This window comes from Hibiscus syriacus, unplaced genomic scaffold, assembly GCF_006381635.1.
Source record: "Hibiscus syriacus cultivar Baekdansim isolate YM2019G1 unplaced genomic scaffold, ASM638163v2 tig00116997_pilon, whole genome shotgun sequence".
In the NCBI taxonomy this organism is placed as follows: domain Eukaryota; kingdom Viridiplantae; phylum Streptophyta; class Magnoliopsida; order Malvales; family Malvaceae; genus Hibiscus; species Hibiscus syriacus.
In genome coordinates, this window is record NW_024063513.1 from 5,934,737 (window position 1) to 6,078,915 (window position 144,179).

The window sequence follows — 144,179 nt, forward strand, 5'->3', positions numbered from 1 at the left end:
TGATGTTTATCTGCTTACTGTTTCATTCGATTATGAGCTAGCAATAAATTCTCCTTTAAAATTATATTCAATTATGTTATGTGTTGCATGATCTCATGAACTGTTTGTATCGGAGTAGTAGTCTGCTGTTGTAATAATGGGGCTTCATAGACATATAGTGCTTGAAATGGTGTTGTGCCAATGACAGTGTGGAAATTGGTGTTGTACCACCACTCTGCCTGAGGTAGCCACCTCGCCCATTCTTTTGGCTTCAAAAAACATAGACTGCGTAGGTACTGCTCCAAGCACTGATTAACTCTTTCCGTTTGGCTATTTGTTTCCGGATGAAATGCAGTACTGAATAGGGTAGATGTCCCCAATTGTTTTAGAAACTCTTTCCAAAACAAACTTGTAAAGATTTTATCTCTGTCTGATATTGCAATTTGAGGCTGGCCATGAAGTCAATAAATGTTATCTAGAAATTTTCGAGCCACTTCCACAGCAGTATATGGATGAGAAAGGGATATAAAGTGACTGTACTTGGTAAATTTATCAACAACCACTAGAATCGTATTAAACTTAGATGAAGTAGGAAGCCCTTCAATAAAGTCCATAGTAATAACAGTCCAAGCTTGAGTAGGAATAAGAAGGGGTTGCAACAGACCTGGTGGAGAAATATGATAACTCTTCGTTCGTTGGCAGATATCACATTGTTGCACATGAGTAAGAATAATAGATTTTAGCCCAGGCCAATAAAAATAACTCTTGATACGCTGGTAAGTAGCTTGACCACCCAAATGTCCACCCAAGGGAGAATCATGAAAAGTTCTAAGTAATTCTTGCCTCAATGTACCACCAGTCCCAACATATACTTTTCCCCGAAATCGAAGCACTCCTCGAACATATGACCATTGTTGAGGTCTTATAGTTCGTATGGAAAGGTTTGTAATAACTGTTTTAGCCAAATCATCATCAATATATGTAGCTTCAATTTCCTGCACCCAAGCAGGTGTAATCATAGTGGCAGTGAGTGTATTAAATTCAGACTCCTCTTCAAAACATCTTGATAAAGCATCAGCCACCTTGTTTGAACTTCCTTTTCTGAATTTAATTGTATAATCGAGTCCAATAAGTTTAGTAAGGCCTCGTTTCTATATCGTCGTTGTTAATTTATGTTCCAATAAATGTTTGAGTGGCTCATGATCAGTTTTGATAATAAATGGTCGAGCTTCCAAATAATGTCTCCATTTAGTAACAGCCATCAAAATTGCCAAATATTCCTTCTCATAAATGGACATATCTGCATGTCGAACTCCTAATGCTTTACTAAGATAAGTTATAGGACGACCTTCCTGAGACAAGATAGCTCCAATACCACGAGAACTTGCGTCAGTCTCTAAACAAAAACTCTTTGAAAAATCTGGCAAAGCTAAGACAGGGGCTCTGCACATAACATCCTTCAATAGCTCAAAAGCTTCCTTAGCAATTGCAGACCAAAGAAAATTGTCCTTTTTCAGCATATTGGTGAGAGGTCGGCTAAGCTCTCCATAGTTCTTAATAAATTTTCTGTAGTAGCCAGTCAACCCCAAAAATCCACGGCAAGGATTTTAAATTTTTAGGAAGCTGCCAATTTCTCATTGCCTCCACTTTAGATGGGTCTGTGGCAACTCCATTAGAAGAAATAATGTGCCCCAAGTATTCAACCTGCTGTTGTCTAAAAAAACACTTTTCCCTCCTTGCAAAAAGCTGATTAGTTTTAAGAATTTGTAGAACCAATTCCAAGTGATGCATATGGTCCTCTAAAGAAGGACTATAAATTAAAATATCATCAAAAAATACCAAAACGAACTTCCGCAAATATTGGCCAAAGATATCATTCATTAAAGATTGAAATGTGGCTGGTGCATTTGTTAGGCCGAATGGCATTACCTTAAACTCAAAGTGGCCGTGATGAGTTCGAAATGCTGTCTTATGGACATCCTCTTTCTTGATGAGGATCTGCCAATATCCCGACCGTAAATCAATTTTTGAAAAAAAATTTGACCCTGTCAACTCATCCAAAAGATCCTCAACTACAGGAATAGGAAATTTGTTCTTGACTGTCCATTGGTTGAGCTTAGGCCTGTAAATGAACTGAACGTTCAGCGAACCGTTCATGAACTGTGCGGCAGGAAGTTCGTTGATGTGCGTTTATTTATTAAATGAACGAACATGAACAAGATTTTGTGTTCGTTTAATTAAATGAACGAACATGAACATAGGTCTCGTTCGTTCATTTACGTTTGTGAACGTTCGGTTATGTTCGTTCGGTTATGTTCGTTCGGTTATGTTTGTTTATGTTCGTTCGGTTATGTTCTTTTATGTTCGTTTATTTATGTTTAACTCAATCTTCTTAAATCAATTTTGGTGACCAATTTGTAAGTATCTTAAAAATATTAATTAATTTGATATTCTGATGACCAACTCCATAATTAACCCAATTTTATTTGGAAAACCCAACAATATTAACATGGTTTAGTTCTTTTTGAACGATCCATAAGCTGCATACCCAGCACCGTCACATTCACTGCGTCGGAACCCTATGTGACTGCGCCACCAACAATACTTATGTTCGTGTTTTCGAGATGAGTTGGGCTGACTTTGAAAGTTTTCGAGTTCGAGTCGAGCTCAGTAATACTCGAGCTCGACTTGGCTCGTTTACACCCCTAGGTAGGGTCTCCAATGTTTATGTTTGTTTATGTTCGTGTTCATTTATGTTCATGTTCGTTTATGTTCGTGTTCGTTTATGTTCGTTTACTTATTAAATGAACGAACATGAACAAGTTATATTCCTTAATAAACGAACATGAACAAAAAAAATTTTGTTCGTTTATGTTCGTGTTCGTTTATGTTCGTTTATTTATTAAATGAATGAACATGAACATACTTCCGTTCGTGTGCGTTCGGTTCGTTTACAGTCCTAGTTGAGCTGTCGATAATCGGCACAAAACCTCCAAGTACCATCCTTCTTCTTAACCAGCAAACATGGAGAAGAAAACGAACTCTTACTAGTCTGGATAATGGAAGCAGTCAATAATTCCTTAACCTGTTTTTCGACCTCAGATTTCTGCTGATAAGGAAAACGATATGGTCTCAAATTAATTGGTGGAGCATCAGCTTTAAGAACAATAACATGATAATGGTTTCAAACCGGAGGTAGTCCTTTTGGTTCATTAAAAACTTACTAATAAGCTTCTAGTAAGGGTTGAAGAATAAGTGGAACTTCATGAGAATCAACTTCTGTACTTATCCAATAGAATTCTCCAATAACCTCGATTTGTTTTGAGGTCAATTTCTACATCTTGTCTCCCAAAATCATCTTAACAGAAGGAATTCGATGACCACCTTGCAATGAAATAAGATTCCCATCTTTCTTGAAAGTTAATGTCATCTCATTGAAATCCAAGGTAATAGGGTTGAATTTCTTCATCCAATCAACCCCTAAAACCATATCACTTCCCCTCATTTGTAGTACTCTGAAATCATGTACAAAGTCATATCCTTGCATATGCCATGTAAATTGATTACTTCTCGCTGTACTGTGAAGTCGTTCCCCACTAGCCACAATGATGACTAAAGGGTCAGTTTGTACTACCTCCATTCATTCCTTTGCCCATCGTGGAGTAATAAAGCTATGGGTACTCCCACTATCCACCAAGATATTCAAAAGTTTAGTATTAACAGTACCTTGTATTCTAATGGTGTTGTGACCAGCAGTACCATTTAGAGCATTAATGGAGATTTCTAGAGCTCCATCATCATGTTCACTCTCTTGTAATAGTTGTTGTTGTATGTGAATGTCTTGATTTAAAGGAGGAACATCAGAGTCATGGCCTTCATCCTCCTCCATCATGTTCAATTGTTTCTGTTTACATTGATGCCCAGGGCCATATTTGTCTCCACATTTAAAATAGAGTCCATTAGCTCTTCGGTAATCCACCAACTGTTGTTTAGCAGTGGTTTGAGGTTGCAAAAGTCTAGGGTTCATCGTCGGAGAAATCCCTTGAATTCTCGTAGGTGGCAGAACAGAATTCGACTTAAAAATGGGTCGCCCTTTTCTATTTTGAACTTCTATGGATAACTCATATATCTTAGCCTTTCTACCAGCTTCAATAACTGTTTTAGGCTCAAGAACTTTAACTTTGTGCTTGAGCTCGTCTTTCAACCCACTCAAAAAGCAAGAAACAAAGTACTCCTCCCCCAATCCATGATTAATTTGAAGAATAAAAGGTTGAAGTTCTTCAAATTTATCCTCATACTCTTCCACAGAAGACGTTTGAGTTAATTTGTTAAACTCATCTATAACATCAATATACCCTTTATCATAAAACCTGTGGGTAATGTCTGCCACGAATTCATGCCAAAAGACTCGGTTTTTCTTCATAACATAGCCATCAAACCAAATCTCAGCCCTACTGGTTAGATACATAGCAGCCACTTCTAGCTTCTGACTGTCCGGTATAGAAAATATAGAAAAATATTTGTCACACTTCCGCACCCAACTCCTTGGGTTACAACCATCAAAAAATGGAAGTTCTATTTTTGGTCTAGGAGTAAACATATCCATATTGTTGGTTGTATGGCTTAGTTCCATTAATTCAGAACATTTGAGGATAGATGGTTCCCCAAGTGCTTGTGGATTTCCCCTTAATTTCAATTTATGCACTGTAGAAGGTACCTTCGAGTTATCTCCAGGAAATATAGGTTTTGAAGCTAAAATCCCAGGTTCCATCGGTTGAAATGAATATTTCTCTCGGTCATCAATAACAGTTACTTGTAAAGGTGTTTTTCCGATTACCTGTGGCTGAGTTTTTGTCATATTGTTTTGATTTGTTGCAGGTGAAGATTGACCCGATTCATCTCCAGCTTTCTGCATTAGACTCAAGAGCTGTTGCAAATAACCATTAGTCTCATTCGTTGTCTTCTCCAAAGATTCCAATCGTTGCTCCCATTCCAACTTTTGGTTGACCCACCAAACAGGAACTTCTGCATTGAGAGAGCCGTCAGGATCATCCATGGTATCTTTGGTTTGCTCGGTCTGTCCCATCTTCTACGTCTTCTTAGTCTTTCCCAGCTTGAAAAAAAAATTTGGATCAAATTTAGCCTAGCTCTGAATACCAATTGTTATGTTTAGGTCAGAAAGGATTAAGAATTTAGAAGAAGAAGGAAAAGGAATTCAGAATTTTCATTAGATATTTTTCAAGATTTTCCAGTACACTCCATTCTGTTTTATGTTGTACATTGTACCATTTCCGTTACTTCCTCCAACTGCATTGGATTTGCTTACCACCAGATCAGCCTTAGTTAATTCAGTGGGTCAGCTTGCTCTAAGCCCATTTCCTCAACGCTAAGTCCTGTGTCGTTTTGACTGCACATTCCTTCAACCGGTTATTTAATCCCCAATTCTTTAATTTCCACCTCTTTTAGCCCTAATTTCATCGTACTCACTTCCAATCCCTTTTCTATCTTCGATTTCTCCGTCCCAACCATGACAGGGAAATCAATAAAAAGGGAGAGGCGAATGGTTGAAGCCCGATGGAACAGCGAACTAACAATCTGCCAGTGGTGTTTGATTGACCAAAAGGATTGAGGTATTTGAGATCTTGTGAATTCGAAATTACTCCACATAAGTAATTAAACTCAAGAAAGAAAACGACAAAAGGGTGATATGAGCGATGACGGATGCCCCGGATATTAAGAGGGGACTAAAATTGCGCTCAATTTAATTTTTTTTTAAAATTTTATTTATTATTAAAGAATTTAATTTTAATTAACTTGATTTATAATTTTATAAATTTAATTTAATATAAATTTTTTTTAAATCTGTGTCAAGTTATAAAATAAGACTTAAATAATTTGAATAACTTAAAACTTTTAATTATTAATGAATAATTTTTATATTTGAATAAAATTCCTCAATTATTCATAAAATATGTAATATATCACATGTCGACCAAACATTTTTTTATGTCAATTAATATAAAAAGTTATTTTTATTAGTATAAGATATGTTCAATCAATCATTTTTTAATATTTGATAAGACATTTTTATTTTAAATAATAAAAGCAAATATTATTTTAATAAATAACTTCTGAATGATATTGTTTTCATAGAAAAATTTTAAAATGACATATATGTGTAAATTGGTTATATTAATCAGCATATATGAAAGGGTGTGGCTTTTCGTTCTGTTTCCATGGAATCGGTGAGAAGTTTTTCTCTAATTTGGAATTCCATTTCTACTCTAATTTTCACACACAAGAATTAAGAAGGTGACACAAACAGAAATTGAAGGTTTCAATAGCTGTCCAATCTCATCACGTTGTCGTGCCAGTACGCTCGATCTACTTTGTGGCCAACTTGTCTATTTTACAACCTATTGCCGGCTCCTGATAGTTTACTTTTTATACCACGTGGCTTAACTCCAAAGCCGAGGACAAATTTGGATGTAGGAAGTGGGGTTCGAAAAATAAAATACTAGAAAAGAAAATGAATTGCTGTTTAAGGCTTTGTAGGAAGTGCTTGAAAAAAATGGATTTGAGGAGGTCAAAACTTGGATTTATATTGCGAGCCTTGTTCAAGAAACTAATTGCTAAAGTTGGATACTTTCATCGTCTGGGCTTCAACCCGTTAAGCTTTGCTTGATTCAAAACTGCTACAACAAAATCAATGCTAATAAGTTTATATAATAAAATTGAAAGAGTAGATCTAAAGCCATAATTTCATGCAATATGGATGGCACTTGACGTTGCTCAACAGCATAATTTTGTTATGGCAGAGTCAGTGTAGCTAAAGCCATAAACCAATACGGGTCACGCCAATCAAGCTCAAAACAATCTTCTTACTTTTTACCTACCTGTGTTAGCTTCTCGCTATATAAACAAGCCCCTCCTCCATTGCAAACTCCACTCTATTACTTCGTTTTAATTTCTTGGGTCTATCTCCCACTCCAAGGCAAATCCTGTTTGAAAAAAAGAAGAAGAAATGAAGCTCTCCTTGGTGACATTCCTTCTTGTTTCTCTTGTTCTCAGCTCCTTTTTCTTTGAGGAGTCAATGGCAGGTACACGAAAATAAAGCTAATATGCAAAAGAAGTAACAAACAAACAAATAAACATGTCGATTTATATATTTTATTTGTAATGGACGATAGTTGTCAGTGACTGTGGTTTTATGTAAGGCAGGTTACTGTTTCTACAAGTGTAAGGCAAGGTGCTCCAAGGCAGAGTTTAAAGAGAGGTGCATGAAATTCTGTACAATTTGCTGTGAGAAATGCAGTTGTGTTCCATCTGTGGATATTGAGAACAAGCATGAATGCTACTGCTACGGGGACATGAAGGACTACAAGGGATTGCCCATGTGTCCTTAAGCCCCGTGTTTGCTTTGCCTTTCTTTCCCATTTCTCATGGCAATGTTGTGGAAGGTGTATATTTGCTTGTGGGACTGAACGTCTTAAAGAGTTGTGGACGAGGACCCATTAAATGTTTTCTATTAAGCTAATATCATCAAGGTTTCCAATGAATAAATAGTGTTTTGAGTGGTTTGTGGATAAGTTACCTCATTTGATGAATTATCTAATACGATCATTATTGATAATCGCGCTCGCTTGTTTGTAGCTAACGATGATTTAGAAGCTCAACAGCTTCAATCATGCGTTACTTGATCTCGGGATTCAAAGAGATTTGTTCCACTTAATGACATGAGAGCTAAAAATATGATCATCGTTTCAAGCTATATATTTGCACTCACTGGTTTCTTTTTCTAACAATAAAAAAAGGGTCGATAGAAAAATTTTACAACATGGGGATTGGGTAGTTCTGGCTTGGATGCATCATCGTCGTCATTTTTTATAACTTCAAAAGCATGTAGTGCGTGCATGATAGTAATGTAGTATTACAAGATAACCATGAAAGCAAACAACTTCGCACCGTTAAACATTTTAAGATTTAACAGGATTAAGGTCTTGTTCTGGTATAGAAGCACCAACAGCAACAGGCTCATAAGCTGCTTGTTGGTGGTGCTGATGGACCAACCATATGCAAATAACTGATAAAATGAGAATCAGAGTTGTTACAGATCCAAGTAACGTTGCAAGAAAGTGATGTTGCCACCATGACCTGCAAAGCTCCGGTAAGAACCACTGTAATTTCTGAAGCTAAATCAACACAACAAAACAGGAAAAGAAACAATATATACACGATTCTTGAGACCCTATAAAAAAATTGCACAGTGCACATGGTCATGTCATGTGCACCGACACACGCACACACAAAAAAGGGTGCCACCCATGTACCACACATTACTTGAGTTCAGGTTAAGTAGCTTCATTATAAAAAAAAAATTAGTCCAAAAGCAGGAACCTTGACTACAGAAAAAAAAAAACCCAAAACTTGTAGACAGGTAATAGATACCACTGCCAGTATAAAGGTCTAAACCAAGGGGCCCTTGTGGCATCGTCTGTCCCTCCCAACCCTCCTAATCACATACATCTTCGGATGAAAAAAAATGCTAATCTGATGATAGCCCATCTCCACCAGCACCATCCCACAATTGCTTTAACATAACTAATCAAGTTCAACCTTTTAACAACTTTAACATAATTACTGGTAAGCATGTGACAGTCAAAATGCATCAAAAGTAGACTGTTTGGCCTTTAAATCCTAGAAAAGGTCACTACTAACAGAAAATATCATGGATTTTCCTCCAGATCCTTCAGGGGAGCTTAGAATTCTGTATCTTATCTCAAGTACAGATATTACTAATTATTTAACTTGAAATGAGCAGACTAGACTTTGGGTTCCTTCATGGTCCAAAATGCTCCAAATATTTATTTGTTGGAATAATAGTAGAAAACCAAACCCACACTAGTAGCATAAAAGGAATAATAGATGAGTAAATGAAAAAGGAAACATACAACTCCCTTTGAGGTTCAGCATTCCATTCAACCAACTTATAATCTCCAAATTTCTCTGGTAACTGCATTCTGTGACCCCTTAACCTCATAATGATGCTCTGCACATAAAAAGGAAAACAAGCTTTAGGTCAATGCTGGGGTAAATAGATGTAGAATTTTAAGTTGCATATGCAAACAATAGAATCAAAGTAGCTGTAATACCAGTGCGGTGGTATTAGAAATATAATTAGCATTTGCAACAGGAAAAATTCCCCATCTAACAATGAAGTCTTTCCCGTGGGAGGTGACATTCAGCAGTCGAACCTGAAAAATTAAACCAATTGCATAATTACAGTTGAACCGGCAAAATCAAATAAACATAAGGAGATACTAGTTACTGATGGATGTATCTAAGTTTTTAAACGACTATGGGAAGTCATGTTTGAAGCTAAATAGTGGCAACTATATATGCCCATGCCAAGTAGCCACAAAAGAGATTAAGAAAACCACACATAATCATAGGGCAAGCAAGATTAATTTAAATACTACTGAGGTCCAATAGATCACCTGATAGGTGGACACCACTAGTTAAATCTGCATGCTACATGTTTTAACAAAGCCATCAAATTCTACCAGTGATTCCAAACATAATTGAAATCTGATTCAGATAAAATTGCACCAATAATGACGTAAGGTAGTTCTTCCCAAAAAATGGAACCAATAAAAATGTATTTCAACAGAATCTAACACTGCCTCAAATCTAATCACCTTTTAAAACTCTGTTTAGTCAAGGTAATTCAGCTTTACCTGTGAATCATCAACTTCCAGTTCCTCAGAAATTAATTTTCCAAGCTCCTTGAGGTTGTGCTTCAGGTTGGAATCGGCGGTGCTAATTGACACACCAAATGTTATAAATCCAATATGATATGGACCTGACTACCATGTTTGGGGAGAAATTCATCAGAGAAAATGTACAGTTTACAAGAAATAAGCAACTTGTGGTCCAAAAAGTAAAAGTATGAAGCAAGCACCAACCGCGTTATGCTTGCGGAAAATGATCGTTATGTAGTAACAATATATCAAAAAGCATGTGAAATGAAATTAGGCCATCTTAACTATAATAAGCCTTCATAAGAAAAGAATTTAACTACTAATCCATATGTAAGGAAGAATAGTTACTTAAATTGTCATCATGATACATCAATTCATGAAACAAATGTGGGGGAAGAAACCAATCAACATGTGCAAAACATATCAATGAAGCAAGTATTAAAGCCACGCACCTGAAAGAATATTCCATGTCGATGCACTTCGGGATAGTACAGGAGGAATTTCCATGTTAGTATCATTGCTTTGTGAGACTAAAAGAGCCGGTTCCGGTGCAACAGAGAACTGCAATCTCCTCCATAGTTCAGAACAATTAGTTTTTAAAAAACCTATCCTGTCATTAGCCCGATCATAAGTGACAAGGGTGTTCTGGACGACAATTCCTGCCTCAGACAAACAAAAGTTGAAGAGATTATGACTACAGTTACCCAAACAAACAAAATATATCAAGTTGGAATGGTGCATACAGGCCGAGGAGCCCAGGTTAGCCTATGTATACTATAAGAATTTTAGGCTCTGTTTGGTTTCAGGAAACAGAGACCATTTTCCTTTAATCTTAGAAATATGTGAAAATTAGAAAATTTCACTAAATATGTTTTGCAAAAATTGAAAGCGTAAAAAACAAGGGTCTTTAAACTTATTGAAATGACTCGGGTTCAAATCCATGTAGACAAACATATATATTATTTTTTCCAGCAATTTTTAAATATTAAATCGCTGACCCTGGTTTGAATCTATATAAATGAATGGAATTTCTTTATTTTATTTATCATGTTCCTATTATCAGAAAATAGGTAACCAAACCTATTTTCATATTTTCATTGTTTAAAAAAATTCATATTTCTATTTACCAAACATGCTTTTCAATTTTTTTTGGGGGGGGGGGGGCGGCGGCGGAGGGTTTCACAAATGATGCAACATACCTCCTAAAAGAGTTGTTGGTTCTGAATTTGGGAAAATTCCCAAGCAATATGCACCACTAGCCTTTGTATGCTACAAAGCATGCCAATAAGAGACAGACAAAGGAGATGCATATCAGATAAGAGTTTGTACTTTGAAAAAACTAGCACAGAAAATAGTTTGAACTTAAATTAGCTTTTCCACTAACCAAGGACTCGTGTTTATCGTTAAGCATGCAAAGTTAGGGGGGAAAGATCAATTACCTTGAACAGGTAGTTTTCTGGAGACAGCAATAACTTCTTTCCATTCTTAAACACCATCTCAACCTCTGGGAAAATTTTTGATAGTTGTGAAACATCACTGTATCACATTCCGACAATAACCATTAAGATTGAGTTCAAGACAATGACAGCATATCACATAAAATGAAAAGTTATCAGCAACACCTTCCGGCACCAGAAAAACAGATATCATGATAATTAGGATCAGGACCAGGGATCCTTTCGAGAAAATGAATTGCACTAAGGATCTGCATTTAAACAACCAAGTATGAAATAACTGTGAAGACAATTAGATGATGATATTTATGTTAATAAAGAATGAAAACAGTTGAAGACGATTATCGAATAACTGACAGAGTAGTTCGAGCAATGAATTGAACAACACCAAAATGGTATTGTCTAATGAAAGAGACTAATCATGGTTGCAGCCACAGTAACCCTCAATGCTGGTTGCAGCCACAATTTTCAAGATTGAGGCACAGACCATGTAATGGTTCAATGAATATTATATCCTAAATGCATAGACTGCATAAATCAACCTAAAATAGTCATAGAACATGCTAATTCATGATAAATGCAAAATGCAGTTAGTCCATTAATATTTTATTGGCACTTTATTTTTCCTTGACAAAGTAACATTACTATTTTTCCAGTTATTACGAAAATGCATTGCCTGTATGCCAAAAAGAAAAATAATAACCATCTAGAATATTTGAACAACAAAAAAGAAAAAACCATGCAAAATAGACGTGCTTCAAAGTTCAAATCTCTGAAGAAAAAATGTCCTATAACTGAGAAGTTCCAGAAACTGAATGATTATATCAGACTGTATTTAAGAAGCAGCATCTCAAAGTGCTAAGAAAGAAACAAAGAAGTTACAAAAGGAATAACTTTAAATGGCATTGCAACCCAGATATACTAATATGCATCTGTACTCAGCTTCCTCCACAGTTGCCTTGTTATATACATTCCTAAATTTCCAACTACTCTTCAATGTAGCAGACATTAGAACAAATGGCAAAATGAATATCATTTATCTACTAGGGCAAGTGAAAATGCAATCAAAGCACAAGATCTTCAATCACACAACCAAGATCAAAAACTCTTTCTAAGCTTCAATTAACATAGTAAATCATAATCATAGAATAGAAATTAGAGAGTGAGAACTTGACTTGTGATCAAACTAAAAAGAACATGAAACTCAAAGCAGTCAGATCTTACAGCATTCCTAAATGCAGAAAAGGCGTCTCGGCGAAAGTAAGCATATGTTGTTCCACTGTCCAAGACTGTTCCATGCTTACCATCAAAGACCCCAGCCGGTAAATTCAATTGCTTTCCAGCAACATGAATTTCCTTAAGCTCAATGTTGTAGTAAGGGCTGTTGACATTAAAAAATTATAGTGAATGTGTAACAAGAATTATATGCATTTTTACATAAATGCATCCGACAAATATGATCCTGTAAGAAAGAAATACCTGCGGAAAGGGTCTGAATGGGAGAAAACCATGTCAGGAGGAGGAGAGATTTCTCCGAGAACCATTGCACCCCCACCAACATCCATCCCTCCATAACACAAAGAAAAGGAATCACCAATAACACCCTTATCTACAAGTTGATCAACGACACTAAGTCGCCCACGACCCAAACCCATTATACCATCAGCTCGTTGGCTGTAAAGGTCCCCTGTTTCCATATTTTCACAACCAAAGATAGCAGGCTGAGGCGCAAGTTCACTGTCATTCCCAAAAGAAACAAGATCCTCCCCAAGCACCCCACTGCTGGAACTCATTTCAGCATACCGTCTATCATAAGTGCATTGTTTTTTCTCATCATCACAGTTACAACTTGGATTGCATTTTACAGGTTGATAAGTGCTAGACATATCTGGTTGGAACCTCGGACCCTGGATTCTAACAAGAGATTAAAATTCCAACAAAATTACCGCCAATTCCCTTAATTTCTAACTAGTAGATCTAGAAAATAAGAAATTAGACCGAGATTCTAAATTTACTTGCCTAGCACGACTCATTTCTCATCATAATGAATTAGTGATAGAACTTTAAGAATAATACTCAAAATCACCCGTTTAAACTTCTTTAAAAATCTACTATGCTAATGACTCAGATTTTCGATTTGATTAAAGCTAAAAAAATGAATCAATTTTAAAATTGATTAATTACAATTATCAACCGGGTAAGCCAAACTGCACGAACTTCATACGACGGAAATTAACCTGATGGTCGCCGCAATGTGAACAACTAAAGCAAGGAACATAAGTTACTGTACTTCCGGTGTCCACGATAAGAGCGAATTCCTGAGGAGGCGATCCTATCCATAGCCGAGTCGTATGGTAACTGCAAATTAGAAAAGAAAGAAAAATAAATTTCTTCAGTATTAAAAAAAAATACAAAAGTGGAAAAAAATAAACTCTATTTAACAGTAGAGAGACCCGTTGGATAGGAGATCGTCGTAGAGTCTCGTGCGAGCATTTGTAGTGGAACGGGGGAGCTTTGATTGCTGCAGATGACGGCGGAGATTGTCCACGTGTCTATGCAGGGAATGGTTACGTGATGATAGACGTAGCGGAAGGACCATCGGCGGCCGTTGATTATTTCTGGCATCGACGATGGAGATATGGAAACCGGTAACGTAACAGACGATCAAAAAGAAATAAGTTAGGAAAAACCAGGTTCGAGGCATGGCGCGTCACTTCGGCTCCAAATTACGGTCAACGACGACAGACCATTGCAGACAGAAAAAACGATCCGCTAAAGCACTGAACACTAGTCTTAAAAAAATGAGACGCGAAAATAACCGAAGATTTTTTTTATATAATTTAGCCGGCATAGTCTGCCATTCATGGGAAGCCACGTTGAAGAAGCTTTAATCAAAGTAGATGACGACAGACCATTGCAGACAGAAAAACGATCCGCTAAAGCACTGAACACTAGTCTTTAAAAAAATGAGACGCGAAAATAACCGAAGATTTTTTTTTATAATTTAGCCGGCATAGTCTGCCATTCATGGGAAGCCACGTTGAAGAAGCTTTAATCAAAGTAGATGACTACAGACCATTGCAGACAGAAAAACGATCCGCTAAAGCACTGAACACTAGTCTTTAAAAAATGAGACGCGAAAATAACCGCAGATTTTTTTATATAATTTAGCCGGCATAGTCTGCCATTCATGGGAAGCCACGTTGAAGAAGCTTTAATCAAAGTAGATGACGACAGACCATTGCAGACAGAAAAACGATCCGCTAATTTACTGAACACCAGTCTTTAAAAAATGAGAAGCGAAAATAACCGAAGATTTTTTTTATATAATTTAGCCGGCATAGTCTGCCATTCATGGGAAGCCACGTTGAAGAAGCTTTAATCAAAGTATATGACGAATCAAACGGCCGGCAGTTATCATGGGGGAAAATAAATTGAATCACGATTGACCATGCTAAGAAACGTGCCCAAAGGTCTTTAATGGCGGAGGAGCCTCGTTTTAAGAACGAAAGCTTTATTATCTTTCTTGTCAATGATTTATATATCAGTTTTCCCGCACCAAAAACCAGCAAAGCCCCATTCATACCGTTAAAACAAACATCACAATAAACACTTATAAATCATTTCGTGTTGTGTAAAATTGATGTTGCCTACTAGAGAATCAGGCAGAACCGCAGAAGTTGTTTCCGGTTGCGGACTCTATATGAAGTATGACTGCATGAATTCCACAACCCGGAGGTGCTTTGAATAACAAATACTAATAGAATCCTTGAAAGCTGAATGAAAGAATTTACTCTCATAACCACACGGGCCAAACCTTTCATAGTGCTTAAGCCAACCGTATCCAGGTGCAATAGATTAATGAAGTAGCTCAAGACATTTATATGTTGTTGTACAATGCATAAATAGCTTTGCAAGTGCATGAAATGAAACTGAAGATGGATGCACTAGAGTGACTTTGGACACCGACAAAGCTGATTGAATAATATAGTCCCCTAAAAGGATCCACGAGAACATAAAATTGAGACAGACATGAGAAGTTGATATCTAATATTGGGAGAGGAAGCTAATCATATGTGGGTGTGGTACATTTGGCGAGCAAGGGGTGAGCCTTGGGGATGGTCAGCCCATTCCCTTCACTCATGTCAACCATCTCCTCACCAATTCTCTCCCACTCAAAGCACTGAATCAGAGATCCCAAAGTGAAAGGAAACAAACCCATAGCCAAGCTCTCTCCTGGACTCGTCCTCCTACCTGTCCCAAATGGCAACATCTTGAACCCATTCTTTACCATCTCTGGTCTTATGAACCTCTCGGGATTAAACTCAGAGGGTTGTTCCCAACATCCAGGATCATTCTGAATGGCCCACGTATTAGCCAACAGCATTGTGCCTCGCGGGATACAGAAACCTCCCACGCTGCATTCCTCAGATGACTCGTGCGGTATTAGAAGTGGGGTAACGAGACACATCCTTAGTGTTTCCTTTATGATGCCGTGGAGGTACGGGAGTTTGCCTATATCTGATTCCTCCATCACCCTCTTTGATCCTATCTCCTTGTCTATTTCTTCCCTAGCTTAGGAAAGGGTTTTTGGATTGTTCAACAAAAGTGATAGTGCCCACTCCATGGTCCCAGCTGATAACAATATATGTACACAAAAGATAAGTGGAACATAGAGTATAGTAGAGATGAACATTGATTTTACAAGAGAGAATAGCTTACTTGCATCATTCCTTTGATGATATCATCTGTTTAATATTCAGAATCAGTTTCTTTCAAAGACAATAGAACATCAACCATCGTTTTGCTGCTCTGTTCAGAATACGAATGACTTGTTATTTTTCGGCGCTCATCAATCAAGTTTTGCATGAAATCGTCCCTCTTCTTTTGTAATATTGCCAGCTTCTTGTCAATTTTATTCAATCCAGCTCATTTCAAAACAAGTACAAAATCTCCAATATTTGTGGCTCCACTCAACTCAAGGGTCTCTGTCATCACTATTTCTTTGAACTTTCTTTCTTCCTCCAGTTCTTCCGCTCCTTCACCATAGTATCTCTTCCCAGCCATCATCCTCATCATAACATTGAGAGTTAATTCAAAAAACATTGATTTCATCTCCACAATCAGAAACTCACCACCCTTTGATATCCTGTAAAGCATGAGAATCAAGGATCAGACTTCATCCATTTGTATCGCAAGATACTTTTGAACACGATCAGATGACAAGAGTTCGAGAGTGGCCAGACGCCTCAAGTTTCTCCGGTGATCGCCATATGGGGCCCAGGGAATGTTGAAAGTCAAGCATGCAAGCACATGCAATTTCGGTGGAGGTGCACTTTCGGTGCAAGTGGCAACAAAAATGTTGATTTTTGGGCAATGGTAAAAATTGCAATTAGTCACTAGACATTAGGGTATTTACAATATTAGTCATTAAGCTTCAACTATAAATACACTAACTCATTTAGCTTTAAAATCATCCCAAATCATTCTAGCTTTCTCCCAATACTAGAGAATTTAAAGAGTTTTCTTGGGAGTTGTTTTCTCATTTTTTTATCAAGAGAGAATTGTCATTGTTTTCTCCTTCATAGATCGAGAGAAGTTGTAATTCTTATTTTCTCATAGTGAAATTATTCTACCTTTGCTCGTGGTTTTTATTCTATATTATTTAGGGGTTTTCCATATAAAATTTGTGTCTTCTTTATCTTTATTTTTTATTTTCTCAAATTATTATTTTCGATTTTGCTCTATCTGGTAGTTGTATTCCACAATAATTGGTATCAAGAGCCAGATTAGAGTGTTTAATATCTACTTATTGTCTTTGTGATTGCCACCAAAAGGTGGATCCTCCAATATAAGAAAGTAAGAAGGTATTACCCATTCTTTGAAAGTTTCAGAGAACTATTCACGATAGTGAAATAGTGGGAGCTATCCGTAAAAGAAGCTATAACAACGAAATTTGATATTGAAAAATTCAATGAGAGAAATTTCTCATTGTGGAAATTGAAGATGAAGGTCGTCCTGAGGAAAGACGGTTGTCTAGGAGCTATCAGTGAAAGGCCTGTAGATTTCACAGATGACAACAAATAGATCGAAATGGACGGGAATACTGTGAAAAACTTTCATCTAGCATTAGCAGATGAAATATTGTCAAGCATCGAGGAGAAGAATACAGCTAAGGAGATATGAGATCATCTCATCAAATTGTAAGAGGTCACATCGTTGCACAATAAAATTTTCCTTAAGGGGAAAATTGTACACTCTCCGTATGTCAGAATCTACTTCAGTGACAGAGCACTTAAACACGTTGAACACTTTATTTTCTCAGCTTACATCCTTAAGATGTACAATAGGAGAACAAGAACGTGATGACATTCTACTTCAAAGTCTACCTGATTCGTATGATCAACTCATCATTAACTTGACAAACAGTAATGTCACCAGTCTAGTCTTCGATGACGTTGCAGCTGCTGTTCTACAAGAAGAACATCGGTGCAAGAACAAAGAAGACATATAAGTAAATCTACAACAAGCAGAAGCGTTGACAACGATGAGAGGGAGATCAACAGAACGTGTCTAAAGCAACAGTCACAAACATGGTAGATCAAAGTCGAGAAGCAAGAAGAATTTAAAGTGCTGCAACTGTGGAAAGAACGATCACTTGAAGAAAGATTATTGGAGTCTAAATAAAAACTCCAATCCACAAGCCAATACTGCAAACACTTCAAATTAGGGAGATGCTCTATGTTGTGAAGCATCAACCACCGTGGAAGGTAGAAAAAGATTTGTATATATATGGCTCATTGATTCAAGAGTAACATATCACATGACCTCAAGAAGAGAATGATTTCATCATTATGAACCTGTCTCAGGAGGATCTGTGTATAGTTGTAATGATCATGCCTTAGAGATCATTGGTATGGGAACCATCAAATTGAAGATGTATGATTAAACAATTAAAGTTGTTCGAGATGTGCGGAACGTGAAAAGCCCGAAGAAAAATTTATTATCCTACGGATTGTTGGATAATAATGCAAGCAAGATTGAAACACGAAAAAGAATCATGAAGGTGTTCCGTGGAGCGCTTGTGGTGATGAAAGGCGAAAAGATAACAACAAACTTGCACATGCTGAAGGGAGAGACCTTGCTAGAAGAAGAATCTTCTATTTCCTCATGTAGTTCAGATTCTGTAATGTTATGGCATCAGAAACTTGGACACATGTCAGAACAATGAATGAAAGTCCTTGTAGAGCAAAAGTTACTTCCAGGCTTAACAAAGGTATCACTTACTTTGTGTGAGCATTGCATAACAAGTAAGCAGCACCAGTTGAAATTCAACACGTCAAATTCTAGAGGCAAAAGTGTACTAGAATTGGTTCATTCTGACGTATGGCAAGCACCAGTTACATCCCTAGGCGGAGCAAAATATTTTGTCTCATTTATTGATGACTACTCCAGGAGATGTTGGGTGTACCTATTAAAAAGAAATCAGATGTATTTTACACTTTCAAAAACTTCAAAGTGTGGGTGGAACTTGATTCTGGAAATAAGATCAAGTGTTTCAGAACGGATAATGAAGGAGAATACACAAGCGAAGAATTTGATTACTTTTGTAGGAAAGAAGGCATCAGAAGACAATTCACAATGGCGAACACTCCTCAATAAAATGGAGTAACAGAGCGAATGAACAGAACCTTGTTTGAAAGAACAAGAGCAATGTTGAGGGCTCCAGTCCTAGAAAAATCATTTTGGGCAGAAGCAATCAATACCGCCTGTTATTTGGTGAATCGAGCTCCATCAACTGCAATAGAGCTAAAGACACCAATGGAGATGTGGACTGGTAAACCAGCTGATTATTCAAACCTCCATATATTTGGAAGTATTATGTACGTGATGTACAACTCCCAAGAAATTTCAAAGCTGGATCCAAAATCCAGGAAATGTAAATTCTTAGGTATGCTGATGTTGTAAAGAGGCATCGCTTGTGGGATCTCACTACCCGCAAATTGATCATCAGTAGGGATGTTATCTTTGTAGAAGATAAACTACAAAGAAAAGAAGACGATGATAACTCTGAAAAGTCAGAGACTACATAGATACATGTGGAAAAGGAGTTTGAATAAGGAGATTCTTCTAAAGCATAACCAGCACATGATGAACAAGAACCAGAGAGTTCTGAAGCTCCAACAACTCGTCAATCAGATCGTGTGAGAAGACGTCCCAATTGACACTCATATTATTTTATAGAATGTAATATTGCATATTGTCTTTTAACAGAGGACGGTGAGCCATCAACATACCAGGAGGCAATAAACATCTCAGATGCTTCACTGTGGATGATGGCGATGCAGGAAGAAATTGAATCCCTTCATAAAATAATACATGTGACCTTGTGCCACTACCACAAGGAAGGAAACCAATTGGTAACAAATGGGTCTTCAAAATCATGCGAAATGGTGATGATCAAGTGGAGAGGTATCGTGCAAGACTGGTGGTCAAAGGATATTCTCAAAAAGAAGGCATTGATTTCAATGAAATCTTTTCTCCTGTGGTTCGACTAACAATAGTTCAAGTAGTCTTGGCAATGTGTACTACACTGAACATACATCTAGAGCAGCTAGATGTTAAAACATCTTTTCTTTATGGAAATCTTGAAGAAGAGATTTATATGCTCCAGCTTGTAGGTTTTGAAGAAGACGAAAAGAAGAACTTGGTTTGCAGGTTGAACAATTCTATGTATAGTCTAAAGCATGCGCCAAGGTGTTGGTATAAGAGATTTGATTCATTCATTATGTGCCTTAGATACAACAGACTTAATGCAGACCCTTGTGTTTATTTCAAGAGGTTTGGTGATAACGATTTTGTTATATTGTTGTTGTATGTGGATGACATGTTGGTTGCAAGACCCAACAAAGATAATATTGAAGAATTGAAGGCACAACTGGCTAGGGAATCTGAAATGAAGGGCTTAGGATCAAAAAACAAGATTCTAGGGATGCAAATTCACCGAGACAGAAGTAATAGGAAGATTTGACTTTCACAAAAGAATTACTTAAAGAAAATCTTGTCACGATTCAACATGCAAGATTGTAAGCCAATTTCTCTTCCTATTAACTTCAAATTATCATCCAGTATGAGTGTTAGCAATAAACAAGAGAGGATGGAGATGTCTCGAGTACTGTATGCATCGACAGTGAGAAGTTTAATGTTCACTATGATATGCACAAGACTAGACATTGCACAAGCAGTGAGAGTTGTTAGTTGGTACATGGCGAATCCAGACAAAGAGCATTGGAATACAATAAAGAGGATCCTGAGATACATTAAAGGGACCTCAAATATTGCATTATGTTACGTAGGATCAAACTTACTTATCAATGGGTATGTCGATTCTGACTATGCAGAGATTTGGATAAAAACAAATCTATTATAGGATATGTGTTCAAAGTTGCTGGTGGAGCTGTAAGCTGGGTTTCAAAATTGCAGTCATTTGTGGATTCATCCACAACAGAGACATAATATGTAGCAGTTACACAAGCCAGTAAAGAAACAATTGGGTTGAATATGCTATTAGAGGAGCTTGGGTACAATTAAGAGTATGTCTCTCTGTTTTGTGACAATCAAAGCCCCTTGCATCTAGCAAGGAATCCAACATTTCATTCAAGGACAAAGAACATACGAGTTCAATACCATTTCATTCGTGAAAAGGTGGAAGAATGGACAGTAGATATGCAAAAGATCCATACCAAAGACAACATAGTAGATTTCATGTCGAAGGCGATCAATGCCGATAAATTTACTTGGTGTCGATCCTCTTGTGGCCTGTCAGAGACGTAAGCAACATGAAGGTACAAGGTAGAAAGAATGATGTGAAGATATGATTGTTCCAATCAAATCTTAAAGTGAGAGATTGTTGAAAGTGAATCATGCAAGCACATGCAATTTCAGTGGAGGTGCACTTTCGGTGCAAGTGGCAACAAAAATGTTGATTTTTGGGCAATGGTAAAAATTACAATTAATTCCTGGACTTTAGGGTATTTACAATATTAGTCATTAAGCTTAAACTATAAATACCCTAACTCATTTAGTTTCAAAACTATCACAAATCATTCTAGCTTTCTCCCAATACTAGAGAATTTAGAGATTTTTCTTGAGAGTTATTTTCTCTTTTTTTTATCAAGAGACAATTGTCATTGTTTTCTCCTTGGTAGATCGAGAGAAGTTGTAATTCCTATTTTCTCATAGTGAAATTCTTCTGCCTTTGCCCTTGGTTTTTACCCTATATTATTTAGGGTTTTCTCACGTAAAATTTGTGTCTTCTTTATCTTCATTTTTTATTTTCTCAAATTATCATTTGCAATTTTGCTATATCCGGTAGCCGTATTCTGCAACAGAAAATAATATAATCGTAACCAAGGTGTTTACCAGCGAGCAGGCGGGGGCGGTTCGCGAATACGACATCATTTTTGGTGAAACATTCTTCTGCGGCCGACGAAGAAGACACGACAAGGACAGGGCGAGACCCGAACTGAAAGAAGAGAATATGATAGTGTTGCTTGGAAAGCTTAGCAAGGGTGCGATGGAGTGGCTTTTAAATGAGATGAAGATGGCCTATGATGGGAAGGGAAAGAGCAGGGCTTGGTGGGAGTCGTTTGTTATCGAGCAACTGTTTGATAAGAAAGTAGAGGAAGACGAAGAAGACAACAACGTAGTAGAACATGGAGGCTTCCATGAGAGGAAGAAAGGAGATTAAACTTTTGATATCAATTTCTGAACATGATGGAATTATTTATGGTATAGGAGAATGGAAGAATGCTAGTAGGCAACTGGTGACGCAAATCAATGATGAAAGGCGATAATACAAAGTCTTCTGGGTAAGATTTAATGATAAAACATATCTAGCGGAGGCGTGTGAAGCAAATGCGCCAAACAACAAAGATCTACTCATAATCATTTGCCCTTCTTTTTATGTGTGGAACGTTTATTTGATAAATTCGTCGAGAACAAGCTAAATCCTACCAAGAATACGGTATTCGCTTTGAAACTTTTAGCTGCCTATTAGGCTGCCAGCTTGTTACTCTGGTCCTGAATCAGTGATTCCTAAAAGTGGACCAGTAGGTTTAGCCTTGCCAAACAATTGGGTAGCTTGATTGAATTGTGTAACTAAATGGCTTAATTAGAAAATAATTGGCCCAACCATACCCTTTTTTCTAAATAAGTGCCCAAACTTTTTTTCTCTATTCATTCAGATGCCTACCGTTATAAATATTATCACTTTAGGTGTCTCGGCTGAACGCTTGTTAAATTATATTGTTAAAAAACATTTGTCACGTTCTGGTAATTTTAAAAAATTTATTTAAAAATTAAAAACTATTATATTTAAAAAACTCAAAAAATTCAAAAAATTCGTCGAGAGGAACTCAAAACTTGGAAAACTTAATTACAATCCCTAAATCACATCGACGACAGCCATTTGTCGTCGATAAACTTTCACCCTATCTCACCTCTACCCGACGATCGATAATCCCATGAAAAGCCATCAGAAAAGGAGCCAATCGACAATAAGGATGACGACTTTGACAAAGAAGATAGCAAGGATGACATTGGTGGTCGTGGCCAACAAGGACGACATCAACGGCTTAGGGATTTGGGTTTTTTTTTGTAATTTAAGTAGAATTAGGGTTATTTTTTAAAAAAAATTAATAAAATAAAATAAAATTCTCAAAATTACTAGAATATGACACGTATCACTTAACAAAGTTTTTTAACAGAAATTACGGCTGGAGCACCAAAAGTGATGATGTTTGTAACGTTAGGCACTTAGATAAATCGAAAAAAGTTTTGGTACATATTTAAGAAAAGCGATATAGTTTGACACTTATTTTCTAATTAAGCCTAACTAAATAAATAAATCGCACTTTGTCGGGTGCTATTAGCATCAGGGCCGATGATTCCCTCAGCATAAAAACACAAAACGACCCTCAGTTTGTTGCAGTCTACGGGAAACACTCCGCTGCAGCCTGCACTCCACAATGATAGTGCCATCATGATTTAAAATCCCATTTCATTCCCAACTCTCAAGCACAGAAATCAACATTGAGTTACAAAGGGACGAGACCTTACGATTCTCACGTGTTTGAACTATGACATACCGAGTGTTATGAAACGGAGGTTTGAGCCGCGATGATCATACTTTTGCATATTGATGACCTTGTATCCTTATTTTTGCTATAGATGTTCATAAAATTGCTTTTATAGGGTACCCATGCAATCCGGTTAGGCTTAATATAAAAATAAGAATTTAAATTATTCTCAAGATTGATTTTTTTATGTCTAAAGATTTTTTTATTAAAAATAAAGTTTAATATTTTTTTCGTTACACTTTTAATTGTTTACCTTAAAAACCGTTAAGTGGCACGTTAAGTTCAAATTTTAAGAAAAATATTTTTAAAAAATATTTTTAAAAAATATTTTATTTCTTTAAATAATAAATATGACTCGTGTCACTTAACGTCGTTTTTAACGGTAGACATCTAAAAGTGTAACAGAGAAAACAATTGACATATATTTTTAACAATAAATTCTTTAGATACCAAAACTCAATTTTTGATATAATTTAGACACTTATTTTTGTATTAAGTCATCCATACAAAATTTGTATCATCCTTAATCCGTAAACGTACTCAATTACGAATTAAAGATGGCACATCATCTTCTTAAACATTTGCTAACCGAAATCAGATCAGATTAAACCTTTTTTAAATTTGTTCCTTAATTCCCTTTTTCATGAAATTAGTAAATCGTCTAACTTAAAATTTGATATTTTGATCTTAAAATCAAATCCGATGTTAGGCAGTCATATAGCAGTTCAACAATGAACCATATTAGAACTTAAACTGCCTACATAAAAATCTATTTCGATACGAATACTTTTCATGCAAATTATATATATATATATAATGCAACCGACTTATAAACTAATTTATCAGAGCAATTAACCACATAAATTTAATATACATTCCAACTAGCTTAATCAAAAGTGTTAAATACCGTACTAATACTGGAACAAGTGCAATCCTCAAAAAGTGATGTCCATTATGCTGCTTAATCCACTAATTGATATTTTTCTGTACCTGCGCATGAAATATTCATACGCTAAGTAATAACTTAGTGATGCATTATTAAAAATAAATCATTCAAATTAGCATAAACTGAATAAATAAATATTTCTTACGGAAAATGTCTTATATAAAGATATAAGAACACAATAATATATTGAATAATTCATTTCTTTCATCATAAACCTAAAAATATCATTTTAGAAATCTTATATACATATTCACAGATAAAATCATTCAAAGAAATATTCACTTTCAATGAATCAGTCATTCATGTATATTTCAGAATATTTAACAGATAACCTAATGTACATAATTGATAATACTAGGTACACGAGTCAAAATTAGTGTGTGCACATGATACAGTCGTAACTGCCAAAACTGAACGTAGTCGTAACGCTAAAACAAAACGCACCTGTAACACCCCCAACCCGTATCCGACCCGGATACGAGTCCGAAGTGTCACATTGACTTTTCAAACCTTGACTCTTAAGAAAAATCCCGGGAAATTTAAAACTTTATTTAAAACAAAATACAGACTTTATCAGAGTGCTTGTACTTAATGACTTATTACATGCCAACACTTTATACATAACCAAATACATACTTTGTCAAATATTTCTGATCTGATCTTTTGGTAAGGAAAACTGACCTGTCTTGCTCCGCATCACTCTTTACCCTTCTCGAAACCTACGTGTGAAACAATCACACGCTAAGCCGAAGACTTAGTGAGGCATAACAACTTATAATGCACTTTAAAACATATATCGATACATGCATGTTCTGTTCTATCATGTTATAGCAATTCCATGCATTTTTCATATCGTATAAAATTATATCAGATTAATTGTAGTAAATACATACATACACATAATTCATCATTAACAGTTTATCATATAATCACATACTTTTTCAATCAAACACTATACACACACAACATCATATCATTTCTATAGCATTTATCATACCACTAACTTATATTTGTTCATATCTCTGGATTAGCCCATGTACGTATGTGAGAACTATCGATATGTGAGTCTATAGAGGTTGTGCACTAATGCTGTCACCACAGCTCGTATAATTGCACCGAAGTGCCGCGTAGAATTGCACCGTAGTGCCATATAATAATGTCCATAAGGACCACATAGAATTCCTTAAGAATCATATACATATGCTAGGGATCATATATGTGTCTCACCAGACTTCACACATGTTCCAAAGAATATATATATATGTCCCGAAGGACCGCGTAGACCCTCGACTCTTGGCATGCCAACTATACCCCTAGCTCTCATGACACATAACATGGGCGTTATCATTTATTTCATTTCAATATTCACATAAACGTGTAATTCACTTTCACATATCACGTATCACATAGCTTCTTTTCATATTATCACATAGTCACGTAGTTCACTTACACGTAGATCATTTCTATATAATTCACATGTCACATATGTCATGTTTTCATATAATTTCTATCATTTCTCACCCAATCACCTTTATTCATGTAAACATACTTATCATATCTTGTTCACATAAGATCATATACTTCATATAATATATCGAAACACCTAGAACACTTTCATGTAGCTTATAGTCATAGGTCTTATCTCATAACATATACTTTTTTTCACATATATATTTCATATCATTTCTTATACCCTCACATAATTCATTTAACATACATAACATATTATGTAACATTATAATAGAAATACCTATAAGTCATATCACTTAGAGCACATATATACTTATAGTCACATTGCTTATATCTTAATCTTATGCCTTCTCTTAGACATATATATATATTCACATGTTCAGGTAATCCACCATTTCATCACATAATTATGTATTCATATAACTCATTTCATTTCATATCCATCTATATAAATATATATTCTCAAGATTTATCCTAATATAAATCATATAGCACTCTTATAATTCATATTCATATTCATCTAGGGCAGACTTATAAACACATCTCACTTCTATTATTTCTTTATATATATATATATATATATAATCTAATTTGTTTACTTAATTCAATTTCATATAACTCATATAATCTTCTCATATAACTTCATAAATTTCTATCATACAACTCATGTGTTATAGTTTTATTTAAACATATGAATCTTTCCCATCTAGCTTATCTTATATGTTCATCTTATCATTTATGTTCAAATCTCCTAGTTAGTGTACTATTCTCACTTCATCCTATAGATCAATATTATCCAGCTTATTTCACTTATCATATAATAATAATTATATTTTACTATGATCACATAGTTTATATCTCATATAATTCATAACCTTTCTTATGTAATTACTTATACTTTCTCACTTAACACATAAAAGAACAGATCAATCCATATAATCAAGCATACATACATGCATATTCAATTCATGCCTTTAATCATGCATTCATGTGTAACACTTCAGGAAATAGACTCATCGCAAGTCTTATTCCCATCGCACATCATATACTATTGAATATGCACTCACCTGGGCCTCGTTGTTTGAATCAATCCTAATCCTTAGTTTGTTCCGGAACAAGCTTTCATTCTATATCTACATAATAATACATTAATACTTATCAGTATACTGATTGATATATTCGAAACTATCACTCCTTAGTCTCAAAGAAAAGCCAATTTCATCTTTTAATGAAGGTATGCATCGATGCACTACACCATGCATCGATGCATAAATCATATTCGATGTTTGTATTTAATGGGGATGCATCGATGCACTCCTTATGCATCGATGCATAAATCCTATTCGATGTTTTCTATTTAAATTCATGCATCGATGCACTGCATGTGCATCGATGCACCTTAAACAATTTCTGGTATTTATCATCGATGCATCGGTGCACAATGAATGTGCATCGATGCACATTGCCCAGAACTGACATTTTAGCACGTAAATCATCAACTCTTCCCTTAATTCTTCTATTTTAAGCCCCTATTTTGACATTAAACTCAACTACTATAACTTGAACCAACTTATATCCATGCAAATCATCTTTAACCTCAAAATCCTATCTTCTTTATGAGATTCAAGAATCATACCAAATTTTCTATATGTTCTAAATCCAATTCTATCACTCCAAATCTCTTAATTTAACCATTGACAAGTCAAATTCATCCTTAGAATTTCAAAAACCTTTCTATATCAAAAGTTCATTTCTAATCTTTTAATAGAAATTCCTTTCTCATTCTCTCTTCTTGATGTTTTAAGCTTATATAAGCTTTCCTTAAGCTTATATAATACTCCAAGAATCAAAATCAACTTATAAATCCAAGAATTAAACAGCTTAAATTAAACTCACCTTTAAATAAGGCTTACGGGGAGAAGAAAAAGCTGGAGAAGAAGACTCTGGATAATTATCTCATATCCCACGTGTTTTATAACCCTTAAAAGAAAGATAAAAATCTTTCTGGTCAAATGACCAATTTACCCTTTATTTCCTAATAATTACTGAATAACCTTCATCATATTTCCAATAAATCATTGCACTATTCAATTATCCTACTTTAATCACCAATTTCTGAAACTTTATAATTTGGTCACTAACCCGGTATTGAGGATGTTACAGCACCCTTAGTACCATAATGCAAAAATAGTGCAAGATAGATGTACATGAAGGTACCATAATGCACTCATAGTACAAAAATACTGAATCACTCAATCTCATGGTATGACAATCGTACCACTAACTCTCAATGCACATACAAAGGGTTTTGTAATCAAAACCAATATAAATTTTAATTCACAAATATCCATAACATAATTCAGAGCGATTGGGCAGTTATACCCGAATCATTCTTAAACCATTTCAAAAAATATTATAAAATAAACACATTATAATAAAATCATATTCGATTCATTTCAAAACATTAAAATAATTAAGAATGCACTCACCTTAATGCATCGCTAACTAACCCTTACTTCGATATCCTTACTCAATTACTTTTTCCTTAACCTTGGATTCGCTTCAGTCACGCTTGCGTTGAGTATTTAAACAATATAAAATTTACAACACACAAACATTTCAAAGCACATGTTAGTAATATAATAACATAAGCAAAATGTAGTAGCTTAAATTGTAAAAATTTAGTCTATGCTTGTTCGATATTAAACATAACTACTCACTTAAATAATCTAAATATCACACTCTAAGTCCTTCAATATTTAAATTTCTCCAATTCTTCCAAACTTGCATAATTGTCGAATAAAACCCATAATTTTTCTTATTCATAATTTAATCCTAAAACTTTAGGAAACTTGAAACTTGATCCAAATCACCTTTAAACTTAATATTAGCATTCTAATATAAATTTTCAGAATTTTATTTCACATAACACCCATCAACTTTACATAATTTCCAATCCACATCCAAAATTTCTAAACTTTCAATTTGGGTCTCCAAAATTACCCAACTTACACATTGATGAAGACTTCTTAGTTCAAAATGCAGCTTTAGAAAAATAGGGATTGGAATTGGCCTCTTCTTCACCACTTATTACAGCCTGCTGCTCTCCCTCATTTCCATAGCTGGCTTGCAGTTCACCAAGTTCCATCAAAACAGGAATTTTTCCGTCAAAATTGCCTGTAAAGAGATAGCAAAGGATCGTTGGAATCAAAGCCACCCAAATGGTCCTTAATATGGAAGCTTGCTGTCCCGGGATGAATACAATGCTTTATTTGACTCGCTATTCATAACAAGCTATTAACAAACGATATGAGATACAATCGGGGTCTATCCCATGACCCCTCCTGTCCGATGTGTGGATTCCTTTTGAAACGGCGCTTCATATCCTTCGCGATTGCTCGGTCACTTCTAAATTCTGGGCATCCTTCCTCCATCAACTGCATGGTCATGCAAATGATCTTTTGCTTTGCGATTGGATCACCTACAATATAAATCAAAACCAGGTCAGCCCCCTTCATGACACCCCCTGGAATATCCTCTTTGCTTCAGCTATTTGGAAAATATGGAAGCGTCGTAATTCTTTTATTTTCTGTCATGACTCCATCTCAAATTACCTCCTTCTCAAAATGTGCACTACCGAGGCAAGTTGTTTCCACTTTAACACCAAGCCGATTCTGTCGAAAAGGACTGCAAGAATGGAGCTCATACAATGGCAACGTTGGATTGGCCTGAACACCGATGGTGCTGTCTCTCCTTTCAGCAACTTTGGCGCAGCTGGTGGTATTTTCCGAGACCACAACGGAAGCTTCATCCAGGGATAGAACAGGCAACTTAGACTCACATTTGTTCTTCAGGATGAACTTTGGGACGTTTACTGTTTATGAAGGTCTAGAACTTGCTTGGTACAATGGTTTGATAAAATCACGATCCAAACTGACAATGTCGATGTTCACAAGCTGTTATCCTCTTAAGATTCAAGCAGGCTTTTTGCCTCATTCGAGCTATTTATAGATTTTGATATTAGTATTTGTTCATAACAAAGTTTGGTTGGTTGATGTTATTCTCATCCGATGTGAGGCAAACGAAGCTGCTGACAGACTCGCTAAGGCCTCTTCTTCCTCTTCGGATGCCCTCTTCAATTATAATGTTGCGCCGGATTACTTACAAAACACTCTCTATAGGAGAGATTATTTTATGGTCCGACTCACCACATTATCTTTAGTCTCAGTGAACGAGAGCCACAAATTTTAAAATAATTTCCAAATAACTGCTTGTTCTTTATTTACACGTAGGATTTAGGTAAAGATCCACCTTAAAAAAATAGAATGAAAAAATATTAATGGTTGAGGTCACGAATGATGTGGTAGGCCTGGACCATCTAATAATTTTTCCTCTCTATAAATGTCCATGGTCCCCCATGGCCGAATAACTTTTTCTTGATGTAATGGCCATGGTCCCATGACCAAATAGTTTCTTCTTGATGCAATGGCTTATGCCTTCTTTTCATTAAAAAAGTTACAAGTGGCATATTCATTTTTTTTATCATATCACATTTTAACTATTTTATGGTGTATGTCATACTATTATGTTATTATAAAAGAAATATCAAAATAAACCTCATTTCGTATCTCGTGTTTTGTGTTGATATTTGTCATAATTTTTTAACCTAATATATATTCATATAATCTTTAATAAATTGTTTTATATAGATTTTGATATCAGTATTTGTTTATATTATGTCAATTTTTTTCATATTTATTCTCTTGTTTTAATTATTAAATGTTGAGTTTAAAATATTAACAAATTCAATAGTGAAGAGAATGTTTCATACAAGTCCAAACCCACTTCAATTTAGTTTTGTTATGGTTTCTAACCATTAAAGCAAACCTTCCTTTTTCAGTAAACACAGGATAAACGTGCTTAATTATCACAATTTAGACTGATGCTTTGGCTTTTGAAAATCTAGTTTCCAGTTATGATATTGCTTCAACAATGGCGGAATGCTTGACCACATGAACTTTCAAATACCAATACTGCACTACTGTGAGAAAGACAGTTTAACACTAACATGAAGCAGTAATAGATAACCTAACTTTGAAGATTTAACCTACAACATGAATTCACTTGTCTGAATTCTGTAATTTTCAAGTTCTCATGGTCAACCGGGTGGTTAGTTGTTGTTAGCCATATGCTAACTGCTCTTACTTGTAGGGTTCATGACTCAGACTGAGTTCAATTATGATCTTCCGAGTTTCAATTGATCGCTGAGAAGTAAGCATCCAGTTGGCTGGGAGTCTATATGCCCGTCCTTATTGACTCTGCTTCGTCATTTCTAAAATTTTGCGACAGAAACAGAGACAAGAGCGACCTTGTCCATGCCAAATAAATTTGAATTCGTATTATGTCAGCTTGCATCACCAAAAACATTCGTGCTGAGTTCCGATTAGAAAGTTCCGGTACGTGAATTATGACATGGATTCCACTGTTGATTTTCAATTCATTTTTTTAACGGGCTGGGGATAATTCAGTAATTCTGGAAAAGCCATTGGCAGAATGAAAGAAAGGAAAAAAGTCTTGTTTTACTACTAATTTTGATTTTGATTCAAACACATGCATTTTCCAGGCAAGTGTGATGATGACAGGTGACATAAGTAGCAACGATATCAAACTTCCTATTCATTAACTTTTTTGTAATTTTGATTGGCTTATGACCTCATTCCTCGCTTAATCAAAAGGTAGGTTGGTGGCTAGTTATCCCCTTGAAATCTGTCACGTGTCCTAAATGGGCCACGCCCCTTGTTTTAGTTCGGTCAAACTAAGATCTGAAGCTCTGACGAACGAACTGATATCAGCTTACAAGCTACTGTTTTGACGCTGCATGGATGGATTAGTATATATAGGCATCTGCATGCAACTCTTTTGTTTCAAGCAAATTACACAGAATTTGGCAATCAGCGACCATTTTTTTACCTCTCTTAGCTACTAAAACAAATTCCAAGCCTACCCAACCTATCAAATCATCACAAGTTCTTAATGGCCAGGTCTTTCACCTTTGTTTCCCTTCTTCTTGCTTCATTTATTTTCTCCTCCGGGGCTCGTCCTCTCAATGATGCAGTGCCTGGCTCAGGCAGCTCTATGTCCAAAGGGAAGGTTTTGTTGGATGATTTGAACCTTGCCATTGAAGGAATCAAGACCGGTGGTCCAAGTTCCAGTGGAAAAGGCCATGCATTCGTTGACTCTGTCACCAACTCAGGCCCAACTTCCAGAGGACATGGTAATGCATTCGTTGATGTGGTCACCAACTCGGGTCCAAGCTCCGGCGGAAAAGGCCATGCATTCGTTGATGCTTTCACCAACTCAGGTCCAAGTTCCGGTGGAAAAGGCCATGCATTCGTTGATGCTGTCACCAACTCAGGTCCAAGTTCCGGTGGAAAAGGCCATGCATTCGTTGATGCTGTCAACAACTCGGTTTCCAGTTCCAGAGGACAAGGCCATGCACTCGTTGTTGCAGTCACCAACTCGGGTCCAAGCTCCGGAGGACAAGGTAATGCATTCGTTGATGCTGTCACCAACTCAGGTCCAAGTTCCGGCGGAAAAGGCCATGCATTCGTTGACGCTGTCACCAACTCGGGTCCAAGCTCCGGAAGACAAGGTAATGCATTCGTTGATGCTGTCACCAATTCAGGTCCAAGCTCCGGAGGACAAGGTAATGCATTCGTTGACGCCGTCACCAAATCAGGTCCAAGTTCCAGTGGCGGTGGACATTAAGCTTAGCGTCTTATGAATAGCGGGATAGCCTACAATCGGTCTAACATCTTAGAGCTTTTCTACTATAACAAAATCTTAAGTACTTGTTGTTCTTTAATTATTCTGTTCAATTTTATAGCTATTAATGCTGCTGTGGTAATTCATTTTGAGAGTTTAGGTATGATAATTATTGTTAAATCAAGTATTAGTTTTTTCATGAAATAAACCTTTACCTTTTTATTATGCTATGTACTCTATTTTGCCTTGTGCAATGCATGACATCTTCCAATTGAATCTTTCATGTGGAAACTTGCATGAAAACTTTGCAAATTATATGGGACCAAGCTTGAACTGTGCACAGATAACCCTTTATTGTCATTCGGGAATTGTCCATCAATATACGGCTGCAATTGCATTTACCTTAATCAGGGGCGAACACCAAATTTTATATTACGAGTAAATTTATAAATTTTTAAGTGAGTGAAAACAGATATTTAATACAATATACAAAGAAAATATCTAAAATATATAAGAATTTGAAAATTTTAGAGGGGACGACCACCCACCGTCCCCGGTCCATCCTTGCTTAATGAATCAATCGGCATAAAATGTTTTTTTTTAAATGGGGTACTTTGTATTGAACGGATATTACAAAGTAAACTACCTAAGGATCTCATTAAAAAAACCTCTCTATACCTATTTAGAGGAAAAAGAGTGAACCTTGAGGTAGTACAAGGATACATTCAATAACAATCAATACAACATACACAAGCACTAAAAACACGGGCATCAAATGGTAAATAATCAAACCACATTACCCCTACCCCAGCCCATACACGCTACTAAGACCTGCATACAAGGATAGTAACAAAACATTCCAAAGCAATACCATAGCACCTAACAGAACAAAATCCGATTCTGCATAAGCCAAACTTTACATATGACAACCAGGGAACTCAGACCACACTACTACCTAAACTTCAAATGATCACGAAAGATTCCGGGCTCCTAACAAAGTCTTGCACATAGGAAATTAACGACGACCATAGGAGACTCGCCCATATCCTCACCTGAATTAAAACTTTAGTAAAAATTTCCTCCACTGAGAACACAATTCCGGAATCTGATTTTATTTCTACATCGGCAAATAACCCAAATCAGTCCAAAGAAACCCAGTTTCCACAGAAACCGAAATTTTTTCCTGACTCGTTGAGTGAACCAAACCTCTAATAACTGTTTTACATTCCAAGGGATCACTAAATTCACTTTCCACACTCTACACCATCGTTACCATACTTTCCAAACAACCCCACATATACATAGAACATGATTTATAAAATGTTTTTTTTTTCAATACTTCTCAAAGGAATTGATTAATGAAGCCACTATAACACCTCTATTCAAAATGGACATATTATTGAATATGCGTTAGGGGATGCTACTTTTTAACAACAGAATAAATTTCGGACACGAGAAAACTTATGTCTAATCAATTAAAACTAATATGTATACCAATCAAACATTCAGGGGCTTATTAGTGGACGAGGAGCATGTATTAGTTGAAATTTGGTTTGCATTCTAGTATATGATTGGGTTGAAGCTTACATGTTGAAGGGGAGACGATTTATGACCATGGATGTTATGATCAATTGTAGCTGGTTTTGGAGGAAATTGCAGACACAGAGGTCGTTGGTTGCCAAGTTCATCAATCCTGTGACGGGTTAATGGACTCGAGGTGCCAAGTTTTTTGTTAAGTATGACAAGAGATAAGGGAAGGTTCTGAAAGGCTGAGTTGGCCGATATCACTACAATATCCTTTGCACATTCCAAAATATTCGTTGGTTGTCTAGTTTGCTCTTCATGACAGAGTTCTAACAAAGGACAGATTGGTCTGGTGGTGACTTGGTATTCGGGATGATAGGTGCCCAATTGGTCGAGACGAGGGATCACCTATTTTTTCAGAGACTATGTGTGAAGTTAGCAGCAAACTTTGTTTTGGACAATTACATCACATTTATTAAAAAACAAAGGTAAAAATTCTTTTGGGTCTTTAAAGCCCATACTTAGAATTGGGACAACGAACTATGTGTAACTTCAATGTGCCACGTGGCTTTATATGAATGGCCTACAAGTTACGAAAAGCTAGTAAAAATGTCTTTAGAAGAAAATAGACTGGGTTCTAATGAATTTACTACTATGCCATATCCCTTACCGGCCTTATATATTCCACAGCGAAATCCGATCATGAGGAAAACAAGATTTCGCTAACCGATAAAATAAAACCCCATAACTGAAACCCGCGAACCGAAATCCCTTCCCGCTACCTAATGGGAAGTTCAAACATCTCCTGGACCGATGACGATTCCGCCACCGAATCTGACGATACCGCCACCAAGACCGACTCCGCAACCGAAACTGATGAGGAATTCCGTAACCGATACGATACCTGTCTTTTCAGAGAAGACGAGAAAGTCCTCGTATACCATTGTTGCTTCTTATAATTGGCTAAAGTAACTAAATAAAAGGAAGATCTTAAGCTCTTTTCTTCCCATTCTCCTTTAAAACCACTTCTCTCATCGTTTTACTTGCCAGGTTTTAAAATTCGAGAAAAGGAGTAACGGCTGGCATTATTTCGTTCATTATCTTGAAAAATTCCATTTAATCTCTCTTCTCTTTTTTTTTTTTCACCTAAAATTGATTGAAACTTGATTCTTTATTTATTAATTTGTTTCTCTGTTTCATAGGGGTGGAAAAAGAAGTAACTTCTCTTTGAAATTATATGTACATTTTGAAGAAAAAAAATTGGATTGTTGATGCCATGTTTGGTTTTCACAGCTGGGATGAATGGGTAGGTGTGGATAGGTTAATGAAATTTACAAAAGAGAATCTGCAAAAACAGGTAGCACTTAACATTCAAGAAACTGAAGGAAGAAAAGAAGGGTGAATTTCGAACTTCAAGGAGAGGAAGAGCTCGTGTGTATCTGAGGAATCCCAAAGGTTGATTTTGGTGTTTTATTGTTTGTAAAAAATATGAAAAGGACTATTTTGTTACACTCTTTTTTGGGGTTCAAGAATTAAGATATGTTTATCTTTGCAGGTAGTAGGGGCAGAAAGCAAAAGAAAGATGCTATTTGCAAGATATTCCCATGGTTTTGGATATCATTGCCTTCGCATTTTCAATGCTTCTTCAATTGGTTCATTTGGTTAGAAATTTAGTTTATTGGAATTCATTGTGAAAATATATTTCTAGTAAATCAGCTAAAGACATCCTTGGTTTAAAAGCAAAGAGTATGGATTTTGAACTTCTGTTATGTGGATTTCATGTTCAATTTAGTCTAATTGATTGCTTAACTGTTCTCAACTGTTAGGATAAGGAGTCTGTACCTTCAGATAGTTCAGAAAAGCTTGTGAACATCCAAATTCCACTCACTCTGAAGAAGCAACTAATTAACGATTGTGAATTTATTACTCATTTGGGAAAGGTCAGTATATCCTCAGATTTGAATTTGAATGCAGTATTCCATTTGTTTCATTTTAAGACTTCCCTGTCAAATGTCAATATAGATGGTCAGAATTGATTGTCATCTTATTTTACAGCTTATTGTACTTCCATGTACACCAAATGTGGAAGACATATTGAAGATGTATCTTGATTATCGACATAAGAAGGATAACATGTAAGTTGTCCCCTCCCTTTTTGTCTCATTGTTATTCTATAACCTGCAACATTCATCTCATATGAGCATGGCCAGCTCCTGTAGCGGTCAGCTAGATGGAGAACCTGCTTTGTTTAACTCCTTGGCACTACATATTGTCAAACAACTGTTAGTGACCTGATGGATCGAAAGACCTCCATGACTTAAAATGTACCTTGAATTGCTGAAGCTGTGAAAGGTGCAAGGAAAGCAACGGATCAGGATTATTGGCACAATTTTTTGCATTTATGCATAGTTTATACTAGGTTTGCTAGTTTTTAGCTTGTAATGGAAGAACAATAATTGCAGAAGTATCCACTTGGAAGGTAGGAAAGGAATTGAAATGAGAAAATAAAAAGGTGGTTTTAAGGTTTGGTATTTGGAATGAGCTATCTTCTGATTTTAGGTTCTTTAATTCTGCCTCTCAAAATTATTGATCCATTAGGTGCCTTTCAGTTGTAAGTGAAGTGCTTGAATCTTCAATCCTAATTAATGCCTTCGAAGTTTTATAGATAATTGTTTTACCAACCTTCCATTTCTATATTCTTGGCTTGATATGTGTAGTTTTCTAATAGTTGGCATGAAAATGTAATACATGTAGGGTATTTGATTCAGTTAGAGAAATTTTTAAAGGGATACGTGCTTACTTCAACAAAGCATTAGCTGTGATACTTTTGTACAAAAGTGAGCGTAAGCAATATCGGAATACTATTACAGAGGATATCTGTCCATCCATACTATATGGGGCCGAACATCTATTGCGTCTATTTGGTATGTGTATCCCATATGCTCTGTAATTGTTACATATAGGGAGGAATTTTACTTGCTAATCGAGATCTTTCCTTACTCTGATAATCCTTTTGTAGTTTGAGTTGAAGCTTAGAAAGCAACCAGGACAGTTCTTCCGGAGTCTTAACAATTTTCAGATGACATTTGAGAATGTACTAAATTCTATCAAAATTTTCAGGATTGAATGCATCATTTTTTTGATAAGCTGTTAATACATAAAATTCTTACATAACATCAACCACTAATAGTTCCATTCAAGCAAACTATCCACTAGTCATAGCACAATATAGTATTACACACTGTTATCTAATAACGAAACTAGCCTTTAACGAACCGTTCTGGGTTTATCCTGTAATCTTTTGCTATGTCTAGACGTGGCATGCATGTGTGTTGCAATTATTACAGCTTCTTCCTGGTATTTCATTGAATGTTTGATTAATGCTGCTCCCAAGATTAATGAATTTTCCTTGCAATGAATTTTATATCGTGAAGTTCATTCTGAATTTACTTTCTTTTGTTCACAGTGAAGTTGCCCGAGTTATTGATGCGTGCAGACATTGAACAGGAGACATTATTGGAGTTGCAGAAAAAATTAGTCGACTTTCTCAAGTGCGAACTCACATTATATTTTTGTTTTGATGGTCATTTAACTCTTCAGACAACTCAAATTCCACTACCCATCTCCTTGGACCTCCCAACCCCATCCCACCACCTCACAATTATGCCTTTTTAAGGCACATGATATTTCATTATCATCAATCTCTGCTGAGTGCTGATGCATGAAGATGTATGTCTTCTCATTGCAGGTTCTTGCAGAAGAATCAGAATACCTTATTTCTCTCGAGATACTATGGTGCAGGAGATGTTGAAACAAGCTCCAATAAACATGAAAACTGATGCAGAAACTTCTTCCAAACCATTTGTACATACACCAATGAGTGGTTGGAAGTTTCTTCTACCTTCCATCAATGCTTTTCCTTAGGCTTCAGAAAAAAGGTTACCGAAACATGAGAGGGGCTTGTCTGTCACTGAATTTGCCTTTCTAGGAACAGATTGTATCTATATATTTGTAGGATAAGCTCCGTCAGGAGCTTTGTGCTTGTCGTTGTTGGTTGGCTAGTATTTCCCTTTTGGATTCCAGCTTCTGAGTACATTGAGCAAAACATAGTCTAATCCCACATTCCACGCGGCCTTACCAACTGCACTACGCCCACAAATTGGGGTTGGACCCCATCTTATATTCTCAACGCAGCTCCTTTCTTTTCAGCCTTTGTATTTATTTATTTATAGAATATTTTTAAATAGGGATTTATGTTTAGGAATAGAGAATTTAATATTGTTGTGTGTGTGTGATGGGGAGTAACTAATGTTCAGATTGGAAAAGGGCTTTGGTAAAATAGTCCCAAAAGCTTTAGAAACCCTTTGGTTTATAGATATATAAGTTTAGCAACTTGGTTATAAGAATTACCTAAACTAAAGAGTGATTTTTTAAAGGCTTAATAAAAAATAAGTGTTCAAATCATGTCTCGAAAAATATTTTATTGTCTAAAGAATTTTTTTTTTATTAAAAATAGGTGTTTAACAATTTATCAGTTATATTTTTAAGTATCTATTACTATATTTTTTTAATTTTAGATTTTTTATAAATAAAAATATCATTTTTTAAAAGAAAAAAATTAAAAAACTTAATTTCCTTATAAACCACCCCCAAATTTTGTATTGAAATTATAAAAAGAACTCTAAAAAGTTAAAATCTCTTATTTCAATCCTATTACCAATTGTCGCTGGTCATCTTTGTCTATCATCGTCATCGTGAACAGTAACCCTCCTGTCGCCGTCCACCCATTGATCATGTGTGAAGTACTGCAATATTCCGTTAATCTTTGTTCTCGGATTTTCATGACTATCAACCAATCTTTATTCTCTCCATGGCTTTACATTGCATGTGTTTTATAACTAAAAAGCTGCTGGATTTATCTAATTACAATTTTTCTTCTTCTTAATTTTCCTCGTGTCTCCATCCAGTGAGAAGTTTATTCATTCACATCTTATCTATTCTGAGTTACTCAGATGAATCTCAGATTAAGTTTTCATTGGACCTTCCCATTCGCTGTCTTGGTTTTTTCCTCACATAACTCATGGCCAGGCCAATTATCTTACTCTTAGTATCATTGATTCGACTCTACTCATTTTCTTCTTCCTCCAATGATCATCTACTTGAAGGGTCATCAATTCATTGACAGTGGATACCGAAGGAGATGTTTTAAATTCACCAGATGGAAATTTCAGCGTCGGGTTTCACCCCGTTGGCCCCAACGCTTACTTCTTTTCCATTTCGCCGAACAAACCATGTTGCAGAGACAATTGCACCGTCGTCTGGATGGCAAACAGTGATTACCCCATCAATGGTAGACACTCGAAGCTTTCGTTAACCAAACACGGTAATCTTATTTTTCCCTATGGTGGACGTACCAGTGTTTGGACCACCGATACAGTGTTTTATATGTCACCTGCACATTTAAAACACCGGCAATCTGATCCTGCATGATTCGAAGGGCACAACACTTTGGCAAAGCTTTGATTCACCCACAGATACTTCGCCTCCGCTCCAACAACTCAAAACGCACGCCAAGCTTGTCTCGTCAAGAAGCCGAAACAATTAGTCTTCGGGTTTGATTTTAATCTTTACTTCGATTCTGATAACGTTCTTATTCTATCATATAAAGGTCCTGAGGTTTCCAGTATTTATTGGCCAAGCCCCTGCCTTTTGGGATGGGAAGTTGGAAGATCCACCGCCAACAATAGCAGAATTGCAGAACTGAATGAGTTGGGCAAATTTAGTTCAACTGATATCAGGAATTCAAAAATATCAAAGTTAAGAGGAACCAGAGGTTACATGGAAGATGTGAATGGAACATAGAGTATTTAACGTCTATTGTCAAATAATAAATAAAAAATTATAAATTTTAATCCAGATAGTCTTCTTCGTTAAATACATGCAGTGATATTTGTAAAGGAAAAATATAATTTCCCAGGTTTAAATTATATATATATTATATTTTTCAAGAGTAGCACAGCAATAAGATATTAATTTATTAATCGTAAACTTTTGAACTTCGTGAAATCAATACAATTTGTTGGAGAATGAAGAAGTTTTCCTCGAATTAGACTTTGATGCGTTGAGGATCAGGATCTGACCTCAATAATTTAGGTTTGCAATGAATTATTTATTCTTCTTTAAATTACAAGCAACAACTATTTTAAATTAAATTCTGTTTTTTTATTCAAATACCGCCAAGACAGTGGAAGTGGCCAGTTTGTTATACTAATTTGATTTGATATAAACCCAGGAACTGGACAGCTTGAATACATTTCCTAAGCCGCCTATGAGTAAATGCACCCAGATGTTCTTGTCCCCAAACTCAATTTATTAGAATACTGCAAATCTCACGACTTCGCAAACAGCTCTCAATTGCCAAGGACTGCTGACTGATATAACAGAAACATGGATGGGAATGATTGTAGACCCAACATTGGAGGGGAAATTCAACGAGGCTGAAATGTCAGTCTTGGTTAAAGTGGCACTCCAATGTGTGCAGGAAGACAAAGATGCAAGACCAACCATGGGTGAAGTAGTTCAGATTCTGCTTCACCTTGTGGAAAAACAATGAGTAAGGAAGCATTTGAGTTATATTCTTCAATGGTCAAAGTCGTAAATGATCAACTGCTTACTGTTGGAAAAGAAAAAAGCATCAACTTATAGGTAGCCGCTTGACCATTCTACAATAGTCAAAATCCGTAAATGATTTGTTTTAACTTGAGAATTATTGACCATTCTTCAATGGTCAAAGTTGTACATTATTAACTATAACTTCAGATATATATTTTATGGAATCACATTTAACAAATGTTATCTCAATCAACTGTTATTGAGCAGAAAGAACGTCCGATCTTGCTTAAGAAATTTAATACTTCATCCATTAAATTAACTGATTGTTGGTAATTTATTTGCTATTATTAATCTTAGCATGTACTTGCAACTTACATACTTTTATGGGATTCAGGCGCAAGTAAAGTGCTATTGAAAATCCTGAAGAAACATCGTTCTTGGAGACTTATGAAGCAGTAGATTCAATGTATGGTCAATCAAGTACATCTTCATTTTAGTAAAATTGAGATGCAAAGAGAAACTCGGAATCGAAATAGCAGCAGTTTGACTTAAAGTCCAAGTGAAGTGAAGAAAAGAGTATTATCTTGGAAATGGTAACAGGGAGGACCCCAACCATAGGTTTCCCTGCCATGGGCAACGATTATGACACAAATAAAGTGGAAATATCTACTAGAGATGCCTCTAAGTTTTTTTTTTAATAATTTTATGCTGCAATATGATTTTGTCACATGCCTAAAATCTTAAAAGCACCGCTTAGGCTAACTGCCAAACAGAAACACACCACTAAAATTCATTTTCAGTTTCACTTTATGACAAAACACCATACATCATACAAAAATGGTTTGTGGTGTGTCCTAACCGTCCACCGATTATTAACTTTTGCATACTTTTTCAAAAATTTTAGTATCTTTGATTGAGGAACGGGAAATATAATATCAGCAAAAGCAGTTGTTTTGGAAATTTAGAGGATATTTTCTATATTTTTTTTTCGAAATTCAACTTTTTGAAGGTTTTTTTCCCCTAACAGTCTTCTCTTTACGCTACGACAGAAACAACTAAACCGACATTGAAAGGGACTAAAACAAAAGAACTGAAGGAAAAAGAAGACGTTTTTATTTTTATTCTTCTGAGGATTCTTCTTGTCGTCTACTCGAGCTTGCTAATGCCAATACGCTTAGCAACAGCATTTCTGATTGCTTCAGTTTGCAAAAGAAAGACCATTTTGTTCAATCCCAGACGTATAGTTTCTCACTTCTGTTCTTATCATCTCTTGCATAACTGCCAAAAACTCAGCGCTAAAATACTGCCGCTCCATACGAAACGTTCCGTTTTGCATCTCAATTTGCTTCGACTGAACACTTGGACCCGAACCAACAGCTGGAGCAGCTGGTATTGGTACCGGAGCCTCTGTGGGGCTAGGAACAAGGTTGGATCTGGGACTGGGATCTGAGATCTCACGAGGAATGGATCCGGGCAGCGAGAGGGTGAGTAGAGTAGGTGGATTAGTTGAGGATGATGCCGTTTCCAAATGCTGACTAGAAGTGGCCCAAGAACCGGTTCTTGCTAACGGTGTGTAAACCGATGACGCAGCTGGTAAACTTGAGTCACTCACATCGGATCCCGAAGGACTATCGTGGTTCAAGTAAAGACCCGATATATTATTACCAACATCAAGACTGGCCGATCTTTTAAGCAGATGCAACGAACCATTGCGCAAATATCTGGTCACGTAATAGCATTTTCGCTTGAGCATCGAGTTCCAGTGATTCTTAATGGCGTTATCAGTACGGCCATTGAGGAGTCGTGCGATGGTGGCCCATTTGTTGCCCAATCGAGCATGAGCTCGGATTATGGTTTCATATTCTTCAGGAGTGAAGGGTCGGTGTTCAACCTCGGGGGAAAGCTGGTTGCACCATCGGAGCCTGCAGGACTTCCCAGTTCGACCCGGTATTGATTTGCTTATTAAAGACCAGTTTCTGGGGCCGTGCATCTGAACCAGCCGCAGCAAAGCCTCGTCTTCTTCTGGACTCCATGGGCCTTTGATCTTATCAACGTCTTTCCTCGTAGATGCCATTGGAATTGAAGAAAAAATTCAAAAGCTCATACAAAATATAAGAATTACAAACTTGTTTTTGAAGTGATAAGAGGGCTGATAAAAGATGGTGGAGATGGAGCCTCTCCTTTGATTAAAGAAAGGAGAGCAAAGAAGAGAAAGAGGGGGATGTATATATGGAATGGAGATAAGGATCGCTTACTGAAACGGTAGTTTTGACCAGTCACCGGGACACTCAATTTTAAAAAGAAAAATTATTAGTGAAGAGATATTTAAATTTTTATTTTATATAGTAATATTTTCAAAACAAAAATAGATGAATAATGTTTTCAATTCTGTTTGAAAAACTCAGTTCAGAATATAAAATTATTTCTTATATTATTAGATATTTCTTATTCTAAGAAATTAAATAACATTATTGTGTATTTATTTTATTTTTTAATAATAATATCATTATATTATAGTTATTTTATCAAATTTTATTAATGTTTTTAAAAAATATGTATCCAAATAATAGAATTATTAGTATTTTAAATCTATAAATAATGAAATGTTAACATTTTAAAAGTGTTCAAAATTTTAATTCCTCCCCCCCCCCCTCCAAAACATACCTTACAGGATTCTTCCAGGCATGGAACTTATTAGTATACAGCTGTCAAGTTGACACGCACCATTTCCATGTTTCTTCAAGTTACACGTATTATTGTCTTGCCCTTCCAAAAATATGAACTACGTGTTGTTCCAAACCTTACGTGCACCACTGGTGAAGTTAAATGGTTAGTAAGTTGGAAATATCTCTCGAAAACATCTGGGAATTTAAACTAACCATTTTATATACTACTAAACTTTTTTACTGTATATTTTACTCCTTGAATGCGGTTTATGTAGTATTTAAGGGTGATACAATTCATTTTTTATGAATTGTATGATTCATTAAACAAAATTATACATTAGTAGATATTTCCCCATATCATTAACTTCTGCATTCGAAGAGTATACAACTTCCGATTGTACAACGATGTCGGCTTGTACAGTTTAGTGAGATGATCTCATATCTCTTTGGTTGTCTTATTTTCCTCAATGCTTAACAATACTTCATCTGTTAATGGTAGATGAAAGTTTGTCATAACATTCTCGTCAATCTCATTCCATTTGCTGTCATCTGTGAAATCTATCGGCCTTTCACTGATAGTCGCTAGACAACCGTCTTTTCTCAAGATGACCTTCAATATCAAATTTCGTTGCCATAGCTTCTATTACGGATAGCTCCCACTATTTCACTATCATGAATAGTTCTCTGTAACCTTCAAAGAATGGGTAATACCTTCTTACTTTTTTATGTTGGGAGATCCACCTTTTGGTGACAACTACAAAGACAATAAGTAGATATTATATATTTAAATCTGGCTTTGATACCAATTGTTACGTAATACGACTATTAGATAGAACAAAATCACAACTAATAATTTGAAAAAATAAAAATGAAAATAAAAAATAGACAAATTTTACGTGGAAAACCTCTAAATAATATATGATAAAAACCACGGATAAAGGTAGAAGAATTTCACTATCGAAAAATAGGAATTACAACTTCTCTCGATCTAACAAGGAGAAAATAATGACAATTCTCTCTTAATAAAAAAAAATAACTCTAAACAAAACTCTCTAATTTCTCTAGTATTGAGAGAAAGCTAAAATGATTTGAGATGATTTTAAAACTAAATGAGTTAAGGTATTTATAGTTAAAACTTAAGAAATAATATTGTAAATATTCTAAAGTATAAAAACTAAATGATTAATTTTTTCATACCAATTTTTCAACCAAATTGCAGCAGTAAATTTTGATTTCTACTTCTGCTAAATTCGGTGCATTAATTCACCGAAAATTAGCCATTTTGTTTTTTACTTTCAACAAGCCTTTGTAAGAAAATGGAAATTCCAGTACTGCTGACAAACGTAGAATATTAGACTAAAAGACAAGCAACCATCTTTGCTTTGAAAATGGTCCTGCTTCCTGTGAAATAAATAGATTGAGAAGCAGAAAGATGAACCTCCCTTTTGCCACACTTTGCCGCAAAGCCTCTAATGCTTTCCTTCATTGTCTTGGCTCTTCTGGCTCACGCCTTACACAGCCAATGTCAAAATCTACTTCATCATAAACTAAACGTAATTATCCTGGCCGGCCAAAGCAACATGGCCGGGCGTGGCCAATGTCTCTTCGACGGGCATTCCGACATGGGACGGTGTCGTTCCTCCACAATGCCAACCTAACCCTTCAATCTTCAGGCTGAGTGCGGACCTGGCATGGGTTGGAGCCATTGAGTCAATCCATGCTGACATTGATGCCACGAAGACAGATGGGATTGGACCTGGAATGTCTTTCGCTAATGCGGTACTGACAAAGGACCCCGATTTTGGGCCGGTAGGATTGGTGCCGTGTGCCGTGGGAGGGACTAGCATAAACGAATGGCAGAAAGGGGAGTTTCTTTATGAGCAGTTGGTAAAGAGGGCTCAGATGGCGCAGCAGAGTGGAGGAGTTTACAGAGCAATGCTTTGGTATCAAGGCGAGGCTGATACAGTCAATGAAGAAGATGCTGAATTGTATGAAGGTAGGTTGAAGACATTTTTCAATGATTTACGTTCTGATCTGCACGCACCTATGCTCCCAATATTCCAGGTACCATTTGTTTGCATTGATTCTTTTCTTCATAAGTTTTGATTCATTAAAACCATAGGTAAAGATTGCATTCATAAGATTGCTTTAGAAGATTACAAGGCACGTGTAGTTTGTTAGGTTTTAAATTTGAGTTATTCCTTGTAGGACATTGAGAGGGGACAATAATAAACAAAATTGAAGTGAATTTGTATTGATAAACATACAAAGTTGGCTAAAGATTGGTAATGTTGGTTGCTAGGTGGTTCTAGCATCAGGAGAGGGACCATATATTGAGCAAGTGAGAGAAGCCCAGTTAAATGTTGGTAATGCTCAATCCCACATAGTGTTGGAAACACTATTGGGAATGGTATTTAAAGCTTGACATTCCACTTCCTTGTTGAGTGATAGAGAACAAGGAGGGCTCTCGCGCACCGTCGCCGCCGTCCGTCCCGTCTCGGCTCGGCTCGTGCTCGTGGTCGTGGTAATACACGTCTTTGACACGTCCGCGCGGATACTATCTTTTTAGAGAAAATTCTTGAGGAATTTCTCTTTGAAAGAAACAAATGGAAAATGTGAAAGATATCAACTGATATTTATAGGTTGCTGAGGACTGTTTGAATTTCAAATAATAACAGCTGAATTATTTTTTATCAGAACTGATTTACAGCTTTGTACAGAGGAGACAAGCTGTTAATATCAGGAGTTACAGGAGTTATTTGATTTAATTCCATGGGTTACATGATATAATTTCGGGAGTTATAACAGCTGAATAATGATACAATGAACCTAGACTATTTCTGAGTCAGGTTCATCTAGACGTTTCATCTGTTACAAATAAGAGGTTTAATCCTGAAATTTTATGGACGATTTTAACCCTATTTCTAGCCTATAAATAGAGAGCTATATTCAGCTTCTCAACTTACTCCAAAACATTCACAATTCACTTACAAAGTGTTTTCTAAAGTTCTCTCTATGAGTTCTCTCTGAGTGCTTTCCGATCAGAAGTGCAATACCACCAGCAGTCCACTCCGGTTTCGGGTGTACGGAATTCGGAGCGACCGTGTTAACCTCGGGGGACGGTCCGCCTACTGCAGCGATTACACACATCGAGACGAATTCGTTTCTAAGGCAGTGGTTCTTACCACGACACGGTTTACGAATCTGTTCTTCTTAATTACTGTTTATATTTTCAGTCAGTGCTAACGGTGTAGTTTTGCCGTTCATATATCCAACATTAAATATAGGCCTCCAAAATGTGAAATGCGTGGACGCTAAGGCACTAATACTGGAACCAGATAGGCTACATCTTACCACTCAGTCCCAGGTGAGACTCGGGCAGATGCATACCTTCGGTTCATCCCCAGATCTTTAACCACTAACAACGCTCCCCCCCCCCCCAATTTTTATACCTTTCTTACTCCGTTTTTAATAATTGCTCAACTTTTTACACGTCTCTGGACGTTCCTAACCTTCTGATAACATTGTCCTCCATATAACTTCCAAATATTGCCTTGTTTCCATTGCAGATATGTATTAAGCCCAAGGAGGGAGCAATTGTACACCCATTATTTTAGAAGAACTATTTAATTTAGTTTAGTGTATTGAGGAAGGATGGATAAAATAAGAAAATTCACCTACCAATTTTTTCTTTTTGAAAAAAAGTGTTAAAATTTTGGACTGTCTTTTAATTTCTAGATTCGTCATTAATTGTTTGTATGTGTTCGTAGTAACACAGGACAAGAAAAAAGAAATATTCATTTAGACTGAGAAAGAGCCTTGTGCAATTGCTGCCAGATCAATCTTGAGCTTATTATTCGATGATTAAAATGGGCCAGTTGTTTAACTTCTAACTCCAGTACTAACAGTGGTTTTCCAATGTGAATAAACTGACCATCGACGGACTAACAACCAACTTCCTGCATTAACATCGTTTTGTAATTGCACCAAACAAAGATTTTTTTTTACCAGTAAAACTTAACCCTATTAGTAGAGCTTGCTACATAGAGTTCCAAAGTGATGGAACTTTTTCTTTTTTCCATCAAATTCCATATTCTTTTCTGGTTTGTTTCATAACTGTTTGTTTGCATCTTTGGGTCTAAGAAAATTTGCTCTTCACTGAACTTATTACGAAAATTCTTAATTTATCCATTGTTCTTTTTTAGTAATAGAGGATTGTTCGTTTTTAGTGATAGAGGATATTGGGGTTGGGCTATTACGAAAATCTGTATGACATGGACTAGAAAGGATTCGGCCAGGCGCAACTATCAACATGTACGATTGCTTGGTAATGGGTATTGAACCCAACACAGCTCCTCCTGTTTGAGCTTTGTAACCCAAGCATAAGGGGCTGGCGTAAATGGATGGGCAAGAAATAACATATATTTGTTGTCTTCTACTCTCCTCTATCACCGTGCAATGCATCACACAAGAAGAATTAAATGGAGTGGTCAGAGTGTGGCATTATCTGAGCTTGGGAGTTGGCTCCCTCCCAGATGCCATCACCAACTTTCTTTCACCAATTTTGCCTGTCCTTTCACCTCCAACATAAAGAATGATATAAACCAATTCAGTGGATTCAGAATTCATGAAGCAATTAAACCAGTCACGCATGGAACGTGTATCCCCGCTTCTAATCCAAATCAAGGTCAATAGAGTGGGCCGCCTTCATCAATATTCCTCACCCCAAGGGCTCCTTCCTCTATACATATATCTGCTTTTCCTTGTTATTAAAGATACATGATTTTTGCATACAGGGTCGAAATACAGTATTAACTCATTATGACCTTTGTTTTACAATAATTCTCTGCAAATAATGAATGAGCAGTCTACTTTAACAGTTTGTTCTATAATACAATCAACCTACGTAGTGAATTATTGACTTAGCAATGAAATAGTAAAGAAAAAAAGGAAAGGCAGATATTAATTGCAAAGCAGCCCTTTGTTACTGGACTGATAAGAAGAGTAGATGTTGGTTGCATGTGCTGTGAAGGCCATCAATGTCAGAATCCGACTTTTCTACGCCTTATTGAAAGTGTTTTGTTTTATATTTCTGGGAGGCTCTGTTTTTCTCAGAACAATAATCTTATTGGAATTAACAAAGTCTAAAAAAAAAAGCAATTTCCATTTTTCCCCTTTTATTTCTATTCCCAGTTCCATCAACAACATTGCTCTCATTTATACTTAAATTTTATCTCCAGACTATGTTTCATTAGCAGCAAGGAAAATAGAATAAACAAATGCATGTGGTGTGTGCAGGCTTAACACCAGTATCACTAATATGCATGGCCCGGAAATAACTAAAATCCTTTAGGCGGTCCAAAATGGCAGAGACGAGTGATGCTAAGTCAGAGTCAACTAAACATGGAATCTTCCCCAGCTCTGTTTTAAGCTCTTTGAGCTTTGGGGCATTTAAATGGTATCAGTAAATCACAATGTCCATAAAACAAGAGATGTACACTGTCAAAACACATTTTATCTTCTTCCTCTTTGCTTTTGTTTTGTTTAATTTTATCAAATATAAATACACTGACAACGGTATCAGTATTTGTTTTTTTTTTAATTTTCAATTTTCATTAAAACCATCCAAATAGTACTTTATTTCATTACCATATTTAGTATTATTTCATCATATTATTGTGATTCTTTTATATATAAGAATTAAGACTACAGTTATCATAGACAGTGGCGCAGTTGGTATGATTCATGTTAGATGGATACAAATAATTAAAATATAAGTACATAGAGGATGCGGTTAATATGGGCAAAAAATATAAATGCAGCAACTTTATATTATTAACTTAGCCCACATTCACAACGCATAAAACAATTGTTAGATCTAATCATAAATGTCAGGCTTAGCAGATTAAGCAACTTGGTAAAAGAAAATAGAGAGCAGTGAATATTGCAGTATAATAAGCAATTCAGAATAAAACAAAATCATGACTCATGATTCCCCTTTAGTTTAGAAGGAAAGCACATAATAACCTGCTTCGTACCGTCTTTTTCTAATCTTCAACTGGTTTATTGTCTTATATATTACCTACAATTCCAAGTATAAATTCGAAGGAATGGTTTAGGGTTTTGATTAAAAAATGATGTCTCTTAACAGCTGTTGGGGGCTAAATTCAAAGGAAGGTGAGCTCTTCCAACGAGGTCAAACCTCCCAAAATTATTGTCATAAAATCTGAGTGGCCGACAACTTGTTCCTCCCTTCACACGCAAACAAAAATATATGTTGTGTACGCTTTCGGCCTCCCGCTCTCTTGGTCCATATTTGATTTCGCCATTGGAATTTCGATACATACACGTACAAAACTATACTATGTATTCTGATATAAACACACAACTCCCTATGTATTTCAATCATGTTCAAGTAAAACATAAGAACAATCTGGACGTAGTACGTCATAAATGTGGCATTTCTTTTTAAAGAAATTTGTTTACATTATTCTCATGAAAATAACAAAAAGACCCAAAGCATCAATGCCAAGGACTCTGCATTGTTATGTTCCTGAAAAACAAAACAACTTTCTTCCGGATAAAATGTAAATCATCTCTTCTTGCAAATTTCAACACCGATTGCTCTAAGGAGATTGTTCTAAAGATGAGTCTCGGTTGGAGTTTTGGTATAGGAAAATGCAGAGATGATGAGCGCTTTAACTTGCATCATAAGAAAAGAACAGCAATGTTATTGCGAAGACTATTTATAGTCTAGGAAAGGGTAAAAAAGACCGAGGAACTGAAGATGGAATTTAGCGCGGAATACTGAGAAAGTTTGGAGCATGGCTTGGCCTTTCCAGAAACTGGTCTTGTTGAATTCTGCTCTTCTTGGATTGAGGCTCGGGTGAAGAAGACAAAGATGATGTCACAGCCCAGGAATCGTTCGAATTATCTGAACTAAACTTCACATCCAATACGCCATTTGGGCTTCCCGGAAGGGTGCTAAACCTTCGTTTGTTTGATTGATTCCCTTCAGCTCTTGTTGTTGCTGATTCTATAATCAACTTACAGCATTCATCTACCTCGTCCTGTTCAAAAAATGGATCGAGATTTAAGAACCAGCACGAAATTTCCGTATTTAGCATTGGCTTAGAATTAGTGCTAACAGAGAAAACCCAAGATATATAAAGCAATTACCTTATCGATTCCCAGGATGAGTAACAGCTGGTTTTGGTATTCAACTCTAAGATTAGGTTCTACACAATCCACAGCGTGCAGCATTGTAGCAGTGGCCATTACAGAAGGAAGGTAGCACAAAAACCTAGAGTCTGCCCATGAATTTAACAAGGGCATCTGAGAAAACAGATGTACAAAATAGGATGCATCTTGTTTCTTAATGAAGATTATGAGGTGCATTCAAGTAGATTCAATTCTAATTACCAATTTGATAGATAAAGGAAAGTTTTTTTTCTTTTTCTTTTTTTGGTTTTGGTGCTAACCTGAAATGGCAGAGATTAGAATGCGGTCGCATCTCCTAAGGAATTCCAAACAAAGAAAGTCCTTCGATCCAAGCCTCCTTGCAATGTAATCAAGAAATGAAAGTGGGGTAACAGGGTTCATCTTCCATTGAAGTGTGGAAAGCACTAAAATCTCCATTCTTTTAATGGTTTTAGGCTCAAACACATACCTGCTCTCCTCCACCTAAACAGATCGATAAGAAAACGGGAACCAAATGAAAAAAAAGTAAAAAGAAATAACATATATACTTGTAAGTCCAGCAGGAGAGGCACTTGGGTTTCCTCCACTTTGGCTGCAAGAGAAAGACAAGCTACAGCAGCTAGTTGAGTCATCCATGGCTTGTCACTCTGGAACCGGAAGCTAAACAAGAATCTATCGAGATAGTTGACGCCAAGAACAGCAGTGAGGGCAGAGAAAGAGTAGTGGACATTGACTTTTAACATCCATTCCACAGCTTCACGCCGAGTCTCAGCTAGATTCCCATTGCTTTCAAGGACATCACACAGTTGATCTCTCTCTTCTTTTGAAAGTAGAGAAGAAAGTTCATCATCTTCCCAGGATAAGTCTTGTTCTAACAAGGCTGGAAAATGATTTGATTTATTAATCCCATCATTGTAATAACATCCTCCTGCTTCCCCAAAGTAGTATTCCCTGGGTTCTTCCTCCCAATTTTCTTCTAAACAACAAAGAGCATCAAAAACAAAACAAGAGTTGAAAGCCATTTTTCTCACTTTTTTTATTTTTTTTTTGTTAGCTTGGTTTCATTACAGAACAGAGGAGGAGATGAAGAGAGAGAGACCAAAAGACGGAGCTTGAGGCATCATCTCTCAATCTGTGTTTCCCAGGAAGACAAAAGAGGATTGTGGGTTTTGTATGTGTGTGTGGGTGGGCCGGGGGGGGAAGTGAGCAGTAAACCAAGGGACGTGTTTTAGTTTTGTGGGTTTGATGCAGCAAACAAGGACTAGTACTTTGAAAAGTTTTGAAATTTTCTTTTGTGGATTGTTTTTTGTAATTGGGGAAGAAGAATATAGGACTAGGACCCAGACCTACTCGACACGTGACATTCAGTAACTTGTATCTCTGGACGCCAACCTAAAGTCTAAACCCTTCCAATGCCGGCGTTTAAAAAAAAAAAAAAACCCGATGATCGATATATTTATCTATCTTACATCAAGTAGATTATATTTCTGGATTTAACACTCGTAGCAGTAAAGAGTACTTCATGTCTCGTGTTATATGTTGATTTGGCGTCACGTAGGTATAGAGCGTCCTCTGATCCGCGCTATAACTGTTTATCTGACACGTGAGATATAGCGCGGTAAAGAGAACGCGCTATATCTTTAATTACCCCCTAATCCTCCCTATAAATACTTATATCTTCTATTACTTTTATCACACCATATTCTCTTAAATTCTTTTAAATTCTCTCAAATACTCTATCTGTTTAAGGTATATTTTATAATATTTTTAATATTATATATTTAATTTATTTAAGTATTTTATTTTATTTAATATTTTACTAATATAATTTTTTTACAAATATATAATAGAAGACGGTCTACTTCTCGTGGATTAAAATCATATTCTCGACACTTTGCTGATACGGTAACATTTTAACGTTTTAACTTAATTTAAATTATTTGTAATAATTTGTTGATTTATTTAATGCATGATTATTAGATTAAGAATTAATTTGTGTAATTATTTAATTTTAGGAGAATGATCGTGTATTAGATCCTTTTATTAGGAATCTTAAGTTAGTGATACCTAGCCGTGTCTTGCCGTATTTAGTAGAGGCTGGATTTGATTACATAGGTAGATATCAGGGTCACTGTAAGATAGAACCAGACTTTATTTCTGTCTTAGTAGAGCGGTGGAGGCCGGATACCCACACATTCCATCTTCCGTGCGAAGAGTATTATTATCTGCACCGCAAAACTATTTTGACGTATGCTCCTGCTTTTTAATTTTACAAACACAAAAATTAATTAAAAATAATTAGTATAATATTTTTTCAAATAATCACAATAAACAATAAGTATAATAAAAAAATTATAATAAAATTTATAACGAAAAATCACATGAACTTCTAAATCAAATATGAGAAAATTATCAGAATTATTACTCGTTGACGGAATTGTTGTATTAATTTATAAGTTGAGAGGAGAGATGTGAGAAACTTAACCTGGAGTGAAGGGTATTTATAACCATATAAGGCGCGGTACCTGCACAACGCTATATGTAATTATTCAAATAATAGGTATAGCGCGGACCAGGGTCCGCGCTAAATATAATTCTGTCAGATACCCAGGTATAGCGCTGAACAGGGGCGGCTATATCCCTACGTGACGTATAGCGCGGATCAGGGGGCGCGCTATACCCACATGTAAGACATGTCAACATATAACGCGATACAGGGAGCACACTATATCCCACGTGGCGCCAAATCAGCATATAACGCGGGACAGAGAGCGCGCTTTACTGCTACAGGTGTTAGATCAAAAAATATAATCTGACCGATATTAGATCAATAAATATATCGATCACCGATGATTTTTCGAGAAAAACACCTTCAATGCCAATGAATTTTAATTTTTCTCATCTGAATTCTTATATTATATTCTATGAATTTGTATTGTACAGTTCCTTTGTTAAAGGTTTGAATGGGCCCCCGAGGGAGATTTTTTTTTCCTTTTCTTTCCATCTCTATAAATTTAGAAAATAAATTAAATTTTAAAAAACACAAAACAGAATTTAGTTTTTGCCTGAGAGTTCAGAGTAGTGCGAAGGATGGCATTGGCGTGTACACACAAAGACCCCAACACATGAAAAGAACGTCTGATTGCAGTGCCCCCAACCCAAAGAAATTCAACTGTTGAGAAACTCAAAAGGTACAACAGCAGTAGACTTTTTTAAATACATTTGCTAAGAACATAGGGTAATTTTATACTGTGGATCAGTTTTCGGTTTCTTAAATATATATATGTAAGTGCATGCACGATGATTAGCTGGATTTCATTTACAGTGTTTTGGAACTCGCACTGGTTGGACCTTGATACCAACATCCACAACGGGTATTATTATCAGCAGGAACCACAGCCACAACCATTCAACTTCCTATTCCATCCTTTAATTTGTCTCCATATTTTAATTATTATAGCTCTACTCTTTCTTTTTATTACTTATATTTGTTATTTTTTTTATAAATATCTCTGCGTATGATGCAAGGAGGAATATCATTTATGGTAGCCCCGCAAAAATGGCTGCGCTAGTACAATACAATTCAAAACTCATCCTTACATATATATAATCCAATTTAGGTTTAGTTTAAAATAATTAAAATTTAATATATAAAACTTTATTTAACTTAATTTTTAAAAATGTCACACGGGTTTGCTGTAATAAGACGGGCAAGTAGTACCGTAAAAGGATACAGAAAACAGAACACAGTTGTGTGGATTGAGGCATGCAGCCAAATATAATGAATGAAATAAATGGAGGCAGAGGTGCTAGAAATTCAAAAACCTGTAGCTTGCCTTCTTAAAACGAAGTGTGCAAGTTTGAGTAGGGGTATATGAATGTGATAATGGGGTGTATTAGTTTCGTCCCTGTTGGGTGTTACATCTGCATGTAGGGTGTTCCTTTTTGGTCTCTTAAATGAGGCCTCCATTATTAACAGAAATGTTACTATACAGAGTATGCATGCTTGGTTGCAGAAAGCCATGAAAAACATTCAAATTAATTCTACAATTTAAAAAAAAACATTTCCCCGTGTAATTTACTGCTCTCCAGCAGGATAACTCAATTCCTTTATTTTTTTTTTCTTTTTGGGTACAGGCAGTGGATTAATTATAGAATAATGAAGCCTGTTGAGAATAGAAAAGGAATATTTTTTCCAGGAGAAAATCGCCTCAGTGACCAAAAAAAAGTTATAATATACGATTTTAACCAACTTTTTTTGGATTTGCCAAAATGACCAACAAAATCGCAACGCGAAATAAAAATCGCAACGCGATCCCCAGAATCGCAAATCAGTTTCCAAAATCGCAACGCGATTCTTGAAAATCGCAATGCGATAGTACAAATTCGCATTGCGATTTTCCAAAATCGCAACGCGAATATGAAAATCGCAACGCGAACACATAAATCGCAACGCGTATCCGTAAATCGCAACGCGTATCCGTAAATCGCAACGCATATGGGTAAATCGCAAAGCGTATCCGTATATCGCAACGCGTATCCGTAAATCGCAACGAGAATCTGTAAATCGCAACGATAATCCGTAAATCGCAACGAGAATCTGTAAATCGCAACGATAATCCGTAAATCGCAACGAGAATCTGTAAATCACAACACTGAAATTTTGGGTATATAACACTGAAATCATAAACTAAATCCCTAAATCGCAACTCATTCCATCTCCATCTATCACTCTCTCCGACGACATCCGTTCCTATATCCAACGACATCCTTCCCAATCCGGCAACAGGTTTTAGTTTCGCAGCTCGTCTGTTTAGTAAATTAATTTACAACCATGAAATCATCTAATGTTGATCATGTTTGGATAGATTTGTGTTTTGGAGGGTCATGGGATAATGTTCATGGTGTTTTACAATATATGCCTTTACCCATGAATCTTCAACTAAAATTGTCTTTACAAAAGTTAACTTATGAAACTCTAATGCTACGTGTTTCAAATAAATTGAATTTAGAGCCCCTAAGTGGATTTAGGCTATTTTATCAGAGAAATGGTAAAGTTTATTTGTTAACCGACAATGAAGATGTTGAACGATTCATTGCTTACATTAGTGTTTCACAAGATGATGTTACATTGTATGTTGTTGAACCTAGAAGTAGTATTGTTGGGTCAGTAGCGGGTAGTAATCAACTAAGTTTTTCTCAAAACCCACAACCTTTCTCTAATCCAAATCCCAATCAACTTTCAGCACCAAATTCCGGTTTTCGTATTGACCAGTTAGACGATGATGAGCCAACAGAAAAAATTGTGAGTACTAGTCAGTATTCGAAATTTGGTCTTGGTCAATATCCGGACTTTGATATTGGTCAATACACGGATTTTGATGATGTTTCAGAAGAAGAAACAGACCATGTGTGTAATGATTTTCATATTGGTCAATACCCGAATTTTGATGATGAAACACCCGTTGCCGAGGAAGATGTTGTTGATGATAATGAGGAGGAAGTTACGACTGTGAATGAACATGTTGAACATCCATTCTGTAATTCATATAATCCTGAAGAAGAAAAAGAAGAAGAAAAAGTCCCCGAAGAAAAGAAAATGCCACGGGAGTATAACTGGAATATGCCAGAATTACTTCAGTTACCGGAAGAAGAGTTGGCAAAGAAAGCAGTTGATTGTTACACAAAAGTTATTCGTGTCAAGAAAGATGATTGTTTTGATACAAAGGAAGACTTGAAGATAGCTTTGTATACGAAATGTGTGGAAGATGGCTATCAACTAAAAGTTAACAAATCAAGCAAAGATCGTTTCGAAACAAGGTGTATGATTGACAAAAACTGTACGTGGCGTATGATTGCAAAGAGAATAAAAGATTGCAAAATGTTTCAAGTTAGGACTTTTATTGATAAACATACATGTTCAAGAACCCAAGTTTTTCCTCACCATAGACAGGCAAACAAAAAGGTGTTGGGTGGTTTTCTGGCTGAGTTAATGTTTTTGAATGGCAGGGTATATCGGGGACATGAAATTATGACTGACATGAATGCTCGGTTCAAGATTAGTATATCATATTCTCAAGCTTGGAGAGCCAAATGTTATGCCTTGGAATTGTTGAGGGGGTCGCCAGAAGCATCGTTTGCCCAACTGCCGGCTTATTGTCACAATTTAAAGCTGAAAAATCCTGGGTCGGTAACTCATATCAAAACAGATAGAGATGGACGCTTTGAGTTGCTGTTTATCGCCATTGGTGCTACGGTTAGTAAATCAATATAATTTTGTTGACTCATTTTTGTTAGTTACATGCATTTCACATTTAAATGATTATATTTCTTGTGTATATTATTTTGTAGATTCGTTCGTTTATTACTTGCATGCGCCCAGTTATTATAGTTGACGGAGCACATTTGAAAGGTCGATACCTTGGAGTAAACTTATTAGCAGTAGCCATGGATGCTAACAATGGGATATTGCCAATAGCTTACGGGGTTGGCAAATCTGAAACCTCTGATTCATGGACATGGTTTATGGGGCATCTTAGGGATTGCATAGGTCCTATTAGCAATCTGACAATCATATCCGATAGGGCAAACTCAATTGACAACGCTGTTAGAAGGTGTTTCCCAGATGCTTTTCATGGACTTTGTGGTGTTCATTTGTATAGAAATCTAAAATCAAGGTCTGCTGGTATAAAAAAGCACAAATGGACATACTGGAAGGCTGTAAAAGCTTATCGGGAAGTGGATTTCAATAAGCATATAAATTGTTTAAGACGTGTTTTGCCTCAGTGTGCTCAAACACTAGAAGATGTCGGGTTTGAAAGATGGTCAAGAGTACATCAACTTGGAGCAAGATATGGTTTCATGACGTCTAATAGTGCAGAATCAATCAACGCTCTAAGTCGTCATTCCCGGAAATTACCCATTACTATGTTAATGGAGTTTTTTCGAGCCTCTATTCAACAGTGGTACTACAAGAAAAGAAACCATGCAGGTATTATTTCTTTGAATTCGTAACTTATCATATTTATATATTTTACTAATTATTGTTTATTTAAATTTACAGGAACATTGGAACATCGTGTTACACCATGGACTGAAAAAAAGATAACGAAACGTGTTGTGAAGTCAACGTCATGGAGAGTTGAACCATGTTCAAACACTTTGTTTCAAGTACTGGATAATAACTTAAATGGGCTAGTCGATCTAAATGCAAAGACGTGTAGTTGTATGAAATGGCAAACATCTGGTTATCCGTGTGGCCATGTTATAAAAGTTGCTCTTCATTTAAACCAAGATGATTCAAGCGCATACGCTATGGATTGCTACACTACAGAAGTTTATCGACAGACTTATGCCGAGATTGTCTACCCTATTCCACATCCTTCTGAGTGGGACATACCAGATGACTTACAAACAGTTTTGCCACCAGCCATGGATAGAAGGCTACCTGGCCGACCAAAAAGTCACGATCGTATACCGTCTAAGGGTGAAGAGAAGAAGAGATCGACATGTAGTCGGTGCAAGGAAAGTGGTCATACAAGGTTGACATGTGGATCACCAGTGCCATCAAAATCATCTTTTCCTCTACCAAAATATGGATCCTCATCAAAATCCAAAGCTCATATGGTGTCAAGCAAAAGGCAACCATCTTTAAAATCCAATCACAATTGGCTTCACCTTTTGGGACTGTTAACTTAGGTGATTTTTAAATGCAAACGTTGTATTATGTGGATTTTATGTGTGAACTTTTAACATTTTCAGTTGAATTAATGACTCAGGCCAACCATTTTGACTTAACCAACTCTTGTTATTCAGTTGTTATCACTATTAGGCATGCATTTGACTATCGCAACACGGAAATTACAATCGCAACGAGAGAATCGCAATGCGAAATGAAAATCGCATTGCGATTCTCTCGTTGCGATTTTCATTTCCGCATTGCGATTTTCATTTCCGCATTGCGATTTTCATTTCGCAATGCGGAAATGAAAATCGCAACGAGAGAATCGCAATGCGAAATGAAAATCGCAACGAGAGAATCGCAATGCGAAATGAAAATCGCAATGCGAAATGAAAATCGCAACGAGATAATCGCAATGCGAAATTAAAATCGCATTGCGATTCTCCCATTGCGATTTTCATTTCCGCATTGCGATTTTCATTTCGCATTGCGATTCTCTCGTTGCGATTTTCATTTCGCATTGCGATTTTCATTTCGCATTGCGATAGTCAATTTTGCCTTCAACATAATGCAGATTGAAATCAACAAAATCAACCATTACATTTCAATCAATTAAACAAGCACAAATAAGAATTATATTCGCATCAATTACACAAATCAACTTTTACAAATCATCTTTTACAAATCAATTAAACAATCAAAAATAAGCAATAATTCTTATTTCCGATCATCTACTATTGAATCAACTTTTACAAATCAATTAAACAATCAAAAAACAATCAATTAAACTATTGAATCAACTTTTGCAGCTCGACATCATTTTCACGCAGTTCACTTCTGAGATTAACCTGCAGAAACCAAACATTTGTTCAAACAACACTTTCTACACATCTAAAACCTACAAACAGCAAATTATTGAATTCTAGGTACTTAACCAAACATTTTCAAACCAAAAGTATATAAACTTACCAATTGTTTATGGACATTTTTATAACGCGGATGCAGGTAGGCAGCGTCTCGTATATATCGATTTAGCCATATAATGCCGAAACCACAAGCCTACTGCAGCTTTATCTCTATCGGTGGGAGGTAGATACTTGATGCTTCCCGTCGTCAAACGCTCCAACGCCAAGCATACGAGAGGACCACAATCTCCTCTGGCTCCGCTCGTTTGTTGTGGCGCGGTCTCGTCTCTAATAACTGTAATATTGAGCTTCTTTGGCTTCTTGTTTCCAGAACGAGTCCAATAATTGATCGCATCCAAGAATTTAGCCAAATGAGAGCTCCATCCCTTAATAACATCTCTTAAATCAGCCAATGATATGTAATTTATCATGCTGTCATACACTATTGTCTTAAGGGATGGGAGCTGAAGCTCGACGAGAATCCAATGTTTACGTTCCAAAACAGGGATAAACACCTGCAATCATAAGTAATAATTCATTCATTTGCGCACTTATTTCATAAAACCTTTAAACTCAATCTAAAATAAATACTAACCTTATCGACCTCCCACCATGCAGGATAAAGTTTAGCTTGTCCATTGCCCAAATCAAATGATTCATTTCGTGCATTCTTCAAGTGAACGGCGTGAAAAGACGTCGGCATAATTGTATATCGTATATTTTTATTTTCTTAAGTTTTCTTATTATTAGAAGACGTGTCACCCACGCATCGATATGCTGTTTTACAAAAAAAGACATATATTAGTGACTTACATAAATTTAAAAAAAATTAATCAAATTGAAATATAAGAAAAATATAAGACTTACCCCCCCATCGAAATAGCCATTGTCTTCGACCCCTAATAATACGCCCCACCAAGACCGATCAAGCAACAAATAGATATCATCGGTGAGCTTGCATATGTCAGTGAAACACCCCTGGCTCCGCTCATGTAGATAAAAATCAACAGCGGTCTTAGCCCAAAGGGTGTTATCCAGAATTGTGTCCGGTAGTTGTTCCCTCTCCTCTTCAGATACCGGTATGGTACTGGCCGGTAACTCATACAAGAGCCAACTTGAATCCATCATGTCCGGCACGTCAGAGGGTTTCTTAAGAAGCCTACATATGACGCCATGTGAATCGGGCTCTTGAATGGTGGGAGGGACCTCTTCAATGATGACAGTGGCCTCTTGAACGGTGGGAGGGGACTCTCGAGGAATGATAGGGGGGGCCTCTTCAACGATAGGAGTGGACTCTTGAGGGATGACAGGCGAGTCGGGCTTCTTCTTGCGGTGTCTTCGCACTATTGGGGTGTACGGAGACTTAATAGCACGTGCACGCTGTCTGATGCGTGAACTCCGTCGTGCAAGCATAACCCGACGTAAAGCATCCACTCTATCGGGCCGCTAAATAATTAAATACAAAAATCAGTAAATAAACAGACATGATATTTAAACAGTGAAAACAAAGACAAATATGTTTCAAACTTGCATTGTATTCACCCAAGTCATTATTCTATCATAGTTCACAAAATGCATCAGATAACAAAGAAAAATATGTTTCAAACTAATACCCTGAAGTTAGTATTTGTCTTTGTTTTGTCTTTTGGTTGAAAGTAAATTTATCCATTCAAGTTTCAATTTGCAGAAGAAGAAATAGTTTACTTTCGCAACACGAAACTTAAAATCGCAACGCGAAACCAAAATCGCAACGCGAAATGAAAATCGCAACGACAGAATCGCAATGCGAAATGAAAATCGCAACGAAAGAATCGCAACGCGAAATGAAAATCGCAATGCGATTTGGTTTCGCGTTGCGATCTTGTCGTTGCGATTTTGGTTTCGCGTTGCGATTCTGTCGTTGCGATTTTCATTTCGCGTTGCGATTTTGGTTTCGCGTTGCGATTTTAAGTTTCGTGTTGCGAAAGTAAACTATTTCTTCTTCTGCAAATTGAAACTTGAATGGATAAATTTACTTTCAACCAAAAGACAAAACAAAGACAAATACTATTTCACAGTGTTAAAGAATACACAGTTTAGCAGAATTGGCAGCAACCGAACAAATTTACTTTCAACCAAAAGACAAAACAAAGACAAATAATATTTCACAGTGTTAAAGAATACACAGTTTAGCAGAATTGGCAGCAACCGAACAAATTTACTTTCAACCAAAAGACAAAACAAAGACAAATACTATTTCACAGTGTTATAGAATACACAGTTTAGCAGAATTGGCAGCAACCGAACAAATTTACTTTCAACCAAAAGACAAAACAAAGACAAATACTATTTCACAGTGTTAAAGAATACACAGTTTAGCAGAATTGGCAGCAACCGAACAAATTTACTTTCAACCAAAAGACAAAACAAAGACAAATACTATTTCACAGTGTTAAAGAATACACAGTTTAGCAGAATTGGCAGCAACCGAACAAATTTACTTTCAACCAAAAGACAAAACAAAGACAAATACTATTTCACAGTGTTAAAGAATACACAGTTTAGCAGAATTGGCAGCAACCGAATAAATTTACTAAGCAATCTAAGTGAAATGGCTAATCTAAGTGAAATTACGAGTAAATTTATCATTAAGTTAAATATGGAAAATCTTAAACTTACCTCGTTGCGTAGAGTATGAACCTCATTCTGCAACGATACTATCATCTCACGTAGAGCGGCAACCTCACCACGTAAAGTTGACACCTCCACACGCCATGCACCATCGTTATCGCGTAGAGTACCGATCTCCTCACGCAAGGCATTGACCTCATCACGTAACTCCCTTGACTCATCCCGTTGAGGTGGAGGTGGAGAACAGGGAGATAGGAGTCGTGGCATCTTTGCCGGTCGCCTATCATGAGGTGATGGTGGAGAAGAGGCTCGATGATGTGACGGGATAGGTGATGGCTCTCGTTCTAGAGGTGTATAGTCGGGTCGATCGGGTGATGGCTCTAGGTGAGGTGATGGCTCTCGAATTGGAGGAAGTGGATGCTGCTCATCATCCGTGCCATCAAAAAAATTCAGACTAGCTTGCCACCAATCAGTGGCAAGCTCTTCCTCCGTGGGTGTCAGTCTTTGTAATGGAATGTTAGCCTCCTAAAATATAAAAACTCAAACAAAGTTAAACGTCTACTATTAATAACTTGTTTATATTATATGAAAGTATTTGTGTTAACTTACATTATTTATTGTGGCATATGGTATTAAGTCTTCCCAATCCAACAGAGTTTTCCTCTTCCAGGAAATAGCCCTGGGAATATCATTTGACGTTTTTATTGCATATGTACGCATGCTGGGGAAAGCCTCGAATATCCAAATCTACAAACAATATAATAACAAAATTAGTAATTGTTAAATAATTAATTATAATTTTAGAAACATTATATAGAAATTCTTACCTTAAAGGCCCAAACAAAGCCTGACAAAGTGTATTTGGACCCATCGCCCCGCAAACTTTTGCGGTCATCAAAGGCAGACGACAACTTAGTCCAGGTAGCTTTCCATATATACGAACCCCACGGAAACAGATTCCATGCATTCAGGTCCTCTACCAATATTATTAGCTCCCGATGAATAGGTTGTCTGGCCTCTCTGCCTAAAAAACCGGCATACACAAGTAGTAGAAGGCATACTCGGACAACATCGACGTCATCCATCCGAGTGAAACCAGCTTTCTTATTAAACAATTTCTTCAGGTCGTCGACATGTAGGTTCGGCTTCTCCATTGACTCATCCGGAAAAACCCGGGATAACCATGATGGGCGGGCGATATGACGAGTGTACCGGCCTACATCATCGTGTCCGAATCGTAGACCAGTGATTAAGCAGAACTCCTTCCGCCCAAAACAAGTATACGCTGGTGGAAAATGAAACCATATCTCTTCCTCACCACGTTGTATACTGTCGGGTAGATTTGATGTCATGGTCTGAAGCCACAAATGGGTCAAATTAGCATCTCCACCCGGATGCTGTACTCTCAGCCATGGCCCGAAGCAGGTTTCCTCAAACAATTGTCTTTGAGCAGGTGAAAGCTTCTTTGCAATTGTAGTGGCCAGGCTGACTTTATTTCTCAAGGTCAATTGAGCCGAAAAAAATTTCTACAAAAACAATAAACATACCAAGTTAGATATACCAAAAACTACACTGTGAAGATATACCAAAAACAATAAACATAAAAAGTAGTAGTTTATTCTTGAAACTAAAATTTGCAACACTGTTTTGTCTTTTGGTTGAAATGAAAATCGCAACGAGAGAATCGCAACGCGAGATGACAATCGCAACGAGAGAATCGCAACGCGAAATGACAATCGCAACGAGAGAATCGCAACGCGAAATGAAAATCGCAATGCGATTTTGGTTTGGCGTTGCGATTCTGTCGTTGCGATTTTCATTTCGCGTTGCGATTCTCTCGTTGCGATTGTCATTTCTCTCGTTGCGACAGTCATTCTCTCGTTGCGATTTTCATTTATCTCGTTGCGACTCTTCTGCAAATTGAAACTTGAATGGATTGCATTACTTCAACCAAAAGACAGAACAAAGACAAAGACAAATACTAACTTGAAAATCGGAACGAGAGAATAGCAACGCGAAATGAAAATCGCAACGACAGAATCGTAACGCGAAATGAAATCTAAGTGAAATGGTTAATCTATTATTGAAATGACCAGTAAACTTATCATCAGTTTCAATATGAAAAACCTACAATAATGCAAACATTTCAAAATAAAAATAATTAAAAAAACTAACCCTCGGAGGTTGATTTTCCATTTCTGAATATTGTGAGGGATTTCTGACCGTGAATGGTTGTGAGGGATTTCGCCGGAGATGGGGACGGAAATCTTCGGAGATGGGGACGGATTTCTTCGCCGTAGAGAGTGAGAGATGGAGATGGGACTGAGTTGTGATTTTAGGTTTTAGGTTATGAGTTGCGATTACGGGATTTTGTCTTAATATTCTTTTTGTAATTTGAAAATAAAATACGCGTAGCGATTATAATGGCGCTTTAAATATCGCGTTGCGATTTACGGATTATCGTTGCGATTTACAGATTCTCGTTGCGATTTACGGATACGCGTTGCGATATACGGATACGCATTGCGATTTACCCATACGCGTTGCGATTTACGAATACACGTTGCGATTTACGGATACGCGTTGCGATTTATGTGTTCGCGTTGCGATTTTCATATTCGCGTTGCGATTTTGGAAAATCGCAATGCGAATTTGTACTATCGCATTGCGATTTTCAAGAATCGCGTTGCGATTTTGGAAACTGATTTGCGATTCTGGGGATCGCGTTGCGATTTTTATTTCGCGTTGCGATTTTGTTGGTCATTTTGGCAAATCCAAAAAAAGTTGGTTAAAATCGTATATTATAACTTTTTTTTGGTCACTGAGGCGATTTTCTCTTTTTCCGGTCCTCAAAAAATTATTTGGAAACCTATCCCTATTTTTCAATTATTTTGAAAACCATTTATTTTTATTAATTTTTAAATTTTGAATTATACTTTTGATAGATAAAAGCCACTAGTTTTATTAAAAAAATTATAATAATTGTTTACAACCACGGCATTAAACTACAACACATAATAATAATAATAATAATAATAATAATAATAATAATAATAATAATAATAATAATAATAATAATAATATTTCTCTATAATCATAACATAAAAAACTAGTCACTTAAGATTAAAATAAAAAGGTTAAAAACTAACTAAATAAACTTGAATAACAAGTACATACATAAAGATTTGATCGTATAAATAAACGAACCATAAAAATATCAAGCTATTGAAAAATTATTGTCAAAATGCAAATCATAATCGAGCAACGAGAAAAAATTATTAATGAACACAAATCGTGTATCTAAATCTAATGAGGGTCAGGGAATACCAGAATGATAACAAATAAGTGTTATCTTAATTAGTAATAAAAATGTCAAATCTAACCTTGAGAAAAAGATAAGTAAAATTAGTGGTCAAAAGACTAAAAACATATCAAAAGACGAAAAAAATGTATTACAAAGATAGAAGAAAACGTGTCATAGAAATATAATTATTAAAAAAACAAATATATGACATAATAAAATAAAGAAAAATACAATTAATACCGACGGTGAATGACTAACACCAAAATTTATGTCGCCGTTGATCACAAAGATGGAAAAAAAAAGACTTACGACGACATAAGAAAGAAAAGGAAAATTAGAACATAAAAACATTAATAATATATTATAGAATTATTTTTTAATTATATTTAAAATTGCAATGTTTAACTTTTTAAATATTTCCTTTAAAGAAACTTTTAAACATATAATACATATTGTTTTTAATTAAACATTATTAAAATTATAAATAAGAATTAATTAGGATTAAAACATGTGATAAAAATATTAGATATATAATTATGCAAAAAAGCCTAAACACCGAATTACATAAAAAAAAGTTGATTATTACATTATGGTTTAGGATCCAATTACATAGTATAAAATTAATTTTTGTTTACTTTTTTATAATTATAGGATGAAGGGAAATCAAAAGTTGAGATTAACATTAGAAAAAAATAAGATATTCATTGGGAAAAAACAAAGAGATATTTTCAATCTTTGATTTTCCCTTATCGAACGAGCATAAAAATGTATAAAACTAGAAATTTATTCTCATTTTTAAGATCATCGGATGAAGGGAAATCAAATATTAAGATTAACAGTAAGAAATAATAAAATATTTATTAAAAAAACAAATAATTAATTTCAATATTTAATTTCATCTCATTCAACGATCTAAAAAAATATAAAACTAAAAATTTTATCGTAAGCGTAGGTAGATTCTAACCCTTATATTAACATAAATATTAAATTTATATGTCAAAATATAATAATAAAAAAAGAGTTGCCTTTGAGGCATGGAAAATGGGGAGGAGGTGCGGTGAATGAAGATGAGAACTCGGAATTGTATGGCAGTGTGGATTCTAACTCATAAGTTGCTTTCCTTCTTTTGCTTTGCTGTTACTCCCAGTGTTTTGAAAATCGGATCGGATCAGTCTGTTCAATCGGTTCAATTGAGAATCGTTGTTTAGTCCGGTTCAAACTACATCGGTTGAACCGCTACTAATGAACCGGTCGGAACCGTTGAACCGTTCGAATCGGATCGGCTGAAAATCGGAAAAAACCGAGAAAAATCGGATATTTTGTTTTTTTTTTAAAAAAAAAATTAAACCAAACGACGTCGTTTGTTAAACGAGCCAAGTCGAACTCGAGTATTGCTGAGCTCAACTCGACTAAAACTCACGAACTAAAAATTATCAAGTTCAACTCGAACTCGAAATATAATATTGAAACTTGAACTCGAAAAGGCTTGAACTCAAAAAAAAAAATTAGAAGCTCGATTGAAGCCTAAAATTCGAGCTTGATTGAAGTGAAAAAATAGTTTACTCTATGCTCACCAAAAGTCTCCATGATTTTGAATGCCAAATTACCTCTATTATTTATAGAAGTTAGTTGTGATGCTCTTTTATGTTTCTTAGCAATGTGAGATTGTTTTGTTCTCGTATTTTTACTCTTTAGACTTTTGGGATGTTCTTCTATGTTTTTCAGCCATGTGAGATTGTTTTTAAAAAAAAATTAAACCAAACAATATCATTTTGTTATGATTTTTTTAGCCCTAAATTTATTTTTTAATTATAGTTATATAATTATATTTATTATTTAATATGTTTTACCTTAAATATTATGTTGTAGTTAATTTGAATCATTTTGTTTCACTTGATTTTATGGTTTTTAATTTATATATGTTATGACTTGCTTTGAATATGACTTGTGATATACAAAATTATTTTTTATTAAATATTTTTTGTATTTTTATTTAATTTTTTAAATAATTATGATGTCGTCCGATTGAACCACCGAACCGATAGCATAACCGATTTACTAACCGATCCGGTTCTAAAAACCATGGTTACTCCTGCTTCTCACTTTCCTTTTTTTACGCAGATCGATCCCCTATAAATGAAAGAGAAAATCGCCTCAGTGACCAAAAATGCCTTATAATATACGATTTTAACCAACTTTTTTTTGATTTGCCAAAATGACCAACAAAATCGCAACGCGATATCAAAACCGCAACGCGATTTAGAAAAGCGCAACGTTGAAAAGAAGATCGCAACGCGATCTTCCAAGAATCGCAATGCGATTCATAAAATCGCAACGCGATCTTCCAAGAATCGCAACGCGATTAAGAAAATCGCAACGCGATCTTCCAAGAATCGCAACGCGATTAAGAAAATCGCAACGCGATTCAGTAATTCGCAACGCGATCTTCCAAGAATCGCAACGCGATTCAGAAAATGAGTAAATTCTTTCAAAAGTTGTTGCATTTGTTTCTTTCTTAAGAATTTTCTCTAAAAAGATAGTATCCGCGCGTACGTGTCGAAGACACGTATTACCACGACCACGACCACGACCACGACCACGACCACGACCCGACCCGAGACGAGACGGCGGCGGCGGCGGCGGCGCGCGAGAGTCCCCCTTGTTCTCTTTCACTCAACAAGGAAATGGGAAATCCAAGCCTTAAATACACTTCCCAATAGTGTTTCCAATACTATGTGGGATTGAGCATTACTCAACACTTTAAAGAAAATATAGCAATTTTTGTAGCATGTTTCCCGCTTAATCCATATTTAAAAATATTAAAACATTTTATCATATTAAAACTATATGTATAAGTTTGAATTGAAATGTAGATATCTACAACTCTTTTAATTCTCTTGATAAAATGTTTTAATATTTTTATATATGGATTAAGTGGGAAAATACTACAAAAATTGCTATATTTTCTTTGAAGTGTTGAGTAATGCTCAATCCCACATAGTATTGGAAACACTATTGGGAAGTGTATTTAAGGCTTGGATTTCCCATTTACTTGTTGAGTGAAAGAGAACAAGGGGGACTCTCGCGCGCCGCCGCCGCCGCCGTCTCGTCTCGGGTCGGGTCGTGGTCGTGGTCGTGGTCGTGGTCGTGGTCGTGGTCGTGGTCGTGGTCGTGGTCGTGGTCGTGGTCGTGGTAATGGTAATGGTAATGGTAATACGTGTCTTCGACACGTCCGCGCGGATACTATCTTTTTAGAGAAAATTCTTAAGAAAGAAACAAATGCAACAACTTTTGAAAGAATTTACTCATTTTCTTAATCGCGTTGCGATTCTTGGAATCGTGTTGCGATTCTTGGAATCGCGTTGCGATTTTCTTAATCGCGTTGCGATTCTTGGAAGATCGCGTTGCGATGTTCTGAACCGCGTTGCGATTTTCTGAATCGTGTTGCGATTTTCTGAATCGCGTTGCGATTCTTGGAAGATCGCGTTGCGATTTTATGAATCGCATTGCGATTCTTGGAAGATCGTGTTGCGATCTTCTTTTCAACGTTGCGCTTTTCTAAATCGCGTTGCGGTTTTGATATCGCGTTGCGATTTTGTTGGTCATTTTGGCAAATCAAAAAAAAGTTGGTTAAAATCGTATATTATAAGGCATTTTTGGTCACTGAGGCGATTTTCTCTAAATGAAACTCATCAACAATTAAAGAAAAGTAAAAAGAGCAAAATGAAATATGGGTGAGCGCAAGTCGTAAATGCCTCATCATACCTGCAATCTTTACGTATTGTTAATTTATGTTATATAATTTTTATTATATTTATAAATTTATTTATATTATGTTGTTTTATTGTTAATAAAAAACACTAACCAATAATTACTTGGTTTAGTGAGACAAGAAATTAAATTTCTTTAAGTAAAATCATGAGTTTTGATCTTGACTTTTATGAATATAGTAAAATGGGTTTGAAAGGTCACACCAATAATGAATCGCTACAAAATTTCCTCTGAAAATTTCCTAAAAGAAAAAAAAAAACAGAGTTGATTCAAAGTAGAATGATAATTGTAGGGAAGAGTGGTGAAAGAGTCGGTCTGAAAAGGGCGCATCAATTGGAGAATCAAAAAGTATGGGTGGTGCTTTTCGCCATCTAACTGAAACCACACACAACAGAAAGCCAAGCCTTGGCTTTATTGGGACTCATGAAACCAATTGCTTTGCAGCCCTATGACCACACCACCTAACCATATGTACAAGGGCAAGGGCAAGGGCAAGACGTGGCTGATAGGATCACAAACTGTTGAGAGATCGAAATATGTTCGATCCTCTTTCTTTCTTGGCATTTGAGTGTTCACCAAATACGATTGTGCTCCCATCTGTACTATGATGATGCAATATGGATTTTCTCCATCCAGCTGTCTAATAGGTTCGTCTGTCTTAATCTAATCATCGTGTTGCTCCCTTAGTCATGATGGGGTTTGCACCACCTTTTCATTATTTATGGTTCTAATTCCCAATTTCAAATCCTTGGAGGTGGAAACGTTTGTTGGTTGCAAACGATGACTTCGATTGCAATAGCGCATAAGTCCATGGAGCTGGATCTGAAGTCGATCATTTATCTCTGCAGGTTGTTTTACCTATATCTTATTTCATGGCAAACGTACTGAGCAGTGAACAACCTTACCATCTGATGTTATCCATCAGATAAAATAATCACACAAGATCATACAATGAAAATCAATGCAAATCCATCCTCCTCAAACCTCCGAAACTCCAAAGACGCCGTCTGTTTCTCATCAAAGTAATTTTCTTCTACTATGTTCTCCACGTCTCTGTATTCAATATTCAAGAATCACGATACCATGCAGTTCTAGGAGAGAAATTAAACCATTTTATTGCCTTGATAAAAATTCAAGACCTACAATAAAGCCCTTTGACCAATCCTTATATTTTGTAAAACCAATAGCTAGCTAAGTTCTCTAAGGATATGAAGAAAAGCTTCCTACAACATATACACACTTGCACAAAGCCAACCACAACGAAGATAGATACAAGTCGACAGAGTGAGAGGCTCATTTCAATAATATTTTTCTGTCCTCATTTGAAATTGTAAACATGAAGCATTAGTCAAGAGTCATTTACAACATTGAAACCCAGAAATCAAGGCTATATATAGGTCTCTGATACAAATTGACAATCTCTCTAACCAAAGGATATATTTAAAACATCAACAGTGACACCAAAATCATACTCTTAACACTGCTACTAACATTATGTTTCCACATTTTAACCACTACCGCGTTTAAAATGTTCTCTAATAAATCTTTCTGCATGAGATGGGTATTTATCTCGAATGTACGCTCGGAGACACTTCTGGTATGAGAAATCTATCCATCCACCATCAGTTCTAACAACAAAGAGACACCTTGAGCGACTAAACTGAGGATGTCGATCAACCTTCAAAGGAGATTAAGCACATTATTAGTTTGTACTTTGTACTAGAAAGCAAATACCAATGTACGCCATACATCCATAAAATATATAATGAATACACACATGGAAAGCAGCACTGCTAGGTCAGTTTCATCCAACCACAACAGCTATTGAACAATAAAACAGTACAATTCCATCAGCAAGTAAAGCAACACTAGCAGGCAGATTAAAAGAAGATTCTATGTCAAAATAATAGAGGAAAGAATGGGACCAGTCATCAAGGATAGGGGAAATTGAAATTCCACATAAAGGAAAGAGTGATAGATTTCAACACCACAAGAAATAAAGGAAAGAGGAGGCTGGAATTTCATAAAAGAAAAGTCTGGATGAGCAAATTCCAAATCTTGAGACGAAGAATCAGCCTAACTAATATAATGTTAAGACATATTTTATATGGTAGTAGGACATACAAAACAATCAACTGCACTCGTTTAAGTTGAAGTAGAATTCACTTAATCCGCACATTCTAAATTTTGGCCTACAAGGCATTCTCACAATGGAAATACTTAAATTTACCCAAAACACGTGTTTCATTATATAGCAATCCAACCAAAACATTGAACAACCTGCTAAAAGGCAATGCGATCAGAAACTCACCATAATAGAATCAAGTCCACACCCAATTTTATCTTCAGAATGTGGATGATGACGAAGAAGTTTCTCTAGCACAGTTTCCTCATCCGAAACAATTAAACGTTCCCCATCCTTATACCTAACATTAAGAAATAAATAGAAGTATAACAATCACTAAGCTGGCTACAATTTAAAATAGTGCTGCACCGCAAAGACAGATTTGCTCAACTTATTAGCTGCTACTTCTGAAAATGAAAAGCATCTCAAAATTATATGTTAGCTTGTTTTTCTCAGCAGTGCAAAAATCACAGGTTTTAAGATTAAGACATGGTTAGAATATATTACAACATTTTCCTTTCTTAAGATTCAGTAACACATTTAAATTTTAAAATTCAAGTACTTTTAGAGAGCTCTTTGTTTCTAAATTTGTCATTGTAGACTTACAAGTATATGCAGCTCCAGTCTAAGTTCTAGCAAACTCGTAAGAAAAATACAGGGAGAACTCCATGTACCCCATATTTCTCTGTGTGTTTAATATATACAAAGGCATCTAAGAATGGAAATTCATGAATATAAAATTGGATATCATGCTTGCATATCCAATCAATACCAAGTTCCATTCTGTTCCCATCTTTTCTGTCCTCAACGATGGAGGATAATGTGGGATATTGATGGGAACTTAGTGGCAGGGTTTGAAGGGACGTACGAGATGATGAGGCAACAGTAAAGTGCTCGTTTGTTGACGCCAGTAGCTCCAAAATCCTAATAAAACAACTTCTTTTATTTATGGCCAGGAGCAGCACGTGTTATATCAAAAAGCAATATTTTGACAGAGGTAAAAGATTCATTCACACAATATTAATCAAGTTCTTACAGTAAACAGAAAGGCAACCACAACAAGCTTGACCATGCAAAAGCTACAAATGTGGGTTTCATCCCTCTCACAGCAGCAAAGGACTAATAAATTCAATATTTCATCCTAATAGAAACCTTCAAGCTTAATGCGTTATCTACTCAGGACTAATACATGAACTAGTGAATAAATGGCAACCTGCTAGCCTTGGAACAATGTCAGGACTCAGAATTTTGAAACTACTAGTAACTGACAAAGAAGTAGATCAACAATTTGCCTCGTTAAAGTATCAACGGAGCTAAAACGGAGAGTTCTACAGTGCAACACTTTAATATAAGACTAAAATAAGACGCTACCGGTTTTGTTATTGTTTAAATAATAAAATCGGTAAAAAATTACTTAAAATATTATTATTTTTATCTAAAACATTTTTTTAATATATCCGGTCATTTTTTTAACGCCTAATAATGTTTTCGGTCATTTTTTAGCGACTAATAATATTTTCGGTCATTTTTAGCGCTAATAATATTTTCGGTCATTTTTTTAACACCTAATAATGTTTCCGGTCATTTTTTTATCGATTTTATTATTTAAACAATAACATAACCGATAACGATTTTTTTAACCATATACATCCGTTATCATTTTCAACTAAAACACTAGAACTATCATAAACAAAGGTTCAAGAATCTGAAAAACGCATCATTAGACATCTGTTCGAAATTCAAATCAATTACAATTTAATAGATGTACGGAACTCAAATGTATAAACTAATTCTTAATTTTTTTCGGTAAATGGAGCCTATAAAATAGACCTTTTGATAACATGGCTAAGGCTGAAGAGACTAACCTATTGGAGTGAAGAATCTCTTTAACTAGAGAAATGATAGGCTCGATGTCTCGAAGAATCTCTTCCTCCTTATCCTTCCATTTCCTGTAATCAGGATCATCCCACCTATGGTACTTCGGTGGATCTCTCACAGTTAGCACCGAACCGCTTTTCTCCGCAGATGATACCTCCTCTTTATGCCCAGTCGTGTCTGAAGCGGCACAAAAAGGTCGCCGCGGAGACGAAACGGTTCCGGCGAAGAGACAGTTGTACCGTTGCAACCGGATCCGCAGCAGCGGGATGCCTTTGAGAAGCAGAGGAGAGGCCATAAGTGTGAGTGAAGTGTGGTTGAGGAACTGATGATAGTTAACTCGTCACTTCTTCACTTTTTGGAGGTGGGGTCGAATCGAAGCGCGCCGTTTCAACGATGAGAGGCTTCACAGCTATGGTTGGTCAAAAAATCCAAATCTGACGGATGAGATGGGTTTGAGAAAGGAAATAGTTGGTTGGAGTTAAGTTTAGAATAAAAATATATCATATATATATAATATTTGTAAAAATATCATCACATATGTCGTTTAGATTTCCCTTATGCCTTAAGTCTAGCTCTTCATTTTTCTCGTCTGTTTTTTTTATTATTAAAACTCAAATTTTTTAATTATGTAGGCCTTCACTATATTCAATGGGACTCCAGCACCACCGTTCAACCTCTCGCTGCAGTGAATCAATAGCCTTCTCCTCCTCCTATGTTATAGTGACTTAAACTCTTACAACTAAATAGACACGAAATTTTTAAAGTTCTCTATTTTCGATTATTGTCTTTATCGTCTTTTATCGAACAATCAACCAATGATGAATGACAAAACCAAGATTCCAGTTCATACGGGATAATGTATAATTAATCAAAGCGATGAATAAAATAGAATTAACCGTAAAAATATGAGATAAACAAAATCAAAATTAGTTAAAATTAGAAGGTATAATTTGCTTTTTACCCATGTAATTTTTTAATTATAAAAAATAAAGGGCAGTAACCTTTCAGGATAAAACATAGCTCAGTCCGTGATGAACGACTTGTATGAATTATAGATAGAAATGATTATAGATGACAATAGTTTTCGTCGACATTGATCATACATGAATTTTTTTATTTGAGTTTTAAAATTTGATCTAATCAAGAAAAAGAGAGAGAAAAGATGAATCGTTTGGTGATGATGATAATCAAAAAAATTGTCTAAACAATGACAACAATGACAAAGACTAAGGTTCACATTTGAAGAAAAAAATATTTAAAAATTACTCGAATTAAATTGATGATATATTTTAAATTTTGAAACTAATTTAGAGTGAGTAACAAATAACAACTATATGTGATGAATCAAGAATAGGTAGAGAGAGTTTTTCCTTAGATCAATGTTAGGGTGAGAAAAATCCTAACTCGACTGAACCATTCCACCTAATGTCCATCCTAACCCCTTGATTGGAGCATCACCGACCTAATAGAAGTAGACATGGATTAAAATTGTTAGCATCAAACAATGCTATAGAATTTCAATGAATTAGGTTGAAATGATTTGGTTCATAGGATATAAAATTATATTGGAGATATGATTGTTAAAATATAATGTTACTTCTTATATTATTGAAAATAATATTATTAATTTTATTCATTTAACTACAATATAATATTATAATAATAATTTTTTGATAAATTTAAAATTTGATTTAAATATATTTAGAGGGGAGGAAAGTCGAGAAACTCTTAATAGAAATAAAGTGAATGTTTTTAGTGGGTCTAAAAGTCACGAATTAAAAAAAATACAAGAAGATAAGCAACTCAACCATTCAACAAAATCTACTTGTTCATTTAATGAATTAGAGGATAATAAAGGTTATATTTAAATTTATAAAAGTGACGACAATATTAGAATTTTAACATGCAATTCGAAATGTTGGTTTCCAGGTCGAAGGAAAACAATAATGGGAACTCAATGATTAATTTTGCCAACAAATGATTGGCTGTCGTCTATTATAACTGTGGCATATTTGGGCACGTACTCAAATAATGTTCGATCATATGTCTTAAAAAAATCATCAAAAGAACGAATCATGGATCCATGTAAAAATTGTCAAGGGAAATGATGAGAATCCAAAATCCAATCTTATGGAAGAAAATGAACCCAGGATATAAAATAGAGAAATGCTGTCGAAGTGAAGAAATTGAAGGTTTTTTTACCGAAATACCATCCTGTCAAGTAATAATTACCTATCAAATATCTTTTCTCTAAATTTTATCGATTTAGTATCATTTATCTATAGTGGCACTCGAAAACTCATGCAAGCATTTAGCAGTCCAACTCAGCTTTCCTTAAGGATCATTTTGTTATAAAACGAAAATATTAGTGATCAATTTGTAACTATTTAAAGTTTAGTGAGAAAAAAGAAAAATTATCCAAAGTATAGTGACCAATAGCGTAGTTTACTCTTTAATCTATGAGGCGGGGTATCTCACAATTCCAGCTAGGTTTGAACAGTTACGACATTTGCTTTTATTGGACTTCAACTTTGACCCAATAAAGAATAGGGTGGGGGTGGAATTGTCTCAGGAAAGGCGGGTTAATATATGGCATTACCGGATACATTAAAATGTATTTAATAAATTCGGTTTAGCGGTACCTATTATGTTGACAACTAATAATTTTTTAGGTAGAAAATATGAAAAACTATTAAAAAATTTGGTAACCGGTAAACTTTGGTTATCGGTAAGTATCTATACTTTTTATAAAAGTGTCCATACTTTTAACATATTAAGTAAATTTTACCAGTTTTGTCATAATGAATCTGGTTTTGTCATATTTTTACCTGTTATATTGTAAAGTATTTATCATTTTTATAAAAGTGTCCATACTTATTTCATTGTGAAAATATATTTATTATTATCTTTGGTTAATATTGTTAAATTTAAATTCTAAATAATATTTTATAAAATATCAAAACAATCAAATAATTTTTTGTGTAAATGAAATTATTAAATTAATATTGTAGGTGGAAAACATGAAACACTATTAAAAAAATTGAAACATAAATTACATAACTTTAAAAAAAGTATATATCATTTTTATAAAAGTGTCCATACTTATTTCACTGTGGAAAACATATTTATTATTATATTTGGTTAATATTGTTAAATTTAAATTCTAAATAATATTTTATAAAATATCAAATAATCAAATAATTTTTTGTGTAAATGAAATTATTAAATTAATATTGTAGGTGGAAAACATGAAACACTATTAAAAAAAATTGAAACATAAATTACATAACTTTAAAAAAAGTATATATCATTTTTATAAAAGTGTCCATACTTATAAAAGTAGGTCTAAGTCATGAAGAAATATTAAAAAATTGTGCTACCGGTTCGTGTCGATTCAAAACGATATAACAGGTAAAACTATGACAAAACCGGTATAGAAATGATAAAACCGGTAAAGCGCTACCGGATACATTTAAAGTGTCGGTACTTTAATATAAGGATCGACACTTCGTGAATTTAAAAGAGAAGCAGTTTTAAATCCTATAAAGTGTCGATACTTTTAAAAAATGTATCGATCCAAAACGATATACCAGGTAAAAATATGATAAAACCGGTAACAAAATGATAAAACCGGTAAAACGTTACCGGATATATTGAAAGTATCGATACTTTATATAAGGATCGACACTTTGTGAATTTAAAAGAGAAGCAATTTTAGCGCCTATAATGTGTCGATACTTTAAAAAAATATATCGATCCACAACGATATAACAGGTAAAAATATGATAAAACCAGTATCAAAATGATACAACCGGTAAAATGATACCGGATATATTGAAAGTGTCGATACTTTCGTAAGTACGTGTAATAAATTATCGACACTTTCAAAGAAATAGGTAATTATCCTTTCGAAAGTATCGACACCTGAAATAAAAGTATCGACACTTTTGTATTTGTATCGATTAAATATAAATAACATATCCGATGAAAATATAAGCTAAATCTCCTCTGAAAATAGATAGAACGGACGAGTTTTTGAAATCGAAGCGTAATTGTTGCTGCATTTCAGAAGGCGTTTCTAAAGCGAAGTTTGTTTGTTTGTTGCTGCAGTCGAATCGAAAAGTATGTTGTCGAAACCCTAATTTTTTATTATTACAGTAATCGCGATAAGGTTTTTATGTGTTATTTGGGGTTTTGGAGTAAAGAAGCATTTGGGAACGATTGCAGATAGAAAGTGATATTCAAGGAAAAATATAAATGCTGATACTTTTATTAAATATTATAGGTAGAAAATGATATTATAGGTTGTATAAATGTGCCGACACATTTTGGTGTGGCCATTCAAATTCTTTTGAAGAAAACCGTTTTACCACAAGAGTAGTTATATATATTTGTATATTGAATAAAGTGTATGTAACAAAATAATTTAATTTGCTTAAACTGATATATGAAGGAAAAATGGAGTCAATGGGTTGGAAAATTGTTGGTGGAGCAGATGACTTTGAAATTGAGGCCGAGACTCGAAAGCAACCCAAGGGTGGATATATGTACTTCTAGTAAGTATCAATGTCTTTTTGTTATTATTGTTGAAATGGTAATTGGATTAAAGTATCGATAAACTTTAAATTGATTACAAATTTTAAATGTTGACAGTATGGCCGAATGCAAAATGATGAAGGAAGATGGCACACAGAGCGGTTCGGTATGTAAAATGAAATTGACATTGAGTAGTATTTAGTGTTAATGTATTGATTAAGAAACGTTTATGTTTTATATTAGGTGACAAAAGATGTGAGGTCCAAATGGAATTCAATGAGTGATGCTGAAAAGGAACCTTACATCACACAGTCAAGGAATGATGGTAAAGAATACAAAGAACGGAGGAAAGCACATGAAAATAAGGTATTCATTAAACTTGTAAATACGTTGATACAAAATATATAAGAACTATAACATTATATATTGTTAAAAAATGTAGGAAGTGTCAACAAGATGCAGCATTAAAAGGGTGAATTTATTAATTAAACACCTTAAGGAGAAGGGTCAGTTGAATGTGCTGGGAGAAATAGGTTTTGGATCGTTGGTAGGAGTAAGGGATCGACCTATTCGGAGGGAATTTTGTCGATCCTTGATGGCGCAATTTGATGTCAGGCAATGTATTGCTAAATATGGTGATTTTTCATTTCCTCTCGGGATCCCATGTGCTGCAGCCGTATTGGGGGTAGAAAATGAAGGCAAAAGTGTTGTAGAAGTCTGTAAGAGTAAGGACTGGAAAGCACTTGCCTCCAAATATGGTTTGAAGCATAAGGTGACATATGCTGAAATTGAAGAGGAAATAAAAAGTGGATCTTACGTTGGGGATGAGCTGAAGGCCAGAGTTCTATTATACCTTGTCGGTATCTTTCTTTGTCCAACGGGTAATACGTCAACGAACAAAGAACATATGAAGCTCATTTGTGATGAAGGCTTGAAGGGTGAATTCAATTGGGCTGAATATATCCATTCGAGATTGATTGAATCAATAATCACCTTTAAAAAGGGCAGCCAGAGATACCTCAAAGGGTGCATAGCAATCTTAGAGGTAAATGAGTTGAAGAACTTTTTTGTGTTTTTATATAAAAATATAAATTTTATTATAAATGCAGGTTGCACTGTTCGATTTTTGGTCGGGCTGTGAGGCAGTGCCGGCTTATGAAAGAACCGGAGTGGCACGCATCCGTGCATGGGGGAAGGAAGAGGTGGTTAGAGTGATGGTGAAGTTGAAGTTGGATAGAGAGAAGAAGCAAGAAAGGGTAATAAATGTAATTACATAATATTAAGAATATAATCAATGTCTTAATATTGTAATTTAATTTTGAAGGTTATTGGCAAGGATGTAGAGGAGGCAGTGGAGGCAGAGGAGAAGAAAGAAGGGATGGTTGTATTGGGGGATGACGGTGAGTGGGACGACGGTGAGGGAAAACGTAGTAACTTCGACATTTTGATGTCTGAATTGACTGATATCAAAAAATTCCAATTTGAAATCATGCAAAGACAATCAAGAGTCGAAGAGAAACTTGAGAGAGTCGAAGATACACTTGAGAGGCATAAGGGGGTAGTGGAAGGAAAAATAGATGGAGTGGTGAAAGAAGTAGAGGTGTTGAGGGGTGAAGTGGTGAAAGAAGTTGGGGTGTTAAGGGGTGATATTAAGATGGTGACGGGTGAAAATTTTGAGGGAGTGGTGAAGGAGGTTGTGGAATTGAGGAGTGAACTTACGGGGGTGAAGGGGGTGGTTGATAAATACTTGGATGAAGGAGATCAATTGAAGGGTGAAATAAAAGAGATGAAGAGCTATGTAGAAAAAAATACGATGAACTGAAAAAATATGAAGAAGAAAAGAGGAGAAGAAAGAAGAAGATGGAAGAAATGAGGAGGAAGGAAGTCAATGTCATTTATACACCGGAGAGTGTTATAGCAGCAGATTTGGATTCGGAATTTCCTGCACCCCAGAAGAAGAAGCAGAAGGTAAGTTGAATAAAAGAAAACTTAATTTGATTTTTATTATGTTGTTGTGACAAAAATTTGTATGCAAAATTGTAGGTTGAAAAAGCGAATATTCCAAGCGGAATTGATGACATCGAAGCTGCAATTTGTGATTATTTATGGAATAGCGAGTTAGAATCGGAGTAAGTGAAATATATTGCTTTGTGAGTTATATTTAAATATTTCATGACAACATATTAATCCTAATGATTCATACAGATATTCTGTAATATCAATGGGAAATCAATTCGCTAGTGTATACGACGTTGCAACGTTGAAGCCTACGGAATGAGTTGGCGGTGTGGTAAGTAGAAAGTAGAAAATGTTAAAACTTATTGAATATGTTCTGATTGTGTAATTAATTTTGTTAGGTTATTGATTTGCTCGCCTGGACAGTATGCTACGATTCTCAGAAGTCACTCCGGAGGATTGGCTACCTTCCATACCACTTAGCGATGAGTTAAATTAATAAATGGAGATAAGTAGTGTTATAGACGGTAAATTAATAATGTTTGTTGCGTAATTGCAGCAGCAGGCGTTGGATGCCAACATCAAAGAAAGTGTTGAGGGTATTGCTAGCTTCTGGGGTCCCATACTGAATAACTATGTGAAATTCACCGACTGTGAGAAGGTAAGACACCATACCAATTGCAAATGATGTTTTCGGATATAGAATGTTGAATTTTGTCAAATTGGGTGTGAAATTTGTTGCAGATCATGATCACAATAAACTACCATAATTCACATTGGTATCTGTTGGTGTTGGATATGGTAGATCGTGTTGCAACAATATATGATAGTATGTTTACAACTGAAGCAGCTAAACAGAGAGTGAAGGATGCTAAGAGATTGGTATGTATGTATGTATGAAAGGACATTATGTAAATTATAATGCATAATTTTTTTGGTACATAACTTCTTCTATTTTAATGCAGATTAAAATATTAGATTCTTATAATAAGAAACGCATTTGGGTTGAATCCTGTGGATCTCTAGGAAAGTATCCCTTGAAAATTTTCAAATTTGTGGAGCATAAGAAGAATAAGCAATTGAATGGGTATGAGATGTTATCACAAATAGAAAGCTTAATTTATACAGTATTCATCATAATTGACATGTGTGGTTTTCAAATTTTGTAACAGACATGATTGCGACATGTATGTGATGATGTGGATGGAATCGATCGGTTCTACAGGGGCAACTGGTGATTTTGTAAGTGGATAGAAAAATTTGTTTGTGGTAAAATTGTTAAAAGTCGTAGATTGAATGCTGTAGTTGACAATACTTAACGTTCTGACAATTTGAATATAGGTTGTTGGAGACTGGGATCGATAGCGAATATTAAATGATCTCGTAAGCCACAATCAAAATGAACGAAGACAGGAGATAACAAAAGCTTCCATATTACATAAGAATAACAAAAGGATGCAATGATGTAAATGTAGGGTTAATTTTGTATAAGATTTATAATTTTGTATACGATTTATATTTTTGTATGTGAATATAATTATGAATGAGATGAGAAAAGTTAACAGTATGTTGTTGTACATGTTTCTTATACACATTAAGGGTCATGTTGATACTTTGAAGTAAAAGGCAAATTTACAATATGGCCAACAGGGTGCAACCATAAAGTGTCGAACCATATATAAAAAATGTCGATCCCAAAAACATCGAAACCCAAAAGTATAATGTAATATGTAATTTTTCAATCTAACCGGTACAAGTATACCGGTTTTATGAGAGAATATGTCTAAATAATGTGTCGACACTTTTTAGTTTGTGTCGATATTTTTAGTCCAGAATGAATGGAAAACAGGGTGCAACCATAAAGTGTCGATCCATATATAAAAAGTGTCGATCCCAAAAACATCGAAAACCAAAAGTATAATGTAATATATAATTTTTCAATCTAACCGGTACAAGTATACCGGTTTTATGAGAGAATATGTCTAAATAATGTGTCGACACTTTTTTAGTTTGTGTCGATATTTTTGTTCCAGAATGAATGGAAAACAGGGTGCAACCATAAAGTGTCGATCCATATATAAAAAGTGTTGATCCCAAAAACATTGAACCCAAAAGTATAATGTAATATGTAATTTTTCAATCTAACCGGTACAAGTATACCGGTTTTATGAGAGAATATGTCTAAATAATATGTCGACACTTTTATAGTTTGTGTCGATATTTTTGTTCCAGAATGAATGGAAAACAGGGTGCAACCATAAAGTGTCGATCCATATATAAAAAAGTGTCGATCCCAAAAACATCGAACCCAAAAGTATAATGTAATATGTAATTTTTCAATCTAACCGATATAAGTATACCGGTTTTATGAGAGAATATGTCTAAATAATGTGTCGACACTTTTTTAGTTTGTGTCGATATTTTTATTCCAGAATGAATAGAAAACAGGGTGCAACCATAAAGTGTCGATCCATATATAAAAAGTGTCGATCCCAAAAACATCGAACCCAAAAGTGTAATGTAATATGTAATTTTTCAATCTAACCGGTACAAGTATACCGGTTTTATGAGAGAATATGTCTAAATAATGTGTCGACACTTATTAGTTTGTGTCGATACTAATTTAAATATCAAGTGTTTTTCAACCGTTCACTATATATAGTACTCTTAATCGAGAAACCCTAAACATAAAGACAAGCATGCAGAAGATAACTCTTCCTCTTTCTTCTAGCGTTATCATAAGTGACGATCATATATTCAGGTAAATTTATCGATATTTTATGAGTTTGATTGATTTCTATATTGGAGTTTTTTTCCTGAATGTGTTTGTGTTCCATTGTAATAGCATCCAACCAAAATGGCTCCAAAACGTCAGCGTCAGAAGCGAGGTCTTTCTCAAAGCTCTTCTCAACCCAGTTCTTCTCAACCACAACCTCCTTCTGTAACAAACGATTCTTCTGAGGAAATCAGGTCCTTCGAAACTCTGAACTTTAGATCCGATATGGAGAAACAAAGATGGTAGACGAGTTTTAAAGTAAGGAAGATTCGTCCCGAACGTATCATTGACCTGGGTTTCTTGTTTGATGATAAATATGCATTTAGTTTTAAATCCACATTTATATCTTGGGGTTGGCTTGAATTCCTTGGTGTAGAACCAAGATATTATCCCAACATAGTTAGAGTCTTCTACAACAATACTTCCTTACAGCACGAGCCTAATAAGACTAATATAATAGGAATTAATACACATGTCATGGGGAAGGATATATATATATCTCCAGAAACTATTGCGGAGGGTTTAGGTGTAGCGAATACAGGGGATTCAGATGAAAATGGTGTAGATTGGTCTACAATTAAACGGGTTGCTAGAAATAGCCCAATTCACATCGATGTAGAGTCGAGAGTGTTTCACAAAATGCTCACATGGTATATCCAGCCTAGTGGGGGAAAACATTCAACGCTTCGAGACAGCGATTATTGGTGGATAGCAAAGTATAAATCCAAAACGACTCCAAACATTGCAAAACTCATATTTAATACAATTGTATATATGGTCACAAAGGGAGCAACAATTTCAACTACACTACCATATGGATGTGTCATCACCCATCTGTTGAAGAAGAAGGAAGTTGATTTTTCGCATGACGCCCCTGTTCGATTAACCCGCAAGATTGACATGGTATTTATTAAAAAAGTGGGATATGATTTTGTTGAAAAACTCGGTTGGAAGCGTGTCAAGGAGGTCGGATTAGATCAAGAGAGGGAGGAAATGAACCCCATTGGCCATGAAGAAGAGCAACCAAGTGGAGACGCAATGATGGAAGAAGCTCCAGTTACAGAGGATGTCACAATTAAGACCGTGATGGAATACATGGTCAATTTTTGGGAGCATATTGATTTCCTTGTGAGTGGAATGCGATCCGATATTTCATCATTGCAACGTGAAGTCTCCATGTTGCGTAACGAATTACGTCAACGACATCAAACGAGTTAGGTAATTCATTATCTATGTTTCTTAACATTTACATGTTCTGAACTTTATTTTATTTTCTTTTAACAGATGTGGACAACCAAGCGGTCAATGAAGATGAAGCTGACGATGAAGATGACGATGATGATGACGATGAAGCTGACGATGAAGATGATGATGACGATGATGATGATGATGAAGATGATGATCCAAACAAGTATATCGTGTCTGCAACGCCGCCTTCAAGAAAACTTTTAATTTTTGATCTCAATGGTGTCCTTGCCTACATCCCAAGACTGCCTGCAGGTTTTAATTCTATTCTTTTGTATCCATTATTTTAACATATAAGCGTAGAACTTTAATCTCATTTTCTTCATGTTGTAGATGTTATCCTCAGAAGAGGATTATTTGAATTTATGCAATTTTGTGTCGACAATTTTGTTGTTGCCCTTTGGTCTTCAAAGATGAGGTTAGAACATGTTTGAAGCAATTGAATTACTGTAGTCAAAATCGTTAATATACATTTGAATGTTAACATTCAAACTTGATTACAATCTCAGGCATAACGTCGACCGTGTACTTGAGAAACTACCTGTATTTTCCGAGCATTTTCTATTCGTGTAGGTAAGATGAATGTCATTACAGTTTGCTGACTTTTCGTTGTCTATGATTCCTACATATTTATGTTCGACTGTTTGTGAACAGGATAAAAAAATGCAAAACATACGATTCTGTTACCTACTGTAAAGATCTCAATGATGTTTGGAACGCGTGTCCAGATTTTAACGAGCTAAATACACTTTTGGTCGATGATTCAGCGGAAAAAATGATTTATAATCCGGTAAGTTGCATTTATGCAATATGTTTTTCCAGTTGAACAGGTGTTCAGACATTGATTAATTTAACAACTTATGTATTTATATAGAAATACAATTACATATGTCCACATACCTTTGACGCTGCTTCCCATTCGAACGACAATGCTCTAGGTATGACACAAATTTATTCATGCTTATGCGAATTTAGTTTATTGTTAGTAAAATTGCACCTCATTAGTTTGATAATTGAAATTATTTATGTATGTCCACAGAAAAAGGCGGAAACATACGAGAGTATTTGGAAAATTTGTTGAAGGCCTCTAATGTTCCGGACTTCGTTAGAAATAACCCTTTTTCATCGGATTAATTTTATTCGTCGGTACATTATTTGAACATTCTTGTGTATTTATATTTTGGTGTGATTATATTGTGTGTATATTTTCATTAATTATTCCATATTTGCTTCTATGTGTACATATACATTTGAGGATTGTTAAAATATCAATACTAATGTATTTTACATCTGCTTGCAAATGTATCGAAACACATGACTATAGCATTGTTTTCGATGATATCCACAACAAAGTGTCGATTTAAAAATGTGTCGACTGAAAAATGTAACAGACAATTTTGTAATATAACCGGTATAAATATACCGGTTTACTTATAAAATAGGTAAATATAAGCGCTACCTATTACATAACTTACATATTATTAAATTAAAAACAATAAACATATATATTACATATTTATTATTATCTTTGGTTAATGTTGTTAAATTTAAATTCTAAATATTATTTTATAAAATATCAAAACAATCAAATAATTTTTTGTGTAAATGAAATTATTAAATTAATATTGTAGGTGGAAAACATAAAACACTATTAAAAAAAATTGAAACATAAATTACATAACTTTAAAAGATGTATCGATCCTTTTTATAAAAAGTATGAACACTTTCAATATAATAGGTAAAAATATGATGTAATAGGTAGCGCTTATATAATGTAATATGTATCGTTTATATAATGTAATAGGTAGTGGTTATATTGTAAAGTATCTATCTTTTTTATAAAAGTGTCTATACTTTTTTCACTGTGGAAAACATTAATTTAAAGTTATCTTTTGAGTGAGTTTTAAGATATTAATTTAGTAATTATAGGCGTCTAATGATTTATTTTTTACGTTACGATATATATTATTATTAAATTAAAAATTCTAAATATTATTTTATAAAATATCAAAACAATCAAATAATTTTTTGTGCAAATGAAATTATTAAATTAATATTGTAGGTGGAAAACATTAAACATACTTAAAAAAATTGAAACATAAATTACATATCTTTAAAAAATATCGATCCTTTTTATAAAAAGTATGGACACTTTCAACATATTATAATAAAATAGGTAAATTTGCAATGCTATCGGTATAAATATACCGGTTTTATGCGCGAATAGGTCTACAACCTATATCGACACTTTTTAATATTGTGTCGGTATTTTATGTCCAGATTGGAAGAAAAATGTGTCGATACATTGTTAAAAAGTGTCGACATTTACACATCGGAACCCATAATTATAATGTAATAGATAATTTTGTAATATAACCGGTATAAATATACCGGTTTTATGAGCGAATAGGTCTACAACCTATATCGATACTTTCTAATATTGTGTCGGTACTTTATGTCCAGATTGAAAGAAAAATGTGTCGATACCATTTAAAAAAGTGTCGACATTTACACATCGGAACCCAGATTTATAATGTAATAGATAATTTTGTAATATAACCGGTATAAATATACCGGTTTTATGAGCGAATAGGTCTACAACCTATATCGACACTTTCTAATATTGTGTCGGTACTTTATGTCCAGATTGGAAGAAAAATGTGTCGATACCATTTAAAAAAGTGTCGGTAATTTTAAGTAACGCGGTTTTTCTTCCTTCATTCAAAATATTTATATGTACATACAATAGGAGTCATGTTGATACTTACGATATATGGAGATCGTTGTCATTCCATTCCGTCTTTGAAAAAATCAGTTGATGTAGGCTGTGTGCTTGTACTCAAACTGAGCTTGACTTGAGGACATGTTAGTTTGTTATGTCCCTCACCGTTGCAGTACCCACATCGCCTAATTTTCTTCTCGACCTTGTTCTTCGGCACTTCTTTTCGCTTGCGTTGTTTTCGTTGAGGGTCACGAACATTGTTTACTACAATGCTCTGGTTGACTGAATGATTCAAACCAAACGAGTTTTCTGATTCTTCTATTAGTTTTTTATCTCATCTCTTGCGGTTTTGAAAGACTCATCAGTCTTTGATGCAATGTAGCATAACCTACTTGACGTTGAACGTAGAGCATCGAACCTTGCCATTTGCATCACTTCTGGAGACACATTCAAATCAACATAACTGTCTTTAATTCTATTCTTTTGTATCCATTATTTTAACATATAAGCGTAGAACTTTAATCTCATTTTCTTCATGTTGTAGATGTTATCCTCAGAAGAGGATTATTTGAATTTATGCAATTTTGTGTCGACAATTTTGTTGTTGCCCTTTGGTCTTCAAAGATGAGGTTAGAACATGTTTGAAGCAATTGAATTACTGTAGTCAAAATCGTTAATATACATTTGAATGTTAACATTCAAACTTGATTACAATCTCAGGCATAACGTCGACCGTGTACTTGAGAAACTACCTGTATTTTCCGAGCATTTTCTATTCGTGTGGGTAAGATGAATGTCATTACAGTTTGCTGACTTTTCGTTGTCTATGATTCCTACATATTTATGTTCGACTGTTTATGAACAGGATAAAAAAATGCAAAACATACGATTCTGTTACCTACTGTAAAGATCTCAATAATGTTTGGAACGCGTGTCCAGATTTTAACGAGCTAAATACACTTTTGGTCGATGATTCAGCGGAAAAAATGATTTATAATCCGGTAAGTTGCATTTATGCAATATGTTTTTCCAGTTGAACAGGTGTTCAGACATTGATTATTTTAACAACTTATGTATTTATATAGAAATACAATTACATATGTCCACATACCTTTGACGCTGCTTCCCATTCGAACGACAATGCTCTAGGTATGACACAAATTTATTCATGCTTATGCGAATTTAGTTTATTGTTAGTAAAATTGCACCTCATTAGTTTGATAATTGAAATTATTTATGTATGTCCTCAGAAAAAGGCGGAAACATACGAGAGTATTTGGAAAATTTGTTGAAGGCCTCTAATGTTCCGGACTTCATTAGAAATAACCCTTTTTCATCGGATTAATTTTGTTCGTCGGTACATTATTTGAACATTCTTGTGTATTTATATTTTGGTGTGATTATATTGTGTGTATATTTTCATTAATTATTCCATATTTGCTTCTATGTGTACATATACATTTGAGGATTGTTAAAATATCAATACTAATGTATTTTACATCTGCTTGCAAATGTATCGAAACACATGACTATAGCATTGTTTTCGATGATATCCACAACAAAGTGTCGACTGAAAAATGTAACAGACAATTTTGTAATATAACCGGTATAAATATACCGGTTTACTTATAAAATAGGTAAATATAAGCGCTACCTATTACATAACTTACATATTATTAAATTAAAAACAATAAACATATATATTACATATTTATTATTATCTTTGGTTAATGTTGTTAAATTTAAATTCTAAATATTATTTTATAAAATATCAAAACAATCAAATAATTTTTTGTGTAAATGAAATTATTAAATTAATATTGTAGGTGGAAAACATGAAACACTATTAAAAAAAATTGAAACATAAATTACATAACTTTAAAAGAAGTATCGATCCTTTTTATAAAAAGTATGGACACTTTCAATATAATAGGTAAAAATATGATGTAATAGGTAGCGCTTATATAATGTAATATGTATCGTTTATATAATGTAATAGGTAGTGGTTATATTGTAAAGTATCTATCTTTTTTATAAAAGTGTCTATACTTTTTTCACTGTGGAAAACATTAATTTAAGGTTATCTTTTGAGTGAGTTTTAAGATATTAATTTAGTAATTATAGGCGTCTAATGATTTATTTTTTACGTTACGATATATATTATTATTAAATTAAAAATTCTAAATATTATTTTATAAAATATCAAAACAATCAAATAATTTTTTGTGCAAATGAAATTATTAAATTAATATTGTAGGTGGAAAACATGAAATATACTTAAAAAAAATTGAAACATAAATTACATATCTTTAAAAAAAGTATCGATCCTTTTTATAAAAAGTATGGACACTTTCAACATATTATAATAAAATAGGTAAATTTGCAATGCTATCGGTATAAATATACCGGTTTTATGCGCGAATAGGTCTACAACCTATATCGACACTTTTTAATATTGTGTCGGTACTTTATGTCCAGATTGGAAGAAAAATGTGTCGATACATTGTCAAAAAGTGTCGACATTTACACATCGGAACCCATAATTATAATGTAATAGATAATTTTGTAATATAACCGGTATAAATATACCGGTTTTATGAGCGAATAGGTCTACAACCTATATCGATACTTTCTAATATTGTGTCGGTACTTTATGTCCAGATTGGAAGAAAAATGTGTCGATACCATTTAAAAAAGTGTCGACATTTACACATCGGAACCCAGATTTATAATGTAATAGATAATTTTGTAATATAACCGGTATAAATATACCGATTTTATGAGCGAATAGGTCTACAACCTATATCGACACTTTCTAATATTGTGTCGGTACTTTATGTCCAGATTGGAAGAAAAATGTGTCGATACCATTTAAAAAAGTGTAGGTAATTTTAAGTAACGCGGTTTTTCTTCCTTCATTCAAAATATTTATATGTACATACAATAGGAGTCATGTTGATACTTACGATATATGGAGATCGTTGTCATTCCATTCCGTCTTCGAAAAAATCAGTTGATGTAGGCTGTGTGCTTGTACTCAAACTGAGCTTGACTTGAGGACATGTTAGTTTGTTATGTCCCTCACCGTTGCAGTACCCACATCGCCTAATTTTCTTCTCGACCTTGTTCTTCGGCACTTCTTTTCGCTTGCGTTGTTTTCGTTGAGGGTCAAGAACATTGTTTACTACAATGCTCTGGTTGACTGAATGATTCAAACCAAACGAGTTTTCTAATTCTTCTATTAGTTTTTTATCTCATCTCTTGCGGTTTTGAAAGACTCGTCTGTCTTTGATGCAATGTAGCATAACCTACTTGACGTTGAACGTAGAGCAGCGAACCTTGTCATTTGCATCACTTCTGGAGACACATTCAAATCAACATAACTGTCTTTAATTCTATTCTTTTGTATCCATTATTTTAACATATAAGCGTAGAACTTTAATATCATTTTCTTCATGTTGTAGATGTTATCCTCAGAAGAGGATTATTTGAATTTATTCAATTTTGTGTCGACAATTTTGTTGTTGCCCTTTGGTCTTCAAAGATGAGGTTAGAACATGTTTGAAGCAATTGAATTACTGTAGTCAAAATCGTTAATATACATTTGAATGTTAACATTCAAACTTGATTACAATCTCAGGCATAACGTCGACCGTGTACTTGAGAAACTACCTGTATTTTTCGAGCATTTTCTATTCGTGTGGGTAAGATGAATGTCATTACAGTTTGCTGACTTTTCGTTGTCTATGATTCCTATATATTTATGTTCGACTGTTTGTGAACAGGATAAAAAAAATGCAAAACATACGATTCTGTTACCTACTGTAAAGATCTCAATGATGTTTGGAACGCGTGTCCAGATTTTAACGAGCTAAATACACTTTTGGTCGATGATTCAGCGGAAAAAATGATTTATAATCCGGTAAGTTGCATTTATGCAATATGTTTTTCCAGTTGAACAGGTGTTCAGACATTGATTATTTTAACAACTTATGTATTTATATAGAAATACAATTACATATGTCCACATACCTTTGACGCTGCTTCCCATTCGAACGACAATGCTCTAGGTATGACACAAATTTATTCATGCTTATGCGAATTTAGTTTATTGTTAGTAAAATTGCACCTCATTAGTTTGATAATTGAAATTATTTATGTATGTCCTCAGAAAAAGGCGGAAACATACGAGAGTATTTGGAAAATTTGTTGAAGGCCTCTAATGTTCCGGACTTCGTTAGAAATAACCCTTTTTCATCGGATTAATTTTGTTCGTCGGTACATTATTTGAACATTCTTGTGTATTTATATTTTGGTGTGATTATATTGTGTGTATATTTTCATTAATTATTCCATATTTGCTTCTATGTGTACATATACATTTGAGGATTGTTAAAATATCAATACTAATATATTTTACATCTGCTTGCAAATGTATCGAAACACATGACTATAGCATTGTTTTCGATGATATCCACAACAAAGTGTCGATTTAAAAATGTGTCGACTGAAAAATGTAACAGACAATTTTGTAATATAACCGGTATAAATATACCGGTTTACTTATAAAATAGGTAAATATAAGCGCTACCTATTACATAACTTACATATTATTAAATTAAAAACAATAAACATATATATTACATATTTATTATTATCTTTGGTTAATGTTGTTAAATTTAAATTCTAAATATTATTTTATAAAATATCAAAACAATCAAATAATTTTTTGTGTAAATGAAATTATTAAATTAATATTATAGGTGGAAAACATGAAACACTATTAAAAAAAATTGAAACATAAATTACATAACTTTAAAAGAAGTATCGATCATTTTTTATAAAAAGTATGGACACTTTCAATATAATAGGTAAAAATATGATGTAATAGGTAGCGCTTATATAATGTAATAGGTATTGTTTATATAATGTAATAGGTAGTGGTTATATTGTAAAATATCTATCTTTTTTATAAAAGTGTCTATACTTTTTTCAATGTGGAAAACATTAATTTAAGGTTATCTTTTGAGTGAGTTTTAAGATATTAATTTAGTAATTATAGGCGTCTAATGATTTATTTTTTACGTTACGATATATATTATTATTAAATTAAAAATTCTAAATATTATTTTATAAAATATCAAAACAATCAAATAATTTTTTGTGCAAATGAAATTATTAAATTAATATTGTAGGTGGAAAACATGAAACATACTTAAAAAAAATTGAAACATAAATTACATATCTTTAAAAAAAGTATCGATCCTTTTTATAAAAAGTATGAACACTTTCAACATATTATAATAAAATAGGTAAATTTGCAATGCTATCGGTATAAATATACCGGTTTTATGCGCGAATAGGTCTACAACCTATATCGACACTTTTTAATATTGTGTCGGTACTTTATGTCCAGATTGGAAGAAAAATGTGTCGATACATTGTCAAAAAGTGTCGACATTTACACATCGGAACCCATAATTATAATGTAATAGATAATTTTGTAATATAATCGGTATAAATATACCGGTTTTATGAGCGAATAGGTCTACAACCTATATCGATACTTTCTAATATTGTGTCGGTACTTTATGTCCAGATTGGAAGAAAAATGTGTCGATACCATTTAAAAAAGTGTCGACATTTACACATCGGAACCCAGATTTATAATGTAATAGATAATTTTGTAATATAACCGGTATAAATATACCGGTTTTATGAGCGAATAGGTCTACAACCTATATCGACACTTTCTAATATTGTGTCGGTACTTTATGTCCAGATTGGAAGAAAAATGTGTCGATACCATTTAAAAAAGTGTTGGTAATTTTAAGTAACGCGGTTTTTCTTCCTTCATTCAAAATATTTATATGTACATACAATAGGAGTCATGTTGATACTTACGATATATAGAGATCGTTGTCATTCCATTCCGTCTTCGAAAAAATCAGTTGATGTAGGATGTGTGCTTGTACTCAAACTGAGCTTGACTTTAGGACATGTTAGTTTGTTATGTCCCTCACCGTTGCAGTACCCACATCGCCTAATTTTCTTCTCGACCTTGTTATTCGGCACTTCTTTTCTCTTGCGTTGTTTTCGTTGAGGGTCACGAACATTGTTTACTACAATGCTCTGGTTGACTGAATGATTCAAACCAAACGAGTTTTCTAATTCTTCTATTAGTTTTTTTATCTCATCTCTTGCGGTTTTGAAAGACTCGTCTGTCTTTGATGCAATGTAGCATAACCTACGTGACGTTGAACGTAGAGTATCGAACCTTGCCATTTGCATCACTTCTGGAGACACATTCAAATCAACATAACTGTCTTTAATTCTATTCTTTTGTATCCATTATTTTAACATATAAGCGTAGAACTTTAATATCATTTTCTTCATGTTGTAGATGTTATCCTCAAAAGAGGATTATTTGAATTTATGCAATTTTGTGTCCACAATTTTGTTGTTGCCCTTTGGTCTTCAAAGATGAGGTTAGAACATGTTTGAAGCAATTGAATTACTGTAGTCAAAATCGTTAATATACATTTGAATGTTAACATTCAAACTTGATTACAATCTCAGGCATAACGTCGACCGTGTACTTGAGAAACTACCTGTATTTTCCGAGCATTTTCTATTCGTGTGGGTAAGATGAATGTCATTACAGTTTGCTGACTTTTCGTTGTCTATGATTCCTACATATTTATGTTCGACTGTTTGTGAACAGGATAAAAAAAATACAAAACATACGATTCTGTTACCTACTGTAAAGATCTCAATGATGTTTGGAACGCGTGTCCAGATTTTAACGAGCTAAATACACTTTTGGTCGATGATTCAGCGGAAAAAATGATTTATAATCCGGTAAGTTGCATTTATGCAATATGTTTTTCCAGTTGAACAGGTGTTCAGACATTGATTATTTTAACAACTTATGTATTTATATAGAAATACAATTACATATGTCCACATACCTTTGACGCTGCTTCCCATTCGAACGACAATGCTCTAGGTATGACACAAATTTATTCATGCTTATGCGAATTTAGTTTATTGTTAGTAAAATTGCACCTCATTAGTTTGATAATTGAAATTATTTATGTATGTCCTCAGAAAAAGGCGGAAACATACGAGAGTATTTGGAAAATTTGTTGAAGGCCTCTAATGTTCCGGACTTCGTTAGAAATAACCCTTTTTCATCGGATTAATTTTGTTCGTCGGTACATTATTTGAACATTCTTGTGTATTTATATTTTGGTGTGATTATATTGTGTGTATATTTTCATTAATTATTCCATATTTGCTTCTATGTGTACATATACATTTGAGGATTGTTAAAATATCAATACTAATGTATTTTACATCTGCTTGCAAATGTATCGAAACACATGACTATAGCATTGTTTTCGATGATATCCACAACAAAGTGTCGATTTAAAAAAGTGTCGACTGAAAAATGTAACAGACAATTTTGTAATATAACCGGTATAAATATACCGGTTTACTTATAAAATAGGTAAATATAAGCGCTACCTATTACATAACTTACATATTATTAAATTAAAAACAATAAACATATATATTACATATTTATTATTATCTTTTGTTAATGTTGTTAAATTTAAATTCTAAATATTATTTTATAAAATATCAAAACAATCAAATAATTTTTTGTGTAAATGAAATTATTAAATTAATATTGTAGGTGGAAAACATGAAACACTATTAAAAAAATTGAAACATAAATTACATAACTTTAAAAGAAGTATCGATCCTTTTTATAAAAAGTATGGACACTTTCAATATAATAGGTAAAAATATGATGTAATAGGTAGCGCTTATATAATGTAATAGGTATCGTTTATATAATGTAATAGGTAGTGGTTATATTGTAAAGTATCTATTTTTTTTATAAAAGTGTCTATACTTTTTTCACTGTGGAAAATATTAATTTAAGGTTATCTTTTGAGTGAGTTTTAAGATATTAATTTAGTAATTATAGGCGTCTAATGATTTAATTTTTACGTTACGATATATATTATTATTAAATTAAAAATTCTATATATTATTTTATAAAATATCAAAACAATCAAATAAATTTTTGTGCAAATGAAATTATTAAATTAATATTGTAGGTGGAAAACATGAAACATACTTAAAAAAATTGAAACATAAATTACATATCTTTAAAAAAAGTATCGATCCTTTTTATAAAAAGTATGGACACTTTCAACATATTATAATAAAATAGGTAAATTTGCAATGCTATCGGTATAAATATACCGGTTTTATGCGCGAATAGGTCTATAACCTATATCGACACTTTTTAATATTGTGTCGGTACTTTATGTCCAGATTGGAAGAAAAATGTGTCGATACATTGTCAAAAAGTGTCGACATTTACACATCGGAACCCATAATTATAATGTAATAGATAATTTTATAATATAACCGGTATAAATATACCGGTTTTATGAGCGAATAGGTCTACAACCTATATCGATACTTTCTAATATTGTGTCGGTACTTTATGTCCAGATTGGAAGAAAAATGTGTCGATACCATTTAAAAAAGTGTCGACATTTACACATCGGAACCCAGATTTATAATGTAATAGATAATTTTGTAATATAACCGGTATAAATATACCGGTTTTATGAGCGAATAGGTCTACAACCTATATCGACACTTTCTAATATTGTGTCGGTACTTTATGTCCAGATTGGAAGAAAAATGTGTCGATACCATTTAAAAAAGTATAGGTAATTTTAAGTAACGCGGTTTTTCTTCCTTCATTCAAAATATTTATATGTACATACAATAGGAGTCATGTTGATACTTACGATATATGGAGATCGTTGTCATTCCATTCCGTCTTCGAAAAAATCAGTTGATGTAGGCTGTGTGCTTGTACTCAAACTGAGCTTGACTTGAGGACATGTTAGTTTGTTATGTCCCTCACCGTTGCAGTACCCACATCGCCTAATTTTCTTCTCGACCTTGTTCTTCAGCACTTCTTTTCGCTTGCGTTGTTTTCGTTGAGGGTCACGAACATTGTTTACTACAATTCTCTGGTTGACTGAATGATTCAAACCAAACGAGTTTTCTAATTCTTCTATTAGTTTTTTCATCTCATCTCTTGCGGTTTTGAAAGACTCGTCTGTCTTTGATGCAATGTAGCATAACCTACTTGACGTTGAACGTAGAGCAGCGAACCTTGCCATTTGCATCACTTCTGGAGACACATTCAAATCAACATAACTGGGTGCAGAAGCCTTCGCATCATTAGTCCACCTACTTTGAATCAAAGTCCCGGGCAAATATGTGTAGTCCAATTGCTTCAAAATGTGAAGTTGATGGCGACACGGAAGTCCAACGGTCTCGAATTTTTTGCAGGAGCAAATTAGAGTTTTCGTACGAGAATCAAAACTAATTTCAAATTTCTTATTTTTTTCTGCGTACTTTGACAAAATATAATGTTGACATTCATCTGATAAGGACTTAATCTCTGCCTCAATCCGGTACAATGTCTCCCGTATAAGTTCATCTTGGAACGCACGAAAAGATTCGCGGGTAAAAATCGCAGCGGCATGGCTTTCAAGGTCGACCAGTTTTGTGATCTGGAAGGGCTTCGTATGGGAACTTAAGTAATCCGCTTTCAACTCGTTCATACGCATTCTACTAATTCCATCTTCAATTGCACGAACAACATCTAAATATATTTTCTTGTGTTTCAGTGCAATAGCTAGTGAAGCATTCATAGACTCGCACCTTTGTGTTGAGCGAATATTGGCAAAGAAATGACCGGTTAGATATGCTTGTGCCCATAAGTGTCGTGTATTTCCCTTCTCAATCACTCATGGATGCTTTTGGACGTTGAATTCTGAAACAACCGAACGCCATTGAATATCAAATTCCTTGGTTGTCCACCAGGAAGCCATGCATTTTGAGAATGCTGCTGTAAACTTTGGGTCACCAATGTTAGCTTGTGCATTGCGAGAAAGATGCCAAGAACATAATCTGTGCTTAGCATAAGGGATAACAGATTTGATAGCCCTCTGCATTGCCCTATCCCCATCGGTTACAACGGAAATAGGTGATTTATTCATCATGGCTTCTAAAAAATTCTGTAGCACCCACTCGAAAGATTGAGACGTCTCGTCAGCGATTATGGCAGTGGCAAACACAATTGTGTTATGGTGATGATTGACACCAACAATAGGCATAATTGGTCGACCATACAAATTATCTTTGTACGTTGTGTCGAACGCAATTACATCACCGAAGCATGTGTAATCCGATCTCGATGTAGAATCCGACCAAATAAGATTATACAATGCCCCCGATTCGTCTACCGAGTATGTCATAAAAAACCCAGGATCATCATGTTTCTTATAATCAAAGTAGGCAATAAGCGCATTCACATCCCCATCGACGATTTCCTTTGCTTTACCTCTTTGAAGTGCATTGTAGAGGTCTTTATGTGTAAATCCAACATTATGATAGCCCCCTGCCTGCTGCGTTAAATAGTTCATTACTTGTGACGTGCCAACACCGACCTCTTTCAATGTTGTTGCCTCATCGATATCAGCCTTACTTACAGCTCTATTAGAACGCATAAATGGTGTCATAGCAGGTGTGCACAATGCATGATTATGTTTCTGATCAGACTTACTTATACCCCACTGATCGTTTGTATTTGTTGCTGTAACTACGACTCTAACCTTACATCCTGTTCTTGTGACTGGCGTATGAGCACGTTGACGATCAACAGTATTGACTTTTGATACTCGAAACCCTTCTTTGGAACAACAAAATTCTTGTGTCTTCACATTCCCTTCCACGTCAAGCCGTGTTGTTCCCTTACGTGCACTAAACCCATGTTCCCGTGCGAATCCCTTGTAAAAGTACCAAGCTTGATCACGTGAACAGAAGAGCTGACCAACCAATCTGTCAGATTCATCAACATTATGTACTTCATGGCATTCCTCGGTTAGCTTAACATTGTCTACATCAGTATTATCCATGGCAAAAATTTTGTTGTGCAAGTTCAGTGCTCCAGGAGTTGATGGAGATGTAAGCAAAGGTTCATTTTGAACATGTTTCAGTCGTGCTGCTTTCAATAGGATGTGGCATTGGTAGTGGTAGTTAAAGGGTGGGTACAACATTAAATTCGCAGAACATATTTAGGATGTACAATAACTACAAGTATATATTATCATTAAATTTAGGTATGTACAATAACTACATATTTAGGTATATACATCTTTTGAGTAAGTTTTAAGATATTAATTTAGTAATTATAGGCGTCTAATGATTTATTTTTTACGTTACGGTATATATTATTATTAAATTAAAAACAATAAACATATATATTACATATTTATTATTATCTTTGGTTAATGTTGTTAAATTTAAATTCTAAATATTATTTTATAAAATATCAAAACAATCAAATAATTTTTTGTGTAAATGAAATTATTAAATTAATATTGTAGGTGGAAAACATGAAACACTGTTAAAAAAATTGAAACATAAATTACATAACTTTTAAAAAAAGTATCGATCCTTTTTATAAAAAGTATGAACACTTTCAATATAATAGGTAAAAATATGATGTAATAGGTAGCGCTTATATAATGTAATAGGTATCGTTTATATAATGTAATAGGTAGTGGTTATATTGTAAAGTATCTATCCTTTTTATAAAAGTGTCTATACTTTTTTCACTGTGGAAAACATTAATTTAAGGTTATCTTTTGAGTGAGTTTTAAGATATTAATTTAGTAATTATAGGCGTCTAATGATTTATTTTTTACGTTACGATATATATTATTGTTAAATTTAAATTCTATATAATATTTTATAAAATATCAAAACAATCAAATAATTTTTTGTGTAAATGAAATTATTAAATTAATATTGTAGGTGGAAAACATGAAACACTATTAAAAAAAATTGAAACATAAATTACATAACTTTAAAAGAAGTATCGATCTTTTTTATAAAAAGTATGAACACTTTCAATATAATAGGTAAAAATATGATGTAATAGGTAGCGCTTATATAATGTAATAGGTATCGTTTATATAATGTAATAGGTAGTGGTTATATTGTAAAGTATCTATCCTTTTTATAAAAGTGTCTATATTTTTTTCACTGTGGAAAACATTAATTTAAGGTTATCTTTTGAGTGAGTTTTAAGATATTAATTTAGTAATTATAGGCGTTTAATGATTTATTTTTTACGTTACGATATATATTATTATTAAATTAAAAATTCTAAATAATATTTTATAAAATATCAAAACAATCAAATAATTTTTTGTGCAAATGAAATTATTAAATTAATATTGTAGGTGGAAAACATAAAACACTATTAAAAAAAATTGAAACATAAATTACATAACTTTAAAAGAAGTATCGATCATTTTTATAAAAAGTATAGACACTTTCAATATAATATGTAAAAATATGATGTAATAGGTAGCGCTTATATAATGTAATAGGTAGCGTTTATATAATGTAATAGGTAGTGCTTATATTGTAAAATATCTATCCTTTTTATAAAAGTGTCCATACTTTTTTCACTGTGGAAAACATTAATTTAAGGTTATCTTTTGAGTGAGTTTTAAGATATTAATTTAGTAATTATAGGCGTCTAATGATTTATTTTTTTACGTTACGATATATATTATTATTAAATTAAAAACAATAAACATATATATTACATATTTATTATTATCTTTGGTTAATATTGTTAAATTTAAATTCTAAATAATATTTTATAAAATATCAAAACAATCAAATAATTTTTTATGCAAATGAAATTATTAAATTAATATTGTAGGTGGAAAACATAAAACAATATTAAAAAAAATTTAAACATAAATTATATAACTTTTAAAAAAGTATCGATCATTTTTATAAAAAGTATGGACACTTTCAACATATTATAATGTAATAGGTAAATTTGTAATGCTATCGGTATAAATATACCGGTTTACTTATAAAATAGGTAAATATAAGCGCTACCTATTACATTATATAAGCGTTACCTAGTATGTTATTATACTTTATAATATTTTCAGTTAAATAATATAAAATAACCAGTTTAAATTTTAATCGATTATTTATTTAATCGGTCACATCATATATTAACCGTTTTTTAAGCGCCGCAGCGGAGAACTACCCGGTGGGGTTCACGAAAAGTATTACTATGAGGATGGGAAAGACGTATAGAAACTTGAGAGTGGAGGGAAGGCTATTATTTTGTGCAGAAAGAAAGACGAGACCAACCAAACAAAATCGAGACAAAAGGCCAAGTGAGGTCCGTCCGGCTGGTCTTTTCCAAGAACAAAACCGGTGCGGAGCCAAAAATGGTCTTTAGGTTTCGCCCAGGATAATTAACCTGTGGCCGTTTTTCTATTTGCTTTTTGCTTCTTTAGGTTTAGGTATTTGTTGTTGTTTATGGGTCAAGCACTGTCGACGATGAAACACACCAGCCGTGGGGATTGTAACCGTATCCAACTTTCAAAATCGAAATCAACGGCTCTGATCTCTCCGATGCAATCTGAGGAAGCTGAAGAGCTTGAACGAAGTAGCATGGATGGATTATCTGATTTCATCTCAGTTCTACCCGACGAGTGTTTGGCTTGCATTTTCCAGTTTCTTAGCCCCGGTGACCGGAATCGCTGCTCTCTTGTTTGCAGGCGGTGGTTGAGGACTGAAGGACAGAGCCGTCACCGTCTTTCCCTCAACGCCCAGTCAGATCTGCAACCTTTGATTCCTTCCATCTTCTCTCGCTTTGATGCTGTCACGAAACTGGCCCTGAAATGTGACCGTAGATCTGTTGGTATCGGGGATGAAGCGCTTGTTCTAATCTCGGAGCGCTGCCGGAACTTGACTCGCCTTAAGCTCCGAGCTTGCCGTGACTTGACCGATGCCGGAATGTTGGCGTTCGCTAAGAACTGTACGGGCCTAAAGAAGCTTTCGTGTGGATCTTGCACTTTCGGAGCTAAAGGCATGAACGCCGTGCTCGACCACTGTCCAGCTCTCGAGGAACTCTCCGTGAAACGACTTCGTGGCATCATAGACGGAGCTGCAGCTGAGCCGATAGGGCCAGGGGTGGCGGCGGCAGCGTTGAAAACAATTTGCTTAAAAGAGCTTTATAATGGACAGTGCTTTGGTCCGCTTATTATTGGTGCCAAGAATCTGAAATCCTTAAAACTTTTTAGATGCTCGGGTGATTGGGATAAGCTTTTCCCTCTTATAGTTAATCGGGTCACGGGTATCGTAGAGATCCATATGGAACGGGTTCAAATAAGCGACATCGGTCTCCATGCCATATCCAACTGTTCAAACCTGGAAATTCTTCATCTCGTTAAGACTCCAGAGTGTACGAACGCTGGACTTGGAGCTGTTGCTGGGAAATGTAAATTGTTAAGGAAGCTTCACATTGATGGATGGAAGGCCAATCGAATAGGCGACCAAGGCTTAATTGCTGTTGCAAACTCATGCCTTAATTTACAAGAATTAGTTCTTATTGGCGTTAATCTGACGAACATAAGTTTGGGAATGTTAGCTTCAAATTGTCAGAACTTGGAACGGTTAGCTTTATGCGGTAGTGATGCAGTGGGTGACGCAGAGATTTCATGTATTGCTGCGAAATGTATAGCTTTGAAGAAGCTTTGTATTAAGAGTTGTCCTGTTTCAGACCATGGAATGGAAGCACTTGCTAGTGGTTGTCCGAATTTAATCAAAGTGAAGGTGAAGAAATGCAGAGGAGTAACATCAGAGGGAGTGGAATGGTTAAGAGCAAGTAGAGGATCACTCGCAATTAATTTGGATACGGGGGAACAATTAGATGCGAGTGCCAGTAATGTCGGGGCAGAAGATAATGCAGCTGAATTTCCTCCCATCGTAGCAAGTCAAATTGGTGCTTCTGCTATTGCTTCAAGCAGCACAGGTCGATCTACATCGAATAAGCTGCTAGGGCTTTTGAGTGGGAGAAGTATAGTGGCCTGCGCTCTGAGAAGGTTCGCAAACAGTAAAGGCAGCACATCTCATAGTTAATTTCGCAAAGGTGGGAGAAAAAGCATTTTGGTTATTGAAATGTTTAGTTTGTTGTGCGTTGTAGTATCGGATCCAATGCTTCGGAATTTAATTCAATGCCTATTTGCTGTTTGATTGTCTTTAGAGTTGAATCTTCATCCTCAAAAGTCACAGTTTCTCTTCTATTTTCCTATATTTCTTCTGACGGCAACACCCTTGTACAGTAGTTAGATCATTGTATTCGTTTAGCTTCCGATTCTTTCTTGATGCATATCATGACAAGTATTCCAATTAGATTCCAAGTTTTGTGTACCGCAACTGCTTGACTTAAAGTAATCATATGGTTCTCAAAGTCATTTACAACATGTGTGTTTGAATCATTGCAGCGATTATCCACTTGTCTGTGTTATATTAACTAATTGAATGCATGAAGATCAATGCGAAAAATCCGGATTGGTATGTCATTACGATTTCATCTGAACTTGGTTCTATTATGTGTATAGAAGAGGACTACAATTGAGCAGCTGAACGTTGTTTGAGGTCCATTGACCATTCCAAATTTCCAGAACCCGCATCTAATCATGCTTTTTTCTTCCATTAACTTTCATGTTTCAAATATCTGGTCTCCACTCCATTTTGATCTAATCCTGTTACTTTACAATGAAATAATTTATATATTTATATTTTGAAGGGACAAAAAAGATTTAGATATGGTTGAGAGAGAGATGAGAAACAAAGATGTCAAGTACTCAATATTAATGAAAATAGCTGAGGTGCCGACTAGAAGGAAAAGGCAGCATGATTCATATCGACTCACAAAGAAAAGCATATAAAAGTTGAAGAATCCCATTTACTAACAGTATCTAAACCAAATCATCCACAAGGCGTTCAAATTCAGTGTGTTGTCAACTATAAATTGATGGCTATTTTTTCACCGATACACCAATCTGAACTTTTCACTGATACACCGATCTAAACCTTCCACAGAATTATAGTGGAACATAGTACCAATTTAATCTGCTTTCTTCTCATTCTCTACTCTAGGCTTTTGATATACAATAATTTGACCCAGGATTGTGCCATTTGTCACGATACCAAGTATCGAGCCCGCAAGAACTTCAAGGGAGTCAAGGACACCAAATGTATAAACCAGCAGTGTACATGCGGGTTTTTTCATGGCATGGCATGTGTACAAAATGAGTTTACACTGCCATTTTTTTAGTAAAATTGGAAGTTCTCTGATCTATTTTATGGTTTCCCAGAAAAAGAGGAAGAAATTTTGTTTTAGACAGAAGCAGATTGCTCCAAATGAGAATGGAGAACAAAACAAACAATGAGACATGGGAAATTTTTTAAACAAGTTTATAAGAAAAAAATTAGACGATGAAAGTATAATAGAAAAAGGATACCACTTGGTGGTGCTTTTTCCTGGACGCTGGTAAATACTCTCGCTGCAAAAGAAACAAATCAAATGAGTTTAGTTTATGCCTTGTCATTGGTACAGGAAAACGCTACCTCTACAGCACTATGGACACTGATACTCCAACTTAATCGAACAAAAAAGAAAACATGGATAATCCAACAGCTCTATAAACAATATGTACTTACCAAGGGAGCCAGCAGTATTCATTAAGCATGTTAAGAAGCTGAGCTCCCCAGTGCTTTTGTTCTTCTCAAAGAATAATTGTTCATTAAAAACAATAAAGAGTTAGCTAACAAGTTAGATTGTATAAAAAGTAGAAAGTCACAGAAGATGGACATGTAATAAGAAAGTAAGCTGAAGGAACAGAGGAGCTCATTATCACTTGGTGGGAACTGACCTGGATTTAGTAATATCTAGTTAGACAAATAGCAATTTACTTGATAGAATCTATTGAGTCAGAAGTTCACTGAATTTACTAAAAAAGAAGCCTTTTATTTTAGTAATTATGATCATAAATAGGTTGTGATGAAACAGTGCAACAAGAAGTGAGCATTGATGATTTCCCACTCTTCGAACATAGTACAACTTTGTTTTCAAACTATCAACAGTAAATACCTTAGAGGCAAAACCACAGCAACTATGATTTACAGGTTATACCATTTACAGCATTTAAGGATTACAAAATAACAACCCCCGACGGGTTGGGCAGACAAACTGCAAATATGAAGCCAGGAACAACAAGAATCAAAGCCTTATACAGATATGAGCTGTAAAAAATATATCAGAGAAATGTTTACACCTTCCTTCCCTTTAATTAATAAGGAAATTTATGGAGCTGTGGCAATTTCAAAAATCAAAATGTTGGTGAATAAATTTGTACAGTTTAAGAGAAGGACAAACTCAATATGGAAAATTCAAGTAATACTTACAGAAAAGTTCTTCCATATTTGTGGCACCCTGGCAACAAAAAATATTGCATGCTGGGATACCTGTAGCAGGTCATGTCCACATTATTATAGTGTTGTCCATTCAAAGCTCTATAATTGAAAAAATAAAGTTACTAAGAAGTATATATTATATATGCAGATGTCTGTTAATAATATTATTCTCATAGCCATTAGTTGATGACAGAGACAAGGTAAAATAACAGAGAGGAATGCCACATACTATGTACAAAAGAATGTTTTACAGATACAGTATGGACTGTAAAAGATGCCACTCACATATAGAGCTTCAAAAAGAAGAGGATCAATTTTACCAGCTAAGACCGTTGGCGCTATAGCACAGAATCTGAAACACCAACATGTTAAGGAAACATATATATTTCCAACAGATCATAGGTTAAAAAGAATCTCCAAACAATAGAAAAGAAAAATATAACAGAGAAACAAGCAGGATACAGCAGTGCTCTGGTCCATGTTGAGATGCCGAGGGGTTGTGAAAAGTAGTAAATAACCACAACTAAGATTATTGCTGCAAGAGAAGAAAAATCAGATCAAACATTTCAGGAGGCAATATTAATTTTCTCAGATAATAGTAAGAAGATGAAAAGAAAAAAAGAACAACTAAACCAACCAAAAGATGAACATGTTTGTAGCGTGGCAAAGATATGAAGTTTGCAATCATATTACAGAAGTAGAGAGTTCAACGAGTTCAGAAAATATACTGGTTGATTTAAAAATGATGTATACATAGCATATTAATTTTTCAGTTCCAGTTCTAATTTATCTACCAAAATGCAGCCACACACATGCAGACCATGCATGCATGAATGCACAAGTACCATAAGACACATACCAGCAGGAGAAATGGTAATGGAGAAAGAAACATGAAACTGGTTTGTGATTGCAGGATATTAACATGCATGTTACACAACAAATCAATTTTTCATTAGCATGTATCAATGCAATAGCATTCAAAGCACACAGTCAATAAGAAAAATGACTCCAATTCCCATTATCCTTTTAAAAGAGATGACCGAGATTTAAAAAAAAAATTCTTCTATGACAAAAGTGAAGTTCACATTAACGACAGAAAAAATAAATAAATAAAGGCTAGATTTACCTTGGATCAAAAGAAATACCAACTCCCCATAAGCTGAAAAGGGTAGTCCTGTTTGAAGGCAATATGCCAAAGCAATGGTATAACCAACTACTTCAAGCTCAAAGGCTACACGACTAAGCCCTCTAACACTCCTATGCTTCAAAATTTTCATTATCTGCAACGGTTACGACATTAGCAGCATTAATCAAATAACACATTCATAAAAAAATACAGTAATTGATCTCACTTCAGAAGTCACATAAAATTCACTTATTGATCTCATTTCTACACAAGAGATCACTACTTATAAGAAAATTAAACAATCTCAATACATTTAGCAATAAAAAATCAAGGAAAGAGAAAATTTATCTCTGAGATCAGCGATGAATTAGTGAAAGATTTGATATTTACAATGCAGTGGAAAAACCCAAAAGGCCAATCAGATAAAAAGGGGGTTTGGTAGCAGAAGAAAGGGAAAAAGAGAAAGAGACCTGAGGGAGTTTGACGGTGGTGGAGGCGGCGACGATGGCATAGCCGAGGAGTTTGGAGATGAGAGGGAGCAAACAGTCCTGGGGAGGGAAACTGCCATTCTTTAGAGACCCAAATGCGCAGCTAAGATCGATACCCAGGTAATCCATTCCTTTTTTGCTTTTGCTTCTCCTTCGCTATGCTTTTTCTTTTCACCTCTCTGTTTCTTCTATGGCTTTAAATGCCTCCTCCTTAATTAATACGAAAACAGAGTCAATTGTGAGTATTTTCCACTTGCCATTGCTGATTAATTCCTAAAATGATATCCTTGTAAAGGATTCAGTGCTTAATCAGGAGGTTAAGTACGTTGAATAATTATTGCATAATTGATAAAAAAAATATTTACATTGAAATATTACTAAAATTAATTACTTTTTTCGTTAGCATTCCAACATAAGGAAGGTCATAAAGGTGGGTTCGGTAGATGTATATATATATTAAATTTAATTTTATTTAGGAAAAAAAAGAGAAAAAAAAGCACCAAGTCGTCTAGAACTTATAACTAAGAAGATACGAGAAAATAAAGATTATCACTTTTTTTAATTAAAAGGAAACCATTACAATAAAATACTAAGTGCGAATAAAAGCAGGACCATGAAGGTCATAATCAATATGAGGTATTATCTCCTGGGGAGGTTCAATTAGGGTTGTAAACGAACCGAACGCACACGAACGGAGGTATGTTCATGTTAATAAATAAACAAACATAAACGAACACGAACATAAACAAATAAATTTTTTTTGTTCATGTTCGTTTATTAAGGAATATAACTTGTTCATGTTCGTTCATTTAATAAATAAACGAATATAAACAAACATGAACATAAACGAACACGAACATAAATGAACACGAACATAAACGAACATAATTAAAAGGAAACCATTACAATGAAATACTAAGTGCGAATAAAAGCAGGACCATGAAGGTCATAATCAATATGAGGTATTATCTCCTGGGGAGGTTCAATTAGGGTTGTAAACGAACCGAACGCACACGAACGAATGTATGTTCATGTTAATAAATAAACGAACATAAACGAACACGAACATAAGCAAATAAATTTTTTTTTGTTCATGTTCGTTTATTAAGGAATATAACTTGTTCATGTTCGTTCATTTAATAAATAAACGAATATAAACGAACACGAACATAAACGAACACGAACATAAATGAACACGAACATAAACGAACATAAACGTTGGAAACCCTACCTTCCATTGTTCTTTCATGAAAAATAGTCGACAATGCAAATCAACTAAATCTACAGTGATAAATAGCGTAAGAGCTGATTAGCAGTGATGAAATGTTTGAAGATATCAAATATTTCGATCGATCTTTTATAGATATTAAATGATTCACACGACTTTAATTTAACGATATAACATTTATCTTAGTGGTCCATGATTACATATGAACAATCATTTTCCACTACGTTATTCTAATAAATTCGTCGGCTAAAAGTTTTGTGACATCAATGTCAGACTTTAGTGAAGTTTGTTAATAATGGTCATTTCCGTTGGTAGAAAATTTAACAGCATGAAGATTTCGAACGGTACAAATTGGACTACAAGGCAATAACATAGATCCGAAATCCCTTCGATGCTACATATCGTAACTGATATTATTGCTAAACCACCATTCAAAATTTTAACGTACTTAAAGTCTACTCCACAACTAAATGTCACACAAGAACTATGGAAAAAAAAGTTCATTGTCAAAGTGTATTTTCTACTTATTAATGGGTTCTTCCTGGAAAACTCATTACTTCCGCTATTACACTCTTTTGCAGAAATTACATAGAAACCTTTGTTTTGTTTTCTGGAAAATTCTATATATTTTTCTCTTTACTGATGCTCATATACTTCCGATTGTTACCTTTATCTTCCCATCTATTTCTAGAAAGAAGTATAATGTTTTCTTGAGTTTTAGATGTGAAGATACCGGCAATAACTTTACATATCAACTATTAAGTCAAATAAAACAGAGAAAGAGATGAAAGCATACCTGTAAAACTTCAGATTGCACTATAATATAACTTATTTTGAAGCTTTCAGCGATCGTCTCCACTCTCTAGTGAACACTAGGGTTTGGGGAAAAAGGGGGAAATGAATATAGGTGTGAGGTGCCTCACGAGTTAACATATTGGATTTAATCTCCAAATAAAATTGGGTTAATTATGGAATTGGTCATCAGAATATCAAATTAATTAATATTTTTAAGATACTTACAAATTGGTCACCAAAATTGATTTAAGAAGATTGAGTTAAACATAAATGAATGAACATAACCAAACATAACCGAACGAACATAACCGAACGTTCATGAACGTAAATGAACGAACGAGACCTATGTTCATGTTCGTTCATTTAATTAAACGAACACAAAATCTTGTTCATGTTCGTTCATTTAATAAATAAACACACATAAACGAACTTCCCGCCGCACGGTTCATGAACGGTTCGCTAAACGTTCATTTACAGGCCTAGGTTCAATGTATATGCATGGTTGATCATTTGAAACGATGATAGATTTTGCAAGGAAGTCTGCTGCAGCGTTGGCTTCACGACATATGAGAATGAATTCAATCTTCTATTGTTTTGAAATAAGGCTCGCAATAGATCTGACAAGAGACACTGGGCTGGATGCGGCTATTGGAGAAGTCACAAGTGCTAGAGCTTCCGCACAGTCCGTTTGGCATTGAAGGCACTCGAGTCTTTGGGACCACGCTAATTGAAGTCCTTTAAGAATCGCCCAGAGTTCGGCTTGTAATGGGGAGGAAATACTAACCGCTTTATTAAATCCGATGATCCAATCTCCATCTTTGTTCCGGATGAGGCCACCTGCCGATCCTAGGGAGGAGGTATGATGAACTGCGCCATTCGTGTTGAGCGTAAACCAGCCAGCAGGCGCTGGTCGCCATTGAATAAGTTCCGGGCGGGGAAAAGCAGTACCAGTTGAGGAATCAGGCGTTGTAGTGATGAAATAATTAGCCCAGTTTTTGCTGTGATTGAGTAATTGATCATTAGAGAGGGTCAGATTGGAGAATATGGATGAATTTCTTCGCTTCCAGATCTGCCACGCTAGGGAAGCAAATAAAGTTTTCCAAGGGATTTTTGAACCCGCAAAAAGTTGATTGGAATCAAGATTCATCATAAGCCATTCATTAGATTCTAGAGTGAAGAAATCCTGAAGTTGCTGTTGGCGAATGATCAATTGCCAAATAGAAGCAGTTTGTTTGCAATCTCGCAACACATGCAACAAAGTTTCATTAGTTGATCCGCGTATTTGACATAAAGGATCATTGGTAAGGTTTCGCGCACATCGATTTACATTCGTTAGTAATCGATCTCGATAGGAAATCCAAAGGAAGTGTTTGATACGCTCCGGGATAGGAAGACGCTATAGCTTAGTCCATTTAACATCTTTAGGACTCCAAAGTTCTTTAGTAATAAGATCATTAATTATAATTTGATTATTTCGACTCTTGAATTTTATAATAGTTTTATTGTAACATCTTAATCTAGCACGATCCGAAGATCGACAAATAAAGTATTACACGAGACCATCAGAATAGCTTGACCCAAAAAATTTCTTTTCAAAACAACATACCATACACTTAAAAATTCATCCATAACAATTAAATACATAATATTTAGTTTTAATTATTGGAACTCCCAAAATAATTAAATTTAAGTTCACAATAATTCTAAAAATACATTGTTAGGACTCGAATATATAAGGGTCTATATACCATACATGCACACTAAGATAAATTCGAGACATACTCAAAAGCTGACAGCGATCTGAAAGGTTGTCTATGGGATGGCTCCACAAAAGCTCCTCCTACGAACCTGTGCACGGAAATAAATTCTGAAAGTTGAGCTCACAAGCTCAGCGCCACACTAATAACCAAACTATACTACATGTATTTTCTAATGCACATGCTTACAACATATTATTAGCATACGAGTATGCTAAGCTAAATCATACACACAGAAGTAGGCATCATGGTACGGCTGAGGGGCTACATCTCAGAATTCACACACCTCTCTAGCCTACCTAGGGTAGGATCCAAAATTCTACATCAGAAACTACACACTCGGATAACTTACTCTATCGAGACTTGGGGCATCTACGCTCAGTAAGCAAAGAAGTGTCTAGTACACTATCTTGGGGTTGGCTAGAACCTAACATACAATCGTTCCCTTATTTTTAGAGTGATTCGGGTGTATGTCTCGTTTTCTGAACATCTCACAAGACAAGTCTTATAGTTTCGTACGTTATAGGGTTTTTAGGTGAAATTTAACGTTGTTAATATTGTTCTCACTTGATGTCTTATTGAAAATTTAAGGATACTTAGGGTCCCTCAACACTACCTCTAATTTCACATGAATTTCTTGCTTAGGAAGGGGCTATAGTATCGATACTGATACTCTCAATATCGATACTGACACAAGAGTATCGATACTCCCTTTTGAGTATCGTTACTTGCCAGCTTACAACCACTATAGGAGAAGGGGTAGTATCGATACCCTTATGGGGAGTATCAATACTCTACCCTTGATATCGATACTCCCATGAGTATCGGTAGCAAAATTACATTATGGAAAATCATTTTCGAAACCCCTCCTTCAGGCATCGAGACCGACCCCTTGGTATCGAAACTCTATGCATGAGTATCGATACTCCTATCTTAAAGCCCACTTATTTTTGCCTTGCCTAAGAACAATATTGGTATTGTTCTTCTAGTACCATTACTGATACTCGAAAATGCTCTATTTGGGCATATTTAATCTCTTCTATACCACATTAAGAGCTCTAACGAGGTCCCCAACTATTATTAAAGTCTTATTTGATTAAGGCCATAAGAAGTCGTTATACAACTTAAAACACATAAGGCAAATATTTACCATAATCATGCTCATAAACTTCATAAAACTAATACAAGCTATACCAATGCATAAAAAGGCCTACAAAAGGGTATATAAAGGTTAGAAATGTGTTACCTTAAGGTCTTGGTAATTGAAAATCGTTCCAAATCACTCAAGAGCTAACTTCTCTTTTCCTCTAGCTTCGAAACCTTCTCCAACTTCTCTCAGTAACATAAAATGGAAATGATGTTACTAACTTGTTTATGGAACATTTAAGAATCTAAAAACACTTTCTAAATTTCATCTTACCCTAAATGAGTTAGAATCCCTTAGGTTCTTAAACTCCCACTAAACCCATTTTTAGTTTCTAAGACCAAAACTTAAATTTTGGAGCTTAAATAAAAGCTTGGAAGGTGAAGAAGAACATTATTGCTTTAATAATTCCAACCTATCGGGTAGCACTTCCAAGTTTTGATCTTTATTATGCTTCTTGAAGAGAAAAAAGAAAGAGATGAAGAAGAAAACATGAAGCAAAGTTGGTGAGGCAAGAGGTATGGGTTGCCAAACGTGAAATCATCACCCATAACTAATTTTTAGCTTTTGTTTTAAATTATGGTCTAATTGCTCTTTTAGTCCTTAAAATTTCATCTTCCAAATAAAATCCTTTCACATCTTGAATTGGGCTCGAATCAAAGTCAACTAGACATCTAAATGGATTTGACTTTCCTACGAGTTAATTGGGTTTATCTAAACACCTTGAGTCGGGCCGAACTAATAATTCGTGATCCGGGGTGTTACATTTATGTTTGATTTTTTAAAATTTATTTTAATAAAATAATTTTATTTTATTGTTTTTTAGATTATAAAATTTAAATTTTTTCTTAAATATTTTTTAAAAGTATTAAATTTTATGTAATACAAATAATATGATTATTATATAATATTTTAAATTATTTTTATTATTAAATATAAATATTTTATATTATAAAAATTAGAGTTAATTACAAATTAAATGAAAATTCAATTTAAATAATCATAATTTTTTAAAATTTGAACCAAAATTAATTATAAAATAAAGGGTAAGCTACACCAGATACCACCAAACTTTAAGAGTTGTATAGTTTATACAACTGAACTTTTAATTTTGTCAATTATAGTAATGAACTTTGATTTTCATTTCAATTATACCACTGGACCGTTAAATCGTTAACAGTGGGATCAAAACGATATAGTTTTGGTGATGTGTCTACAATGGCAACCATTAGACGCGTCATCGTGCCATTAACGATTTAATAGTTCAATGATATAAACGATATCGTTTTGGTGATGTGTCTACAATGGCAACCATTAGACAAGTCATCGTGCCATTAACGATTTAATAGTTCAATGATATAATTGAAACGAAAATCAAAGTTCAGTGCTATAATTAAAAAAAATTGAAAGTTCAGTGGTATAAACGATATAACACCTAAAGTTCGGTGGTATCTTATGTAGTTTACCCTAAAATAAAAATAAATTTTCAATTCAAATATTATAATTTTAAAAAAATTAAACCATAAACCATCGAAACACATTGGTTTAATGCAATTCATGATTGATAGGATTAGAAAGACGTACAATTAAAAAGACAATCATGGCTGATCCATCGATCGGTTTAGTTCGATTTTGTTGATTTCTTTAATCCCTGTACATATCAGTTTAATGAGTTTAAGATTTATAAATTACCTCCCTTTGATAGGATTTGTAGTCGAGCTTCAATCAGTTCAAGGTTTTCCAAGTTGTTCTTCTTACAATTACTATAAAGCAAATTAGATGGCTTGTTTTAATTAAAGAAAAGTAGCTACTTTAGTACAATAATGCTTGTGCCTATGTCTATGTCCTTCAGTAAGGTATAATTGCTTCTTTTAGCTTCCGTTGCTGTAATGCTTGTCAGCTTTAGAGACTGATAGATTCCGGCTGGCGTTGCAGCAATCATCAGAAATTCAGATAAAAAAACTGTCAAAAACATGGAAAATTTCGAGAATAAGAATGGGATAGAGTTTCAAGATGTCGACATTTTTTTGCTTTGAGGAATTTATGCACAAGCGATAGCTAACCAAAAATGTACCAGGTGGATAATAAGTTGAAGGCAGAGGAGGAGGTGGGTATACATGTGGAGGATAAGTATAACTTGCAGGAGGATAGCCAGCGTATGGAGACTGCAATATGTTGCTATACTACGAGAATACGAATTGTAAGGAGATGGATATGGCATTGTAGTCGGATATGGTGCCGGTGGTGGATGAGCATACGGTGAGACCTGGGCGAAGGGGGCAGACGGTGCATAGTCTGGCAGTGATGGAGCTCCTTTTGTCTTCCAATTTTAAGGTTGCTACAATTGAAATTTGAAAACCGTGGCTATTCGATCAGGTTAATGTCTTACAGATAATAATAGGATTTTACAAATACATGGAATGGAACTTACTTTGGCATGGGGATACTGGTACTGCAGTATTAGTCTTACTTCTCCTGACTGTCTGTAGCCAAAGAAATTTATCAGAGATGTAAATTTAACAATGGCTAGGTCATGGTTATAACGGAAGCTCCTATGTAACTAACCTGCCAACTTTGGTTTGAAGAGGCCAGGTGCAATCTTCGAAACCTTGGGAAAGAACTTCGTGGAGTTGAATCCTGTAAAGTAGGCAAGAACCGGGTTAAGCTAAAAGAGTATAGGGTTTCACTTAAATCAAGACTGAGATTTGCCTGCCTTCCACTTCCAATAATATCATCGGCAATGAGAGTGCTGCTGTTCCAAACCACCACATTCAATTCCCTGAGGCCCTCAATAAGTGCGAAAAGGAACTTCTCTTGGAAAATTGGCTTCTTCCCTCCATCTAAATACAACATCCTTCAAATCAGACTGAAACAAAATGTTGATTTGATGTTACATTAATTACCAAATTAAACATCAAGAGAGACAGCTTAACTACCCGTGCAGGTTTTGGTTCGGAACCTGGAACTACCATACTCAAGACAGACGTGTCCTGTCTTGACACCCATTTGTTCTCTTCTAAGTTGTAACATCCAACAACTGTAAACCCAGCAAAGGGGATATTAGAATACCAACATAAAGCAATGACGATTAGGAACGAGGTAAATCGTATTTATCGCTATCATACCTGTAACCTCCAAAGGCAGGCCATGGATTCCCGAGATCATTATGATTTTGCAAGTGTGAAACTACTGTATCCTGATCTAAATCATTAGTTTTACTTTGAGAATATACAAAGTATTACTTCCTACTACTAGAATTTATAGAGATGGACGAAACAATTTCCCTTAGCTAAGGGTTGACTAAACTCTTTTAGTCATCCGGGTGAACTTTATTAACGAGTAACCATGGGAAGTTTCGGAGAAAGGCACCAACTTGCCCAAGTGTGTAGGATAAAAATGCCATTGCATGCTAATCGAGAAGAAAATTTCCCATGTATTAAACAAACCCTCAAAAGTAGAGAAAAGGGTAAACTACACATTTAATACTTAAACTATCAGTTTTTATCCGTTTTAGTTTTCAAACCATTTTTTTTCAAAACTATAACTAATGTTTAGTTTTTGTTTCATTTTAGTACCCATTAAAAACTTAATGTTATTTTTTGAAAAAAATTGCAAGTTTAGGTACCAAAAATAGACCAAAACCGATAATTTAAGTAATAAACAAGTTAAGTTTTTAACGGCGGGTACTAAAATGAAATAAAAACTAAATGTTAGGTATGATTTTGAAAAATTTAAAAGCTCAGGTGTTAAAATGAACCAAGACTGATAGTTTAGGTACTAAATGCACAAATTACCCAAAAAAATCACCATTTAATTAACAATTACATCCTCATGCAATGTTGGCAAATATAATAATTTAATTCCAAGTTGTAGAGTGGGGGTAGTCAATGGCGGAAGGGAAGGAGGGGGTTGTTTCCGGTTATCTTCCTCCTCCAGCGTTGACAATGAAGCGTTTCGGGTAAACTCATTGCGATAGGGGAAAGTCAATGTTCATATTGTCGACAACCAATATGGTGCCAACTAAGTTCTTTTTGCTGGTTCTGGTATTGATTTTCAGAGGTGTTGGTATGCATCAAATTCCCTTATCTTCATAAATCATGAACATTTCAAATCATAATAGCCAGGGATGGATCAAGAGTGCGGGTGGGGTAGTCGTCCCCTAAAAATTTAAAATTATCATTTTTTTTAATTTTTTCTATGTATTTACTATAGAAAATCTGTTTCACCACTAGAATTTTAATTCATCTCCCTTATAATTTTAGTTCATCCTTTTTAAATTTAAGTTCGTATACAAACATAAAAAGGGGGAGAGCTGATTGCACTTATCATCAAATCCGCAACTAATCCCTAGTTTATATGTTAAATTATACCGAATCCAACTGAAAGACAGCATTTATGTATGAAAGTTTACCCCGTTTTAGACAATCAGAGAGTAAAATAATACATTTTTATGCTCTGGGCCGAAGAGTTGCCAAGTGACTCGAGTGAGGGCTTCTTTGGACTTCGGCCATTCTTGTATGGGCTAAGCAAAAACTGAAAAACCCGAAACTTTGCTTTGCTTTCGCTTCTCCTCCGTCTGTTTTTGGTTCATGGGGAGGAAATCAATCAATGACTGCGTTTGGTCGAAGAGGAAAACAAAATGAAACTAACATTAATAACGACAGAATTGTCCATCTTTGCTTCCTGTTTCTTTTCTTACTTTCAACCGTCGCAATTAGTAGCAATCTGACTAACAGCAACGTGTCTTAATCATGCAAGATTTTTGTTGGATTTAGTCACTCTATCCAGGCTAGGGTGGTGGATTTTGAGATTCGAAAGAATTAAGCTTAATCTCAGCCAGACAACAACATTCTATTTTCTACAGAGATCTTTTCATTAGATTTGACATCTTGAAGCCCATGTTACATAGTTTACTAGATGATCTTAACTATGAGGTTGGCATTTACGAACCGTCTATAAAATTTTAGGCACACTGGTATAATTCTCATCTCCTTATTCCTGTGAAAGCAAGTTCCCGAATCAACATCCTTCTAAAGTACATCATTTAATACTCTTATCTTCCCTCGGAGATATTTTTAGAGTGCTTGTTGTAGATGATTATCTAGCTCAGTTGGTAGAGCACAAGGTTTTTAACTTTGAGGTCGTGAGATCGAGTCTCACGGAGGACATTTCATAATTCGGAAGTCTTCTACGAAAAATACTCTCAACCTAGTGTTGGGAAGAGCCTACTATCTTACCTTCCCTTAGGAGACAAACCATATGTAGTTATTTTTCTCTGTTTTGAGCTGCAAATTGGACTGGAAGCGGCTCTTATATGAGGACAAGACAGGAGGCTCCAGGACCCAGGTAGGTTACATCATTTAATGTTTCTTTAAGATGTTTTTGAATTTTTAATAGGATAAATTACACAAGTAGTCATTAATATTTGAATAACTTTTCATTTTTCTCACTAAAGTTTCAAAAGTAATAAAACAGTCACTAACATTATCGATTTGTTATAAATTGGTCACTTGATGTTAACCTCCGTTAACAGATGTTTCCATTTCTCTTTCTGGCCCTAAAAAGACTAAAGGTCGTGGTTTCTACCAGGACGATGCCGATTGCCACTCCTACTTTAACTCTCGGGACTTCGAATTTTTCAACTCTAATAATGGCCCATAGATCTATTGAAGGATGGATAATCTTGGTCATTGGTGTACATGAGAAAGCACAAGAGATGATTTACATAACTGTTAGAATTTTAGGCTCTATGAACAATCGAAAATATATACAAGAGGGGTGAATTGATTTTTTTTAAAAAAAAATTGGCAATTGAGGAGAAATGATAAGAAAAGTAAGCACAATGATTTGTAGTGGTTCACATTTCTCAATGAAAGTCTACATTCACCACTTTAGCTCTACACTAAGAATTTCTAACAAATTCACTAACTTATTCTTTCTTTTTCTAGGCTCAAGAGTAACATTTTACAAATTCCCTAGTTTTCAATGGTTAAACTAGAACCACTCCCCTTTTACAAAAGGTAAACTATGTAAACAAGAAAAACCTCTCAAAGGTAGACATTTACAAATTAAGCTCACTAAAAACACTCTACGTACAAGAGAAAAGGAAAAATAAGATTGAAATAACTTTTATATTATGAATATTGCTTAGATAGGTGTTGTAACCTTCTTCGAGTGTCATAGACTTGTTTTTATAAGTTGGAATGTGTTTGTGAGCATATATAGCCGTTAGAGAAAGTTTGGAGTCGTTGGAGAATTAATTTTTTGCAAAACAAAATAGCCCATAAAAAGAAGTATCAGTACTCGGGCTAAGAGTATTGGTATTGCCCTTATAACTTTTAAATAAACTAGCCGTTAATGACCATTGAGCTAGAACAATATCGTTACTAGGGTTGAAGTATTGATACTACTATGTAAAGTAGTATCAATACTCCTTTGAGTATCGGTACTATTTTTGCTTATTGGAATCTGAACACATTTGAAAACAATAGGTATTATCGGTACTACCAGATGAGTATCGATGCCCCTCTTACATTTGGTATCGATACAATAAGAACAGTTTCGGTCCTACTTATCCAAAAAAAAAAAAAAATTTGTTCAAATTCTTGTTTAATGGACTTTGAATTATTTTTGAAAACTTTGAATAAATTCAATCAAGTCCAAAAATATTTTGCCCTTGAAATTGTTATATCAAAATAGGTTCAACAATATTCCCTTTTTGATATAACAAAACATTTGAAAAATGATTTTTGGCAAAACTCCCCCCAAGTAAAACATTTCATGAAAAAGAGAAGTATTTAGAAAAATTTTAAGCTCCCATTTTTCATTCTGGAAATTGAATTTTTCAAACTTATATTTCTCCCTTTTTTTGTTATATAAAAAATAATTCAAGATTTAAAGATCAAAATAAAAATGGAGGGTAAGTGAAAATTATAGCATAAAATCATTTGAAAAATCTAAAGCTCTCCCACAATAAAAGTATTTAATGTAAAAGTTTTGACACAAAAACTTTAACACTTAAATAGTATTAAATTTCAACAAAGATGAACAAGCATATTAATAACACTTGAAAATTAATATACAACCAAGTTTATCATGCTTTATGCATTATCATGAAAGAGACTTTATAACTCATATGCATAAAGCATTACAAAATGTTATGCTTTCTAAAATTGATATAAATTGTTAGAGAGATATAATTTAAGGGAAAACATATGCATAAATTTACTTAAACATTATTGAACATTTGTGTAATTTACCCTTTTTAATAGCATCTTTCAATGGAATTTCTCCACGAGAGGAGCTACTTTTCAAACGGGTCATTTATTTCTACTTGGATCTTCTCGGAAAAGAAAAGAAAGTTGGGGCCAGCTTGGTGGATAGTATTTTTTTTAAAAATAGAACTGTTGCATGTTGAAGAAAATCAAGACATTGTAGCCCAGCTTGAGTAATTGAAGTTTGTTCTGTGAAGCATTGTAGATACCGCAAATTTGAAACTTCCCCACCATTTAAGTCTACGTTTTTTCTTCTTTGCGTTAATGAATTGTCGCTTTTGTCGATACCCAAACATGTTGTTTAGGTTCAAACACAGTTTTGTCTGGTGCTGCATAGGTTTATTTCTTTACTATACTATTATCTTGGCTCTATTTGATCATGTGTAGAGGAGGACCTAGGTTGGAAGTTAAGCTTTCATAAAACTGGAAACTTGCAGATCTTGTGCATCACTTAAAAAAACCTGAGTCCTGATCCATATATTTTGTAATGTAAAATATGGACAGCTTAGTTCTTAGCTGGAATCACTACCATTTCTGCAGTGCAGGAAAGGCTATTTTTGTTATAATTACATAAATCCGGCATCGGTTGAAAAGATGATTCAAAACCGTTAGTATTATTTCGGTTCTGGAGCAGTAACATAAGGTTCAGAGAAGCAAGAAACAATAACTTTATCATCATTTGGAGCAGAATATGCAGCAACAACAGCAGCGGTGCCACAAGCTTTGTGACTCAGAAAGCATTTACTATTCCAATTTTGAACAAAATGAAGCAACTTAGATTTTTGTAACAAATCAACCCACAATTGCAATAACAAAGACTCCTGTTTTTCATTGTAGAACTATAAGCACATTGACGAGCATCATCATTTTATTCCGAAGCTTGCAGCTGATGAAATTTTGCATCACAAATGAGCATATATATAACTGGTGTATTTACGAAGTTGCTTTCTCGGGCATCAATTTTTTCAGATCACAGTTTGGAGTGTGTGATTTTGCATCAAGGGGGAAGTTCTAAAATGCCGGTGCAACATTAAACCTGTTAAAGCTTTAATTTTTTGTTATCATTAGTGATGTTAACCCATTACAAAGTTCCAATGAAGTATGTGGCAGTGTTATTGTAGTAGGACATGTAGCTTCATAAGAACATAGAGAATGAGGTAAACAAATGGAAAAGATTTTTCTGATGAGATTTCGGACTATGGTTTGCAGACGGGGCGGATACACTAAGCCTCGGGGTCAAGTGTATCCCATTATTTGAAAAAAAAAGTGAAATTTAGTATAATATATTAAAGAAAAATGGAAGATTTTACACCCCATTATTTTTAAGAAAAGAAAATTAAAATTTTGGACCCCCAATTATAAATTTTTGGATCCGCCACCAATCTGAGGTGGTTGGCTATTAGACTGTTCAATCCAAAGAGATAAGGAAAATCAAGGAAAGGGGTGATAATTGTAGAAGTGGAGAGGGCAGTCCTTTTAGAAAGAGTTGGGATGTTCTTTTGCCTTGCTTATTGTAGCTGTCAATCTTTTTCCCTGCCCCCACCTTGCATGCCACCACCGTCCCCAGCGTTCCACTTGATCCAATATCTTCTGCAATTTTTATATCGAATTCTGAATTAAAATGGTCGTCTTCCTTTGGTCGTATTACTCTTGCTTTGAATTGCTCCTCTCTCGTTTTCCAACCGCTGCTATATGTAAATTACATTGGGTTAACTTTCTTTTTGAAGGGAAGTGAAGGTATTGTAAATGGAATCCAGTTAAAACAAGTTGATGCAAAAGGTGAGAGGGAAGTGTTCATCTTGTTCATGAAGCATGCTGCTGCACTCTCAGTAATTAAAAGGATTGCTGGAGGACCACATTTATCTTTTCTTGCGGAAAGTTACTATAAATAAGATCTCATCCAGATTTCCTCTGCCTTTTCTTCTCTTTAAGACACTGAAATTGAAAGCTTTATTAGTGTTGGAGATCATTTGTAATCTTGCCAAAGTTTTAACAAAATGCATAAAGTGGTTTCTCGATTGCTTTTGTGTGCACCAAGGCTAGCATGATTATTTCCAGGATTGCATTTGCAACCCACTTTTAGCTATTTCTTCCTCAGCTTGATCAAAGCTTCCTGATTATACATGAAGAGGGTTGTGCAATTCAAAACAATGAGACAACAGGGGTAATCTCACATTGAAACCTGCAATTTTATCAGTATGGTCTCTTCAGATGCCATTTTGGATGACCTTGAAGATAAAGCTGGAAACCTTTCTTGCTCTTAGAACTAGCGAGATACTGCAGCTATGGCATATAAGAATCTAGATCGCATATCTCACAATTTTGAAACTTTTTATTCGACTTCTTATCAATTATCATTTTCGTCCACAGAGGTGTTGGGCCAGGCTCAGATTCATGGGCACTTAACGTAGCCAGATATAAATAATCCTGTCCTTGGTATAATTTATTCACAAGACTCATCCGTCAACCTTTCGGGACCAATGCAACTACAACAGACAAACACATGTATATTGACATCAAAATACTGTTAGAACAAAAAGGGCGAAAAAAAGGACGCTTAAAAGATGTTTTGAATGCTTGTTGCAACATCACTTTCTTAAACCTTTAAATATATTCAGACCTAACCATTGCTCTAATTCCATGCTAAGCAAACTTGACTTTCATAATTAAATGAACACATTTTCCTTTTTTTCTTCTTATTTTCCCCTTTGTGTCATTAGCAAATGAAGTGCCTCTTGCTGAAAATCAAAGATAAATCTAGACCTGCTAAATAAATTTTTTTTGGATTAATATTCTGATGTAGACCTGTTAAACTTGAAAATGAACCAGAAGCATAATTTTTAGCCATGGAAAACAGTTTTCCAGAATAAACAGATTTGTTGCATACAGGGTATATTCTTATATAATATATGTGGAAGAAACATTTTTCCCCCAAATGAACTGCAAGTCATGTAGCAATTTGAAACTATTCTAGAACACAAATGGGGAATCTTTTTTCTGTGACTGTCTGTCTGGCCCTTTAGGCACTAAAGGATAACCCCAGTTCTCATATTATTGTGAATTGCAAACTACTAGAGTTTGCATGGTGAGATAATAATCCCGCCAAAGCTCTCACATTATCGTACCCTAATCAAACAGAATTATTAAAACCAACTGCTTGAAGCTGTTTCACATTTGTCCGTTCCGCTCTCTTAAGGAAAGACACAAAATTAAAGAAGTTTCCGTGGTGAACCTGTCTGCTCTAGAAAACCCATCTCCAAGTCCTTACCCTTTAGCAGGGAGAGTGTATCAAACTCGCCCAACAATCTTGTTTTAGGGTTTTAAACCTCTCCATTTTCTTACGTTTAAAGTATTAAATCAGACCATAAATGACCTGGTCCCTCCATCAAAGACGATTCCATTGGAGCGTGTTGCTTTCACACTGACAAGTCCAGCGTATGGAAATGTGGCTATTCTTTTCTTGCTGTTGCCTTTTATATGTGCGACTTTAACTAGGACTCTTTCTCCGGTGCCAACTCTATTTCATCTCTCACTCTCTCTTGCCTTCTTCTGTGAGTGACAATGGAAGCTGGACTTCCAATGCTTAACTGTCTCCTGCAGCACACGCTACGGAGCTTGTGTTCATATTCGGATTCTTCTCCTCCTTCAAAGTGGGTTTATGCTGTATTTTGGAGGATACTGCCTCGTAATTATCCGCCACCTAAGTAAGAAAACTAAAACGAAAGCTTACTAGTAATTGTCAAAGGCCATTTGTCTGACGTTCACTAGGTCAAATTGCTCTCTTGCAGGTGGGATTATGGAGGGAGTGCACTTGATCGTTCCAAAGGAAACAAAAAGAACTGGTAATTCAGTTAATTTTTTTTTACTTGAGGCACGTCCTTTGGTTTTTGTTCCATTTTAAGCTCCTGAATGACTTTGTGTTATAGGATGCTTGTCTGGGAAGATGGTTTTTGTGATTTCCATGAATGTGAACATGCTGGAAGTGGCTATGTAAATGGAAGGTTTGGAGCTGATATATTCTTCAAATTGTCGCATGAAGTTTATAATTATGGAGAAGGGTGAGAATTCCTTTAACTATAGTTAAATTCCTTACAGAAATTTGAAGGGCTGCACGGTGAAGTTAATGGCACCTTGATTACAGGTTAGTAGGGAAAATTGCAGCAGATAACAGTCACAAATGGGTGTATAAAGAAACCCCAAATGATAATGATCCTAACTTCATCTCCTCCTGGAATTTGTCTATTGAGCCTGTAAGATAACATGTCTAGTTGTTTATTTCATCCTCAACGGAATTCACGTATGTGAATGAACTTTTCTCTTGTATCCGTCTAACCAGTTTTTATTTTTTAATTCCTTTAAGCAGCAACCTAGGGCGTGGGAATCTCAGTTCAATTCAGGCATTCAGGTTGGTAATACACCAAGTAAACTATGTGAAAAGAGAATTTTAACTGTAAGGACAGCCGGCAATAGCCCCATTCAAAAGCTCATTAAAGTTTCTGTTGATATACAGACAATTGCCATAATTTCCGTCAGAGAAGGGATTATTCAGCTAGGTTCATTGGACAAGGTCTCTCTCTTTTTCCTTCTTTTGTTTTTCTGTTGTATATATATATATATTTTGGCTTTAAGTGTTTCAATGAATGATGGGATTTTTCAGATGGTGGAAGATCTTAATCTGGTGATCAGCATACAGAGGAAATTCAGCTATCTCCAGAGTATACCTGGCGTCTTTGCCATTCAAAGACCATACTTACCAATTCAACATCCATACGCCCTCAAACCGAATAACCTGTTGTCTGTAAACCATGAAACATCAATCTGTCATGATGACAAACGCCGGTTAGGTGGAATGAAAAGATTGGTTGATGAAAGGCCAGAGGATTCTCCGATCAAATCAATCAGCTTAGGTTGGAACAGCCCTCAAAATGGAATTATAGGACCACCCTTTTGGTCAATTCCACCCCTTGTTCCTACTGTATCTTGCAGTCTTGGAGCTTTGTTATCCAAGCTGCCTTCTGTCTTCCCATCTTATAATGCCATTGAACCTCCTGAAATACTCATCAACCACCCCAACACTGCAAGCCAGAGAGGAAGGGATGATAATGGAGGCTCAGTAGGTGAAATTCCCATAGTCGAGTCAAAAACAGAACCTTCAAGTCAATTGGAAGCTGCTGATCAGGAGAAGCCAAGACCTGTTAAAGCTAATTTAGTGCTACAAGAAGATGCTGTAATACAACTGGGATTTGGACCTCTCAAAGACTGACGAGGACATAGTTTGAACTCTGAAGCTTAACTAATTAAGATAATCAAAATATATTATTATCAAAATGATATGATTTATCTCCTTTTTGTTCATGTAGTTGTTTCTGCATCACTTTCTTATGCTCGTGTCTATAAAATATTAGAGTTATTTAATTAAATGTAATAAGCTGATTGATTATATTGATTAAAAAAAGTGAGAGAAATGGAAAGCAAGGAGGTGACTAGTGATATGAAAGAGCTTAAACAGAACAAAATAGTGCTTTTAGTTTTTAAAATACGAGCTTAGGACTTAATATAATAGCCAAACTATAGCATTTGATTGTAGTGTTTTTTTGTGCTTTCATAATCAAGACAGATATTATATGGGTTATGCCAATTGCCGAAGGCAACTGCTGTTGATAAGGCCAAGGGTGGGGTTCAGCCACAATGGTCTAATCCTTGTCCCTTCCAGCAATGGTCCCCTATAAATATCAAATTGAAGAAGAAGAATGACGGTGGTTAATTGAGTTGTTTATGACATTTGGTGTCTGGCCCCCTCCTCCCACCCGACACAGTGGATGGTCCCCAACCCCTTAGCTTTTTTCAATATTTTGGGTCATTACTTAAGACAATGAGTTGTGATTTATGTTGTCAGGCATGTCATTTGGGCAAAGGGGTCCCTTTTGTTAGCAGGCAAGATAGTAACACTAGTCTAAAACACCATTATTTTGAGTCGAGAAAAACTTGCAGAGATTGCCTCCACTACTTGCATACTACATTTTTTAGTTTTTGACAGCAACCCTCCTAAAGCTCCACCTCTATGTGTGTGATAAAATGGAAAGCTTTCTTCTTCTTTAAATAAATATTCTCCTCCTCCTGATTAAAGGGCTGTAGTTGAGATACTTGGCAATCATACAGAATGGAGACAAGTTGACTGTGAGGATTGTACCTATATTTTATTAATTCACTGTGCTCAAGGCTTCTGTTATGTTGGTTGACATTTGAATCTTATGTTCGTTCAGACCTTTTCTTATTTTGCAGAAAATTTGAACAATCAGCTACAATACTTGCTTCTTGAAGTTAGCACTGTTAAGTATGAAAAAATGTAAAAGTGAAGATCAGAATATTTCAGAGGTGTCACTTGTAAATAACAGTTGTGGCTTCTAAGAAGTTAGATGTTCTTTGACCTGTTAACTGTCAGTTATGTAGTTTTCTTTTTTCTGTTCTGCGGGGTACTAGAGCCCTGGAAACTCTGGAACAACTGTTTTATGAAGTTACCTTTTATAGCATAACTATTTCTGTAATCGATGGTGGCTCCAAAATAAAAATGAATTTTAAGGCTGATGAGAGCAAATAAAATAACGCATTTGCCTCCCCAGCAACTAAAACTACGGCCATGGCTAGGTGATATTTGCAGCGAACAACTTGTGGACTACTGATCTTGAGTTCATAATGTCAAAACTTTGAACAGGAAGAAGAAAAAACAAAGGTTAACCTAATTATTGTTGCATTGATCATGGCACAGTCCAGAATTAGTTGAATTCATATATTTCAGATGATGTTATATATTCAACTTGGATTCTAAAACCAGGTAAAATTGTTCAAATTTGAAGAAAGGAAAATATTAGACTGATATGAACCACTCATAAGAACAGGATAGGATTGACAGATCAATTCCTGAAAGTGATAAATGATGACACGATGTACATAGTACAATGGAAATTGACAATGTTCTGTCTGTTTCTCAAATGCAGCATGGATAAATTAGGAAGCTACGTACATAATTGTCATCTGCGCAACTTATATGAGCCATCCATCTTCTGGAGTCAGAATGAAAGAAAGGAATGCAGCATGATAAAACCAAGGAGAACGTTTAAGCAGTGTCAAGCTTCTTTCATTCTCCCGGTAGTTTTATCCCAGGCTTCTATTTATGCACTGTTCTTTTTGCCCCCGTTTCCGTGTTCCCATAAAGGTGTAGCAGCAGTGCGCCTCAATGCTTTCACTGCCATTGGGTTGCCCTTGCTCTGCAAAACGAATTCAAGCAATCCATGAGAACTCTATTAACTTTTAGACAAAAAGAAAAGGAGAATTGGAATGATAGTTCACTTATGACTGTGAGAAAACTGGACCAAAACACTGAATTAGACGAATGATCACATGAATGTGCAAACAATTAAAATGCAGGGTCACTATTCACTAGTATAATCAGGGAATATAACAAAGCAGTTCATAATATATATATATATATATATATATATATCAGTGCAAAATCATCTTTTAGTCGAACCATGAAGCAGGTACCCTCATTCAAGTTTTCAGACAGGGTAGTTGCGCGGACAGCAGCTGTAGTGGTCATCGCAGCAAGTCGCAGCCTCAAGTGGGCAGCACCCCACAAGAAAAGCAGTAGCCATGGTACTCAAAGGCACAGCAGCAAGTACTGCTGTCGGGACAGCTGTAATAATTATCACAGACACCTGCCTTTTGCTGTATTGTGCAGGTTTCTTTCCATCCTGATATAGCCTGATTTTCCCAATTGATCACCCCATGAGTTCTTTACAATCCAGTAATCTTTACCATTGTCTGTGCCATATCCGACAGTGGATAGTCCAGTTGTGTTCCGCATATTCCATTAAATACACCCTACATTGAAGAACAGTAGAATACATTATTCAAACTCCAATTTTAAGAGACATTCTTGCTTCATAATCAAGTAAAAATTTACTAACTAGACATTATTTTTAAACTTCAGTTATTTTGAAGGATAGTATTCTTACAGAAGTATACGACTGGAAATTAAAACCTGCCTCCAGCTTCAATTGCAACGCTAACTGGTTGATACACAAGAGTCTTTTTCAATGTGTTCTCATCATTTGTTGGAACATCTTTATAAGAATCAATCCTACAACCTTAGCATTTTTCTGCAGGTGTAGAAAACAAGAGGAAGGAACGCATTTGTCGCTAATATTATCGCAAATTTGACATGGCACGCATTTGTCACTTTCTTAAATAATTTTCTTAAACCTGTTTCTTGACGGACCACTTTGATTGTCTTCTAGTGTAGGTGCAATTTGATGGGGATCTTTGAAAGACTTCCATACTTTTAAATTAGCCCCAACCTTCACTGATCTCTTGGGCAACCCAAACCCCATTCCAAGGCAGCCATGTCTTGCATCAATTCTCAATTTTTTTTTCTTTGGGCTGTGGATGGGTGGGTTCCGCTGCTGATACTTGAGAAACTACATCCTTTGTTCTAAAAACGTGAAGAGGAAAAATGGCTCATCCATTAAACTAGTGCTAGAGGCAGAAGCGAGAAGATTTTTTTTTTTGGTATATAAAAGTTCAGGTCAGGGTGGCTCGCATACCTTCGAAAGGTGAAAAAATAATAATATTAATAATATTTTTTCTCTCTCATGAAAATATAATATTAAAATCATATTAGTAAATCATTTTATATGGCATTACATATTATGTTAATAAAATAAATATTTTTATTTGTTAAGATTTAAATCTATTCGAATATCTAATTATTTGAACAAGTCAAAACTTAGTTAAAATAGGCAATATTATATTAAAAACCCCATTAATTATTTTCTTGAACAGTAACCCCTTAGTAGATTTGTTAGAAAAATATCCCTCATACAGCACACGTAGGACTATCTCGCGTCCTATCCAGCGTGAGAACATGTCTCGCATTCCACATGGTGCGAGGAACGTCCTACGTGGACGACCTTTACGGAGTACATAATTTAATATTGGGTTAAGAAATACAGTTTCCTGTAGTTTATACAAACTCTCCATCTGTTCTGCACTCGCCAGAATCATCTCGCCTTCTGAATTTTTGACCATTGTAACTGGTTTTCTTCAGAACAATGTGAACCGAACTTACCCAATTACATTCAGAAATTGGGTACATTTTGTACCTCACGTTTTGCGTAAAGCGAGGTTCTCGAGAAAATGAACCGCTGTGAGAAATTTATCGTGAGTGGTATTCAAGATACCTCGTGTTTTCCAACACGTGAGATCATTTCAAAATTTCCAGCACAAATCTCATGTGTTGGTAGGTTGTTCATGGGGCATGTTCATGTATTTAATCTCGAAATTTTGGACCATTAAAAGATTAGAGGCGCATTATTCGAATTTATTTTAGTTGAGACAAATATAGAGACATACGAGATATCGCATGCGAGTTAAAAATCGAGTTGAAAATGATTCAAAAGCTTGTTTTATGCATGAAGGAAATGGAAAAATGGTTGGGTAGGCATGTTCGAGGGGGGTTTTCAGGTAGTTAATATGAAAAATTGCATAATTTCTAAGAGCAGAGGTGTAGTATTGTAACTGATTTTTTGATTGAGAGTAATATCGACACACACAAGACATTGTAATCGGGGTAAAAATCATATTGAAAATCATTCTAAAGCTTGGTTTTTCGCATGAAGAAGATGCAAACAAAATAATCGAGATTAGGTCGTGATCGATTAAGACATTTTTTCTTCGAGTGTTCGTGATTCCTACAAATACTACAAAGCTTTGGCTATCCAATTCTTTCTTGATGGTCAACCAAATCTTCGTCACAATAAATCCTCGTTGAGCTTGAACGACCCTTTTTTGGCATTGTAGTGAGAAATATGGATGTATTGTAGCTTCATCATCAATCGCATCTGGATCCCTTAAATTTCCAATTGGAGGAAACTCGTATCGATACACAACGGATACAGTTTCCAGTAAGTATACTCGATCAACGAATTGTACGTAGTCAATCCTTACAGAATAACAAGCGACGATTACATGCGAACACGGATATTTGAATGCTTGGAATACTCCGTAGTCACATGTTTTGTCATATAGATTGACGACGTATGCATTGTGTTGTATACCTTCTAATGGCCTGGAATATTCCGAAACACAAAATTGATTTTGTTCGCAAGAGACATATGTCGTAATCATCGCGTTTGAGTGCTGCATAAAGGCTTGCAATTTTTTATGGAGGTCTGGGTGGATGTTGTGACCACTTGCAATCCACTTATCTACTTCCTTTCCCAAGGTTGCAAACATGGTTGCCAAACGATAAAATGTCCCTTTCACAACGGGCGTGATAGGAAAATGTCACACTCCCTTTAATGATGAATTGATTGCCTCAGCAAGTTCGTTGTCATGTGACCATATCGTCTACCCCCATCAAATGACCGAAGTCATTTCTCCCTCAGGATTTTAGCAAAGCAGTTGTAGCCTTCCAGATTCCCGTGTCTCAGTTCTTCAAACAGCTCGTTAGCCTCACGTGCAAAATGTAAGTGGCCTACCCGTTGAAAATACAACAGTTAGTTATAAATAATAAATGAAAAAATATATAAATCCAAATAAATTAAAAAAAACACCATTCACGTTCATCTTCGTTCCTAAATTTCTGTAAATAAATTGTGACAATGTGGCGTAAACAGTACCAGTGATAAATATGGGGAGGCTTCCAAGATGTCGTACGCTATATCTGACCATGCACATCTGTAAGAAGTAAGACATATCCCAGCAGGATGCTCTCGCAAGACATGTGATAAAACATATCTGTGCAAGTACTTGAAGAAGAATTCTCAAGAGTCTATATCTTTATTTTCGACTATTGCGAATGTGATGGGAATTATTTTTCTATTGTAGTCATGTACCACTGGCAGCAACATTATTTGTGTATATCTTCCGTACAACCAAGTTCTGTCAATCTGAACCGTCAGTTTACGGTTCTGAAATGCATTAACACACTATAAAAATGTCCAAAATAGCTTGTGAAGCTGGCACGCACCTTGTATGACACAGTCGTTTTTGTACGCCAACACAATTTATAGTTTGACGATCGTGCCCGATATGTATTTCTTTATCAGTTTCAACTATGGTCATAACTCTTTGTATGATTCTTCCTATTGGCCATACACTTTTCGTTGAGCATGATACCTAGCGTACCATGCTTTTTAGTAGTTAACAGTGCAGTCGTACTGAGATATGATTGCAACAATACAACTGGAAATTGTAATATGTGGATTTGCTTTGACTAGTGGTATGAAGGTATCACAAAACACGTGAACATCTAAGTTTGGATAATCCTGAGTGAGCCTACAGGCGGTGCATGTATGAGGTTGTTAGTATGTTGTTAGCTTCCATAGGTTATTCGTATGTTGTTAGCTTCCATAGGTTGTTCAGGCTCTTCAAGCGTGATACAAGAACCCTCCAATTATATCCGTTGGACTTGTGGACGCATTTAATGATGTACTTATTCATGTCTGTTTTTGTGTATATTATAGTTTTTAATTACAGCCACATCAAGTTCATTTGTTCTAAATGTCATTCTAACATAGAGCTCACCATCACCATGTTCATTGTATTGCTCAAGTTACAATAATTTTGGAAAGTCAATAGCGTTTAAAGGTTCTATTTCAACTGTTGTGAAGTAGGATGATGGCCTGTAATAAGAAACAGGAGGCGCGGTATGTGGAATATCATCATCATTCGCTCCCTCTGGCATGTCAAGGTCGTCTGGTTCTTTATTGAAGGGGCTCACCTCGTCACTATCTAAGTCGATTTCCATTAATGGTTCTTTGTTGGAATCATTCCCATCAAACTGGAATAGTTCAATATTGTCGACTATGGGGACAGCAGGAGTAGCATCTATATGTTGATCACGATACCACTTACGAATCGTACTACGAAGATCAAAGTCGACGACACCAGTACAATAATGTCTCCCCATAGATGTTGGCAAATCTTCTAATGGGTTAAACGCTTCATCTTCTTGCAACCTCATTTCCCACTGAAGATGATGGACCCACACCACTGTTGTATGTATTGTACGTTCTAGGTTGTTGATTCAAGTCAAAGTCCAAGCAAGCGACGCAAGAATGCATTGGCATAGAAGATGATGATTCACCAACGTCATTGCCTCAAGCAGTAACACTCAATAAGTTAATGTCGCTGCGTAAATTAGTTGTCGGACTATGGATATTAGGATCAAAGTCAAATTCAGACCGTCTCTAATTTGGCACATCAATAACATTATTATCATATGAGAAATTTGCAAACAACTCAAGTGGCCCTCATAATGAATATTACATGTGGCAATCGATCATCATGTCCACATCACCATAATCATCAACACTCAAAATTGAGTACGTTGGTGGTTTTAACGACATCGATAGTTGATACTTCAACGTGCTCAATTTTTCCCGTGACTATATGGAACAACATTATTGACTTCTTTCATAAACTTCTTACGAGTTAATTTCTTCAACAAGGTCATCGTCACGATATGTGTGGACTGAAAGACGATGTCAAGAGAATCATCGCGCATAATTCTACCATCATAGTATACCAAAGCATTAACAGTTCATCTCTTCGACATGTTCTAAAAATATATACGATCATGCAAAGAGAATATCAAAATATGCACGAAATGACAATGCCTTCAAACTATGTAATAATCAAGAAGCGTCAAATAAACTTACGAGTGAGATTGAGCATGCCAATCAATTTCCTTATTTGTTTTAACTTTTGTGTGTATAGTTTGTTTCTTCACCACTATTTTCTTAAAATATGGATTGGAATGGAAGTCTCGTTTTTTCATGGGCGGCCTGCAGATAATATTCCTAACTTGACTTGACATAGCAAGTACCTCGCGTTTTAAAAAGCGTGAGTTTATGATTTCCTGACATGGCAACATCTGATTTGACATGGTGGTTTATTATGTACCCCGCGTCTTGCACAACGTGAGTTGCATACTTCTAGAAACAATGTTGCATTTTTCCCTTTGCATTTTGTACCGAAGGTACCAAGAACAATGTTAAGGAATCCTCTTCTGGTGTCATCTAGATTTCCGTTTGGGCCTTTTGAGCTCTTCTTTCAAGAATTGAGTCCAGGCGAACACCTTTTGAAAAACCCTTATGAGTTTTTTTTCCTTTCTGCTCAATACCAACTGCATGAAGAAAGAAGACAAAGTTTTTCTTTGCGTTTCTCTGGCGTGGAGGTATAAATTTATTATGGAAGACAACATCTATTTCTCATTTCCCTTACTGTGTGTTAAAATTAAAATGTAAAAATCGCTTAAGTTATTTACATAAATCACACCTTGTTTACAATTTCTCATATGTGTTCACATTAGTTTCGAAATATAAGTTGCAAAACTACGCTTGTAACCTCAAAATTTTTCACAAATATTTCATTTAACATCCCAGATTACTCAACAAAAATTTCTATCAATATTTTTTTAGCTTCAGGGTTTTTTAAAATAATAATAACTCCATATTTGGTACAAATTTATTTATTTTATGGGTTTTTTTTACATTAATTAGTACCTCACGTCCCGTGGAACACAAATTCCCTTTGAACTGTGGATTTTATTTGATTTAAAACATCGCACCTTTCTAATGCGTACCTCGCATCCTAGGAAAAACAAGGTCCATGATGTGAAATGCTTTGGGAGGGGTGCTAGGATTCTTATAAATCCCCACCCATTTTGCAAAGTTTCTTAAACAAAGTTTCTTAAACCGATTTAAAAGAAAAATCATAAAAAAATGTTTTTAATATTGTCGAATTTCTAATAGAAGTGTTATTAAAGATTCTACTTTATTTTGCTTCTAACTCCGTCCTCGATTTCTCAACGCGCAGTTGAGTTGCAAGAATTTTCATAAAGTTGTCGATCATGATTACATTTTCAGAACGTTTCCATGAAAAATATTAGCATCATGTTGTGGTTTCAACCCGAGAAGATGATTCACCAAATATGCATTCATGCTAACATTCCTAAAGCTTTATATCAAGAATGCATGTTTAATTTTTTAGTGGAAAGAATTCGGACTTTGGTCTACATTTTTTGAAGCAAGCGGCCGATGGAGGTTACACCCTCGCCATATATGTCTATGGTCTTATTCTAGTTTGTTTTGTGGGCGAATTGAGGGATGAAAGACTTCGAATCATGAGAGCTCTTGATCTTTCGGGAAAAAAAAATTATTTGTTCTTCATCAGGTAATGAATCCATTTCTACATATACAGTCGTGGCATCGTCACCACGTTGCCTTCCCAGAACAAACCGAAGACTGCAGTTGTCCTACAAATTGTGCACATAATTCAAGCCTCCAACGTTAGTACCAACATTATGACAATATATGTACTTATTATGCTTCTTGTTTTTGAAACCATGAAGCAAGTTTATTTTGTCAAGTTGCACGTAATTGTCATGTTCAACATTATTAGTGTCTATTTACATAACAATCTATATGTTTAATATTATTGTTGTTGTTAGTGTCTATTTACATGAGAATGTACTTTTTAAAAATATTATTACACTTAATATTACATAATAAAAAATTAATGTAGAGGTTATGTAATTTTATTAAATACTATGTAATAAAAATAAAATGATTATATTTAATATTATAATTAAAATTATTAAATTAATTCAAAAAGACCTCGTGTGTTGGAAAATGTGAGGTATCTTGAATACCACTCGTGATAAATTTCTCGCAGCGATTCATTTTCTCAAGAATTTCGTTTTACGCAAAACGTGAGGTATTAAATATCAATATTAAATTACGTACTCCGAAAAGGTCATCCACGTCGAATGTTCTTCGCACCACGTAGAATGTAAGACACGTTCTTGCGATGGATAGGACACGAGATAATCCTACATGTGCTGTTTGGGGGGCATTTTTCTAACAAATTTGCTAAGGGGTTCTAATCAGCAATTCTAATCAGCAGGCAACATCACAATCTGATGATTTTGCATACGAGGTTCTGTTGTTAGCATGGTTTTCAGAACCGGGCCGATTAGCGAACCGGTCATACTATCGGTTCACTGGTTCAACCGGTCGAACCGGTCCGACCGATCGGAAGAACCGGACGACGTCATAATTATTTAAAAAATTAAATAAAAATACCAAAAATATTTAATAAAAAATAATTTTTTATATCACAAGTCATATTCAAAGCAAGTCATAACATATATAAGTTAAAAACCATAAAATCAAGTGAAACAAAATGATTCAAATTAACTACAACATAATATTTAAGGTAAAACATATTAAATAATAAATATAATTATATAACTATAATTAAAAAATAAATTTGGGGTTAAAAAAATCATAACAAAATGATATTTTTGGTTTAATTTTTTTTTAAAACAATCCCACATGGCTAAGAAACATAGAAGAGCATCCCAAAAGTCTAAAGAGTAAAAATATGATAACAAAACAATCTCGCATTGCTAAGAAACATAGAAGCGCATCACAACTAACTTCTATAAATAATAGAGGTAATTTGGCATTCAAAATCATGGAGCCTTTTGGTGAGCATTGAGTGAACTATTCTTTCACTTCAATCAAGCTCGAATTTTAGGCTTCAATCGAGCTTCTAATTTTTTTTTGAGTTCAAGCCTTTTTGAGTTCAAGTTTCAATATTATATTTCGAGTTTGAGTTGAACTTGATAATTTTTAGCTTGTGAGTTTGAGTTGAGCTTACTTTTAAAGTTTTCAAGTTCGAGTCGAGCTCATCAATACTCGAGTTCGACTTGGCTCGTTTAACAAACGACGTTGTTTGGTTTAATTTTTTTTAAAAAAAAAAAACAAAAATCCCGTTTTTTTTTTCCAGTTTTTTCAGGTTTTTTTCGGTTTTCAGCCGGTTTAGTTCGAACGGTTCAGTGGTTCTGGCCGGTTCACTAATAGCGGTTCTGACCGGTTCACTAATAGCGGTTCAACCGGTTTAGATTGAACCGGACTAAGAAACGGTTTCCGGTTGAACCGGTTAAACCGGCCGATCCTGTCCGGTTTTCAAAACAGAGGTTGTTAGAGCTTCTGACAGGGAAACCTACTTCCCAGCATCCGTTTCTGTTTCCGGATGAGATGATGCCTTGGCTTAGGTCCTGCAGGGAAGTCGACGTAGGGGATGATGAAAGGCTAGGGATGCTTCTTGAAGTGGACATTGCTTGTAGTTTGAGCTCTCCCGAACAAAGGCCCACGATGTGGCAAGTTCCGAAGATGTTACAGGAGATTAAAGAAACTGTATTAATGGAGGATAGTGATTTGGATCCACTTTCTGGGATGTCTTAATTAATTTATGATGTTACTAGCATGTAATTGTGGGACTATAGTATGCAATAAAGGAAAGTAAAACCAACATATTTTATACCGCATGATAACAAATGCAATTGCTGCTCTTTCCTACCTTTGGCCCTTCATTTCTGACATTATTTACGTTGCATATTCTTGTATTCTTTTTTGTGCCTCCATCTCAAGTGGTGCAAACTTAAAAGATTATATTAAAAATTTAATGGATACGAATTTATAAAATATTAAGAGTATAAAATTAAATCATCAACAACAAAAAATACCTAAATGATATGAAAATTTTAAATTTTTCGGGTTACGATCACACCTCTAGTACCCCTTAGTCTATCCATGTCCACCTCTTTTACCCTTTCATTATCTCGTATACGAAAAAATTTAGCATCATAATCATCACCATCATGTCAGTTGCAGTTGATGTTAATGGGGTCATTGTTTATTTTTATAAATAAATAAATAAATTTGTTGTTGGTTCACCAGCGTCCAACTGGATATTACATCTAGGCCACTACCTTTTTCAGTTTCTTCTATAAGCCTTCTGCGGCATATCAAACCGGTTTCCCGGGGGGGGGGGGGAGGAGAGAGAGAGAGAGACTTTTAAAACTTTCCTAATATAACAATTGAAAATGCTAGACTTTCATTCTTTTAACAAAACTAATAATAAGTTTGCAAACATGCTGAAGTTTATGAACCAAGAAATTACAAACTTGGTAAAAAAAATGAAAATCTGAAAAAGGAAAAGACGATTAGACTGCAGCTTTCATACAAATTTCGACCACTATGCTTATTTTTATTGCCATTGAAACCATCTCAAGCTAATGTCTTCAACGTATTTGGCACACTACCGGCAGCATCAACACTTCTTTACAAGATGCCGCATATGTAGTAATCACAGAAAAAAATTGGAAGATTATACAAACCTACACTTTTGTATTCTAAAAAACTCAATTAAACCAACACGGTTCATGCAGGTTCCAACAGCCAGTTCCAATACACTGCACCAAGAAAAAGATAAGGCTTAGGCACATTGATACATGGCAAATAAGGTTTTTCTAAGTGAATTATGTTCAACCAAGCAGACCGTGGTTCTCTTAAGCTATTAGTCTCCCTAGGACATTTTTCTTAGAGTTGGCTACCCTAGCAGATAAATTTGAGTTCATGTACTTAGTTCATCAATTTATTTTGTAAATTGTTCTTTTAGTACTGTCAAAACTCATTTTCTCAAGTTGAGATTTGCAAATCAGAAATGCTGCCATGTTTTTAGTCAACAAGAATTAATTTGTCCTCAACGGCACAGAAATCACGATAACTAGAAGAAATTGTAACATGGGTATGAATAGCATATGATTGGAGGTTATACCAACATGAAAAATTCAAGGTAGAAAATTTTACTTACACTCTTTTCTAGGCTTCACCCTGCACCTCGGTTAGGAATATGCATAAAACCAAAGATTACTTTGGCCAAAGTAATCTGGTGACCATCGAAAATCAGACTCTATGTGTCAGAGCTTGAGAACGAGGCCTTGCCCTTATTAGTGTTTCATCACTGTGTCTGATCCATTCTGAAAGTCGCCATGGCTTCTGCCATTTCCATTTGAATTGTAGGAGCCATTGGTGATGGCTTCTTTTCCACCTCCACAGTTTGCCGTTGCCAGCTTGTCCTATAGCTACCAACTTTTTTATTGGTAACTGCCCAAGCGGTACTGTCTGCATGAGCAGCAAATCCAACTTTCCTTAGCTAAGCATGAAAGCAGATTGCAGCACTATAATTCAAGTTGGAGAATGAAGTTACCTTTCGTGTTAGATCCCGGAAAGCTGCTGATTCTCTGGCTGGACCATTAACAATACTTGGGCTATATTTCAGCTGTTTCTGCGCTGGCACAGATATTGGAGATAATGAACCGATCATGTCATCAGCAATGTGTTTCAATGAATTTGGAGAGTTTCCCTGTTCATGGACACTTTCCTGTCAAAAAGCGGATCTAGGAGTAGAATTGATGTTGACACATACAACAGTTATAACATATCCTGTACAGTAACCTTAAAATTCCATTTATCTTGCAACAGAAGAAAATCTTATATTTTAGTTGGAATTCTTTTTTTTTAGATTCCTTGATGCAATATAGGTTGCAATAGTAGCTATTCAGCTGAACAAATGTTAGGGGTTTTACGAGGGTTAAGCAATGCGAACTTAATTGTAGCCAAGGGAAGGGCCCCCATCATGAGGACATTTGAAGTTTGTCATTCAAGCAAACAGTAAGAGATTCACCATGTGCCATTATAAAAGGAACTTTTATTGATTTGATAAAGGGGTTTTCAAGTTCCGTTGTCTTACCAAACGTGGCATTCTTGAGAGAGAATCATTCTCATAAATACTAGAATTGGAAGTTTACTCAAATCATCTTATGAGCATAGTTCTTTTGAGCTATTAAAGAACTCCAAAAAAGCAATTCAAGGTCCCTAGTTGTAAGTGTAGAATTCCACCACATGAAGTCATTTAATCAAATAAATCTCACTGAATCACTTCTGGATGTCGTATATGTATCTAGGTTCCACATCATTTGTGTGTTGATGTGAAACAGCTTTAGAATCATTTGTGATCAGTTCAATGTACTTCAATGAGTTTAGGTTGTTAAAGCATGTCTTAAATGAAAGCCTAAATAAAGCAATGGATGTAAAACCTGAATAAAGTTTCCATAAAACTAACCGTAGTTGCCGTAGCCAATGCAACAGAATTAGTTTGCTCCCTTAAATTTAGTTCATTTTCAACTTCTTTTCTTCGTAATTCGCTCTGCTGCAACAGACCTACAAGTTCTTTAAGTTGTTCTTTCATTTCCTTGATTTCCACGTCTTTTTCCCATAATTGGCACCTGTTCATAGCATATAAGCATCCATAATTTATTTGTTTCCTTTTCTTTCTCATCAAACTCCAGGAATAGGCCATTATACTTGACCTACTTTAATGTATATTTACACGCATCACCAGGTGAGAAAAGCACCTTGTATCTCCAAGAGAGTTGAACATATACTGAAGCAGGTTCTTTGCATCTCCCATGGAGCGCAACTGATTCCAACGTCCACGATTAGTGAAGGCACGTTCCCGTTCTTCTGCCTCTGAAAGTTGTGAAGCCATTGCTACAAGTGAATTAGAGGATATGCTGAGCATACTCTCAAGTGAAGATATTCTGGAAATTCTTGCATTCGCTGACATGGAGGCTGCCCTGTGCAGAAGTAAAATAGATCAAGGCATGTTAGGAGAGATTGCAACACTAATACAGAGGAGAAAGTACCGCATTTAAGTAATCTCCTCAAACTCATGTTGGTCCCAACCATGGATGACCCATGAGTGTGGGAGAGGAAAAGGTTATAAACATGTTGTGTACACTTCATGCAATCTTACTAATACCATGCTGTACAAACCATATGGTTGAGCGATAAAAGAATTAAAATGCTAGTATTAAAGTAAACTCTCCTAACATTTTGGACATTGGATACCTGGAAAATCCATTCTTTCCTCTTGGAGGGCTGAGCCCCTTCGAAGCAAACTCATCGACTTGCTTCAAGACAGCTAGCTCTTCTGCCAATGCAGCTCTCCTGGAGGTGATGCATAATAAGTGAAAGTGACATAAAAATACTCTATATATCCCTTTTATATACAAATAAGATATTGTTACATACACTTGGCTTTGCTTCTCATATTCAAAGCGAACTTCATGCACATTCACCATGACTTCTAACTCATGATCTAACCAACATTGTAGCGCTTTCTCATTGGTCTACAGAAGCAAGTTACATTAAATGGTTTAAAGACATGGAAATGAAAAATTACTCAAAAAAAGAAGGAAAGAAACAGAGATCATTACCTGCCCATTTGTTCCATTCCCATTGGCAATAACTGGTAGATACCAAACATTAGAAATTTGAACAAATAAAATGAAGGGCATGAATGTGAATACCTTATGTTTCCCTAAGTAAAACTAGACTATCTAGCATGAGGCAATGCAAATATATATTCTAGAATACAATTGAAGTGCTATGCCTCTATGTTGCATTGTTTTATATGGATGTGGAATGTCCAGGACATCAACCTTTAGAAAAGGATAACCTACCTGAGTTATCACGGACAGAAGATTTACGTGCTTCCAGCAACTCTTTTAGTCTCCTGGTGGCCATGGCAGCCTCCTCGGTTTTTCTTTGTAGAACCTGAAAGTATAAATAGCTGCAAATTTTTTCTCTACAAACAAATCAGTGATAGGTGCACATCACAGAAGAAATAAAAACATGCTTACCATTTTCTGGCGTTGATTTAAAGCTTGCAGCTTATGCCTTTCGTACTCATTTCTCCGGCACTCTTTCCGTAACTGATTGTGCATGCAAATAATGCCAGTTAAGCATATAAAACAAACAATTTATTCAAATACCTGTGACGACTCCAAAATATAATCCCAGCAGTAAATGACTGTTCTCAAGTGTATCACAGAAATGTGTGCAATAGTTAATAATCCGACACAACAATTTCTTAAATTGATAGAAAAAAAGGAAGAAGCAAGGCACCTGCAACAGCTCCTTTTCTTGAGAGGCTTTCCACTGACGAAATTGTTCTGCCTCTTGTTTTATCCTATGTTGCAACTGGACCTACATACACATGATATGCAAGGGAAGAAAAAGAACGAAAGAGCATGGGGGAGGATGGGGAAGTTTAGCAGTATATATATAATTAATAAAAAGAAAGATATATGACAAACTTAAGATTTAACCTTTTGAGCCTTTATGAATTGAATTTCATCTTGCAGTCGTTTTGCTGCTTCGTCGCTCTTCTGTTTCTGCTTTAAAAGTTGAACCTGGTTCTCTTGTTTCTTCTTAAGTTCCAGAATCTGATTCAAATAATTATTCGCAATTAATATCAAAACAGTATTAGACCTTTTCTTCAATCCAAAATTGAATTCCATTTATCTATAACTCTTTGTCACCTGTGCTTCAAGGGATTTAAGTTTCTGAGCATGGATATCTTGCACTTTTTGTTTTTGTCCATCAGAACCAGCAGAAAGATTTTCAATTTCAGCCAATAAGTGATCCCTTTCTTGCTGCAGTGAGGAAATAGGTTAAGAAATGTCAGCATGCATATTTTTTCTTCCAAGTGAAGTCTGAGAATTAAAAGAAGCGTGTTTAAACCTGCACAGCTCTCTTCTCGTCTTCTAATTCCTGAATTTTCTTCCCAAAATGGTGCTTAAGAGCAACTGTGTCGCCTCCAAAAAGTTTCATCTCGAACTGCTCCAACATAAGATAGAAGAATTCGTTGGAGAAGTTGTAAAAACAACTATCTAATTATCAAGAATTTAGACCCCTAAGAATTCTACTTCTGAATAACTATTGAACAATATTGCAACGTTTTGAAGATATACAAATATACCTCTTTCTCCTCTAAGCGTTTATTCAACTCATGCAATTCTTTGTCCATAGTATTTTGTAAAAGCGTGTGCTCCCACTCTTTTGCTGCTGCTTCATCAATTTCTCTGGAATCACCTGCTAAATAGCCATTATATTCAAGTCAAGAAAACACCTTGAGAATAAATAAGTAAACCTAAAGGAAGAATGGTATACATCTTTTGTAGGTCGGGTAAGATCTGTACCTATCATGGTTTCACCCATTTGATAGTCAGACGACTCTATACTTTGCAAGTTTCTTTTCAGCCCATCACTTTTGATAGAACAAGGACTACCATCCTGAAATAGGTAGTTTTTCATTCATAAGCATTTCAAAAGACGATGGACATGATAAAAACTTGCATGTAAATCAGTCAAGAAATTTCCATTACAAATGAACTCAACAAGGGCTTCCTTAACATACTTGAGCGTCGGTTTCACGTAGATCCACAATGGTGCATCTGCTGCGGAACTCCTGAAGTTCTTGGCAAAGATCCTCATTAGCAGCTTCAAGCCAAGCAATCCTTTCCTTGAGAACCTGAAAAACTAGTCATATTAAAAGGCCTGTGGGACTACTCCTATATGAGTTGTCTCCAAGAAGAAGTTCAGGGCCGAATGAGTTATTTACCAATCTTTGAAGTGTTCCAACTTTTTTTTTTTTGAAAGAAAGTGTTCCAACTTAAGATACCAAGAAATCAAAAGTAATTATTAAGTTTATTCCAAGTAGTTAAGAGTATCATGATACCTGTACTTCATCAGAACCCCCACGTGCGCAAAGTTCTGCTTGCAGATACTCTAACTGTTGACGCATCTTTAGCATCTCATCGGACATAGGATCTCGGTTAACCTATTTTAGTCAAAACAAGAGTGAAAGTTCCATATAGAAACTACCTTGAAAATTATTTAATATCTGACTTGGCAAATGAGGGAAAAGAAAGAAGAAACTTTGAAGTAATGAAAACTATTCTCTTGAACTTACAACAGGCTTGTTTTGGATGTTGCGAGCACGATTTGCATACTTTAAAGTATTAAGTGTTTCCTCCGCATTGATGTCAGCAGGACTAATGCAGGCTGCTCGTAAATAAATAGTTAATGACAATGATGAAAGAGTACAAAAATGGGAAGGAACTACAGCATGAATGTGCCAAATTATAAAATTAAAAAAAAAGGAAACAACTGAGCAGGTTAAATAATTGGAATAAATAGTAGTACCTATCATCACAGTTCTGCTGTTTCCACCAAGTGAATCCTGCCCAAAGAAATAATCAAGTTTCCAATGCAATTTATGAGCTTGAGATTAAAAATGCATAATGTAGGTCAATTTTCCAATGCAATCAAGCTTTTACAAAGATGTGTGAACTGATTTTTAAGCCTAATGTTGAGAGATCTACCGATTGTTTGATCGGAACCCCCAACAATTGGAAAGGAATTGTTTTTCCGGGGTGCCTGTGTATCGTTTTAACTCTGAGATATCGTGCTCTCCCTCTCTGAGGCGCTCCTAGTACCCTCTTAAGGGTAGGAAGAAAAAAAATCTCAAGTTAAAACGATACACAGACACCCCGGAAAAACAATATCTTTCCGATTGTTGGGGGTTCTGACAAAAAAATAGGAGAACCCTCAACACCTAAAAAGACAACTTCCAATAAAATGAACATTCAATTTGACATTCTTTCTCTGAAAAATATTGTAGGATAAATAATGCCTAGCAAAATGGGAGATACAGACTTCTTAAACTATGCATACCTGCAAAAGCCGAGTAAGTTTACTATCTCGATAAGGGACATGAACACCTTCTTTTCTCTTCTTTTCATCACCAAGGGCACTGATGACATTGCCAAGGGCAAGAAGGCCCTTGTTGATATGAACTCCTGTTTAGATAACAAAGATGGCTATTGTTATGTTTGGTTTGGAGAAGAATAGTTTCATGACATAAAGAGAGGACAAGCAGTGCCACTAACCTTCTTTAAAACGCATACCATCAGAACCTGTTCTTTTTGCTCGCTCCGATCCAGCAAGATCTACCAAATGTAACTTGGCACAAAGATATTCTTCACTCGTTATGTCATTTGGACATCCATCTCCAGAAATAGGATTGAGTTTACGCATTTGCTCTAAGGTGATGGTGAAGATTGCATGTGAGCGACTATACAACCACATAAATAGATTATCAAAATTCAGCAAGGCAATAGAACTTAAAAAAAGGGTAAAACTAAAATAAGTCGAGAAAACATAGCTCCGATGCATCGTGGGATATATCAAAAGCAACAAGTTCCAAAAACCAGAAAACTTGCAACATTCTCACAGTTTATATTTCTTTTAAAAAACTATCAACTACAAACATTAAATAAAGTGCTTTAAGAAAATAAATTTTGAATGAGCCTTGTTTTAAAAGTGTCTATAAATTTAGAGGTTTTCATGAAAAACTTTACCACCATAGAATAGCATTGCAGTACATCAAGGATTTACAAATGATGATCACAGACGGATAATGTTTTTCCATATTTAAAGAAGTAAGAACCACTGGACAGCATCTCCTCCACAGTTTCGAAGAAATTAAAGCGCACAAACACCAAAGAATAGAAACGTGAATTAACCTTGATTGGTTGTTCATGTTTGTACTCCCTGTTGCTCTACTCAATGATCCCTGTTCAAGGCAAGCAGCCATTTCTTTTAACATACTGACGCTTACTTCAGTAGATCCAGCCAGCGTAATAACACCATTTGATGATTCACGGATTTGTATTGGTTGTTTTCCTGGGACATGTATTTTCCCTGCATTCGGATTTGATCCATCTGATTTGTTCAAAGGAGCAGAATCCAGCAAATCTCGCACTTCTTCTTTCAGAATCTATTATATCAAAATTTGATAAAAATTACATATTTCCGAACTATAAATTATAGAGACACTCAGAACAGGCTTGATATTCTTATTCATACTCACAAATTGGATATTTGATTAGGGAATTAGAATTATTTTGGTAAGCATGTTACATTTTTCCTTAATGGTGTTTTAGATTCTGCCATGTAATGCTTAGAGTAATTTAACCAAAACCTAAAAGACCAGACTAAATGAAAAGCTTGTAGGAAAACAAGTTCTACATGGGATGAATTTCCTAAATTAAGCTTACACAATAATCTGACCACCCATTAACAAACCTCGATGAAGGAAACGTGCAATTGAAATTCTATTTGATGTTTCAGACTTTCGATCTTTGCGAACAAAGCATTCATTACTTGAGGAATGATTCCTGTTTGACAACCATCTTTGAAGCCAGTGCCCATGGTATATGTTTTACCTGATCCAGTCTGCAAATTTATCGAAACTTCAATCACAATAAAACAAAACTGCAATATGTAGTGGCGTCTTGTGGGAGATTCAGTTGTACCTGACCATAAGCGAGAACGGTGGCATTATATCCTTGGAATAAGCCATCAACGAGAGGAACAATACATTCCTCAAACATAGAAGATGATGGAGAACCAGTGCTCCCATAGACATGATCAAATGTAAAGGAATGTGTCCCAATTTGTACCTGCATCATAGTCAAACCAATATGAAACTTCATTAAAGAAGATTCTAATTTGGTTTGTCCTTCCTATAAAATGGATTACTTCAACTACACAGAAGTTTCAGAGCAATTAAAATCCAGCATCAACTAGCTCAGCTTAAGAAGCAGTGTAAAGAACCATGTTTTAAAATTTCGTAGCTTACTACTATAATAGGATCAAAAAGTCATAGCCCCAAAAATGGAAATAACAATAGAAACAAACTGAATTCAGCTTAATTTTACACATTTTAACTTCCATTACAAAATAGAACAACTCGTAGGCAGCCCAATTATAGAAATTGTACTGATGACAAAATTTCTGATCCAAAATCAGAAGGTGAATCCTCACTGATCAACCATTCAAGCACCCAAAAATCCAGATCTCCGTATACTTATAATCAACCCAGAACTGCTTACTCAGAAAACCAACAGTCCCCCAATAAATCACCCATTGAAGAAGAACTTAACGGTGAACACCACCATTCTGTACCTGTGGCTTTCCCGGAGTGACGGTAACACAATCTTTACAACCTTGAAGCTTTTCATCACCAATTAGCGGTCTTACATGAACCGCGACCTTAACACAACAATCCTCAGAAGCTGCAGCAGCTTTCATAGGAAGCAGCTAAGAGAGAAGAATTCCACAATTTCCAAACACAAAGAGAGAGAGAGGAAGGAGAAAATCCCAGAAGCAAAGAGAAAGTGATTTTTCCTTTTTTAAGTTAATTTTAGTTTATGTTAAGGAGTTAAAAGATCAAAGCTTTATTTTCTTTTTTTCATTCTAAAAAACCGTTCTCATTGTCTGAAAATACAGGTATTTCAGGAGAAAGAAAGTGATGCAACAACAAACGAAGAAAAAACATAGAAAGCTGAGTGAGCTCCAGACAAAGGGTTGCTGCTGTTCTTGTTGGGAAGTGTAAGAAACCAAGGAAATAAGAGAAAGAAAGAGAAAGAAAATGCAAAAGAGAGAAGGGTTGTTGAGGAATTAGAGGCTCTGGGGTAGCATTAGTATAGAATAATACACAGCAAATAGTTAACTGCAGTCTGCAGTGACAACTACCACGATCATTTTTCTTTGCCTTCACTTCAAAATCTCTCTGTAAAAAAAGATAGTACTCCATAATTTAACTTTCATTACACTCTTCCCCTTTTTACCGTTTCCCTCATTCTCTCCCTCTGCCTTGTTCATGGAGTTTTTTTACACCTTCCCCTACGTTTTTTGTTCTTATTTTTACGATTCTACCCTTTTTCATTTCACCACCAATGATTTTCCCCTGTTTTTCTTTTAAAGATAAAGAAGATAAACAAGTGTTCCTAAAACCCCATATTATGATTCCGAAGGTCTCATGATGATGCCCAGAAATACGGTAGGAGAAAAGGATGGCACAACACATAAGCCACGTGATTAGGAATCATCTACGATTTTCTAGGGAAAAACCTCTGGATCATAACGCTAACAATACATGTACTTTTTTTTTGTTAATCTTTTGCATGTGATTATGCAAATGGTGTATTAATACAGTGCCACTTTTTCCCCGGCTTTTGAATTTAAAGATCATGTTCTATAATTACTAAAGTAGCAATGTGATGTATAAATGCAAAGACAGATGAAATCAAAATAGTAAT

The 144,179-nt window shown here is 35.1% G+C and overlaps 10 protein-coding genes and 4 pseudogenes across 14 annotated transcripts; 5 read left to right on the top strand and 9 right to left on the bottom strand.

The window, feature by feature from the left end:
- The first annotated feature begins 7,000 nt into the window (after window positions 1–7,000).
- LOC120194017 (peamaclein-like) lies at window positions 7,001–7,575 on the top strand. Its single transcript, XM_039196419.1, has 2 exons — window positions 7,001–7,079; window positions 7,201–7,575. Exons 1-2 carry the CDS (start codon window positions 7,004–7,006, stop codon window positions 7,383–7,385), a joined length of 261 nt encoding a protein of 86 aa, XP_039052350.1. The 5' UTR covers window positions 7,001–7,003; the 3' UTR covers window positions 7,386–7,575.
- A 227-nt stretch (window positions 7,576–7,802) lies between these two features.
- LOC120193965 (protein ASPARTIC PROTEASE IN GUARD CELL 1-like) lies at window positions 7,803–14,030 on the bottom strand. The gene is made up of 12 exons (XM_039196375.1): window positions 13,648–14,030; window positions 13,432–13,552; window positions 12,674–13,101; window positions 12,419–12,575; window positions 11,363–11,445; window positions 11,180–11,276; window positions 10,940–11,009; window positions 10,193–10,399; window positions 9,717–9,841; window positions 9,132–9,233; window positions 8,931–9,028; window positions 7,803–8,133 (listed from the first exon to the last, which is right to left on the bottom strand). Exons 1-12 carry the CDS (start codon window positions 13,896–13,898, stop codon window positions 7,956–7,958), a joined length of 1,917 nt encoding a protein of 638 aa, XP_039052306.1. The 5' UTR covers window positions 13,899–14,030; the 3' UTR covers window positions 7,803–7,955.
- Window positions 14,031–15,241: 1,211 nt separating this feature from the next.
- LOC120194509 lies at window positions 15,242–21,995 on the bottom strand (annotated as a pseudogene).
- An 8,985-nt stretch (window positions 21,996–30,980) lies between these two features.
- On the top strand, window positions 30,981–38,039 carry LOC120194141 (protein MRG1-like). The gene is made up of 6 exons (XM_039196531.1): window positions 30,981–31,000; window positions 35,875–35,979; window positions 36,095–36,174; window positions 36,794–36,963; window positions 37,506–37,590; window positions 37,788–38,039. The coding sequence occupies exons 1-6, from the start codon at window positions 30,989–30,991 to the stop codon at window positions 37,876–37,878; spliced, it is 543 nt and encodes a 180-aa protein (XP_039052462.1). The 5' UTR covers window positions 30,981–30,988; the 3' UTR covers window positions 37,879–38,039.
- Window positions 38,040–41,707: 3,668 nt separating this feature from the next.
- LOC120193891 (transcription factor MYB73-like) lies at window positions 41,708–42,852 on the bottom strand. Its single transcript, XM_039196314.1, has one exon. It carries the CDS (start codon window positions 42,723–42,725, stop codon window positions 41,850–41,852), a length of 876 nt encoding a protein of 291 aa, XP_039052245.1. The 5' UTR covers window positions 42,726–42,852; the 3' UTR covers window positions 41,708–41,849.
- Window positions 42,853–44,684: 1,832 nt separating this feature from the next.
- On the top strand, window positions 44,685–46,732 carry LOC120194510 (annotated as a pseudogene).
- A 3,035-nt stretch (window positions 46,733–49,767) lies between these two features.
- Window positions 49,768–51,678, bottom strand: LOC120194146 (cyclin-D3-2-like). Its single transcript, XM_039196536.1, has 4 exons — window positions 51,066–51,678; window positions 50,799–51,000; window positions 50,497–50,627; window positions 49,768–50,387 (listed from the first exon to the last, which is right to left on the bottom strand). The coding sequence occupies exons 1-4, from the start codon at window positions 51,537–51,539 to the stop codon at window positions 50,112–50,114; spliced, it is 1,083 nt and encodes a 360-aa protein (XP_039052467.1). The 5' UTR covers window positions 51,540–51,678; the 3' UTR covers window positions 49,768–50,111.
- Window positions 51,679–70,065: 18,387 nt separating this feature from the next.
- LOC120194175 (protein DCL homolog, chloroplastic-like) lies at window positions 70,066–73,168 on the bottom strand. The gene is made up of 3 exons (XM_039196564.1): window positions 72,779–73,168; window positions 71,100–71,214; window positions 70,066–70,466 (listed from the first exon to the last, which is right to left on the bottom strand). Exons 1-3 carry the CDS (start codon window positions 73,084–73,086, stop codon window positions 70,296–70,298), a joined length of 594 nt encoding a protein of 197 aa, XP_039052495.1. The 5' UTR covers window positions 73,087–73,168; the 3' UTR covers window positions 70,066–70,295.
- Window positions 73,169–99,306: 26,138 nt separating this feature from the next.
- Window positions 99,307–101,312, top strand: LOC120193876 (F-box protein At1g47056-like). The gene has a single exon (XM_039196301.1). It carries the CDS (start codon window positions 99,494–99,496, stop codon window positions 101,096–101,098), a length of 1,605 nt encoding a protein of 534 aa, XP_039052232.1. The 5' UTR covers window positions 99,307–99,493; the 3' UTR covers window positions 101,099–101,312.
- A 544-nt stretch (window positions 101,313–101,856) lies between these two features.
- On the bottom strand, window positions 101,857–105,200 carry LOC120194009 (mannose-P-dolichol utilization defect 1 protein homolog 2-like). The gene is made up of 8 exons (XM_039196413.1): window positions 105,035–105,200; window positions 104,565–104,718; window positions 103,901–103,973; window positions 103,724–103,790; window positions 103,430–103,489; window positions 102,686–102,746; window positions 102,487–102,528; window positions 101,857–102,193 (listed from the first exon to the last, which is right to left on the bottom strand). Exons 1-8 carry the CDS (start codon window positions 105,179–105,181, stop codon window positions 102,090–102,092), a joined length of 708 nt encoding a protein of 235 aa, XP_039052344.1. The 5' UTR covers window positions 105,182–105,200; the 3' UTR covers window positions 101,857–102,089.
- Window positions 105,201–107,661: 2,461 nt separating this feature from the next.
- Window positions 107,662–113,259, bottom strand: LOC120194511 (annotated as a pseudogene).
- Window positions 113,260–120,627: 7,368 nt separating this feature from the next.
- LOC120194007 lies at window positions 120,628–122,665 on the top strand. Of its 3 annotated transcripts, none has more exons than XM_039196410.1 (7): window positions 120,628–120,954; window positions 121,039–121,092; window positions 121,177–121,308; window positions 121,392–121,500; window positions 121,611–121,655; window positions 121,761–121,817; window positions 121,908–122,665. In XM_039196410.1, exons 1-7 carry the CDS (start codon window positions 120,812–120,814, stop codon window positions 122,511–122,513), a joined length of 1,146 nt encoding a protein of 381 aa, XP_039052341.1. In that variant the 5' UTR covers window positions 120,628–120,811; the 3' UTR covers window positions 122,514–122,665. The 3 variants fall into 3 exon arrangements, with proteins under 3 accessions (XP_039052341.1, XP_039052342.1, XP_039052343.1); XM_039196411.1 differs by having other exon boundaries at window positions 120,636–120,954; window positions 121,614–121,655; XM_039196412.1 differs by having other exon boundaries at window positions 120,812–120,954; window positions 121,019–121,092.
- A 1,745-nt stretch (window positions 122,666–124,410) lies between these two features.
- LOC120194513 lies at window positions 124,411–125,640 on the bottom strand (annotated as a pseudogene).
- A 9,350-nt stretch (window positions 125,641–134,990) lies between these two features.
- On the bottom strand, window positions 134,991–143,529 carry LOC120194005 (kinesin-like protein KIN-4A). 3 transcript variants are annotated; one of them, XM_039196407.1, is made up of 25 exons: window positions 143,044–143,528; window positions 142,392–142,538; window positions 142,162–142,311; window positions 141,600–141,853; window positions 140,964–141,148; window positions 140,749–140,873; window positions 140,218–140,254; window positions 139,985–140,076; window positions 139,751–139,852; window positions 139,430–139,543; window positions 139,212–139,305; window positions 138,992–139,107; window positions 138,754–138,849; window positions 138,552–138,665; window positions 138,339–138,455; window positions 138,136–138,216; window positions 137,871–137,942; window positions 137,691–137,784; window positions 137,445–137,476; window positions 137,260–137,357; window positions 137,077–137,175; window positions 136,581–136,802; window positions 136,289–136,451; window positions 135,374–135,529; window positions 134,991–135,288 (listed from the first exon to the last, which is right to left on the bottom strand). In XM_039196407.1, exons 1-25 carry the CDS (start codon window positions 143,167–143,169, stop codon window positions 135,070–135,072), a joined length of 3,105 nt encoding a protein of 1,034 aa, XP_039052338.1. In that variant the 5' UTR covers window positions 143,170–143,528; the 3' UTR covers window positions 134,991–135,069. The 3 variants fall into 3 exon arrangements, with proteins under 3 accessions (XP_039052338.1, XP_039052339.1, XP_039052340.1); XM_039196408.1 differs by having other exon boundaries at window positions 138,992–139,104; window positions 143,044–143,527; XM_039196409.1 differs by lacking the exons at window positions 134,991–135,288; window positions 135,374–135,529; window positions 136,289–136,451 and having other exon boundaries at window positions 136,614–136,797; window positions 137,068–137,175; window positions 143,044–143,529.
- Window positions 143,530–144,179: the final 650 nt, after the last annotated feature.

Bases quoted from the DNA above. Each gene is read 5' to 3' on its own strand.
- LOC120194005 (XM_039196407.1), bottom strand. From the start codon at position 143,169: ATGAAAGCTGCTGCAGCTTCTGAGGATTGTTGTGTTAAGGTCGCGGTT. The intron at 140,255-140,748 runs GTATGCATAGTT...TTCTTTGGGCAG, and splicing joins AACTTACTCGGCTTTTGCAG to GATTCACTTGGTGGAAACAG. The intron at 138,666-138,753 runs GTTTAAACACGC...TCCTCACTGCAG, and splicing joins ACGAGAAGAGAGCTGTGCAG to CAAGAAAGGGATCACTTATT.
- LOC120193876 (XM_039196301.1), top strand. From the start codon at position 99,494: ATGGGTCAAGCACTGTCGACGATGAAACACACCAGCCGTGGGGATTGT.
- LOC120194146 (XM_039196536.1), bottom strand. From the start codon at position 51,539: ATGGCTTTCAACTCTTGTTTTGTTTTTGATGCTCTTTGTTGTTTAGAA. The intron at 50,628-50,798 runs GTTAGCACCAAA...ATTCATGGGCAG, and splicing joins TCTAATCTCTGCCATTTCAG to ACTCTAGGTTTTTGTGCTAC. The intron at 50,388-50,496 runs GTAATTGCTTTA...TTTTTTGAACAG, and splicing joins TCATCCTGGGAATCGATAAG to GACGAGGTAGATGAATGCTG.
- LOC120194175 (XM_039196564.1), bottom strand. From the start codon at position 73,086: ATGGCCTCTCCTCTGCTTCTCAAAGGCATCCCGCTGCTGCGGATCCGG. The intron at 71,215-72,778 runs GTTAGTCTCTTC...TCTTAATGTTAG, and splicing joins GAGATTCTTCACTCCAATAG to GTATAAGGATGGGGAACGTT. The intron at 70,467-71,099 runs GTGAGTTTCTGA...TCTCCTTTGAAG, and splicing joins GTGGACTTGATTCTATTATG to GTTGATCGACATCCTCAGTT.
- LOC120193965 (XM_039196375.1), bottom strand. From the start codon at position 13,898: ATGCCTCGAACCTGGTTTTTCCTAACTTATTTCTTTTTGATCGTCTGT. The intron at 13,102-13,431 runs GTTAATTTCCGT...GTTAGAATCCAG, and splicing joins CACATTGCGGCGACCATCAG to GGTCCGAGGTTCCAACCAGA. The intron at 9,234-9,716 runs GTAAAGCTGAAT...TTAATTTTTCAG, and splicing joins TGGAAGTTGATGATTCACAG to GTTCGACTGCTGAATGTCAC.
- LOC120194017 (XM_039196419.1), top strand. From the start codon at position 7,004: ATGAAGCTCTCCTTGGTGACATTCCTTCTTGTTTCTCTTGTTCTCAGC. The intron at 7,080-7,200 runs GTACACGAAAAT...TATGTAAGGCAG, and splicing joins CTTTGAGGAGTCAATGGCAG to GTTACTGTTTCTACAAGTGT.
- LOC120193891 (XM_039196314.1), bottom strand. From the start codon at position 42,725: ATGGCATCTACGAGGAAAGACGTTGATAAGATCAAAGGCCCATGGAGT.
- LOC120194007 (XM_039196410.1), top strand. From the start codon at position 120,812: ATGGAAGCTGGACTTCCAATGCTTAACTGTCTCCTGCAGCACACGCTA. The intron at 120,955-121,038 runs GTAAGAAAACTA...GCTCTCTTGCAG, and splicing joins CGTAATTATCCGCCACCTAA to GTGGGATTATGGAGGGAGTG. The intron at 121,501-121,610 runs GTAAGATAACAT...AATTCCTTTAAG, and splicing joins GGAATTTGTCTATTGAGCCT to CAGCAACCTAGGGCGTGGGA.
- LOC120194141 (XM_039196531.1), top strand. The intron at 36,175-36,793 runs GTAAGTTGTCCC...TAATACATGTAG, and splicing joins CGACATAAGAAGGATAACAT to GGTATTTGATTCAGTTAGAG. The intron at 36,964-37,505 runs GTATGTGTATCC...TTTTGTTCACAG, and splicing joins ACATCTATTGCGTCTATTTG to TGAAGTTGCCCGAGTTATTG.
- LOC120194009 (XM_039196413.1), bottom strand. From the start codon at position 105,181: ATGGATTACCTGGGTATCGATCTTAGCTGCGCATTTGGGTCTCTAAAG. The intron at 102,529-102,685 runs GTAAGTACATAT...TTTCTTTTGCAG, and splicing joins GAATACTGCTGGCTCCCTTG to CGAGAGTATTTACCAGCGTC. The intron at 102,194-102,486 runs GTATCCTTTTTC...ACTCCCTTGAAG, and splicing joins GGAAAAAGCACCACCAAGTG to TTCTTGCGGGCTCGATACTT.